We start from the raw sequence: 121896 nt of genomic DNA on the forward strand, positions 1-121896 counted from the left end.
TGAAACTGTGCAACTTCACCACAGCTTGTTATCATCGCCCCCTGCTGCAGCAGCCTGCTCTCGTCTACTTTCCAGACGAGGCACAGTTCATCTTGAACGAGCCTAATGTATTACCGGTCATGACTAAAGCATCATCAGTTTTAACTTTTTTGCCACAGTTTATCCTGTCCCAGCAGGTGTGTACAGGGCAAAGAGGGAATGACTCAAAATCAGAGAATAGAGGGGCGGTGGGGACAGTTCAGTGATTTATTCATTGAAGGAAAAGATACAAAAGCTCACAGGTAGCAAGTCCAAACTGTCCAGACAGAAGCTAAATAAAGTCCAGGGGACAGCAGGACAGATGGACAAACAGACAGGTATGAGGGCACAGGTATGTGGTCTGAATTGGGGTCAAGTTCTGGGGGCATGAAGCACATGTCAGTTTTGACAGTCTGAATGGAATTAAGCTGGTATGTAGTGAGAGGCTGATGAGGGAATGAGATGTAGGTGGGGAATGCTGGGTAACTGCAGAGCTGATGAGGGAAGTGGGAACAGGTGTGTAGGTGGGTGGGGCAGTCAGGTGATAGGAAAAAAGGTTTCCAGGCATGTCGTGGATGGATGTAAATGTCAGTGAAGGGACCTGAGGAATAAGGAATGAGGCTGGAGAGGAGGGATGGAGAGACAAATCATATTTGGCACCACACATTGGTAGCTTTGTACTGTGTGCTCTTTCTTTACCTGAGAGGCTTCACCTGTCACAGACAGCAGATGTGGCAGCAGGAGCAAGGAAAGGAATAGTGGGCAGTGAATGCAGGAGACTCCAGGTGTTGCATTGTTTCTTTCACAGTTTTGGGGGGTTGATAATGTAAAGAGTGCAGGCAGTGTGATTGCACTGGGGCCTGTAGAGAGAGCAGGCTCTTGCAAGTGAATTAGGCTCCCACACCCGCGATCGAACCAGGAGCCCTCTTGCTGTGAGGCGACAGTGCTAACCACCACAGCACAGTGCCGCCCTTTATGAAATAATAATAAACTTTATTTTTTATAGCACCTTTCACACAAGAAATGCAGCACAAAGTGCTTTTGAAATAGGAGCAGTATAAGCACTGAGTTAAAAAATTATAAATCATAAAATCAAGTACTATTTTAAAAGAGTTGCAGCAGCGTGAAGCGTAAACAGAAAGAGAGAACTGTATCGGGAAAGTCAGAGTGAGTTAAAGGCTATAAAGTGAACAGATACGTGTTTAGCTTTCTTTTAAAAACATTTAGTGAGCTAGCTTCCCTGATTAGGGACCCCAGTATGCAGAAATATTCCAATACAGTAGGTGAAAATACCACATCTATACTGCATGCAAAAAACCCTGCATACTATTTTTTTTTGCCAAAAACTGCATAGGATTAGCATAAAGTGGGCATATCTGTGAAGAAGAGACTCGCTGGTATCCATAGGACGCCTTTTTCATTCAGATATCCTGACGTGAGATGTCAAGGGCCACTTGTTTTTTCCTCACCAAAATTTGGTCTAACTTTGGAGCATTATTTGGACCCCATCTCGACAAGCTAGCATGGCACAGTTGGTAGCACTACCCCCAGATCTTCTAGTTTCATGTGTTGCCAGTAAAGTCAGGCGAGGACACTGGCATCTTAATCTTTTAAGTGCATCAGATAAACACGTACAGTTTTTATTCATCTGAACTCAGCCTTCGTCACCTTAAACCGGGGTCAGCCACCGCAGTGACGTACGCACCTGAGCAGGTTCAGTTCAGGGGATCAGATCAGACAGCCCAGCTACTGATCAGTCGGTGTGATAGAGTCCTGACAGGAACAAAAACACTGCAGACTGATACAGATAAAGTTACAAGTAACAAGTAATATCACTTATGTAAATGATTAAAAAGTCAGTACTTAGCACTGTGTGATGATACAATATTGCCACACAAAAACATTGCAATACTATGCTGTAATTCCCCCCCACCCCTTGTAATGAGTAGACGAGACAGTGTGAAAATCATTATAAATGTACAGGTAGGCTCAGACTCTGACTGATGGAAAGAGGAGGTGTGTGTGTGTTGTGTTTGGAGGAAGGACTCCATCATTTTAAGGAAGTAAGGAGTTCCTTGTTTACCACTGAAGAAGAAAAAGAAACAGCATTAAATTGTTTGAGTCTCAACATGAAAGTCCATCATGCTTTCATCTGCTTCTTCTTCCTCTGTGAGTACATTTCTGTCTCTCTTTTGGTATTGGTTTCTTTATTGAGCGTTTGTACATGTATGTTTGCTGAGGCACGGTGTGGGGACAGTACCTTTGGTAGAGAGGTGAAGCCTCACATGAACTTAGAATATGTTTTGACACAGAATGAGGGCTGTTGATTTCCATTTATTTTGGAGAGAAAACTCTAATAAGCGATCTGTATGTGGCCAGTAAACAGAGGAACAAAAAATATTTCAATGTACATTTGAGCATGTGAGTATGGTTTTAGGACTGGCTTAAAAAATGCTTTAAAATAGTGTATTATTAGTACGTTTAATATCCACACAAACTTTTTACTAAGAAAACAGCGAGCACAGTTATTACCAGTTTATTGACTAACTGAATATACAGCCAAGAACAACTTCATAAACAAGTTTTCTCTGTGCCAGCAGTCTGCAGCTATCATCATGTTTCTTCTTTATCTGTATTACATGCTTGTTTTTAGGTTTGTAACTAATAATCGATTCATTTGCAGATTATTTTCTTGATTCTCCCATTAGTATTTTTCCGCAATGAAATGTCAGAGAATTGCGAAAAATGGGTGTCAGGATTTACTGAAGCCCAAGATGATCTACTTCATCAGCATGTTTTATTCCCCCGTGAGTCCAAAACCCCAAAATGTTCAGCTCAGTATCAGAAAAGTTTTAAAACCAGACATTTGAGAGGCTGGAATCAGAAAATGTTTGGGGTCTTTGCTTGAATCACTGAAATGATGAATCGGTTGTGAATGTCGTTAAGTTTGTTAATCGTTGCCGCTCTCGTTTTACAAAATCACTAAATGCCATTTTCAGGACGACAGTTTATGTGTTCTGTCACTTCAACCTGACTGTTAATGGAGGTTGTTGTAGCTTCATAAATTCAAAATTACCTGCTGTGTGTCATTAAAAAAAGATCTGACACCCACAGACAAACAGAAACCTTTGAGTCATAGTCAAAATGAAGCTGCCGCGTTTTGAAACAGAGGTGTGGAAATAATGTGTTGCTGCAGTGCAGGTTCCCTAAACACTGTCACAGCAGAAAGGACAAAATAAAACTGCATAAAATGAAAAGTTTGGCTGAATTAAAATGGCTTCATATGGAATGAAATTATTTTTCATAAAATGCTGTTTACATGTTTATCCAACAACAAAAGCTGTAGACAGACAGAAGTTCAGTCAGTTCTTTGATCTGATAAATAAAGAAAGAGTGGAACAGAAGATGATGTTGAAAATCAGTCTGAGCTCGTGTGGTTTGTGGCTGAAATCTGGACTCTTTATGTGCAACATTTAAAATATGTCTCAACTCTACTTTTAGTTTAAGGTCCAACTTTATTATCAGTTGACAGTGAAATTTATTTTGTGCCCTCAGACACCTCTGCTCAAGTAATTTACCCACAAATCAGACAGTTTGTTTATTTCAGTATTTCATAGTGCTATGCTTACAAAATGCACTTTATTCGATCAAAGCACTTTATTCCATCGACGCACTTTAAAATAGCACTTTATGGCATTACTGCTAACTCTGCACTTTACTTCCATGTATAAATATATTGTTTGTCTGTTTGTGAACTATTTGTACTGTTTGTTTTAATTACTGTTTTTGTTTTTTCAATCATCTGTGACCTGCCAGGGGACAACGGATGTAAATTAGCAGTTCTGCTAACTCCGGCATATTTACAGATGTATTATACTGATGTTCATCAATATGCATTGTCCCTTCCAAATAAACACTTAAATAAATGAATAAAATGATCTATTTTTGTGTCTCTGAGAGTAAAGACTGTCCACTCTGATAGACGGTTCATTTGCTCTAAATAGCAAGGAATCAGTCACTTATTAGGGGTCCGCTCATAATTCCGACATCCCATTGTTCTGAAATCTCAATGTTTAGGCATCCCATTGTTCCGACCATATTAAACCCACTGTTACAAAGTCCCGTTGTTCCGAAATCTCATTTTTCATTGTTACAAAACAACTGTTTCACGGTTAAGGTCTGGTTAGGTTTAGGCACAAGAACTACTTGGTTAAGGTTAGGAAAAGATCATGGTTTGGGTTAAAATTATAACTTTCAACATCGTTTCTACTTCCTCAAAATAGGGCGACCGTTGTCCTCATGGCAACAGTAAACAACACGACAACACGGTCTCTTGCTGCTTGCTTTTTCAACTTTTTGCATTCAATCAATCAATCAATCAATCAATCAATCAATCAATTTTATTTATAAAGCCCAATATCACAAATCACAATTTGCCTCACAGGGCTTTACAGCATACGACATCCCTCTGTCCTTAGGACCCTCACAGCTGATCAGGAAAAACTCCCCCAAAAAACCCTTTAACGGGTAAAAACGGTAGAAACCTCAGGAAGAGCAACTGAGGAGGGATCCCTCTTCCAGGATGGACACTGATACTGATTGAACCTTTCCAGACCATGGCAATAACATAATGGAATTCTTATTTTAGGTGGGGTTCTCTTTTAATGTGCAGAAGAGAGTACTGTGATCATGAAGTAAAGGCACTAACTACTGATTGTCCATCTTTCCAACAGCTCTGCAGGATGGAAACACTGGTCTCATCAACGCCCAAATCATTGTCTATTCAGGAACTGAAGGAGAGGATCTAGCAGTTGATTGCGCTTTTCCTAATTTGGCCATCAGGAAGTTCTTCTGTAAGGAAGAATGTAAACAAGATGACATTCTCATTGAAACAGCTGCTTTCACTGGTCAGAAAGGCAGATACAGCATTAAAAGGAGGATAGAAGGAAGAACTGTACAATATTTTGTGACCATCTCACAGCTGACAAAGTCTGACTCAGGACGGTACAGGTGTGGTTGGACCAGATTTCCGTCATTGTACAACTATATTGAAATCATTGTTATAGATGGTGAGTTTCTACTAAAAGCCATGAAAGTGTGTGTGTGTGTGTGTGTGTGTGTGTGTTGTTAATGTTGACAGCCTCCAAAATATATTCAATTAGTTTTAAATATTTATCAATTATTTATTTTTCATAATTTACACTTGCAAACTGGTGGTTCTCTTTGAGTGTCAGAATCATTAATCAAACAGAATCAAGTCAGATTGTATGCAGATGATCAGATCATATATTGAATTGTTTGTGTGAAACTCTTACAGTCACAGACTGGTTGAACCGGACAGCTCCCAGTGTGACTGGGACTAAAATCAAAAACCGTAATTATTGTCATAAGACAATGTCATCTTAGGGTGCTTTCACACCTAACCTGTTTGGTTTAATCAAAGTGAACTCAGGTCTGTTTGTGTGGTTAGTACGGTTCGTCTGGGCAGGTGTGAAAGCTGTTGATCTCAAGGTGCTTTCACACCTGCCCTGTTTAGTTTGGTTCAGTCGGACTCAAGTTCATTTGCCCCCTCAGTGCGGTTTGTTTGGGCAGGTGTGAACACAGCTGCTGCACAAACTTCTGTCAGTCACCAGAATTTGATTTCCCCATGTGGGTCCTGATGGTGCAGGCTGACAAACGCCAAAACTGTCCAATCAACCAGTCACCTGTCAGACAGTAGAACTTCCTGTTTCCTCCTCTTGATTTGTTTGCAAAGGTCAGTGTGAACAGGAACCAAATCAAAACTTAAATACAACAATCATTTTTCCTTCTGGTTTGACCAAATGAACTGAACTACAGGTGTGACAGCATCCTGAGATTAGAGATAATAACCACTGCTCATCTTGTTAACAGCACTGCTGACTGGAGATTCTTCTGAAGAACAAACCCTCCATACAAGAACTGGAGGAAATATTGTTGTGGAATGTTCCTTCCCTCGCTCTGGAAACAGGAAGTACTTCTGCAAGGAAGAATGTAAAAAAGAAGACGTTCTTGTTGAAACAACTGATTTTGAAGCTGAGAAAGACAGATACAGCATCAGATATGTAGAAGGATTTTCATCAGGAGGATTTCTGTATGTGAACATCAGTCAGCTGACCAAGTCTGACTCAGGACGATATGTGTGCGGTCTGGACAAATCTCAACGTCGATGGTTTAGGATCAGTGTCACAGATGGTGAGTTTCCATTTGAGCAGAGATGCACAGTATTTCAATTAAATGTATTTTAAATATGCATTTAATTACTCTGCTTCTCTTTCTCTTCTACTATTTTGTACGGTATCATACTCTGCCGTCATGGTGCTGTTTGAGATCTCAAAAACGTACGTACCTCACTGCACTTGTATGTTTATCGCTCTTGTAAAAGGCATCTGCTAAAAACAAGTGGCAGCCTCTGAGGCTGAAAAATGAAGCCAGTGTAGGAGTGCCAAAACTTGCAGCTCATTGAATGACCACTTGAGGATGGCTCCAAAACAGAGTCAATCCTCATAGACCTTCATGTTAAAATGCCCAGCTTTACAGCAGAAATAAACAAGTTTACAGCCTGGTACAAAAACTGTTTTGGTCTCTATGGTGAATTTGCATAATTAATTAATACCCATGCATAATTGGGGGTGGGGCAGCTTGAGTGACAGGCTGTCTGTGAAGCGCCGCAGCAGTCTGTGAGTCAGATCCACCCTCTCTTCCAAATATGGTCACCTCTGCCTGTGGATATTCTCATTTATCCAGGTCATAGTTATCTCAAGGCGATTGAATCAAATGCAACTGGACTTAGTTTTGTCTTAGAAGACGTTTCTCCTCTTATCCAAGAGGCTTCATCAGTTCATGCTTGTCTGACTAGGCTGGAACTAGTCTGACAAACTGGTGTGGAAAAACCCAGGTATTTAACCTCTGAGGAGGTGGTCGTTGGAGTCGTTAGAGTCACATGAGGCCATTTGTGAATGACCAACAATGGTACAGCAGGAGTTTCAACGACCATCATTGACACACCATTGGAGCACTAACGAACCAATGACATCATTGGCCTTGTGAAGACCTCCTCAGAGGTTAAATACCTGGGTTTTTCCACACCAGTTTGTCAGACCAGTTCCAGCCTAGTCAGACAAGCATGAACTGATGAAGCCTCTTGGATAAGAGGAGAAACGTGTTCTAAGACAAAACTAAGTCCAGCTGCGTTCAATTCAGTTTTCTTGAGATGATCACCTCTGGCTCCAAAATAAACAAGATGGCGATGGCCGACCAAACTTGAGGCTTCAAAACAGCAGCCCACAAATCAATGGGTGATGTCATGGTAGCTATGTCCATCACTATTTACAGTGTTTGGCTAAAAACCTAGTCTTAAGCCCCATTTGCACCAAACCCTTTCAGTCCAGCACCTTTGGAACCAGCAGTAAGCCTTCAGACATGGTACCTAGACCCTCGGTCTGTTCAGACAGTCCTCTTAAATGTGAGCATGGTTGTTGTCACTCACTGCTCCGTCCAGCACTCGCTGTATTTCCTCATCAGCGGTGACACAGATGGAAGTCTGCACCTGGTTTATCGTCCACAGAACGAGGCTGCACGCCCACATTTTCACAACAAAATAGAACAGGCTGCAGTGAGAGTCTCTCTCCATGGGATATTTAAAAATAGCAGCTTTGTGCATTTAGTCCTTCTCAGGCAAGCTCAGGGGTTTAGTGTTGCTGTAGCTCACAGGAAGTGAGGATTAGAATATATGCAGCTCACATAATTTGGTCCAAATTAATCTATATTTTTAAACACTTGAAGATCCACTCATTACTAAAAGTGTGTGTCATATAAAAACTAAACTGATAGTCAAAGTTGTTGAGGTGAAATTTAAGGTGTGCTGATGGATTCACTCACGCTTTGTATAACATTAGTAACAGACACACAGGAGAATCTCATTTCTCTTTGTGTTTGCAACTTTTTGTTGTTCACAGCCCCGACCACTTCTACACCGGACCTGAATTTACCTGTGTTTTCATCGGCAGTCCCATCAACCTTCACACCAACAACACAGAATTTAAGTTCCAGTTCAGAAGACTTCACAACTAAGTACACTGGGACAACTAGAGGTACACGTATAGGCTTGGGCGGGATCACAGTATAACAGTATAGAGCGTCATAATGTGAAAGCCACGCCCCCAAAGGGGAAATGAGGCCCGCTTTCCTGTCCACTTCATCGCTGGTTCGCTGTCATTCTGCCTCCACAGCCGCACCTTCAAGTCTCCACATCTGAATTGCTAGCTAGCTAGCTGAAATTATTAGCTATAGCGAGCTAAAATTAGCTAATAATAAGATGGTAAAGGATTATTTTAGCACGCTATGCCTCCCAGAGAGACAACGTATATTGATAAGCTTAATATTGCCGGTCTACCTCGGTGTCCCTTCTCCTTACCTTGCTCGTCTTGGAACAAACATTATGTGGAGATTCTTTTCTAAGAAGATGAGTATTTGGGCATGCTCAGCCGTCAGCCTGCTCCTGCTACTGGCACACGGTGTTGTTTTGAGACATGCCTCTACATGCTGGCAGACTGATAGAAGTGCTAGAGCGGACCACTGGAATGGACTGCTTGAATCGCGGAGCGCTGGGCACAATTATAACCGAAGCTGCATTCATACTGTCAATGCTTTAGCTTAACATACATAAATACAGTTAACTGTTACTCTAACAAATATATTTGGCCGTGTAGCCCACCACACAGCAACTTTTCAGCATTTGGACTTAGGGAAAACTCAACAGGCTGGAAACGGAGGGGGAAGTGTGAGGGGAAAGCGGGCCTTGTTTCCCCTCTGGGGGCGTGGCTTTCAGATTATGACGCGTTGCGCTCTGTCTCTATACCAGGGTATTAAGTAATCCCAGCTCCCTGTCTCTATAAGGTCATTTCTGTAATGTTGTCAGACATTTATAATAACATTTGGAGCGTTTAAGTTAACGTACAGCTCTGCCTTTTAGTTTATACCATGTTTCAGGGGACGTATCCCTGTCTCTGTATTTTGTTTTGATCACAGTCTGTTTTTTATAAAAGTGCTTATGACACTTGTGGCCAAATGTGTCAAATGTGGCTTTGACTTGCGGCTGAACATGTCTGAACATGTCTGAACAGAAAATACAGAAATATATATATGTCTGAATCACTGAGGAAATGAAACGGCATGTCTGGCTCTGTCAGAGGAAGGAGATGGAGAGAAACTCAGGGTTTGTTGAAGAAAACCTGCCAACGAGCAGGTCCGGTTCACAGAGTCAGTTACCATAGTTACTGACCCAGAGTTTAAGTATCTGTCAGTGTCAGTGTGAAACAAACTTGTTCTCTTGTTCTCTTCAAACGACTACAGATGTGCTGCTGTACGTGGGTCTGACTCTGCTCGTCATGGTGATAATATCACTGTCTGTGCTGATAATTTACAGGAAGAGGACCTCTAAGGCCAAAGGTGAGGCAACAGGAAACACACACACACACACACACACACACACAGGCCACATCACTGCAACTTCCCATTTCTCACAGAAGGTTAAAAGGTTTTATTTAGAATTAACTTTTGATACAGAACCACCATGTAGAGTTTATTTACGTGCACAAAATGCCAGAATCTGTTTATGTGTTTATGTGTAATGTTTCCATCAGACTATAGCAGGTGTTTCATCAGTGTTGTGTCATTTTCTAAACTCGCTGTTGTGTTTTTCAGACACTCCTGTGGAAACAGAGGTGAGATTGAGCAAATCTGAGCATCACCAGTGTTTGTGAAACCAGCTGATATTGATTTAAACCAAACCCCTCCCTTCCTGTAGACCAACCAAGTGTATGAGAACTTCAGAGAGGACAGACGGAGCAGATCTCCTCCTGTGGACAGCTCATCAATTCACACTTACGCCGTGTATAGCAAACCAAAGAGAGCTGGAACCAACGATGACTTCAGCACTGTCGCTGCAGCTCGTTCTCAAAATACAGTAAGGAAAACAGGTCCTATTATTTGAGCTGTGAGCTCAGAAAACCTTAGGCTGTGTCAACCCGACCCCTTTCACAGGCTGTTAGTTTGAACAATGTTTGACTCAAATATCTTAAAAGTCTAAATGTGAAAAATCACCCAACCAAAGGATGGATGATGATGTTTATTAGTTTGTGACATCAGAGACAAACAAGCAGCTGGCCTTGTGGCAGCTCTGTAACAAACAATCAACTGCAATTTAAGAAAGCACATGCACGCAGACACAAAACAAGCAAGTGAAGAAACATCTTCTCTATAACACAACATATAGAGAAAATGCAACAACACGACAGAAAGAGTTTCCAGGGGACACTAAAAGGTGATGCACACAGCAGGAACACACTTGGTTTGTAGAAATTATTTAAGTCGGCTGTCAGTGAAGTGGAAGACTGACCTAAAATGTTTTTTAATATTGTGCTCACATGATTTAGACATCAATTCAATTCAGTTTTATTTATAAAGCCCAATATTACAAATCACAATTTACACAGTTACTGATTCTTGCTATTACAATGTAAAATAAGCCAATAAACATTATATATAGGTCATTTCCATCACTTTTAGTTTCCCCTGGAAACAGTTTTTCTTGTGTTTTGAGCAGTGTTGCAGGGCGTTACAGGCTCAAGGTGCGGACACACCAAACCGACATCAAAGAACTAGCGGCGACGAAAGTCAACTGTTGCGTCGTCTACGTCGCCTCACGTCGCCCTGTGTCAGTTGCATTTGAACACACTACACGGACTACATCCGACGGCCAAGTAGCACGTACGCTCTGCGCCTGGGTGAGAGAGAGCGGAGTGAGAGAGTGGTACATCCTGTCAGCCGAGGGGTTTCCTATCTGTGCAGCCGAGCACCGCAGCACCTCCACGGACTATTACATCCAGACGGTCCCGGTGTTTCCTCCGCAGGCTCCACTTCACTCAGCTGCCTGATAAACCCGCTGCTTCTTCCCACTTTAACCTGAATGAGGCTAACTGTAGGCTCGTATCGTTGTGTTTCCATTCACATCTCCTACAGCTGCAGAGCAACACCGACACACACTCCTGTTCTTATACATAACTCTCTCTGTGGTGCTGCTGTAGCTGACCGGCACACCAGGAACTGGCAGGTGTGTCTTTCAGCTCTGGTGTGTTAATTTGCGCTCGTCATAGTGACTGGACCACACTCCATTCTGTTTGTTAACCTCAATATTTGTTTACGGTGTTTCATATGGTACACCAAAACAATACCTCATAATTATCAGACGTTGATCCTCTGCCTGACCCTCCCTGTGTCCAAGGAGAGTCATTTATTTTAAAAGGTCTAGGCTGTTTAATTGTTCTATATCATCACACTGTTATTAATGTAAGCATCGGATTTTAATATGAAGTGGTAATCACTGTATATGAATGCATGAATGGGTCAGACCTGTGCTCCAGCAGAGAACCTTCATTAGGCTGTACAGTATCGCCCCCACATGATTTAATTATGAACTTCAACAAACATGAGCTTCTGTGCTTTGATTACGTGCTGTGAAACTAGAAAAGCACTCAGAGAGTGCAGACTTCCGCCAAGTAGGTGATATTCCCTCCCCCTCTGCATCAGATTTTGCAGCCTGCATCACAATTAGCTTATTTGCATCACTATCATGATTAGGTTATATATGCCGTCACCATGGAGACACTGTGGTGTGTTTATTTCGTTTTTATTTTGTACCAACACAGAATATAATAGGTTTTTTTGTATTTTTCACTTTCTTTTCTTCCAACACACAACATAAACTTCAACTTTAGAATTACAACAATATTTAGCAAGTAGAACAAGGCGTGTTTTCCGGCCACCAGATGGCGCTATTTTCACCGTCTCATTGGACATTGGAATTGCTGCTGAGGCTGTCAGACGATCATTTTATCCACTTTGCTTCAACCGATCACCACCAAAATTTTATCATCTCTTCCTTGTCCCTTATCCACCTTTCCTGAAAATTTCATCAAAATCCGTTCATAACTTTTTGAGTTATTTTGCAGACAAACAGACAAACAGACCAACGGCAGCTAAAACATAACCTCCAGAGGTAATAACACAGCCCTCTTCTGTTTTATAATACCCCGTCTTACTTCTGAGGTCATTTTGATGAAAGTGACACAAAGGTAGTGTAATCAGTGAAGCACTGCTCCGTAACTACACTCCACTGAAATCATATTTTCTGATTTTATGTGACAAATAAATTGATTGATTGACAGACAGTAATGTGAAGGTAACTAGTAACTTGTAACTTGCCCAACACTGACTTTGATCTTCTTTATTTGCAGTGCTTTTCCAAAAGCTTTGTGTGTGTTGTCACGTTGGTGAGGATGTTTATTCCATTGTTTGTGTTGTGTTTGTGTACTGTTCAGAGAAGTTTGTCAAAGCTTTGTCTTGGTTAGGTTTTGCAGGGTACATACGGTCATGGAAAATTTAATCATATTTTCCAGGGCTACAGCTGCAAAATGCTGAAAAGTAAAATTGCACCTCTACAATGTTTGAAAGTGCTTGAATGTGAATTTGGAAAAGGTGTTGGAACCCTGGAGTTGGTGCTAAATGAAAGTTCACCCAGATCATCAAAACATGCCAGGAAACAGAGATGATGTGCGGCAGAAGCGTCCGTTACCACATTCAGGGGCGGACTGGGACACAAGTTCAGCCTGGGACATTCAGGCGCACCGGCCCACACACTTCTACCTATAATCCTCTATATGCTTGTACACACTACACAAACGCTGTCCTCAGAATCAACTGCATCAGAAAATCAGCAGTTATTGTTTAATTCCAGACTATAAAATAAATGTAATAATGAATTGGCCACAAATGGCAATGTGCTTGTTATTTACCTTTAAATAGGAGCATATGACTCTATCCTAATGCATCTCATTTTATGCACAATATAACTGTCTGCCCTGCCCAGCCCAGTTTACATCTCCATGGCTCACAGCCATGAACTAAGGAGGTATAAATTGGGCAATAGGCCCTATAGTCAACTTTTAGTCAACTTATTACTGCAACAAAAATAATTCCACTTAGTACTACTAAAAAGGTTTTCCTCTGGCTAAAATGTCATGTATAGTAGGCTGTGCCTTCACATTGCACCTGTCATGTTTCTGGTCTCATCCTCCTCCTCATCACGACTGGGGTTAGTCTGTCCCTCAGCTTCATGGTCCTTGGGACTGGGAGCACCACCTCACGTTAATCCATGATGCATCCACAGGAAAAAAGCAAGCACATATTTTCTTTTAGTACAGGTTTAAATTATAATGACTTAATGCAATACCTAGTAGGCTAGATGGCCTCTTGAACCGGACACCTAGAAGAAATATGCAATTTGCCAAAGCCAACCTTCCACATTACACACGAACGTTAGCTGACGTTTATACACCTGCTATAATGGCACTGTCAGCTCCACCGCACCACCCTTTCTTTTTTTTTTATCGGCTTTATCGATGTTTCTTTCTCCTTTCTCAGTAGCTAGCAACGGTCAAACTAGCCTGGTCTGCCATGAGTAATGACTGATGACTGCGGCTGAGCCAGTCAGATTTCAAGAAAAACAAGGGCCTCTTTCGTATTGGTGGAGGCTGCTCTTTGTATCAAAACATAAGATTGACACCTACGTTCCCTCTGAACATCTCACAGCAAACAAACAACATGGGAGGGATGCACATTGCAGCACTGACAGCTAGCAACTAGCTTGATATTCACTAGTCTTTTTTTTTTTTTCTTTTTCACCACCGGCCCACTTGGTGACCAACCCATTTGGATTCCTCCCGAACGTCCCGATGGCCAGTCCGCCATTGACCACATTGATCATAAGTGACCTGCAGATGTGTTTTTATTATGATCATAAAACTGTAGCAGAGACACACAAGTGACAAAGCTGTAGTGCAGCAGGAACACAGCTGCATCTGACAGGCACTACATGTGAGAATCAAACAGTCCTTCGACACTTTGACCTCTTCTTGTTTTCTTTTTCCAGGCTGACGATGATTCCAGTAGACTCACATATTCAGAGTTGAATTTTTCCAACCAGGCCGTCGGCTCATCCAGCAGCGCCCTCCGTGGTGACAGCAGTACCGTAATCTACTCAGTTCCTCGGGTGTAAACAAGCTCTGAAGCCAGCCGTGCTGAAGATCATCTGTCAGTGTATTCCACTGCTCCAACGCTGCCGCATTTCTTTTACTAATTCAATGTTTTATGGAGTTCATTTTATAATAAGTTATTGCAACGTTATTAAAGTATCATAACCACAGTAAGTTATTTAGGGTTAGACAGAGTTTGTAACGTTTTACAAGCTTATTTTTAGTTGACCTAAATTAATCTACGTTCATACATTGTCAAATAAACTCTATGGTTGGGCTGCATGATTAATCAATTCTTACATCTTTGCAATCTCATCTCTAACTGACGACAATTCACTCGCTCCTATTTCCCTGTGCATTCATGATATCATTCATAATATGCATTCAAATACTGATGTTTGTCATTCGGAGCGAACCAACAACTCAAAGTGTCGGTATTTGACAACCTGAGAATAAGACTCAACAATCAGCTACCTTTGTCCAGAGCTGCACCTTAAAAACAGCCTCAGAGGATCAGCGCATGATTAAGATCTGAACACAAGCTGTACTAACAGAGCCCTCACTCTGCATTAGAAAGGGACGCACTTAAAACAGCCAGAGAGCCAATAGAACAATGGCGAAGCATCAGGGGAAGAAAACTCAGAATTTGTCCAAAAAACCCCAAAATCCTATTAAGTATGTTTGATTGATAAAAATCATTAAAAAATGACATAATGCAGACAGAGAATCATGTTAAAAGTTCCTAAAAAGGAAAACTCATGTCAAACCTGTTTTACACTGCCTGTTGTGGTGGGAATATCACGCAATTATTCCGCCTCTCTGTGCTGTGTGTTTGGTGCAATCACAGAATGGGAGGTCATCATTGTCTCCCCTCTGAGCCGGGAGCTGAGGTAGTAACAGCGCTGAAATGATGTCTGTATAAACGGGATGGGATCATGGTAGACACAGGTGTGATGTTTTGTTTTGTGTGAGAACCACTGTGGGAGATTTTAAAAGTAGCTGTTAGCAGTTAGCAGCTAACTCAAAGAAGAACAATGAGGTCCAGGAGCTCCTTATCCTCCGAGCCCCGAGCAGAGGACGGGATCAGCAGCCATATAACAGGGACAGTATATCATTGTTGCCATGTTATGTCATTGTTATTGTTTTTAATAACAATGAACTGACTGAATGTTATATGCCACACTAGAGGTCGACACTTTTGATTGCATGATGCTGGGATGCCATCTATAATCACACCCTGAAGCTGCATGATGCTGCGGTCAGTTAGCTCTGTGCTCATTTCACACAAACTTCCTGCAGTTAGTGTGTTAACTGTTGGGGTTAATTGTACAGTTTATCAGTTGTTCCGTTCTGTGATTGTTATGCATTGAATGTAACATAAAATATCTATAGATCACATCCCTTAGTGAGGCGTCATCAGTTTACTAATGATAGAAAAGAGGTCCCTTAAAGCAAAAGGTTGGGAACCACTGCTTTAGTATAGTGCCTACCATTAACCTGTCTGAGTTGGGGTGTTGTATATATTTGGATTTGCACCTTATTGCTAATGTTGTTTTTTAAATAGTATTTTATATTTGCACTCTAAACTGTATATGTGCACTTTTTTTCTACCTTGCATTGCAACTGCTGCAAAACAATTTCCCCTCAAGATTAATAAAGTTCTTATCTTGGAGAAAATATTTTGTAATCTTCTTTTGCATTCTTGGCTTGAAACATCAGATGATACTGGACTGAATATCAAAAAGATTTGTCAAAGAGATCCATGTCTGATAATTAAACCACTTTAACGTAAGCCAGTTACAGTTTCAGTGTGGAACCACCACACACACACCTGCAGGTGATGGAGAGAGGAGGAGGCAGAGCTGGGTTGTGTTCAGAGGAGGGACTCCATCATTTAGAGAAGTGAGAAGTTCCTGGTTTGTCAGTGAAGAAGAGAGTGAGACAGCGTTAAACCATCAGTGCCTCAAGATGAAACTCCGTCACACTTTGATCTGCTTCTTTTTCCTCTGTGAGTACAGTCATTTACTGTTACCTTATTAAGAAGCAGGCAGGAGATCTGCACTCTGCGTTAAAAGCTCCCAGTAGTTTTAATAGATCAGCGTTTCGAACTAACATCAGATCTTCATCAGGCATTTTGAAATCACTTTTAATTCAGAAAATATCAAAGGAGGCCAGCACTCTGTTTTTTGCTCTGCTGCCGACATTAAAAGACCTTTAAAAGGACATTTGTGAGCGCTGGCCTCCTTTGTTATTATCTAGTTTTTTGTGGCCGTGCACCTCATTCATTTTTTTCTATGTGAGTGTGCTCACGTGTTTGTTCTTTCAAATCACTTTTAATTCACTCAGTTCTATCAAATCCATCGCCTCTGCTTGACAGTTGAATAGCCTGGTAATTCAGCAGGAAATAATCAGCCGTGTGTGTCTGACCGACTCTGTGAGAGGACACCAGTTTAAACCTCCAGACTAACATGTTGCACATGAAGAAACAAGTTATGTTTCTGCTTCTTAACAGTCACATGGATAAGTCAGAGTTTACAATGAACCTGGGGACAAATCCTAGTTGGCTCACATTAGTTATTTGTTGAGAGCATAAATAGAGAGATGTTGAGCTTTTCAGATGATGATCAGTAAGTGTGAGCTCGTAAATCAGCCCTTAAACCTGTCACACACTGCTGGAGACATGACACACACATTATTTTATACAACCTGTCACCTTGACTGAAGGTTCTCCATGATGTCATTAAGTTTTGTCGACTAAAACTATGGAGCATAAAAATGAGTAAAATGGGATTAAAACTAATAAACATTTTAATCTCAAGACTGAATCTAAAATAGTCACTGGAGAGTATTTTTCAGTGCTAATTCGCTGCAGCCTGCGTCTCAGTTAGAATGAACTTTGTTCCACTGAGAGTTAACTTTACTCATCCGTACATCTTTTGCACAGATAAGACTCACAGCCTTTGTTGTGCTCGGAGTGGCGTGGTTGTGTCGTTGTCTGTCTCTCCTCCAAGCAGAGCAGTGAAACACCGTGCGCCATAGATGACAACAAAACTCCAGAGACTCTCACACTGAGCTAATATAAGAAAAACAAGTTCACATAACTTTGATAAATGACTTAAATAAACAGTTGCATACTGCATGTTCGTTCATGGCGTGTGGCACTTCGTCATAGGCAGGGCTCAGCACACACACAGGAGCTCTGTGGAGACAGAGAGAGAGCAGAGAGATGACGATAACTGCACTCGCTGACAGATCTATGGGATCAGATCGGGACATCCCCAGTTATAACAGCAGGTTTATCAACTAGCGTTTTCTGAAGGTTTCAACAGCATTTTTCAGCGAAACCAGAAACTTTCAGCTGTTCAGATATGCAAATATATTCTGTTTTTATGCCTCCACGCCAGCGATAGCCGTGGTTGGAGGCATGATGTTTTTCGGGTTGTCCATACGTTTGTCCATCCCATCCTTGTGAGCACGATATCTCAAGAACGCCTCAAGGGAATTTCTTCAACTTTGGCACAAATGTCCACTTAGACTGAAACCAATTATATTTTGGTGGTTAAAGGTCAAAGTCACTGTGACCTTGCATCCATCTGGTCTTGTTGTGAACAGACATTGATGTAAACTCTAAGTGGAATTTGACTGCTTCACGAGGGCATAAAACTGCATTTTTCATGTACATAATCCAAGTTCATGTTTTATAGTAACCTGTTTTTAAGTCGCAGTTACTATTTTTTTAGGCTATGTCGTGTTTTGTATCTCAATTATGTCTTGGTGTGATTTTCCACCTCGGCGGACGATAATTCTACAAAGTATAAATAAATGTCATCTTTTGAACTTGCCTTGGTGTTCGCTTTACACGTCTTTAATTATTGCGGAATCAGTTCAGTACTTTTTACAGTATACACAGATCCAATCACTGTTGTGCTATGACTGTACTGTGCAGCTCACAGAGTAATTTATTTGGATCTGTGCAAATATATCTGTAATTGTTTATTTTTTCAACAGCCCTGCAGGGTGGAAGCCCCGGTCTCATCAATGCTGAAGGACTTCGTATCTATAAAACTGAAGGAGCAAATATTACGGTTAAATGCTTCTTCACTTTCTCTGGAAGCAGGAAGTACTTCTGCAAGCAAAAATGTGAAGACCTCATTCTCGTCAATACAACCGCTGACAGCGCTGAAAACGGCAGATACAGCATTGAATATAGGCAAAAACGTTGGCTGTCTCATCCTGCTCTGCTTGTGAACATCACACAGCTGACGAAGTCTGACTCAGGATGGTACCGGTGCGGTCTGGACAAATCTTGGATTCTAAACTCGTACAAGGACTTTGAGATCGTTGTCACAAATGGTGAGCTGCCGATGTTTTAAAAATACCAAATATATGTAGTCTAACAACTTCCCTTACAATTCCGTAACTGCTTTCATTGATAAATGCTCACTCAAAACCACCAGTTCCAACTGAAAAATAAATACCTGATAAACTGAAGCTGCGACACAGACACACTACCGTTTACCTACTGCTTCAAGCATTCTTTTAATGCCTCTTTGCTGGCGATAGCAGTGGCCAGAGGCATTATGTTTTCCATCCGTATGTTCGTCCCATTCTCGTGACCATGACATCTGAAAAACGTCTTAAGGCAAGTTGTTCAAATTTGGCACAAATGTCCACTTGGAGTCAACAATGAACTGATTAGATGTTGATAGTCAAAGGTCAAGGTCAGTGTGACCTGGGATCTCATTTATAAACATTGTGTATGCTTAAAACAAGGCCTGAAAGAAGTGTACGCCACTTCCCATGCAAGACTTGTGATCTGTTAAAACAGACTTGATGGAAAAAACTTTGACTTTATGCTAATGAATATTTTGGAGATGGGAATTTAGCGACACAAATGATGAGGTGGAAGCCTGATTGTAGAAATTGTCAAATATTTGTTGGCACACTCCATTTTCGGCTTTTGTCCATACCAGAGCACGTCAGCAGAGCAGAGCGGGTGAAAATTTCCGCTCCTCGCTCGCAGACCTGTCACTTTGCGCCACTCGTCCGCTCCGCTTGGTTCTGCGCATTCTTCGCTGCGCTCCACTCCATCATAAATTTTATCCTGCTCCACTCGCTCACCACTCCGCTCAAAAAAACTGCGTCGTACTACCCTAACCTGTAATCTTCTATTCACAAATAAAACATGAGCTTGGTAGATTCTCCCCTCTCCCCGCAGTTAGGGACCGTTCTCCGAGGTACCGCTGCTTCTCTTCTCAGTTTCTTTTCTGAAGTACACAGTGAACTCCATAGCTTTGAAAGAAAATAGTGTGGGTGTGCGCAGGTGCAAAGATGCATTCTGGGAGGGGCATGAGCGACCGGAGCGAAATTGGAGCGAGAGATAAGGCTCCGCTCCACCTTTTAAAAAAATAGCCGCTCCTCGCTGAACACAAAATCCTCCCGCTCCCCGCTCCGCTCCACTCACATGCTCTGGTCCATACGTTCATTCTTAGTGTGGATCCTACAATCTGTTTCATAGATGAGACCCCTGGTCCGTCTCATTCTTGTGAATGCGATATCTTAAGAAGGCCTTGAAGGAATTTCCTCAAATTTGGCTCAAACGTCCACCTGGACTCAACGATGGACTGATTAGATTTTCATGGTCAAAGGTTGAGGTCTGTGAGACCTCACAAAACATGTTTTTTGGCCACAACTCAAGAATACACACACTGATTATGCAGGCTGTTCTGTTCTCTGTTTTCGCAGTTTTCCTGTGCTTTCCTATGAAAAACAATGCAGCCAAATTTGTATAATAATTATAATCTTTATTCATAAAGCTCTTTTCAAACAGAGTAACAAGGTGTTTTACATGTCAGCGATTAAAACTGAAAAGATATGAAAACAACAACCTTTAAAAGAACTGATAAAAACACTTAAGTGTTTCTGAGGAAATAAAAAACAGTTTAAATGAACTTGAAACTCAGTTAAAATCAGGAAAGGCTCTCCAATAAAAGTATGTTTTAAGAAGAGACTTAAAAGAGATCACTGACTCTCCCTTTAGTTTTAAGCCTGGAACAGACAAAAGACCTCTGCTGCCCAAGAACCCTCAAAGTTCCTCCTGGCCTGTAAGTCACTAAGACGTCGGAGATATAGGAGATAAATTTGTACATATCCCATGTAATTTTAAAGGATGCAATCACGTGACTAATGCACAGCAGTAAACGGGGAAGCAGTCCTGAGCACCTGTCAGGAGGTAGGTTGGGGTGGTAGAGAGGTCACAAAAAAAAAAACAAACTGTGCGTTAAGGATGTAACGTCATTCATGGGGTGCAAATTCGTAAGATATCATATGAATCGTTCTATGAAAATATGTTAAATGACGACAACGTTTTACACAAATGTTTGATAGGAAAATGTAGCTTCTATGCAGCAACATCCATATTTGAAGCATGGTCTACTTTCATTGCTACATATGAGTCTGAACAGACATGGATGTAAACTGTAACTGTAACTGTAACTTGGCTGGTTTGCACAGGCATAGTTTCCTCATTTCTCTCATTGTGTGTAAAAGCTGCTCATCGTCTTTCATTGTGTCTTTGTTGTTCACAGCTTCAGACACTTCAGGACCAGACTGGACTCTCAGCTCCACTTTAGGAAGTTTCACACCTTTGTCAGCTTCCCCTGAAACCACCACCCAGTCTGGGCTGCAGCAGACTGGGAGTAAAAAACACTTCGGTACGTTTACAGTTTAAGAGTTCCTCTAAATGCTCCAGTCACAGCTGAGTTGAGACCTTGGACGACTTTTTTGGAGTGCACACAAACCTTCACACTTCACTATGAGATGCTGATGAGAGATTAAGTTTAAGATTCAGTAAAAAGAGCAGATAATTTTGCAGGATTTTGGACCTCTGCACATGTAAAGAGAGCTGGACAACAATCGCTACCACTATTTTTGGCTGAGATACACCGTCTAGAAAGTGGGATCATAACTTTCACGTTTCATATGGCTTTATTTGGTGATATTTTATGGTGTTTCTGTGTCATAAACAACATCAGCTATCATAATCACACCTGATTTCAATAAGGTACAATGTTTGAAGCTGGCTGAGTGTTGTTTGATCACTGATAGTACTGTTTTGAAGCAGACTGACCCACTTGTCATTTGGAGCTCCGCCTGGATCTTTTCATGGAAAAAACACTGTAGAATGGTCATACTTTGAGCAGTCTTCTTCAAATTTGAAACAAGTGTTCATTGATAGTGTGCCTACAGCCCCACAGTGTCATTTACCTGCTCAGATGAAGCCACAGACAGTTATTCATCCTGAAACACATTTTCTTTTTTATTTTAGGCAAAATCTTCAGTTTGTTACTGACTTCAGAGGCCCATTACTCTGTCTCTGTATCACCTAGAGTGTTTCTGACACTTTCACAAGAAACTTCAGGGAGTTTTCTTTCTGGCAAGACCTCATGCATGCATGTAGTCAGAGCGGTTCAGAAGCTACAGACATTTTAATTTGGGTATGTCATTTCAGGTGTTTTTGCTACAAAATGGGGGTGGAGTACAATTAAATGTAATACTTCATAGCTAATGTAAGCTAATCGCTAACCTGGAAATTTCAGGACTTCCGCTGCCAGGCCAAGGAGCAAAGGGGGCTGATCGTGGACTAGAGCTTAGATCGGGCCCAAAAAATCCAGCCCGACCCCACCCGAGTCCATGTATGTTCAGTCCTAGCCTGGCCCGGCCCCTCCCTTTAACTGTAATTACAAACCCGAGCCCGGTTTCAACCCGACATGTTTTTTTTAAGGAGACAAACATGGACATCGAAGGCTGACTCTCATTTTTCTTTCCATGGCAAGCTAGGCCCTGTCCAAATACCCGCACTTGCGCCCTGAGGTCTTCCCTGAAGTGCACTTGCTGAAAGTGCAGTTAGGGGCGTAAGTGTGCAAGGGATCGACGCTGTTTAAAAAGTAGAATTGGGACAGTTGCGTACACATCACTTCCGTTTGGGTCCAGCTGGTCCGTCTCCTAGGAGACAAAACATGGCGTTAGAGGAAATAACGTTGTTCGCAGCACTGCTGCTGCAAATGATAAATAGATACAATCAGTGAATGATGAGGAGGATTAGGAGCCACAGGAGAAGGCAGCATCTGCATCAGATCCAAGTATTGATGCTGATGCCCAACCAACAGGTAAATTAAATTCAATTTTACTCTTGAATTTACCTCTTAATAATGTGTATATTAGCTGTAACTTTTTTTTTTTTACTCTACCGTTAACGTAGCCTAGATTACCGTTATTCCTATTTAAACGTTTTTTGCTTGGAAAAATTGTGGTAAATTGTGATATAAAATAAACTATAAAGACATATGGTAATAAAATAATAATAATTAAAGACACAATCAAAACTGTAAAGTGATGTGGACTGTCATACAAACCTCCAGTCAACTGTAAACTGTATATTATTTCATTATTAACGCCCTGTCATGTATTATTAAGTCCACACAGCGTGTTGTTTGACGTTATGTTCCTCTAACAGTTGTTGTCAGTCAGAGTTAACGGCTCGCGGACACGTCAGTTACCGTTTGAAGATGGTGAGTTGTACCAGCCAGCTGTGCAGTGTTAGGGCGTCACGACTCTACAGAGGATTCTGGGTAAAATCCTTCAGCGAAGTGAGGTCTGATGCACACTTTGCGAAGGGGTGCATTAAGGGCGCAGGTTTGCACCCCTTGATAACAACACAAGACAATTGTCACCCTACGCACTTGCGCGCAATTAAGGGGCACAAGGGCGCAAGTGCGGGTATTTGGACAGGGCCCTAGTCATACTTGTCCGTAGTGCTTGCAGTCAGCTTTGGCAGCAACCCGGCAGAGATCTGCACTCTGCTGAGTGCACTTTCCTGCTTAAATTTGTGAAGTGAGTGTGTATAGGTCTGTATTTGCATGCATTGCATTTGCTGTATATGTATGTGTAACCTACCACAGGGAGGCTGCTGTCTGTGGGCGTGGCTCTGGCTGTCAAAACTGTTCTGTTATCTCTGGCTGTGCTGTTTTTCCGCTGCAGGAGGAGGGCCAGTAAACCCAAAGGTAAGGCAACAGGGAACACACACACACACACACACACACACACACACACACACACACATACACAGCTGGGTAAGTGAACATCTCAAACATGCCATTTTACACTTATAATGAAATAATTTTCACCTGGTAGCTGGCTCTCTGCTAGTTTTCACATAGATTCACATTCTCTAGCCACTTTGTCACTCACGCTCAAAAAACCCACTAACCCCCGCTAACATCTGGCTTTTTAATGTAATAAGAAAGGTTACAGTCAGCATTCACTCCCAGGTCAAATGACTCTGCAGTAGTCACAGGTATTTATCGGCTCTGGCTCCGCTCAGCTTTGATGGAAATACAACACCCAGGTAAATGGACTAATTTTAGCCCCTTTGCAAAAAAACATGCCGTCTATCTCCACCCACGCAGCGTTCGAACATCGATCCTAATTTAGCTAACACCAAGGTTAAGAGAGACTGAATAAGAGATATAAAAAAGAAGTAACCACCATTACGTTTTCACTGGCCTCCATGCAGCTCTCTGCTGTTTGCTTACTTGTTTTCAGGCCAGTCCGTGACGTTGACCGTGATATACAGGTAAAAGAAAGGCATACTCACACACAGGGAAAAGAGTCTGTAGCCTCTTCTAAGTGGGTTTTCTCATGTTTGAAAAACCTGTATACACACACTCATTTTGGTGGAAAAGAGAGATACGTTAATACACCAGAGGAACTCTGTACTCAGCTGCTCCACCTTTATGGAAACACCATCTCAAGACATGTCAGCTCGTGACCACTGTCTTTTCCCCAGTTAGATGATTCTGGCTGAAATTTGTGCAGAAAGTCGACTATCAGACGGCCTCAGTGTTCAGTATGTGATGGTTCTGTTATCTCGTGTGTGTCTCCTGTGTGACATGACACCGATACATGAGATGAGTCTAACTAGCATTCCACTGAACATTTGTCTTTCAGAGCCACCTGTGGAAACACAGAACGCCACTGTCTCAGAGGTGAGTTGTAGTTAATTAGACACATCTGAGCATCGTCAGTGTGAATGAAACCAGCTGGTGTTGATACAAACTCCTCTGCTGCAGACCAACCGAGAGGATGAGGACATCAGTGAGGACAGACAGAGCAGATCCCCCCCTCCTGTGGAAATCTCCTCAATTTACACTTATGTCAACTATAGCAACTGTCCCACTGCAGCTGGTTCTCAACACAAAGTAAGGACAAACTGCCAGATCCAAAGATGCAGTTAAAAAAATTGCTTTTTACTGGTTGTATTCTCTGTTGAGTTTGGACGCAGGCTTTCTTATGTGGCCTGAGACATATATGCTTCACCGTACAACAGACGAAATGTGTTTTTTGTTTTTGTTTTGTTTTTGCAGAGGCTGATTACAGGAAAGAGTGTCGACGTTCTCAGAAATGTATTTTCAAACTATCAAGTTTTACTTTTGATTTTGGTGAAGGTTGATGCACAGCAGTTTAGGTTTCAGATTTAAAGAGAGTTCACATTATTTTACTCCAAAAAGGTACACAGATTTGTCCAAATTTGAATCAGCTGCTTGCTGTAACGTGTTGTCGCTCCTCTAAAGAGTTTCTCTCTGTTAAGTTTTATCGCATTGAGATGTTGTCTCTGCTTCCTGCCCAGGGGCTAATGAGATGAATTAGCTCATATTGTAGTTAACTGTGGTACAGCCAAGAAACTGTGCACTGTCCCTGTCAAATAAAAAATGTAATAAGGTTACTTGCTCTGTACATGCGTATCGTCAGCCCATTCTCACTCCCAAGTCGTTAAATCCTGCAGTGTCATCAGTGGATCTCGGCGTCAGCAAACCCCTCGCAGCTGTATGATACACTACTGACCACACTGTCAGAAACAGGCTCCATGAGGGTGGCACGAGAGCCCAACGTCCTCTAGTGGGACCTGTGCTCACAGCCCACCGTGCAGCTCCATCATTCCCCAGAGAACACCAGGACTGGCAGGTCCACCATCAGCGCCCTGTTCTCTTCAGATGAGAGCAGGTTCACACTGAGCACGTGTGACAGGCGTGAAACAGTCTGGAGACGCCGTGGTGAACGTTATGCTGCCTGTGACATCATCCAACATGACCGGTTTGGCGGTGGGTCAGTGATGGTCTGGGGAGTCAGATCCTTGGAGGGTCACACAGACCTCCATGTCATAGCCAACGGTACCCTGACTGCAGTCCTCAGAGCGACTGCCTGAGCTTACACTGCTGCAGAGAGCCCTGGGTTCCTCCTGGTGCAGAGGGCCCTGGGTTCCTCCTGGTGCAGTGGGCCCTGGGTTCCTCCTGGTGCAGAAGGCCCTGGGTTCCTCCTGGTGCAGAGAGCCCTGGGTTCCTCCTGGTGCAGAGGGCCCAGGGTTCCTCCTGGTGAAGAGGGCCCTGGGTTCCTCCTGGTGCAGAGGGCCCTGGGTTCCTCCTGGTGCAGAGGGTCCTGGGTTCCTCCTGGTGCAGAGGGCCCTGGGTTCCTCCTGGTGCAGAGAGCCCTGGGTTCCTCCTGGTGCAGAGGGCCCTGGGTTCCTCCTGGTGCAGAGAGCCCTGGGTTCCTCCTGGTGCAGAGGGCCCAGGGTTCCTCCTGGTGCAGAGGGCCCTGGGTTCCTCCTGGTGCAGAGGGCCCAGGGTTCCTCCTGGTGCAGAGGGCCCTGGGTTCCTCCTGGTGCAGCAGGCCCTGGGTTCCTCCTGGTGCAGAGGGCCCTGGGTTCCTCCTGGTGCAGAGAGCCCTGGGTTCCTCCTGGTGCAGAGGGCCCTGGGTTCCTCCTGGTGCAGAGGGCCCTGGGTTCCTCCTGGTGCAGAGAGCCCTGGGTTCCTCCTGGTGCAGAGGGCCCTGGGTTCCTCCTGGTGCAGAGGGCCCTGGGTTCCTCCTGGTGCAGAGAGCCCTGGGTTCCTCCTGGTGCAGAGGGCCCTGGGTTCCTCCTGGTGCAGAGGGCCCTGGGCTCCTCCTGGTGCAGGACCCGGCCTCATGTGTGTGTAGGCAGTTCCTGGATGATGAAGGCATTGATGCCATTGATGACCCTCTCGTGTCCCTGACCTAAATCCAACTGAGCACCTTTGGGACATTATGTATCAGTACATTTGACGCTGCCAAGTACCACCACAGACTGTCCAGGAGCTCACTGATGCCCTGATCCAGGTCTGGGAGGACACATGCCTAGACGTTGTCAGGAGGTCATACAGGCAGGCGGGGGCCGTACACACTAGTGAGTCACATGAGTTGGAACAGTCTGTGATTTCAATTTTTTACTTTGACTGCTGTTATGTCATTGTGTTCTCAACAACTTATACACTGTACATGAGTCAAGATTTTTAAATTGAGTAATGTGTTCACTAAGATCTGATGTGTGATTTAAGTGTGTTTTGTGCATAAGGAGAGGATAAAGTAACCTTTCGTCTTAAAAGAAACAGGAACCTGTCCAGTTTGTGATCATTTGTCAAACCACAAGCTTCCGTTGTTTCAAAGAGGAAGTCTACAGACTGTGTTTAAAGACAGTGACAGGGAGGAAAAAGTCTGGTACCAAGATTAAGAAATTAATTTCAGTATCAAACTGGAGATCTGGAGATAAAACTTTGTAAACAGTTTACAGAAAGCAGCACACACACTGTTGTGAGAGCCATCTGACAAACCAGCTGAGCACAGGAGCAGACATCACTTCATGTGGCTGTCCTGGTGATAGACTATAGAGACAGCAGTAGAGACACTTAAACATTTATTATTGATATTAAATGTTTAACTTGTGTGCACAGTCTTTGGGGCTCTGCTGGTTATGACAACAGATTATAGTCCTGATGTGAGACTCAACAGTCCAGTAGAAACAAACCTGACTGTTTTCTTCTTCCAGGCTGCTGCGGACGACTCGAGTGAACTCAGCTACTCTCTGGTGGAATTTTCCAGAGTTTCCACCACCTCACTCAACAGAACAACCCGTGCTAACGCCAATGATGGCATCTACTCTGTGCTTCAGCTGAAGGCGAACTCTGATGCCAGCCATAAAGACGCTTCATCACCTCTGTACTCTACTGTTACTTTCCCTCTGCAGTAACTTCAACCCTGCTGCTGCCACGGTTACTCTCCCATGACCAGCAGGTGAACAGGCGTGGGTTTGCATGAGTAACATTCACGCTAAAATCTATTTTTACTTGAGACATCCTGTCTGACATCCTGTTATATTCCTAGGTAGGTAATGTGTGTTAATAGGTAATGTGAAGTTATGTTATAATTGATAATTAGCGGACACTTAATAGCACCATTAATTAGTGCCAACATTTTGTTTTGTTGGAGGAAATGATCCCTGTTAAAGATAATGGGCCTAACTGACAGCTTTGCTGCTGGAAATGTGGAAAGTAGCCTATCATGTCTACACTTCATGGTGTTTGAGGGATTTTCCTTTTTGTTTTTTAAAGAGGGACACTAGGTATATTTCTGCACAACTGTTAATTTCTAACACAGCTCAATATCAGGATGATTTTATTCAGACTATCAGTTTGGTGTTGATATGATTTAACTGTGGCGTCAGCTTTAAGCTTTATTGTAGCATATATAACGTTATGACAAAGAAGACCAATTTATCAGACGCAATGATGTTAGACGATAATTGTATTATACACGCAATTCATCTGCGCAGCATTGATTTCATGGGATTCATGGGTGTGATCAGTGTCAGGTGTACAGGTACAGGTACTGTAGCTACTTGAACCAGTGATGAATAATTTAACCTACACATCATTTTATTTGCTGCCTTGTGTTGTCTTGATTTTTCCCTCTCTTCTCCTCTATTTCTTCTTTCCTTACTCGTTTCTTTTTTTCTTCTGTGATTTCATTGATGTTTTGACAGGGGAATTTCTTTGATAAGCTTTTAGTGGCTTCTGACCTCTCCGGCACTTTTCTTTTTTTATTCTTGTAAATTTTATTTTTAACATTATCTGCAAATAAACTAATCTAAACTAAAACTAAACATTATTCATCCCGTTATGTGTTGCCACGCATGTTTCCTCCTCCTGCAGCTGCCACGGTGTTGGCCTTTTCTCTAATGTTGCTTTTCTTCTCCTCATATTTTAGTAGAATTAATCTCTGATCCTCACATACTTTTTTTTCTCCGCACATACGGCGCTCTGTGAGGACGCTCAGTGAGGACGCTCAGTGACGCTGCGCTTCTCTCATGATTGTGATTGGTCCGCTGCGTGCGCGTTCACGGCTCTTGATAAAGCAACCCTGAGTTGAGTTACCGAGTTGATATCCAGCGTCGTGATACCGATTATCCTGATTGCCATTGTTAGGGTTAGTCAACCCCGGATAGGTCTGGGTAACCCAGGAAAGGTTGATCTTGCTTCGTAATACAGGCCCCAGGTTTGCTTCACAGAGTAAGTTGCCTCAGGGTTTTGCTGAGCTGGCTTTCTGAAACGGAAAACTCGGAGTTTCCCTCATCTCAGGCTCAACATACTCAAGAGTTTTCACTAATCCTGCTTTCTGAAATAGGGCCCTGTTTTTTTCTAACTGCAAAACCACATTGCTGTCGTGATCCCGATCTTCGATTATATTCTGTTGTCCTGTAGACTTTGTTTCTGTTTCTGTTCCTGTTTCATGTTGTTCATTCATGTTTAATCTGCTTCCTGTTTTATTTTGTAGATTCTCTCCTCATGTGTCATGTCTGGTTGTACTTCCTGTCTTTGTGTGTTTTCCCGCCTGTTTCCTGTCACACCTGTCTCATTAGTCCTTCCCTGTTCCCAGAATCTTCCCTTCATACCTGTTGTGTATTAGTCTTGTCCTCTGTTTTGTTCATTGTCAGTTCATCTGCGTTCATTCCTGTGTTCTTGGTGTTGTTCCCTGTGTTCTGTTTGGATTTTTTACCTGAGTTCATCATAGTTTCTCGGATGGTTCTCAGTTTTGGTTCTTCTGTCATTTTGAACTTTCTGTTACCTGCTCTGGATGTGTTTTTTTTTTATCAGCTTTATTAAAGCTTGCTGTTTGTTAAAACTTCCACCTGCCTGTTACTCTTCATTTGGGTCCTTCCTGAACTGGTTTATGACAGTTATCCATACTCTTAATGTTAGTGAACAATGTTTTAGCCTACTGGCAAGCTTGCTTGTTAGCATAGCCTACCAAGGTAGCAAGCTAACTCACTAATATTCTAGCCTATTGGCAAGTGTATTTGTGAGTAGCCTATAGCCAACCTACAAGCTAACTCGCTAACCCTGCTGTAGCTAACTTCATTTTGGAAAACCAGCTTAGCTCTAAAGAAGCACAAGAGCAGCAAAGTGATGTCAGAGGGCTGATGTCAGTGTCCAATCCAATCCAACTTTATTTGTAAAGCACTTTAAAACAACCACAGAGTACCAAAGTGCTGTACAGAGGAATAAATAAAAGACAATAAATAAAAGACAAAACAGTTTTCACAAGGCATTAAATACAAGTAAAATAAATTGAGAGACATAAAACATTTGTAAAAACAATGACAGCTATGCAATAAAAACAAACAACAAAATAAAATCAACATCTTATAGGGTGTCAAAGGCCAGGGAGAAGAGTGAAGAGATTTAAAAATAGACAGAGAAGACGCCTGTCTAATGTGCGGAGGCACATTGTTCCACATTTTAGGAGCTGCCACAGTGAAAGCACAGTCCACTCTGAGCTTGTGCTTAGTTTTTGGCACACTCAGGAGCAGCTGATCAGCTGACCTGAGAGAGCGGGTATGCAGCAGCTCAGAGAGGTAGGGCGGGGCAAGACCATTTAGGGATTTAAAAGCAAATAAAATAATTCTAAGATGAATCCTAACGTGTATGGGCAGCCAGTGGAGTGAGGCTTAAATGGGGGAAATGTGGTTAATTCCTGATTGGTCCAGGAATGCGATGTGGGATGTTGATCCAGGAGCATGTCCTGCCTGGGAAAGTCACATGTGTGCATGTTAATACAGTGGTTCCCAACTGGTCCGGCCACTAGGTCCAGATTTCTCCTCAGTCATTAGTTCGAGGTTCACACAGTTTAAAACTCAGCATCATACTTGTGTTTACAAAGTGGATGCAAAGTAGGAATGCACGATATTGGATTTTGATATGCCAATATATAACAGCTTATTTGGCCAATAGCCGATACCATATATCCACTTTTTTCCCACCTAATTTTAGTGATCACCAAGTCTCTTCTGTAGTGGAATTAACATCATATTATACCTGCATACTCTTCTCATGACGGCCCACCAGCAGATGGCGACATGAAATACAACATTTAAATGTATGTAATATTCATTCATAGTGCATAATGAGAAAAAGCATGTTGCCCAATTCCAATTAAAAGTCGATATTGGCCGATAACCAATGACGTGCCGATATTATCCTGCATCCGTAGTTGTAAGTCAGCTCCACACATCCCTCTCTGCTCAGCAGTATTGTTCAGTTTAAGTTTACATTATATTAACAAGGTTTTAAAATGCTGTAACTTAAACTGACATGTTTCTATAAACTCTTGCGTTTTCTTCTCCCTCACAAGTATGTTCATTTCAGTTTTACTGTTTGATATTTATGCTCCAGTGCTGTAAAAAACATTCTCCTGTGAAAAACTATATTTGGTTCATCAGATCAGGGGCTTGTAAAACTTAAGTTGCTGATCCTTTGCTCCTTAGTGGTCCATATTTCAGCCCAAAATAAGATATTAATTTGATGTTTATAACAGTAATATGAAATACTGTGTAAATAAAAGTTTGTTTTTATCGTTGTTAAGAATTATTCAGACACAAACAGCATCTCTGAAAATAATCTTGCTATTAAAATCAACTCAAATAGAAGGAGTAAATTCATCCATTTAATGGAACAAATCTAAAATGAATAAAACATTAGCAGTGTGAAAAGTGTATTGTTTTTTTATCTCTTTTTCTTTTTCTCACATCGTTTCTCTGGATGTCCTTACTGATTTTTCTTTACTCTCTTTTTCAATATTATCAGACATGAAATATTAAAAAATGTCAGTCAATGAAACATCACACGCTGCTGACTGCAGCAGAATTAAATCAGTGAGGGCTGAGCTTTCACCTGGAGCCCTTACACACCACCTCAGCGTCTTTGTGTTAAATGTACAATACTGAGGTGAAGTGTGTTCATTTACCAGTGTGTGGTGATATGCATTGTGTCATATGAAACTGAAGTGTGTCAGAGTGCTTCAGAAAGCTTCATCAGGAAGTGCAGGTGTTTTTTGCTTGTGTAGAGTGTGACTGTTTTCCTCGCTCTCAGTGCTGACAGTTCGTATTTCAGGCAGACAGATTACAGGTCAGCTTGTTTTTGTTGAGGACTTTTTGCTTCATGTTGGGATGCTTCTCACTTTATTTTTTACTGCTTCAAATAAGTGTTTAGCATTGTATCTTGGTAATAAAATCATACGAGACCAAGTCAGCCATATATGTCAGAATTAGGTTGTGAGTAACTTACAATATGTCTTCAATATTCCAACTGTACTACTGTCCCAGCCGGCACCAGATGTCAATATGACAGTGGACTCTAACAACAGAGAAACGTGTGTATATTAATAATAATAATAATAACAATAATAATAATAATGGAGCTCGGTCCCAGCCCATGTAGGGCTTTGTATACAAGGAGGAGGAGCTTAAAATCAACTGTACATGTAACAGGAAGTCAGAACAGAGCAGCTCAGACTGGCCTGATGTGCTCTCTCCTCTTGGTTCTGGTTCACAGCTGCAGAGTTATGCATGAGCTGAAGTCTGTCAGTGGAGTTATTAGGGAGGCCAGTAAAAAGTGCGTTACAGTTGTCGAGTCGTCTTGAAATAAAGACATGAATCAATTTCTCTGCATCTTTTTCATTTAGAAATGGTTGTACCTTAGCGATGTGTCTGAGGTGGAAACATGATGATGTCATCACCTTGTTAATGTGGGACTTGAAGCTCAGATCTGAATCAAGGATCACACCAAGACTTGTCACCTCAGATGGAATCCAGGGAGTTAAATTCCCCAGATTATTAAGCAGCATTTCTGTTTTTGTTTCAGGGCCGACAAGCAGGATTTCAGTTTTGTCTACATAAGTATGAGAAAGGTGAAAAGTCTTTGGCGATTAGACCCCATCATGTCATATATTCCAGGAGGGTGGTATAGACCTAGTGGATTAGGGAGATGAAGAGGGAGCTGAGGATCTGAATGAGAAGAGGAGTGGGCTTTTGATGAGCTCTGGATAAGGTGACTGGAGGTGAATGGATGTGGAGGAGGGTGCGATGATTCTGTCTAAAATGGAAATACTCAGGTAAAGAGCATCAAAATTGTACTTAAGTACAGTCATTAATGTACTTTAGTTAGTTCCCACTCTATTTTCTGTAGCATCAGGCACGAGGTCTGTCCAGTTTCTTTAAAGTAAATTAGATTTCTCGGTCATGCATTGGTGGTCACACTGACTGCAGAGTCCTACAGAGTCCTGTAGGTGGAGCCATTAACACACAGAGACATTGAGACTGACAGCTGCTTGTGTGTGTGTGTGTGTGTGTGTGTGTGTGTGTGTGTGTGTGCATGCACTCAGTCTCTGCCCACTTTGATTTTTATACTTCTCCAATAACCATGTCAATCCTTCTGTCCAGTAGCTCACATTAGTCGAGTCTTTTGTCGATACTGAAAGAAAGCGACCGTCTCACAGAGTCAGTTTAAATTCCTTAATGTGATTCCTCAGTGTTTGCGACCAGAGAGTGTGCCGATATTTCATCAGTGCATCGAGATTTAAACTTTGTGAAGAGGAAACCTTTTCCTGTCCTCAGTGAGCAGGTATTGATAGTTCACTGTTTGTATTGATTTACCACAAAATCATGTGTGAATCACATGCAGGGACACAAAACAGCCAAAGATTGGCTGAAGTAAAGATTTAGTGTTTTTCATTATTAACAGCAGAGACTAAATCCTCTCACAATACTGTTGCTACTGTTATGTAGTAACACACACAGTTTATCTGTGTAGATGAGGTACGTCCATGTTCTGTCAGTTTAGCTTGTTGGATTTATGGACGGCAATATCAGACCCCGCTCAGATGGAGCATGTTTTAGCAGCCCTGGGCCAGTGTTAATGTTGGCAGCTATTTTAGGTTTAGTCTGAGTCTTGAGATGAAAATGTTTATTAGTTTTAGTCAATGAAAATTCAAAATATTTTTGTCAACTTTTAGTCATGATGTTTCCTATACATTTCTTATCTTTAAACTAAGTGAGGCTAATTCATGTGTTCATTAGAATCAAGGTGAGAGGTTGTATGAAATAATGTGTGTGTCATGTCTCCAGCAGTGTGTGACAGGTTTAAGGGCTGATTTACAAGCACACACTTACTGATCATCATCTGAAAAGCTCAACATCTCTCTATTTATGCTCTCAACAAATAACTAATGTGAGCCAACTAGGATTTGTCCCCAGGTTCATTGTAAACTCTGACTTATCCATGTGACTGTTAAGAAGCAGAAACATAACTTGTTTCTTCATGTGCAACATCTTAGTCTGGAGGTTTAAACTGGTGTCCTCTCACAGAGTTTTATTTATTTATTTATTTATTTATTTATTTATTTTATTTAGAGGACAGTGCACATTAATGAACATTGCTGTAAATGTGCCGGTGTTAGCCAAAGGCTAATTTTCAACTGCAGTCCTCCGGCATGATGTTAAAAAGACCTCAGGCCATTAAAAAACACAAAAACAGGAACACAGAAGTCATCATATTTAAAACAAATAACAAACAGATACATAATAATAAACAAACAGACAATAATTCACAATGAAAAACCAATACGTACAGTGCAATGTGATACAGTGCAAAATAGTTGATCGAGAGGCTATGGATAGTGAATAATAGTTGGTGATTCAAACTAAACTTTCATCTCTGAAAATGAACGAATGCCCTCTATACACTGTGCAGCTTTAGCAATCTTATAAGACCACTGCATGACACACTGAGAGACATGGATCTAATAAACTTTGGTATGACGTCAAGTTTGATGTGTGCAGATTGTACGATGGCCGTTTACTACTGAATCACAGGTTACGACGTACGTCAATATGCAACGTCATCAGCGTGCACCGCATCAGCGTACGTCATCCATCTGCGCCACCATAGGTAGCTTGCTCACCTGGAAGTTGCAGTTCCTCTGCAGTTTCCTTCCATGCAGCGTCTTTTTTCTGGCGGTCATGAAAGCAGCTGGAGGAAACATCAAATCAACACACAGCTCCACCAAACTTTCCTCTTCCTGGGAGTTTTTTGTTCGTTTTACCTCCATGGCAAGCGATCATTTGTTTGGGTTTAGCACTGGTGTTGCAGTGACCATTGTGTCATTTTGTGCTGCATTTCTTTTGGTTGATTAGTAGACGTAGGTCGTAGCAGCTGTCACACTGTGAGATAGTCACCCTAAACTTCTGACACCGTCAGAATTTTATCTCAGGTTATCTTTGGTCACAAGACGTTGACAACGTCCGTCCTTGAACCTGTCTCACAGTGCGACATAAGACCACCATTTTAGAGCCACGACCAAAGATATCGCCACGTTTCTCCCACGATGGTCATCTTTCGTCTGGGACAGCCCAGAGTCGCACAGTGTATACCGGCCATAAGAGGAGTCCTACGTAGATCAGATGTGAAGGCCGGTGTTCAGAAGTTGTTTTATTATTATCAGATTTCCAGCTTGTAAGCTGTTGGCTCTGAAGTTGTTGTTCTGATAACTTTAACATATGGTTAGCAGAAGGGAGGGAGGGAGAGTGCTGGCAGGCTCATGGCCACAGTCTACATCCTGTGGGTCAGACTAATTAGGAGTGATTTTAAATTAGTATAAAGGTAATAGTTCTTTATATTAGATCAGGACCAAGCTTTAGATGACACTGAGGGTAAAAAGTATTTTGTTATCTTGCTCTATATTTAGCGTAAGGAGTTAAACTTGAATTAAGTGTTGTTAGTCATGGTTCATGTTCAGGTGAGGCATTAAGAAGATGAATAAAAGTACAGCGATGTTCGTGCAGCAGTGTTAAACAAGGAGAGTAGAGGCAGCAGCGGGCGCAGAATTCATAAACCTAATGGGTCTAATTGCCTTACAGGATTTATTGATGTGTAATTAAATAAAACCGTTAACCCCTCTACATCCTCCCATCTCTGTCTCCATCTGTGCTGCTGTCTCCTCCTCCTCCTCCTCCTCCTCTGTCTTCTTTAACTTTTCATCCTCTCTCTCACTCCTCCCATCCTCACGCTGAAGATGACAGAGATGACAGGTTGTCTTTAATCAGTACAAGATGTGTGTGTGTGTGTGTGTGTGTGTGTGTGTGCGTGCTGCAGTTTCTTGGTATTTTGTATGCCAGTGATGAAGGCTGAGTCACACTTACGGTAAACTCTATCCATATTAGAAGAGGATGTGTGCGTGCGTGTGTGCGTGCGTGTGTGTGTGTGTGTGTGTGTGTGCGTGCGTGCGTGCGTGCGTGTGTGTGTGTGTGCGTGTGTGCGTGCATGACATGTCCCAGACAATGCCAGACATGAGACAAGGACATGAGGGAGGAGAGAGAAAGATCCTCATCTGCTGTATTGATCGCTGCATCTTAACCCTCAGTCCTCGCCCACACACGCACGCACGCGCACACAAACACACACACACACACACACACACACACAGGTTAAGTGGATTAAGCCTTTAAGTGAAGGAGGACATGAAGATGGAGGAAAGGGTGGAGGAACCTGCAGGAGGTGGAGGAGATAATGGAACTGCTTGAGAGGAAACTCAATTTGCTGAACAGAGAGAGATCGCAGGATGAAAATGAAAGAGCGCGCGGAGCAGGCAGACATGGAAATAACCTGGTTTTGTCTAAAGGTCATTGTGACTGGTACTTTTTCACTCTTTAGTTTTAGCCGTGCTGGTGGTGCGGCTCTGTGGACGACAGTGGCAATTGGTTGGTCCAGACCAGTGACTGTATGTAAAGATGGACAACAGGTCTCCATGTCCTCCCACTGTACAAAAAATGAAGCCAAAATATCCCGGATACTGGCACTGCCATCTTGCACTGGTGACATGATTTGGAGCCAGAGTCTGTGCAGCGAGGTCTGACTGACCGGATGTACGCTGTGGCTATAAACCCTTCATTGGTTGACTATTCTGGCTGGCGTTCTCCCTTTCTGCTGCTATCTGTGTAAACTGTTTCAAATCTCCTTCACTGAAGGAAACAACAACAACAACAACAACAACAATGTACACGCTGAAAATGGCAAGTTTTGACGAATGCCTACTTTCTTCTTTCTGTAAATTGTTTCAAAGCTCTACAGCAAATAAAAGAGTTTGTGAACGCCCCTCAGAAAAGCCCAGGATCCATCTCGCAGACCTCTCACACCTGATGTTGATTCTGACACGGCCAGTCGGAGTTAATTTGCCACATCTTTTAACTCTGGTAGCGTCATGCACCAGTGACAGTGACCTCACAAGTGCCTGATCTGTTCCTGATCTGTGGTTTGACAACACGTGCTCACATATCAACGCTTTGTCATTGGACTTTCACATCTACTTATTACGCACTAGGTATCGTCCTGTGTCTGCTGTTGACGTTCCAGGACAACACAACCAATGGTGGGATGTCAGCTAAAGCAACAGGTGCCGTCCAGCCAATTTGTGGCACATCATAACACTGCAAAAGGTGGGTTTTGGCTTCAGTCTCTGACACTGAAATCACTTGTATTTGACGACTTCAGGATGAGAAGTGGCTGGGTTTTAACTGGTCCAGTGAGCTCCTCCAGAGCTGAAGTATAGCCAAGCTTCACCTCTAGGGCTTCCACTATCAAATTCTGTTTGTCTATTTTATCAGCAAAAGTTGATTCACACAGTCAACATATGACCTTTTAGGTCTTTTGTGGCAGTTTCTTTTGTAAAGCCATTTTAATGACAGAGCTCACCTCCCCACACGCAAGTCTTTCACGAAAACAGGTTCACCCCCGACACGATTTTGCAAGAATGCTGTAGCTGCCCCCTGAGCCTAGCTCTGTCCATCACAGCTGTGACAAAACAAGCAGTATTTGACACAGAGAATTTTTTCTCCTATAGCAGAAGGATGATCTGTGACTCCAGACCTGTCTCGAGCTCTGACACAACACTGTGGAGATCGATCTGGCTACATGAGACTAGCTAAATATAAGCATGTTGGCATGTGGGTTTTGTTGTTGGTTCAATTCTCTCCACAAACTGACCTTTAAAGCAATAAAAACAAAATTATTTTTGTTTCTGTGAAGGGTCGGGGCGATTCACTGACGTAATCAATGTCATAGATTATGGAAATACATGGTTTTGAAAAACGTGTGTAGGCGTATCACAATTAAGGAACACAGAGCCACACTGCCTGCTATGAGCAGCGCATGATGGCTACCTTGCTAAACTGATGCAGCTCACATGCTTGCAGTGTTCATACAGCGTTTCTGCTGCAACTCAGTTTCAGAGCTCCCTACTGCTGTAACTATTGTATTTCCACAACCGATCTCCACTCATTTATGGAGCCATGAAAGCCATGGAGTTGAACTTTTTCACTGTTACACCAGCCTGCTCGTTCTGTGTTTTGCAAGTGGACAGTAAAGACTAAGACAAACTGTCCCTTTGTCTGTGGTGTTGCAATCAAAACACTGTTACAGCTGCAGCTAAAAAACCTCTCACAGCAGTACAGCTGGCACGCCAAAGCATCCCACAGCGCTTTAAGATGGCAGCAGACAGCACCGTTAATATTTTGTCCCCATCCAGGTGTGATATCTCAGGATTATCAACTTGCTGAATGTGTTTCTGTTAGTAGTACTGGAACACTTAATTGGCCTAAAAGGTTCTGCACTGAGATGGTTTAAATCTTATTTATCTGATCGTTTTCAGTTTGTTCACGTTCATAATGAATCATCCTTATGGACTAAAGTTTGTTTTGGAGTTCCACAAGGTTCTGTGCTCGGACCAATCCTATTTACTCTATATATGCTTCCTTTAGGTAACATCATTAGAATGTTAAATAAAGTTATTGTTCTTGGCCCCAAACAACTCAGAGACTCTATCTGATGACATAGTTTCTCTAGATGGCATTGCTCTGGCCTCTAGCACTACCGCAAGAAACCTTGGAGTAACATTTGATCAAGATTTGTCTTTTAATTCTCATTTAAAACAAGTGATGCACTTGACCAAAAAATACTGATTAAAAGAATACAGCAATCCTTTTAAATTTGAAGTCTAGAATAATTGACTGAATTAGTCGTTAGATTAAACGACAAAAAAACAAACAAACAAACGTTAGATTAATCGATTTTAAAAAATAGCCATTATGTGCAGCCCTATTCTACGACTTTACATTTAAGACATTGTAATTATGTTGCTGTAGTTCATGCACATCTGGTTCAGGTCTGTTTCAGATCTCTACTGTAAATGTGTTGTCAGCAGCCACAGAGCACACTGACCATTGTTTGACTGCTGTTCTGTCTTATTTTAATGAAGGAGAGCCAGCCAAGGAAAACGGCATCACAATAATCACACACACACAAACTAGACACTGCTATAGCGCTCCAGCCGTATGTAGGCTACCTTCCTGCCAAAGAGAAACCCTTAAACACAGACAGTCTCCCCGTCCATCTGTCACACAGCTCTCTGTCTTTTTTTTTAATTTCACAGGAAGAGTGGGGGTGTTTTGGCTGCTCTGCCTGGCAGATAAAATACCTCATGGGTGTCAACGGCCTTTATAGTCCAGCTACGAGAGAACAGAAATTCAGTTTCAGTGGCAGAGAGGAAGAGGAGGAGGAGCCAAACGGGAAAAGCATCCAGAGTGACGGAGGGTGAAGGAGATTGATGGGTTAGAAAATGTGGGCTGCTGGTGTCTGAGTGCAGAGACTGAAACTGATCTGAAGTGTCTTGTCAGTCACAGCTTTCAGTCCGTCGAGTGGAGTTCACCCGAACCTTGTACCGTCCTTTAGGTCATCTGGGTTCAGTATCACTGCTTTACAACAAAGAAAACTGTCCTCACGACACCACAGGAGACAGACGGCTGCCTCTGTGGACAGGAATGATAAATGCAGGTCCGAGTTGATGTGAATTAAAAACTATCTCCTTTCACACGGGAAACAAACAGTGAGGTTGTGGGTAAGGTTTGTTTGACCCACCCAGCTCCACTCCCACCTGCCCTGTGCAGACTATCTCGCTCTTTATACCACAGTAGTTGTCAGCAATGTTACTGCCACTGGACGGCAAGGTCTGTTATTACAAAGTACACAACTCTGTTATTTAAGTCAAAGTATGGATACTCCTGATCAAATATTACTCCAAAACAAGTGAACGTTGCTGAGTCAAATTATTACTTACAGGCTCTCTAAGTCTTCCTAAGCTTGAAAAGTTTTTGTCACATACAACAAACATCTCCTCACGATCCTCTAGCTACATGTCCTCTGAATATGCTGTGGAAAAGTCCGGTTTCTGTAGGCAGCCCAGACTCCGCACGTGGCAACAAAGACATTTGAGTCCAGGCTGCACCAACCAGCCAGCGCCAGACCAGGGAAAGCAAGCACACATACGTGAACACGGTGTCCAGAGAGGCAGTTAGAGCTACAGGCTACAGTGAGGCTAAAGGCGAGCTAGCTCCGTTGTGTTTGATAACATTGTTGAACGTAAACAGAAGTGAAGTGTTTTTGTTGCCATGTGCAGAGTCTGGGCTGGCTGCAGAGACCAGACTTCTTCACAGCATATTCAGAGGACATGTAGCTAGTGGACCGTGAGGAGATGTTTGCTGTATGTGACAAAAACTTCTCAAGCTTAGGAAGACTTAGAGAGCCTCTGTTCGTCGTCTCCTCTTGATCTAACCTCATTGCTCTATTCCTCAAATCTGCTGCAGCAGGTGTATGTACTTTGTTCCAACTACTGTTCCAATTATTGTACCATTATTGAATACATGATAAATGTACTATTGAACTGTATTGATTGGTTTGTCATCATTATTTGCCACCACATGTTTTTTCAGAACTTTTTTAAATCTTCCTCAGGCATGAACTCATATTCCACAAGACACTCTGAGGACTTTCATCTTCCATATTGTCAGACTTCATCAATATCTACTGTAACACAGAGGACCATATCTTTGGAACAGCCTTCTTTCATCTCTACAGCCAGGGACGGGCAGTATTTCTATTACTTGTATTTAAAATACGTATTTCAATTACAATTGAGTATTTTGTAATTTGTATTTGATAAGGCCGATAAAAAGCAAATGCAATTTGTAACAAAATACTTTCTCCATGAAACAAAAATAACAGGCCACACGTTCTTAATATATTGGATGTAAAAATAATTTTTACCTGTTTTTTAAATATTTTTTTACCTATATGTTTTTTTAAACTTGGGCTGTTCAGTGTGCCCTTCAGTGACCTAGTGGTCTGTTTTACCGGACTGTGCATAACATAGGAAACTGTATGTTATTGTGGTTGATGCTTGGGATGAGTATGCTACAAATGAATTGTCTCACGTGGGACCAATAAAGTTGTCTAAATCTAAATCTGAATCAATAAATAATATTTTAGGGTAGCCTACACCAAATTGTGAGAAAACAAGTGCAAATTTGCAACAGCTGCGACCAAATTTGCTACTATCACGCCATTAATGGATGAATCATGGTTGTTCTTTCTGGCATAGTTACTTTTGGTCTCTAATTGCAGCATGTAAATTTTGAGCATTTTTGGTCAAGGACTTTTTGAGTTATTCACAAAAAGATTTGAATTGGTTAGTATAGCGCCACCTATGGACAAATCGTGGGCATTCTTTCTGGTGTAGTTACTCATGGTCTCTAGTATCAGTATGCAAATTTTGAGCATTTTTGGTAAAGGACTTTTTGAGTTATTCACGAAAAGATTTGTGGACCGACCAACCAACCGACAGACAGAGTGACCTATAGAGCTGCGGGTCGCTGCTAAAAAGAAAAAGAAAAAAAGTATTTTCTGCATTTGAAAATACAAAATACATGTATTTTATTTTGAAACATTTATTTGAGGGGTATTTTGTATTTTGTATCAAAATACATTTTGATGTATTTTTCTCCATCTCTGTCTACGATCATCATCTGCATTATCATTATTCACAAAACATCTGAAACATCTGTGCCCTAACGAGCCTCCCTCGGGCACCGCCTGTGAAAACTTCAACACATTCCTCCTTCAGACAGCTGGATTTATTGAAGTTTCTCACCAAAAGCTACTTTTTACAAGATTACATTGAACACATCATGAGAGCGTTACAATTTATTTCTGTCCAATACTCATTCTCACTGAATAGACCTTGAATGCTTCACAATGTGAATCAATGCAACCTCAGTGAGCTGTTCATTCTGCCACAGGCTGCTTCAAGGTGAGGATGAACACTCCTCTCAGTAGTGTAGTGTTAGCTGAGTGGGCACCAGAGAGCTTCTTTTGTTGACATGATAACGATACAGCGTGTTTTGAGCAGGTAAAGTGTAAGGTAAGGAGCTGCGGAGGGGGCCAGAAAAAAGGCCTCTGATATGTAGTTATGTTGTTGTGGCCTTATGTCATATTTCAAAATAATAGTAGTAAGAAATAGTTACAGATAAAATTTTGATTTTTTTCCTTCCCCCATTTGTGGCGCCCCCTATGGATGACGGCGCCCTTAGCATTCACCTATACTGCCCGTGCCACAGGCGGCACTGTCTGAAAAGAACACTGTGATTTGTTTGTTTGCTTTTGTTGTAAATTGTACATCTTTAACAATTTTGTTTTACTTTGTCATCTGGAACTATTGTTAAACTATGAATCTTTGCTTTTATCTTTTTATTTTCATGTATGACTGTTGTTATTCAATAGGGGAAGTGTCTTTAATTTTTAATTCTAACCTTTTAATTTCTCTTTTCTGAATGTTCTATATATGTAGGTGCAACTAAACTGAACTAACACTGCTTTTGGCTCTTAACACACACACACACACACACACACACACACACACACACACACACATAACTTTCACATCTTCATTTCAGAAGCTAATATTCTGTAAAACAACTGACTGAGTGACAGGGAAATTCTGATTTATGTTTTTGATTTTGCACAAAGCACTCAACACAAGTTCTGCTTTTGTGTTTTTGTGACTTATTCAAAGTGAGCTGTCTCTTTTTTTTTTTTTTTACAGGCCTGTTAAATGTGTTTTTGTTCTCTGATGTTCTTACAGTCCGAGCAGCGGGCACCAGTAAGAGAGGAAAACCAGCACAGAGAGGAGGTGGAGATGGAGAGAGGTAAAAATAGAGGAGGAGGGGGGTAGCACAGAGGTAGAGATGAAGGGAGGGGCAGGAAGCACCAGGGGAATACAGAGAGAGAGGGAGACAGAGAGAGGCTGCACTGAAAGAGGCTGATGTCATCTCTGTGAAGCAGCCAATCAGAGAGCAGCAGCGAGGGAAGGGAGGGAGGGAGGAGAGGCAGAGCTCAGAAGGGTGTGTTTTATGTACCACTGCAGCATCAGTGCAAAGACGACAGGAGAAAAGGCACGACTCAGTGGACAGGAGAGACAACATAAAGACACGGAGGAGAAGACGGAGACAGAGACGAGAGCCTGACGAGGAGGGACAGAGACAGAAGGATAAAAGGGAGACGGAGGGAGAGACGAGACACCTGCAGAGGTAAGATGACAACAATAGCATCCCACCGTGCTGCTGGTGTCTGGGTTTCCACGCATGAATGTGCCTCTATATCTAAGTGTGTGTGTGTGTGTGTGTGTGTGTGTGTGTGGGCAGGCGTGTGTGTCAGTGTGCACCAGATGTGGGCCGGAGGGTGTGATGATGATGTCTTACATAATAGGATGGCAGGTATGAACAAGTGTGCTGGGCGTGCACTGAGATGTGTGTGTGCATACTTCCCGTGCTGTCTGCTTCCACTGTCTGCATGTTTGACTCCAGAATACAGAAAACAAGAAATGACCATTCATGATTTTCGTGTGCAGACAAACAGGCTGTGTGAGGGGAAGTCAGTCTTCAGGGAGTGTCTGACTGACTTGATTCAGCTTTTTAATATCCGATACGTCATCTGCAGCAGCGTGCTTTTATTAATATTGAATGAAACGCTGCACTATACAACATTATAGTGTTCAATTATTCACCACTGGAGTATAGCTCGCTTCCTCTCATGATAAAACTCGCAGGGCAGGTATGACTTGTTTCTTTTTCGTCCTCATGTTGCAAATTAAATCATGGACATAAACAGCTCCATGTGCATTCTGGCTTCTCATGCTCACGTCACACTGACTTCCACCATCCCATCATCCCCCGCTGTCAGGAGATTTAATTAATGCTCTCATGTTTCGGGAGTTCAGAAAGTGAGAGTGGAGTGCCACAGGGCAGCGACTTGGACTTCCTCACCTGTCAGCCTTTATGATTTTATTTCAGGCTGCATTATTCTGCCAGAATTAGTCCTTGAGGATTCCCCACATCTCTAACTGACATCTTCAAATGTCGACTGGTTTGTCGACCAGCAGTTTAACACCTGAATATTATCAGTTTCTTGTCATGTGTGACAAAGAAAAGCTGAAGTCTTTACATTTTTAGAAGCCTGAAGCAGCTCGTTTTGGCATTTTTGCTTAAATAATGACTGAGGTGATTATTCAGGTGTCAACACAGTGACGTATTAAGTGCTTTGTTTAAAGGACAGAGAGGATTCATCTCACTTTGTCTCTTTCACTTCCTGCTGTGTCCATCCCTTTCATACTTTCCACCAGGTTTCTCTTTGACTGTTTACTCTTGAATTCCTCTTTTCACTCTTAGCAACGTCACAAACATTTCTGTTCCCCTGTCTGTTGTTTGCATTGTGGGGATCTCTCACCGTGAGTGGTTTGGCAGTGGACTGCCTTGAATTAGGCCAGAACCTGAGAGGAGGAGGAGGAGGACTGAGGGGAAGTTGATAAGCAGGGGAGGCGATATTAGAGTGTGAAAGACGAGCTGAAGCCGAGGTTTATCAAAGCTGGAGGAGGAAAGATTTAGTCCAGAAGAGAGTGAATCCAAAAAGAGTCAGTGTGGCAGAAGAGAGAGATGAAAAGAAAGTCTGGACTGGGAATAGGATGTGAGAGGAGGAGGAGGAGGAGGAGGGAGGGAGAAGGCGTAGGAGGATTTTTTTGCCAAATTTTTTTCTCCCCCCCTCCTCCTCCTCCTCCTCCTCCTCTCATGCTTGGCAGTGGTCAAGTGGACTGAAACCATCTGGTGGGATTTTTAAATTAGTGTTTTTTCATACTTTACAAAGTCCAGACTGACGGACTAGAGGACACATACGCAGCCAACGATGACAAATTGACCACTTGCGTCATTTTTTTTAAACAATGGGTTTTTCATGTTACACAAAGGGAGACAAAAGCTAGCTAATTTAGCTAACGTTAACGCTCCTGTAAAATGGTGTGAAATGTGGATAAATTGCTGAAATCTTGCTCATAGACAAAAAGTCAGCATCTTCACCAGAGGTCTCAGTTGTAACACAATGCAAAGGATCCATACTGAAAATGTTTGTATGAACGAAAGCCAAAAATGGGGTGCACCAAAAAATATTTGACATTTTGTTCAATCAGGCTTCCACCTCACCGTCTGTGTTGCTGCGTTTACTGACATTTAAATCAATATAAATACTGCAGCGTTTGAGGTCTTTGATGATTCATTGTAGTGACCCTTTTTAAATTCCGGTGACTTTTTCCATCCAAAACATAAAGTGATATTGTTTTTAGAGACAACACTCTGACATCATGTTATCAGCTGGAGGTGCAGCTGCCCCTCCCCCACAGGGCTGTAGGCTCCATAGGAGTGTTAAAATGTGTTTGTCTTGTTGTGTTATTGGGAGCCAGAATAGAAGGAGTCATGGCTCAAAACCAGCCGCCACTGCCCGTCAACAAAAACAAAGACAACTATGGTTAAATGTGATAAGACCAAAGGACTGGACGGAGGCCATCATCAAAAATGCTCACATGTGCAGCGCACACTTCATATCAGGTTAGGGAAAAAGTATTTCCTGTTGTAGGGATGAATAAGGTTATGTGTATTAAGGGTTATCATGTCCACCTCATCAGAAACTGGGGAGGGATTAAGAGGAAGACTGGATTTCTCTGGAACGCTAACCTTTTAGCACATTAGCTAACGTTAGCTTCCATAGCAAAGCAAATAGTGGATCTCTCTGGAACGTTAACTTTTAGCACATTAGCTAATGTTAGCTTCCACAGCAAAACAACGTTGGTCAGTGTTTACTTATTCAAGTAACACTGGCGGTCCCGGAGAGTGAGTGACCTGACATGGTGCGTTGGTAAATTCAGTCTGACGCTCTACACTAAAATGAGAGCCCTGTTGGTGGAAGAAACGCAGCGTTATATTTCTACATGAATGAACCAACGGTTAAGTTATGGCTTATCTGAGAGGCGCTGCTCTGGATAACCCAACGCTACATTCAGACAGTGCTCCCAATTTACGAACGGTCCAGTTTGGGTCAGAGTGCGCTCCGACATTTGGACTGAATGTTTCCGAACGCACCACTCACATCATCTTCCTCCACTGTCTAAAATAAGACAACAGAACTTGTTAGCTAGCGCTAGCTAATGTCTGTGAAGAACTGTTTTGCCGCCCACCATAAAACATCATACTGTTAACTAACAGTAAAGGGTCTGTTCTGTTTATGGCTGCATGGAGAAAAATCATGTAACTGTTTTACAGAAAATGTTTAAACCCGCTTTGGAAATGATCTTGAACTGATAATATGAAGATGTCAGACGTCCTCTCAGCTTCCTGTATCTGTACTGATATTTAACTGGAGCTTAAAGTCAAACTGTTGTTTTCTATCTGACTGTTTAAGTATCGCAGACAGACAGTCTGACCTCCTGGTACCATCTAGATTTGTACGATAGTGTTTGCATTGAAAGGACAATATGAATTTTTCTTGTCCTGCCAGCTCTATAGAGTCAATAAAAGTCCCTAGAGGATGGCTGAGGATGCAGTTTGGAGCCAGACTGAGAGCTCAGAGCTCAGGACAGCGGGTTCAGATGGAGGTCTGGGCCCACAAAATGAGATTAGTCTGACTTTTGCTCTCTTTCAGATCCTGTCTCTCTGTCACTGCTTCTCGTTTCCTCTGTATTTCTCATTATGCTTTCTCTCATCCATCTTCATCCATCTCTCTCACGCCCTCGCTGGTTCCCCTCTGATCCATCTTTCCTTTTTTTGGCCCTTTTTTTCTCTTGTTTTTCCATTTTTCCTCCAAAGAATGAACAGAATGAAGCCTTTGTGTCGAGAAATGAGAGGAATGCCCCTTACTCTCTTTTACCCCTCTTCTTCCTCTTCTTCTCAGCTCTCCTTCTTCATGTCTTCAACCCTTCTTCTCTTCTGTGTGTGTGTGTGTGTGTGTGTGTGTGTGGGTTGGGGGTGCATCCATTAGCTGGGATTAGAGACTGTAGGAGGGTCTTAACAGCCCCTCAGTGTTTGGGGTTTTAATCTCCTCAGAAACAGCTAATCTAACTTCAATGGCTTTAACATGTACAGTGAACACACACATGTTGGGACACACACACACACACACACACACACACACACACACACACACACACACACACACACACACACACACATATCCTCCGGCAAATATGCGACTTCTGCTTTTCTGGCCAGTGTGGTTGAACCCTGACAAGAGTCCATTCATGAAGCGACCTCAAACACAGAGGACACTTTATCAGCCAAATATCTGACCCACAGTACCATCAGTCATTCAGATGACACATAACCACATGGTGCACAATATATCTGACCATAATAATGAAGTACAGCAACTGAAATCTGACTCACAGCATCAGAGGGATGAAGACTAACAAGTTGCAAATTGGTTTGATCGGGAGCGAATGATAATCCATATCTTTGTGAAACACCCAGATTGTGGTTCATTTGCAGTGAATCTGATCAGTATTTTTCTTCCAATAAAATTAAAACACTTGCACATAAAGCTGAGTCGATCAGTTTATCAGCATATCATTTATCTACAACTGTTTTGAGCATCATATTAGTCATTGTGTTTTGCAGCTGAGAACCAACTTTTTGAGTTCTAAACCAATTTCTTTTTGGTCGAAATGCTCTGAATGGTTCAAAATTTGGTGAAGGAATGAGTTCCATGTCACAGATCGACTTTCCACGTCCACAGATGACGTCCAAGGTACCCTGGGTGTGTTGGTTGTTGATGTTCTGGGACGCCGTGTCAACTTCAACCTGTTACATGCATTGTCTGTTTCCAAAATACACTTCTGTTTTCACAGGAAATGTACAGTTTGCATACAGTCTCTTTCAAAATAAAAGCACTACGTCGGTACAACACTGCAAATTGATGTTTTGTTCCCTTAACAAACACAAGGGGTTGAGTTTAGAATCTTAGTGGAAACAAACACCGGCCTCTTGGGTGAAAGTCAGTGGTTGTTGGACCCATCCACCACCTCTTTCACCCGCCCTTCTCTGACTTTTGCCCCTTTAACTTACGTTGTTGTCCTGCTGCTTTTTGCCTGACACCACTGGGTACTGTTTGACAATAACGGCAACCCGCGCGTTTCATGCCGACATGAAAGGACAACTTTTTTTGTCAGTGTCTGACGCCAGCAGTCACTGACCAAGTGCTGGAATTCGATGTCTTCAAAGTTAGTCGGTTGTCCAAGTTGGTAGAAAACAGTATAAGTGAGGTTCTACAGGGAACCTATTTATGGAATAATGGTTCCGTCCAGAACTGTCTCTGGAGGTCCCATCCAAAACATTTCCACCTGCTAAGGATGCTAACAAGAGCCAAGCTGGGGGTTCTACCAAGAACTGTTTTATATCCCAAAGATTTCATCTAGAACTCACCCAGGAAGGCTCTAAAGACTTTAGTACATCTGCATTTAAAAGTGAAACTTGAAACATGGATAAACCTTTGAATATTTAGGGTGAGGATCTTTTAACACCCACACTTATTCAGGAATGATTGAAGAACCCTGTCCTTCTTCTTCCTCTTCCTCTTCCTCTTCTTCTTCTTCTGGAAACCTTTTGGAACCTTATTTCTGAGGGTGTAGTTCCCAGCTTTGTACTTTTTAATTAGTTTTTATTTCAGTTTCATTTAGATTTTTGTTTTCAGTGCAGTTTTGGGGTTTTATCGTTTAATAATCAGTTGGTTTTTTTTTCAGTTCAGGTTGTGTTTATATTTATTTATTTATATAGTATTGAGTGGGGGTTTGCCCAAATTGACAAAGACTAAAACTAAAGTCTATATTTTCAGTTTTAGTTTAGTTTACTTTAGTTTTGTAAGTACACAATATCGTCTCAGTTTTCGTTTTTTTCTAAAGTCTAGTTTTTATATTTATTTCAGATAACTAATATGCTTTTTTAAACACCTAGATTTAGTTTTCAGTTCAGTTTTAGGTAAATGTAATAACCTCGATTCCAGCTCTTCAAATGGAAGAAGCCGCTGCTTCGTCTTTGACTCACGTTACAGCACTTTAAAAAAGAAGGAAGTTGAAGACGGTAGCATCTACGTAGCTCATTCATTGTATTATTTTTTTAACATTTTTATATTAATGTTTTTTAGTGTTTTAGTGTTTTTTTTGTATGTCAAGATGCTCAAGTTAATGTATTTTTTCTCAGTTTCTAACACTTAAATATATGTGTGTGTATATATATATATATATATATATATATATATAAAAATACTGAACTTAGTGGCTGACAAGCTGTCCGGGCAGCTTCATACTAATTAATCCAGACTTGAAAATAATGTCTGTTATATTAGAAAACTATGAGAGCATCTTTTAAAGGAGCTCTAAATTTTGGATTGTTAATGGCTGCGTTCTTGTTTCCCCTCCGTCTGTTTCTCTTCCTGCTCGTATTTATCTCCTCGTACCTGCAGTGATGCCGTAACTTCTCCCTGAGCCGACCATCTGTCTCTTTGTATCTGTGAGATATTGATGAGTTTGTGTTTGTGTTGCTGCGCTTTAAGAAGCTGCACGAAAAAAGAGGAATGTTTCCCCCAAAAACATACCGCGGAGCAGCCGAGTCAAACGGAGGAGGAGAGGCAGGTGGGAGACAATGGGAAGAGAAACTGTGTGTGTGAGAGGAAGAGGAGGGAGGGAGAGGTGATTCGAGGAGATGCAGGGAGTGGCACTGAAGAGAAAGCGAGGGAGAGGTGTGGAGGGACGGAGTGGGGGATGGGAGAAAAGAAGGAGGGGCAGCGTGGGGGATGGGGGAGAGGAATATTGCTGTGTGCTGCTGGAGTCAGGGGGTTACCATGGTGATGGGGGAAAGATGGAAAGGGATGGGAGAGGCTGCACACACACATGTATATACATAGACACACTTACACACAATGCAAATTGACATTTTCACCGACTGATTGAATAATATGATAAGCATCAAATCTCCTTTTAATTTAAACCTTCCTTCCTGTTCTCTCAGGGCGGGGGTGCTGCTGATGGAAGGGGAGCGGGATAAAGAGAGAGGCTCTCTGAGTTGAGTGGAAATAAAGAAATGCGATCTCCCACCTGGGAGCGGTGGAACTTGGAGATAGAGTAGTGGCTTCTTGGACAGAGGGCACAGAGACGTGATGGCAGACGCTGATCTGAAAGGACTTTTACCTAAATATTATTCTTGAACATCTTTGTACGGTGGCCCAAAGAGGTCAATTCAGTAAAACCAAGAAAACACAGACAGACAAAACAAAAGCATTGAGAACAAACACTGCAAATACAGGAAACAACCAAGTAGCACAGAACACAGAATACGAGTTATAAATCTGTTTAAGTCACTTCTTGAAAATGAGCTGTTGACGCTGTGATTGCATGATTCAGATATTATATACCATGAGTTGAATTGTTAAGCTAGCCGTGTACGGGAGTAACTAGTTACATGTGTAATTAAATTGCAAAAAATAAAAATAATAATTGTAATCTGTTGCAGATACCTAGAAAAAGATATTATTAAATGTTCAGTGTGTCAGATTTAGTGGCATCGAGCAGTGAGGACTGTAGATTGCAACCAGCTGAATTGAAACCTGATTGGTTCTCTTCACCGATCAAATCAGTGCTCTAGGCATGAGTCTGCCATGCCAAGGTGGACGGCCCTGGCATGGTCGGACAAGAACATCTTTCATTGCTGGAAATTGAAAGTTTATAGCTTCTGGAATCAGAGAGGTGCTCCAACATTACTGTACAGTGTGAAGCTTTTTCACCAGCAGAGAAAACCTGAGGAAATATCAGTTACATGAAATCAATCAAATGTAATATGTTACGTTACACTGATGAAGTGATTCAAATTACTTGTTACATTTTCAGCAGAGTAACTAGTGGTGTGTAACCTATTATATTTCAAATGTAGGCAAAAGGCAATGTGACTCATTTCTGTATTTTTGTGTACCCTGTATTTGGATGCACTTCCTCATTTTGTGGTCTTTTTTTTTTTTAATGCTGCGCGTGTTGTCAAATCAGTGACAGTGTTTTCCTCATTTCCCTGTATTTTGTCTTGTTGCGTGTTGGCTTGTGTTGTGATGGGTTCTTAAGTTGTACTTTGAGCTTTATACAAATTTGAGCTTTATACATTTATAAATTAGATGTGGCTGTGGCTCCAGAGGTAGAGCAACTAATCAGGAGATCAGCAGTTCGATCCCCGGCTCCTTCAGCCCGTTTTCCAATGTATCCTTGGACAAGCTACTAAACCCTGTAGTAGTGGTAGTTGTATAGTAGCCTCAGCCACCAGTGTGTGAGTGAATGGATGGGTGAATGGGTGAATATGATTCTGTCATGTAAAAGCACTTTGAGTCAAAAGTCACTATACAGGTGAGAGTGCGTTTACTTTCAGGGCCACTGAGAGTTTGCTCTCACGCCAACAGTTCATCTCTGAGGTACCTCCATGGGAGAGTTTGTGCCTAAACCAACCTGCAGACGTTTTTATGGCCGGTCCTCCCGAGCTGCAGAGCAGCCGCCGGGCGTGACCTCACACCTCAACGATCGAGAGGATGAGATTATTATGTGGAGAGCCTGAATCAAAGCACCGGTAACTTCTTCTACCTGCCAGCAGGGATTAGGTGTGATGCGAGTGGCTGTTGACGCTGCTGGGAGTCAGGGCTCTCAGTGGATTGGCAGCAGCTGTGAAGAGTCTGAAGAGGCGAGCCAGACGAGCTGCGGGGTGGTGGTGGGCGGGTGTGTGTGTGTGTGGGTGGATGTGGTGGGCTCGAGAGAGGCTGTGTGTAGGCGAGTGGATGATGATGTGTGTGTGATGGTGAAAACATTTCAGTGGAGCTGTGCTTTGTAATGTAGGGTAATGCTGTATTGAGGCTGGTCGTTGCCTCGAGCCTCACTAAGTTTGACAGCGGTGTTATCAAGACGAGTAAAAACAATCAGTCATGTTATTTTTATTCACTGTGTGATTCTGGGAGAACTCATTTAAAGCTGCTCTATCTTTATATTAACCCTTTAAAAACAGATGGCCGCGGGGGGGTCGTTGTTTGCATGATTCTGTTCAAACAGATCTTAAATAAGAACCATAACAGACGGAGCATTCGCTGTCTTTGCAGCAGAGAGCTAAGACTGTCCTCTCTGTAATCATGTCATGACCTGAAGTCACCTTACCTTACGTGCCCTGCAAACATTGTATTTCACTGTAATTATGCTGATGTTTCTCTTTAATGGCTGCGAGACGTCACTTATTCCATAATCCTGTGTGTATATTTTTAGCTATATATCAATGTAAGATAAAAACTATAATAGAAAGAGCATTTATTTTTTCTGCAGCAGAAAGCTAAAGCTTCTGTCTTCCCTGTCATCACTTAATAATGACCTTATGTTACTTTACAAATGCGTTTTTTTGCTGTAATTATGCCATCATTTTCCCTTAATGGCTGCTGGAAATCATTGTTTGCATCATTCCTGTACACATCAATCAAAATAAAAACCACCTAGAATGCTTGTGCAGTTGTATTGACGTCATTGCGCTGCGTTGCATGTGGTACAAAAACACGGTGGTGCGAGAGGGGTGATTGATGAATCTGTAACAATGCCTTCGCACTCTGCTCATAAAAATGAGCATATCTCAAAAACTAAATTATGTAAATAATAAACCCAGTCTCACTTCGAATACCAGCGCTTGACTTCCGGTGTCACAGTCGCCATTATTGTGTAACGCTGCCTGGCAGCGTGAGGGGAAATGCAGTCAAACAACCATTTAAGGAAAAGGCCATGACACATCAAGCCAACGGTTGGCCGTCGACCAAAGTCGGGCCGTTGGTGAGCGTCTGTCGGCCTAGTTTTTGCGGTGTGTCCCACACCGTTGGCAACTTTTCGGCCAATTGAGCACGTTGAATCAGCAGCGGAGCTTGTCGGTGAGAGAGATCACTCTGATTGGCTGTTCAGGTTTTATTTCCTCGCCCCTGTAGCAAGTGAATCTGCCTGTAGTGAAACCGGGGCTAACCGGTGCTTCCTCCTCAGGCTCCACTTCACTCAGCTGCCCCACAGACCCGCTGCTTCTTCACACTTTAACCTGAATAACAAACTGGAGCTAGCTGGGAGCGGCTAGCGGAGCGTTAGCTGCAGCGTGACCGGAGGGAAGCACAGCCAGTTAGCCTCCGCTAGTCCCTGAGCTAGCCCCGGCTGTCCGTTTGGATCCAACCGGAGCACCGAGCCCTGGTTTGTTATTCAGGTTAAAGTGGGAAGAAGCAGCGGGTTTATCGGGCAGCTGAGTGAAGTGGAGCCTGCGGAGGAAACACCGGGACCGTCTGGATGTAATAGTCCGTGGAGGTGCTGCGGTGCTCGGCTGCACAGATAGGAAACCCCTCGGCTGACAGGATGTACCACTCTCTCACTCCGCTCTCTCTCACGTAGGCGCAGAACGTACGTGCTACTTGGCCGTCGGATGTAGTTCGTGTAGTGTGTTCAAATGCAACTGACACAGGGCGACGTGAGGCGACGGTTAAAAAAACCTTTGGATCAAAATTGACTCATGTAACCTTTTCGCTCAGGTTGTACAGAGATTAAGTACATGAAGCATCAGCAAAGACATCAGAAAAAGCAAAAATATGAATGTATACTGGCAGACCGTTTCTATTGAAGAGTTCAAAGGGTTAAAGAATAATGAAATGATTATGTGCATGTGAAATGATTCAGAGAATTATCATCCGACTCTGCACTTCCCTTCACCTGCACAGGCTTTTTGGTTTTTTTTTAGCTGTGGCGGTGTGGTGGTGTTTACACTGGTGGCAAACCCACTTGACACAGATACAGGAAATGGATCTGAAGTGGGCCGTCTCTGTTTATCAATGGTCTCTGGTTTTGGCAAGAAAAGTGAATGAATCAAGCCATTTGAAGGAGAAGCTGTTGGTGTTTTCACAGCAGTATAAAATAGATATTTGAGAGGAAATTATGGTTTATTAACCTTTTATACATATATATATATATGTGTGTGTGTATATATATATACACACACATATATAAAAGGTTGTTTCAAAACATAGCGTAATGAAGGACTGAACAACTTTAAAACAGTTTAATCATCTTTATAATGTAGATTTCTTTGTTTCAGCACAAAAGTAGGAATAAATAACAACAAAAGCAAAACAAACAACATCAGTACAGTTGGTTTTTTTAAACACTGGTATCAGTACAGAGGCTCACAGGCATCGCATCTCTGATTCTTTCTTATAGAGGCAGAAATGAAACCAGACAAGAGGCAGAGTCAGTCTTGCTCACGGATCTTGCTCTTTAGCAGTGTTTTAATGGCGCACACACACACACACACACACACACACACACGTGATATATGATCATGTCTTGTATTGATTGACGTTACACTAGCTGGGGCAGTTGACTCTGTTAGCAGGGCCGAGGCTGAACAGCAGTATTCTGAGTTCTTCACTAATGATGTCGATGGTTTCATGTTTTAATCCGACTGTGTTAATATGATTAGATAAGATTAATCAATTACTGTCTGGTAAGAGGATTACATCATTATAAACCAAGATTTCTCTCTAATATGACCTGTTTCATGTAGATTTTTTTTTTACTGTTATTGTCACTAATTTTGAGGAAGCGCTTCTTTGCTTTCTGTCTGTCTGCTGCACTCACTCTGTGTGTGCTCTGTGTGGAGGCAGTGATAGATATATGGCCCTGGGTCTTGTTTATGCCGCCCTGAGCGCTCTGTTACTCTGTGGCCTCTCACAGCTGGTGCCTCTCGCCCCTCAGCTAAATCTAATAGACCCCAGCCGGGGCCAGGAAGCCACCCAGCGCGGGAGCCGCTGTTTATCCAGCAACATACCGTCACTAATGACTGATTTATGCGCTCCTATGCAGCGGCTTCGTTTGTCGTGTGGAGAGAAGCAAATCAGAAACAAACACATGATACTGGCATTGTGTCTGCAGAGGTGTGTGTGTGTGTGTGTGTGTGTGTGTGTGTGTGTGTGTGTGTGTGTGTGTGTGGTTGGAGGAGGGGGTAATCCAGAGGTGGCTAAACAATGTCACGCCAATAAGAGCTGATTTGAATGTGAAAGGCGTCGGGTTGTGCTGTGGGACTGGCGGGTAAAACGTCTCCCCCATCCCGTCTGAAAGGCAGGAATGACACAACTGTATAATTGAGTGCTGTGACAGGCAGATGTAAACATGTCTCTAGTAGGGATGCACGATAGTGGAATTTTTGCAGATATCTTATATGCTGATGTGTAAAAGCTCATCTGACCAATAACTGATACTGATATCGATGTATCCACTGTTTCCCCACCTAATTTTAATGATCATCAAGTCTCTTCTGTTGTGGATTTAAAGGGAAATTTCGGTTTATTTCAACCTGTCTCCTATCATCCTAAATTTGTTTCAAGTGACTAGTGACATAAAAATAATAGTTAGCATGTTAGCCGTTAGCATAGATACAGCCGGGGCGCATAGTAGCGTCAGATCTGTTAAAACGTAAGTGAACGGGCAACCTTCAAGTGCAAAGTTAGTCCACTAAACAAGCTTTTTTTCCACAAAGACCGGCTCATATCGTTAGGATAAATGTCAGAGAACATATAGAAAACCACATGTAAACGTGTTGTCTTACCTTTCCGGTGTGCTGCCATGTTTGTTTACCATTTAGCTCTGCTTTCCAAAGCGCGGCCCTTGCTACCATCAAGGCTCTGGATGTAGATTTCTCCATGTTGTTACCGGCTTCTTCTTCTCTTACACATTTAATGCTATTGGACTTCCGGGTCAAAGCCCGGGGCGGAAACTGTGGAGCATGCTCAGAGCGCCTCGGCCAGTTTGGGTCTGATTGACTGCATACATGCAGGAGTCACATGATCTGGGTGTGTTAGTAAGTGGTAAATACAAGAGTTGGGTGAGGTGAGGTGAGGTGAGGTGAGGTGAGCTCAGTGTACTCTTACTGCTGACTTTGAGTGAAAGTCAAACTAAGACAGCACTGATCTGTCCGGAGTGAATGTCTGTAAAATATTTAACTTAAAACCAGCTTCACTGTGGTGAGAGGGCTGTGGCCGGCTTGCCTGCAGTGTTTTGGACCAAACTAGAGTGTGGAGCCAGAGATTGGATCATGTGCAGTCGGCGTTTGCTATGCCTACAATCTGCGTAAAAAAATGGGCTCCACGTAGACTTGTGCACAGTGGTCTGTGCGGACCCTCGCAGACACACGGACACATAGATTATGAACTGGCCCTTAGAATGGATGCAAAGTCAGACTTAAGATGCAGATGGAGAGTTGACACTTCTGTGTGTTATCAGGCAAAGCAGTTCATCCTGTGGGGAGCATGAATGTCTGACCCAGTCTATCCCATTGGTCCTAAGACATTTCGCTCAATACTACTAATATGAACCTCATGGTGGTGCTGGAAGAAAGGCCAGAGTATTAACAAAGTCAGAAGACTTCATCCTCTGGGAGCACGAGTGTCTGTATAAGATTTCATAGCTGTTGAAATAATTCAGTCTGGACCGACCAACATGTCCAGCCCTCCAGCCATGCTGCCAGCTAGCTAAAAATCTCAGCCAGTGATCATAACCATCACCAGAACATTATTTGGACAAATCTGCAGTGTCTTAATTAAGGAGGTCGGGATGCTCGTCTCGGTGTCACAGCCTTTCTTTTATGGTGGAAGGTGATAAGACAGTTTTAATGTTTAAGCCTCGCCTGGAGCAGTGTCACTGCAGACACATCACTGGTGCGTGGAGCCAGAGACAGAAGCTGCACACGCAAACAGAATGACAGAGAAGTGAGTAACGATGGAGGAACAGACAAACAGAAAGAAACAAAGAAGGCGAGGAGGAAGGCGACGGCAGCGGGGGGTCGGAGGACCGTCGGTTGATGTTCCAGGGTGAGAAACCTCCTCATGATTATTGGGTTATTCATCTGCTGTCATCCACAGGGAGTCCCAGTCTAGTTAGACACAAAGACAGCTTAACACGGACACGTGGCTGTGTGTGTGTGTGTGTGTGTGTGTGTGTGTGTGTGTGTGTGGAGGTCATGGTGACATAATGATGACACCACAGGGGTGACTTGTGTCATAAAGGGAAAAACTGAGTGTCACCTCACCGGAAAGATACTCGGCTGTCTGAAGACTGAATGCTGGGAAGTGCATATGTTAAGATCACATCTCGTATTCGGCCAATGAGACATCCAGCTGCAGTGGGCATCCAAAAAAAAAAAAAAAAAAAAAGAAAGAAACGTCAGGAAACTGACTGCAGACGTGGAAAAATGTCAGATTTTAGTGTCTGCTCAAACAAAATGTTCATTCATACGATCTTATGAGGAGCCCTTCTCTGAAAGGCCATAAATCACTTTTTGTTTTTCAGTTTCTATAATTTTATTGCCAAAAATTTAAAGAGGCTTTCTAAGTCTAAAGTCTAAGAAAATAACTCTGCCGATGTCATCAGGGTCATCATGGCTTGCTCTGCAATAATGATACTGCTTTATTATATCCTCAGGGGAGTTCATTTTTTCCACTTTTATATATTTAAACCAATGCGTTCTCAAACCAACTCTGTCAGTGGACCTTCATGTCTAAATATTACACGCCAGGTATCCTCCTGTATCTGTTGTTGAAGTGCTGTGAAGCTGTGTCAGTTTACGCTTGTTGCAGCATACATTGTGTCTAAATACAAGATCATTTTTTAAGGAAAAGTACAGTTCCTGTTTGTTAGATACAGACAGTCTTTCTCAAAACAAACTTAAACGTTGGCAAAACACCTTGTATTTATGTTTCTTTGTGCGACAAAAGCACGTGGTTAGGTTTAGAAAAAATCATTATGGTTTGGCTCAACATTTCCACAGGAGGTGACCAGAGAGCCCTGGGTGAAAGTCAAGGGTTTGTTGGACCCATCCACCTCCCCTCCCGTCTGTCTTATAGGAACTTTCCATCTCCTTATGTTCCACTGTTAAGGTGCGGACACACCAAACCGACATCAAAGAACTAGCGGTGACGAAAGCCAACTGTTGCGTCGTCTACGTCGCCTCACGTCGCCCTGTGTCAGTTGCATTTGAACACACTACACGGACTACATCCGACGGCCAAGTGGCACGTACGTTCTGCGCCTGCGTGAGAGAGAGCGGAGTGAGAGAGTGGTACATCCTGTCAGCCGAGGGGTTTCCTATCTGTGCAGCCGAGCACCGCAGCACCTCCACGGACTATTACATCCAGACGGTCCCGGTGTTTCCTCCGCAGGCTCCACTTCACTCAGCTGCCCGATAAACCCGCTGCTTCTTCCCACTTTAACCTGAATAACAAACCAGGGCTCGGTGCTCCGGTTGGATCCAAAGTCTGTGTCTGTGGGGCAGCTGAGTGAAGTGGGGCCTGAGGAGGAAGCACCGGTTAGCCCCGGTTTCACTACAGGCAGATTCACTCGCTACAGGGGCGAGGAAATAAAACCTGAACAGCCAATCAGAGTGATCTCTCTCACCGACAAGCTCTGCCGCCGATTCAACATGCTCAATCAGCCAAAAAGCTGCCGACGGTGCGGGACACACCGCAAAAACTAGGCTGACAGACGCTCACCGACAGCTTGGTGTGTCAGGGCCTTTAGTGGTGGCATTTCAAACTGATGCTGTCCAGCGGCGAATCATACCGCCATGAAAGGTGTCTTCTTGCGACACTGTTGCAGTGACACAGAAACAAAGAGACGGTATTTGACGACTTGGGAATGAGAACTGGCTGTTTTTACACACACGTGCGTCAAATGCAAGTTGCAAGAATGATAGGTCGCTGCAGCTCAGAGCAGTTAGAGCTTTGGTGTCTTGCTCACAGGCAGCTCAGCACTGAGGGGAGCTGCCACCTCTCCGGCTACCGCTCCACACTTAGCTCCACTTGGTTAGACTTGAACCAGCAACCCTCCAGTTCCCAAGCCAGGTCCACATGCACTGGGCTACTGCCTACACCGGCTACATGACCTCAGACTTTTTAACAGAAAGCTGCATCAGAAACTATGGAAGTGGAGTTTGACAGACATGGGTGTTTACCAGGCAGGAGAAGTCTCAAAGACACTACGGAGTTGAATTATAGGAAAGTAGGATCAGGTGAAGAGGAAGCCTGGTTGCAGAAATTGTTGAATACTTTTTGAAACCCCAGGACTGATGGGAAAGATTGTGATTTTGGTGTGATGGGTCTCGTGTTTTAGGTCAGATCTTTTCCTAACCATAACCATGTGCTTCAACATAAACGTAAAAACATGAATCGTGTTTCAGTAGCTGAGAGCAGAAATCACTGTAGGGATGAAAAATAAAATGTGTTATCAGTGAGGCGTCTGCAGAAACAGTCTGTATTCTCATTATGTTGACATTAACATAATCCAGACGAGGTTAGACCGTTATGTGTTGAGTATTACACACACACACACACACACACACACACACGAGACATGTTTAACTCAGTGGTGCTTTATTAAAATGACATTTGTGTTACATATTCATGAAGCCTGATGTGAAGGACATCAGCAGCGTGATCTACAGACTCACACACACACACACACACACACACACACACACACACACACACACAGACACAGATGACATCATCTATAGATTGGTCAGCCCACCTCCCAGCATGGTCAGCATTTGTGTGTGTGTGTGTGTGTGTGTGTGTGTGTGGAGTAGTAAATGTGAAGTATGTAATGAATAATGAATTTAGGTGAATTTAGGTCACGCAGCCAACTGGGAGGGACAAACTGGGAATAGCTCTTTCTTTCCTCGTCTTCACGTGCCTCATTGTGTGTGTGTGTGTGTGTGTGTGTGCGTGTGTGCGCACTGAGGGGGAAGTATATCTCCTCCATCCTCCTTGCCTTTGCTTAATCTCTCCATCCACACTTCCCAGTTCTTTCCTGCAGATCGGAATCTATCAATGAATTAATTTCTCGCTCTGTCGCGCACCATAAGTCCACCTGCACCCCTCCTCCGTCTCCTCCACTCTGTGATCCCCGCCCCCCTGATCCCCTCCCCGCCTCAGGCCTCCCAATAGACCGTCCCACCTGCACCCGCCCCTCCTCCCCTCAGGCCTCCCTGTGGACCGGCTGGTCCACCTGCCCGCCCTCTAAAGCCCCTCAGGTTCTGTGGGACGGCTCAGGGCTCAGGACTCTGGAGGAGTTGGGGGGCGGAGAGGAAATTGGTACAGTATGTTTAATGTTAAGTGGTACAGAACGAACACATGGCCGCCCGCAGGGTCTGAACTCTGTCACGAGACACACAAAACTCACTTAAAATTGTTTTATCTGCTTGATATTTTTTGACATTTCCTAATTCTACAAAAGCTGCTGATAAATTCTGACATATGGCATTTTTCATTAGGCAGCTCCACAAAGTGACACTGACATGATACTTCTGTTCTGTGGCTACTGTAAGATGATTAAATACAACAGATGTTGAACTGTCCTTCTTTTAACGCAGCACTACCCTTCCCAAATCTCTAAGAGGTCTGGTTTTCTTTTATTGGAATTTAATAACCATTTGTCCTTAAAGCTGCAGTGTGGATCTATTGTTTCCCCCCTCAGGCAGTGGGAGTAATTACTGAGACACTGTTGACTGTGCTAAAAACTTCCATCTGCAGGTGAGCTGGCTACATCTCCCCTCGTCCCCACGAGCTCTCCACGTCTTTCTTTGACTTTAATCCTTCCTCTGAGAGCTGAGTTCATCCATTTCAGAAACAGTTCTTGAAAGCAAAACAAACAGGAAAAGACACCAAAAATGATGAAATGAACATAAAATAAATGAATTAATCTCTTTGCCTTTCACTTTGTCTGGTTGATGTTAAATGCATCGTTTCTGGTGCACCTGTGTGGGAAAGTTGCCACGGACACCTGACACAAAACTCTGGTATACTGAGAAATATAGAGAGCGTTCCTGGCAGCAATTCATAATTTCCAAGAGGGTCTGGAGGGTGACGAAAATGTCATCATCTGCCTGCAGCCTGTTGTTTTGTTACTGCGCACTGTTGTCTTAAGGCCCTGACACACCAAGCTGACGGTCGGCCGTCGACCAAAGTTGGGCCATCGGTGAGCGTCTGTTGGCCTAGTTTTTGTGGTGTGTTCCGCACCATTGGCACTTTTGGCCGATTGAGCATGTTGAATCGGCAGTGGAGCTTGTCGGTGAGAGAGATCACTCTGATTGGCTGTTCAGGTGTTATTTCCTCGCCCCTGTAGCGAGTGAATCTGCCTGTAGTGAAACCGGGGCTAACCGGTGCTTCCTCCTCAGGCTCCACTTCACTCAGCTGCCCCACAGACCCGCTGCTTCTTCCCACTTTAACCTGAATAACAAACCGGAGCTAGCTGGGAGTGGCTAGCGGAGCGTTAGCTGCAGCATGACCGGAGGGAAGGTTTGGTGTGTCCGCACCTTTAGCCAGCGCACCGACTGCACATGCTCAAATCTCTTGCTCCACCTCCAGTCCAGTCCAAAGCACTGCTGTCAGGCCAGCTGCAGCTGTCTCATCGCAGTGAAGCTAGTTTTAAGTTAGACACTTGACAGACATTCACTCCAGACTCAGCAGCGTCTTCTAGTTTCACTCTCACCCGATGTCGGCAGTAGGAGGCTGGTAAGCTCACCGCCCAGCCCTCCTGTTCACTTCTGGAGGCTGACACAGACTGTTAATTGCGCATTTGTGAAAGCAGCAAACGCATGTGGTTATGTTTAGCCAAGACACACATGTGGTTGGGTTTAGGACAACAAAAGCGAACACTGGCCTCCAGGATGAAAGTCACCGTGTCCCTGCCCACCCTAGTCAGACTTCCATTAACTTTTGCTGTTGTCCTGCTGCGTTTCCTCCTGACTCCACGGGGTGCCATTAAACAATAATGGCGACTGGCGACTTTTCATTGGTGCGTGCCACAAATCACTGCCCAAGCGCCGGTAGTAAATGACTTTGCAACCTTAAAAAGGTTTTCAAACTGTTTCTTTCCCTGAAAGAGTCAAAAACCTACAAATATTTAATTTTCTTCATGAAATAATGACAAAGAAAACCAGCAAATATTTACATTTGAGAAGCTCGAACCAGATTGAAAAGATGAATCCATTATCAAATATTAACTTCCTGTTGATCAACTAATCAACTCTACAGTTATAATAATGATTTTAATATAAACAGCATACAGTCTGCACGTGGGACTCCAAACAATGAGGAAACAAAACCGATGTTAACAGAACCAAAGAGGTAGAGCATGCAGTATTGTTATAGAACAGACTCCACCCTGGATGTGGAGGCTGCCCCACCTTACAGCACCAACAGGATGTGAACACTCTTCCTGCACTTCTCTCAGCTCTAAATCCTAAATGGACTCTCCTCTCCTCTAATGGCTCCCTGTCTGATTTAATTCAAGAGGCCATAATGCGTTAGGGACGATGAGGAGTGAACAATACTGGGCGCTAAATGTCATTGTGCACAGTGAAATCTAACAGACAGGATTCTCTGTCAGCGGAGGTCAAGTGTCTCTGAGCTGCAGCCTCAGTAATAACACACACACACACTCCACGAGACGATCCGCCATCACACGTCTTTAGATTAAGACTTAATTCATTAATGAGCGCTGGCCCCCTCCCCCCCCTCCTTAACTCAGCGCCACAGTAGGAGGTCCATGAATATTTAAATTAAAGGAAGTCCACATGAATTAAAACCCAAGTGTGTACCGATGCCGTTATTATTAGAGCTGGAGCATGCTGGGACATTTTCATCAGCCATCAATCATTTTCTGTGTGACTGTTACAGTGTCTGTCTTGTGTCCTCGTTACATCTGGAGAACCCCTACCGCAGGTCGTTATCTTTCTCTCAGTAACACACACACACACACACACACACACACACACACACACACACACACTTTACATCCCACTGTTCTGTTTGGGTCATTTGTTTTGTAAATAAGCCTGGCAGGTAACAGCAGCCCCAAGGGCCGGGGGCAGGTGTGTGTGCGTGTGTGTGTGTACTTGTACGTGCTACATAGTGGGGACCAAAATACAAAATTTAGGAACAGAGTGAGGACGTTTTGGCTGCTCCTTCTTCAAAGACTTGTTTGAGGGTTAAGACTTGGTTTTAGGGCTCAGGTTACAAATAGGTTTAGGCCAGGGTGATGGTTGGGGTTAGGAAATGCATTATGTCAATGTGCGTCCTCACAAAGACAGAAAACAAGAATGTATGCGTGTTTAATCCCCTTTTCTACCAAAATTAACATGTTTCAAATTCCGCGAAAGCCCGCTAAAAATAGGAGATAGACTGCTTTCCCTTTCCCAGTAGACTAGATCCGTGCACACACATCTTCTTCTGTTTTTTTTTGTTTGTTTGTTTGTTTTTTAAGTTTGGTGCGGACTAAATTAGAATGATGTTTGAGTGCTGCTTGGGCAGAGACAGACCGTATTTTGTGGTGGTGTGTCGTTGCATCTTACTCATAAAGGAGCTCATATCAATGTGTTTATCCAGGTGTTGTGTTTCCGTCACATCCGATTGGAGCTTGAATCAGTAAATGCCCGTGACTACTGCAAAAGCATTTGCCCCGGAACTGAATGCCAGTTGTCACCTCTTCCCATTAAAGACAAAAGCCAGATGTGTGCAAGTGTTTGCAGGTTTGTGTGCAGTGAAAAAGGGGTTTTAGTGACCATGACGCAGGGCAGATGTGTGTGTTTGAATCAAGAGTCGTAATTGACATCAACAGCACACGAGAGAGGCGAGGATCTGACAACAATAGGAGCTGAAATGGGGGTCATGTACGTTTCCTGTCTTTCTGAGTGTGTGTGTGTGTGTGAGAAAGAAAGAGAGAGTGTGTGCTGGGGACAGGTTGCGTAATTATTAGATGTAGGAGGGGGTCTACATTAGCCAGCTGTCACTCCTTGCCCCTCACCCCGTGTTAGAGTGTCTGTGTGTGTGTGTGTGTGTGTGTGTTTGCATCTGTTAGTGTGTGTGTGTTAGTGTGTGTGTTTTAAGAGCAGCCCTGGCGGAGGACTCCAGGCGGTTACATCCAGAGATTGATAAGTTATGACACCTCCTGTAACCTCCTCTGCCCTTGTTGTCTGTTCTTATTTCAAGGACTCCAGCTGCTGTCAGTACAGTCGGTCTGAACCTGCAGGTGGACGTTTACATCTCTTATTTTCATAAGCTCCCATAGTTGTTTTAAACTTGCTAACTGGCTCTTAGGGCCCTCAAAAAACCGGTCAACTGTTGGTTGATGTTGAGCTGTTATGGTGAGCATCTGACACTTTAGTTTTGCGGTGCACCGTTGGCCCTCCCTTGTCAGATTTTTTTTTTTTTTTTTTTTTTTAATTTTTGGATGATTCAGCGTGTTGAATCGACATGGGGACAGTGGAGCCTGTCAGTGAATGAAATCACTCTGATTGGCAGTTCAGCTCAGCACATGAGGAGAGAAACAGAAGTGAGGAAAGTAAACAAAGAGCTAAAGTCAAGAGGGAGTCAGACCAAAACAAACTTGTTATATAATAAGTTAAAAAGATTGTGTTTTTCTCCATTGAGCTTTTCAGCAGAAACAGTTCAGAATTGTTTTTGTTGATGTTCACTGGTGCATGGTAAATATTATTTGTTCTTTCAACACTGGATTGTGTTGTTAATGTGCTAACTGGCTAACTAGCATCGACACAGTTTTCCGATCTCCCTTTTTGAATAATGAGTACAGATGACTGCCGTCTGCTGGTGTGAGTTATTTCCTCTCACGCAGGTGCAGACCGTTGGTTGGCCGTCAGCTGTAGTCTGCGGTGTGTTCAAGTGGAACTTTAATAATCTCACTTTGAAGGAACAGTGTAGTCTAGCTGGGAGGACTGCAGATTGCAACCAGCTGAAACTTCTCCCAGTTAGAATTCCTTCAGTGTTCATTGTTCAGGAAGTTTTTACCAGGAGCTGAATTATCCACAGAGGTCTCTTCCTCTCCAATCTCCAAAAAACAAACAAACAAAAAAAAAAACACTGAATAAAGCAGTTTCACGTCATTAATATTACATATTTTTTCTCTGGTAACTTAATTAAGATCCAGACGTTCAGGAAGTTTTCACCAGGAGCCGATTTATCCGCAGATGTCTCTTTCAGCCAGCTTTTAACTGTGGTGACCAATGCATAAATGCGAATACAGAAATGTCTCTATCTAGAGCCAGTGTTTGGTTTGTCTGTTCTGGGCTACTGTAGAAACATGGTGGTGCAACATGCTCATTCGATTATACACTGCAGAAAACAAATTTGTTCAGGGCAGCTGTGGCTCCGAGGCAGAGCGGGTTGTCTATTAATGGGATGATTGGCGGCTCAATTCCCGGCTCCTCCGGTCCGCATGTTGAAGCATCCTCAGGCAAGACAGTGAACCCCAAACTGATCCTGACGGCTGTTCTATCAGTGTGTGGGTGCATGTGAATGGTTCCTGAGTAGCACGTGGCACCCTGTGTGGTAGCCTTGGCCACCAGTGTGAGTGGGTGAATGTGACGTAGTGTAAAAGCGCTTTGAACAGTTGAAAGACAAGAAGAGCGCTGTCCATTTACCATGATATTTCATTTCTGCCTGTATATCCCCCTAAATCCTCCACACTGGACCTTTAACCAAAGTAAACAAGTCTTATCTTCAAGTCACAGCTGACCTCTTAAATATTTAACTGAGCTGTCTTTTTCTGACCTAATGAAAGGGAAAGCCTTTCACTGTTGCCCTAACCCCGACCACACACAGGTCCTACACTTTGTGCATCCACCATCATCTATGTTTACCACCTACGACCAGCACCAGTCGACCAGTAGCACTTCCTTCACCAGAAAAAAACATTGCAGGGAGGGACAGGGTTGGTTTAGAGAACTCCAGCAGAGGAAAAGGAACATTGTTTTGGCTTTGCTTGTTTGTTCTTTCAGGGATCACCTTGAATTAATCTAATACCTGTCTTATTTAATGAAAGTCTTCCCATAAATGGCGCAGCAGCCTGACATCAAAGACTTAGGAAAGCCAGCTGGTTATTTTTAGAGGAACTGTGAGTTTTTAAAAGTGCAGAGCGGATTTTAAAAAGGATTTCACGAGCTTTAAGATTAGCCCACGGAGGAGCATGTAATCCCTCACTTCAAGTAAAAGCAAGAAAATGACCAAACTTGGAGCTGTGAGGTTTTGGCCTGCGTGTTGGAGGCAGCAGCAATATAAAGGAACAAAGGGGGAAGGCCTCTTCCATCTGTGTCTGCTCCTACCCCCGCCCTGACACTCCTGCTGTCACGGGTCAGTGTTCAGTCAGCAGCCAGGGACAAAAGGGAAGATGTTTAGATGAATGGAAATGCAGTCGATGTGGCAGAAACACACACACGCTCACAATCTCTCTTTGTAATGTCATTAGTGGAGAAGATGTTTCCTGCTGCTTTGATCTGATCTTCTGTCTTTATCAGGATGACCTAATGCCTTACACACACACACACACACACACACACACACACACACACACACACACACACAGGCGGCTCTAAAATTAGAAACATGTTGAGATTCAAACTGTGTTTAAATATTAAAATTAATTTAAACATCCCACACACTCTCATGCCCCGGAGTTAATTGTGAATTTTTAATTTGTAGGTCAACATTAAGTCAAATTTTCCTCCTGGAGTAAATTAATATTTGTCTTATTCTGGGATGATTTATGTTTGATGAAATTAATGATGTCTTTCTTCTCTTCTCTGTCTCTGTCCTGTGTGCCCTCCCTTCCTCCCCCCTCATCCCTCCTTTGTTCTCGGGGTCAATCCTCCCTCTCCTCTCCCTCCTTCTTCTTCGTCTCCCCTCCACAGTCGGCAGCAGGAGCACGGAGCGTGGGCCTGGCAGAGAGGGAGCCTCAATCAGAGCCTCACTTCGGACTGTGAAAGCCACACACACACCCCGACTTAAAACACAGTTGTTTACCCGTCTCCACTCTCCAGAGGGTCTGGGAGCTCCCTGAAGTGTGTGTGTCTGGTTGGGTGCAAAGGGTGGGAGGGTGTGTGTTTTTTTTATTTGTTAATGAGTGTGTGGGTGTCTCGCGTCACTTTTCATGGGACATTGAGAGATGTGTGTGTCACAGCATCGGTGGACGGGCTATAGGGGGCTGTGCTCCCCCGCCCTCCCCCTGATCCTCCTCCTCCTCCTCCCTCTGTCCTTCCTCTCCTCCACGCCTCCGTTTGCTCAGGGAGCCATCCACATCCCCAAAGACTGTGAGTACTCCTCCTTCGACAACATCTCTCACTGTCAAAGAGTGTGTCTGTCCTGGAAGTGTTTTTCCCCACTCTGTATTTCCCTTTCAAATGTTTCTGTCAACAATATCCTCTGTGGTAATTAACATAAAAACACAGGACTCTCCACCCCCTCCACTCACATAAAGAAAATGTCAGCATTATATTTTTCTGCAAACCACAGATATGTTACATGAAACCTAAGCAAGATGGCTCCTAAGCAGACCAGTGTTCAAAACCAACAAAGGCGGGTAATTTTTAATGAGAGGTCGGGACATTTCCAGTGATGTTACCAGCAACAAAAGCAGGTATGCTTTAGAAAAAGTTTGGGACATTTCCAACAGTGTTAATAGCGACAAAAGCAGGTATTTTTTAAACAAGAATTTGGGACATTTCCATGTTAGTAGCAACAAGAGACGTTTTTTTAAATTTTTTTTTCATGAGAGTTTGAGACATTTCCAGCCATGTTTGCAGTGACAAAAGCAGGTATTTTTTAACGAGAGGTCAGGACATTTCCAGTGATGTTACCAGCAACAAAAGCAGGGATGCTTTAGCAAATGTTTGAGACATTTCGAGCCATGTGAGTAGTGATAAAAGTGGGTATTTTTTTATCAAGACTTTGGGACATTTCAACTGTGTTTGTTGCTATAGAAGCCGGTATTTTGTTGCAAAAGTTTGAGACATTTCCAACAGTGTTAATAGCGACAAAACCGGGTATTTTTTAAAGAATTTGGGACATTTCCATGTTAGTAGCAACAAGAGAGGGTTTTTTTTATTATTTTTTTTATGAGAGTTTGAGACATTTCCAGCCATGTGAGTAGCGACAAAAGCGGGTATTTTTTAATGAGAGGTCGGGGCATTTCTAGTGATGTTACCGGCAACAAAAGCAGGTATGCTTTAGCAAATGTTTGGGACATTGCCAGTCGTGTGAGTAGCGACAAAAGTGGGTGTTTTTTTTTATCAAGAGTTTAGGACATTTCTGCTGTGTTTGTTGCTACGAAAGCTGGTATTTTGTAGCGGAAGTCTGGGACATTTCCAACAGTGTTAATAGCGACAAAACTGGGTATTTTTAAACAAGAATTTGGGACTTTTCCATGTTAGTAGCAACAAGAGAGGTTTGAGGCATTTCCAGCCATGTTTGCAGTGACAAACGCAGCTATTTTTTAACGAGAGGTCCGGCATTTCCAGCTGTGTTAGTAGCAAAAACTAGTATTTTTTAACAAGTGTTTAGAGGTATTTTTAATGTTAGTTGTGGACATTTCCAGCCATGTCTGTAGCAACAAAAGCAGGTATGCTTTAGCAGTGGTGACAAGACGGGGTATTTTTTTTACCAAGAGTTTGGGACATTTTCAGCTGTCTATAGCAACAAAATCGGGTATTTTTAATGAGAGGTTGGAGCATATCCAGCTGTGTTTGTAGCATGTTTTAACAGGAGTTTGGGACATTTCCAGCTGTGTATGTTGCGGCCAAATTAGTTATTTTAAACTAAAGCATGATGTTTTCATGACATTAACCACGTTTTTTGTGCTTAAAATTAACCACAGCGTTGCCACAGCATAAAATTAAAATGCATAGTAACAAAGTTTCAACATAGTATCTAGATATGAAAGGTACAAATGTAACATGTCTATGGTTTGCAGAAAAATACAATACCAACTTTTATTCTTGTGATTGAGTTGCTCTCCCAGATAATGTAACAATCATAAAGGTTTATGTCCTGGTCACAAGTTAAGATTTATTTTAACTTCATCTCTCAGAAATACATTTAGATTGTGTCGGCCACTGTTTTTTATTCATTTCAGCATCATGAAATTAACTAGGACTTGGACAGCATTGAAACATAAAAATATGTTTCAAGCAAATGTAAGCAAGTTAATTTTCATACTGCACTGAAATGAATAGAATCAGGAAATACCGTTTGGTAACACATGATTTTCTTCCTGCATGTCATTTTTCTGGTCTTGGTCATTTTTCAGTTTGATCTGGTCTTTGTTTGAAACAGTTGTTGATAAATCTTGAAAATGTTCAAAGAAAAGAATGTTGCACGTGGTCTCAGCAAACACAAACTTATCATTTAAACACATTCACATAAGCACAAACACAAACACACTTATCCACACAATCAGGTTTAAAGTGACCTCTGGCCCTGGAGGTTAAGTTCAAAGGTCAGCTGGATCAGCAGAGATGGTCCCAGAGGAGGAGAGGAGGAGTCGGGTTCAGCTCGACCTTCAGCCAGTGACCTCCTCCTCTGGGCGTGGCAGAAAGAGGAAGAGACAGAGTAGAAAAGAATAAGAGAGGGATGGAGAAGAGGATGTAAATGAGAGCACAGAAGAAAGAGATGGATGAAGAAGGACAGAGAAGGTGAAGAGATGAGCAGAATACAGAGAAGAAACATGGAGGGAGGGAAGGAAGGGTAGAGAAAGGGTAGAGGAGGAGACACAGAGGGGAAAGATGTAAATTGATCCGGGACGCCATCGTGTCTGAGTCAGAAAACCGAGAGGAAGGCAACTCCTGTAGACGAGGAGTCATTATAGCGTCAACATTATTTATAATCAAGAAAATGAATAAATCTGCCATCAGCATCTTCCACTAATATATCTGTGTGTGTGTGTGTGTGTGTGTGTGAGTCTACAGCCTTTTAAACTTCTGCCCTTGATTAAGTGTTTTCTCTCTCCTCTCCTTTTGTTGCTTTCGTGCGGACAAACAGATAAAGTGCATAAAAGTAAGTGACTCTCCTTGTTATGTGTGATGGCCGCTTATGTCAGCGACACTTCACCGCCACAAATCTAGATGATGGAGGCCGTCAGTCCAGTCTGCTTTATTGTCACTGCTTGTTTCAGCCGCTGACTGTTAGTCCTCCATCATCCGTCCCTGCAGCCCTGTAGCCACGCAGAGCAGACGGTGAAGACCTGTTCACTGACACTTGTCTTCATCTTATGTGTCAGATGAGCAACTTTTGGAGAAAATAGTTGAGACATTTCAAAGTTTGGACACAGTAGAACATTTCTCTGTCTACACTGCTAGGACAGGTAGACCCTGCAGTTAAAAATAAGTCACTGCTGTCAAAAAGAAATGAAATTTCTCCAAAATGTCTCCAGAATTGAAAAGGGTCTTATTTTAGTTTGGTCCTCGAGCATTTTCTGAGCTTTTCCCTGTAGAATTTAATGATTTTTTTTTTTACCCGCATTTTTTTCACCTGATCCTTGGCATGTAATCCTTAGACATCTGAGTTTTATATTTTGCAGAAAATTAGTTAAGAAGATTGATGCCTCTATAATGTCAGACATAGCCACCTGTGACAGGTGACAAAATCCGCCTTGCAGCATCTCTAAAGAAACATTTTTAACTCCTTTGTTTAATCCATGCAAAAACCAAAGAGCAAAAAAAGTTCTGTTTCTTACTGCATGAACAGACAGAAAAAAACCTGAGTCACAGTGCTGCAGACTGCAGGCTCGTTGTGGTTTTCAACAGTTTTCTCACTTTTTCACCAGGCTTTCATGTGTTCACATCCCTCAGTCAGGCACTTAGAGCAGGATGTGGTTGCATTAGTCCATTACATGCTGTTTATTTGTTTTGTGGGTTTGACTGTAATCATAAAATATGAGCTAGAAATTAAAGATTTGAAATTAATTATTTAGGTATGCAGACAGTGTTGTAGAAACCCAGCAAATTTCAAAGATGGAGAGATCTAGCAATGACAAACCAGATGTTTATCTAGCATGACAGTCTCAGCTCAGTGAAATATACAGTGGAGTTGAAGTCATGCTGCTAATCGATTCTTGGCATATTACCTCATGCATTGGTGCGCAAATCCAGATGGAGGGCAGGCAAGTGGAGGCAAAGACTACCTGCAAAAACACTAAACACTGCGAAAATACAAATGGATTTGCATCTATGACTGTTCCAATCGATCACATTGAGAAAAAACAAAAGTCAATTTAAGTCCATCAAACAGTGGGATGTATAGGGGAGAGGGAAAATCCTCCATCTGCATTCTGGAGAGGCGGAGCCAACAACCATCAAATATTAGTGTTTGAGCGTTGTGTTAAACACATCTCAAGTTGCAACGAGACTACTTCTTCATGTTTTTTGCCATGACCCAGAATTTTAACAGCCTTTCACCAGTCCTCTGGGAAAAGTTAACAAGTTGAGTGTTAACTAGTAGCCAGAGTTAGCCAATGTTTGCCAGTAACATTAGCCTGACAGCGGTGCCTCCACTGTGCAAAATCAAGACACTATTACTCAAGCAGATGACTCACCATCCAAAAACAAAACAGCAGTCATTTCAGACATTGACCCAACTGCACAGAAAATAGTTACAGTCCACTAGACTCATGTACGCTTTCACCAGCTCGTCGTGTAACATTAATTAATTTGCAATAACAATTGTGTTCACACTGGACGAATTGGTCAAGTTTTAAATTAACACAATGGATAAAGAAATTTAAAATTAATAGACAATTTAAATGGTTAGCTAAAATAAAATAACTCTATGGATATATTGGATATATTATGGTTAGTGTTAGCTGAAGTAGATGGAGGAAATTAGCGAAAATTATGGATAAACATTTGACCTAATTGCTACAAGCAATGGAAAAGTGATTGAAATAAATGCTAAAGCTAATAGATAAACAGTTTAAATGGTTTGAATAAAAGTAATGGACAAACTGTTGAAACAGTTGCTAAAAGTAACAACACTTAAAGGTTTAAATAGTTAACGTTAGTAACACATAAATAGTCAAAATAGTTGATTGAATGAATGGATAAATGATTTAAATGGTAAGCTAAAAGTAAACAGTTGAAAACGTCAAAAGTAATGGATAAATGATTGAAACTTTAAGCCTCTACACTCCGAGTGTCAGCAGTACGAATGCAAACTAATAATACTGGTAAATAAAATATGGATCCGGTTTCAATTCAATTAAAGACATTGGGAACATGTGGTGCTGATGAAGGAGCTCATGTGACAGGGCTGTGGGGTGAACTGTGTACATCACTGACAACCTGTCCCGGTAATAAAGGAGAATATTTGTACACCTGTATTTTCTCACCTGTGCTCAGTGGTAATTACTGCACCATCAGTTGTGCGTCCCAAAATATTTCATTACTATATGTGTGTGTGTGTGTGTGTGTGTGTGTTCAGTGTTACAGCCTCCACTCCTGACAAAGATGCCGACATCGTACACAGCCTTTTCTCTTGAGGACATCTATCTGCCATGTGAGGCCTCTGGTAACCCAACACCCACGTACGTGCAATAACTAGACCTGTGTGTCATTTACCCAGCGTGTGTGTATGTGTGTGTCTGTGTGTGTATTTGCAGTATGCAACAGAGTAGGCAAATATAATGGACAAACAAGACATATGTATGCGTCTGGGTGTTTGTCCACTTCCTCCCTCCGGCCTTTCTGTTGGCATGGCGATAAATGTTCCTCTAATAAAATCACAGCAATAACAAAATCATCTCTCTCACTTTCCATTTCTCTTTGTCTTTTCCTTCCCACCCACCCACTCCTCCCTGCCTGCTGTGTTTTACCTCACTCCTGTTCTTCTCTTTCTCAAATTCACATTTCGATTTTGTTTTCTTAGAGATATTTTATGTGTGTTACTGTTGACAAATCCAAGCAAAAGCCCTGTGCCCATTGGTTACTACACAAATACATAGCTTTATTTTTCAAAGGCTCAGTGAAAGACTGTAATTTCCATTTGTAGGTTATCTACTAACAAGTACAAGTAGTAACAACCAAATTCTTCCTCTGTGCCACTGAGCTCCATTCCTGCTCTGGTACCCCTCTGGTTCTTAAACTGGTTCCTGAACCAGGACGCTTTTCCACAGAACAGAACCATTGTAACCTTGGGCTCTAGTTTCCCGGCGCGGCACAGGGTGGTGCAGGGTGGCGAACCCCACGCAGAGCTAGTTTCGAGCAGCGCAACCCGAGGCGCGCTCAGTTTGGTAGTTTGGCAGACCGAGGTGCGCTGAGATGGGTGTGGTGGCACAGCAGGGGGAGGTGTCGACAGATCCAGCTTGGCGCAGTGACAGTTTCGAGCCAAAAGGCTTCGCCAAAGGTGCGCTAAAAGCTCGCCAGCTGAAACCAGGTCTACTGTCAGCACAGGCGGAGCGCAGCCAGTGTAAGCCAAAGTTTGGCTGACTGGTGGACAGTGTGCACACGTCACCAAAACCTCACAGGCAGGTTTCCAGAATATCAGGCACATTAACAATGCAATAAATACCCAAAAAAACACTATTCAATGCAACTATCTGCAATCAGCACATAAATGTATCTCTATACCGACTGTCCCGTCACATCTGATGTCAGATCAAAGGGGATTGGCACCGTTTGGCACGTTTGGCACGCGTAATGGAAACCCAACCTGATTTGATTAACACAGCTGCAAACTAATGAGTTCACATCCCTCTCAGCCAACCACAAACAGCCACAGCATCAGATAGGGAGTATATATTCAGCATCTGTCATCTTAGAAAAGTCAAAAGAAAAGAAACAGAGTGAGACTGCGAGAGAGAAAGAGAGAGAGCGCACGCGCACGAGAGAAACGCAACATTGATTTACAATTGTGGTGACCTCCTCCTAGGCTACCTTTGCATCATCAGCCCGTGGAGGTCTGCTTGTAGTTCTGTGTATTCGGACGCTGCGAGCTTGGACCTCCCGGACCAAAACATCAGTTTCCTCCTGGGAGAAGTTTGGCCGTCTGACGCTGCTGCTCTCTTCTGCCATGGCGAATTGAGTAAACTCTCATTACGTGCATTTAAGGGTGAGGAGAGGGGCTCATGTGATTGGTGTGATGTGTGTAAAACCCACTCCACGCTTTCTCTCCTCCCTCTTTCCGACTTGCGCAGGTAGGAGCGACGGAGGTGGGAAAGAGGAGTAGCTGCACCAGGCGCACGGTGTGCCAAACTTGCAAAATCCGCCTGGCCACACCCAGTTGGCGAAGCGCAGGTGCGATGCGCCTCCGCCTCGCCCGGTCTGCGAAACTAGAGTCCCATGTGTCATTAAAGGAGGGCGTTAACTCTGGGTTAAAAGAGGTATCACATCTCTCTGTTCGGTCACCTCCAACGGAAAATTAAAGAGCTATCGGGACATATCAAAGACATTTGGACTAGAAAAGCAGGATTTCTACAGATACCTGTATGTAAAGTCCAGTTCAGACCAAAGATTTGTGAACTGACCGGTCTGAGCTCAACTCAAGCTGGCTGATGGTGTCACCTGACACTCAGTTGGTCAAATGGCTGGCGGCTGGTTATAAAGCACGCCACCTGTTTCAACAGCCAATCAGCTTGTAGTGAAGTCAGCTGGTCAAGTCGAAACGACCACAGGCGGTGAGTTGGCTTGCTGCAGCAGGTGCTCCGTCCCCACCGAGCCCTCTGTTTCCGTCCTCACGGTGTGCCGGTGCTGCTGCTGGCTGTATGCACTTACTGTAGGCCTACAGTATGTCTGTGGGGGGTTGTCTTTAAGGAATTAGAAAGCACTATAAAACAAAGCTTCTTTAAATCTTGGGCATGGGAAGGAAACCACCAAATGATACTGTTTTTAAAAATTAAACTACATATATATTTTATAAAGATTTACGTCATCAATAGAAACCAGTGGGCTGAGAGCCAAGAGCCACAGAGAGAGTAGAGTTAGAACACGTGGGGTTTGTTGATGCTAAAATAAATTGAGAATAATATCCATCCGATCTTATGTTACCACCACTATGGTGGTGTGTCTGTCTCCTTGTATGTTTAATCACTTTGACTTCCTGTTGACGTGATGAAAAGCTTTCTTCTCTCCTCTGTAGTTTCCGCTGGATGAAGGATGGCAAGTTGTTCGGGTCGGAGCATAATGAGTCCGGGACATTGTACGCCGAAGAGGAGGAGCCCCTGGAGTTTTACGAAGGCAAATACCGCTGCTTTGCCTCCAACACCCTGGGGACCGCCATGACACAAACCATACAGGTCATCGTAGAAGGTGAGTCATACACACACACACACACATACTGTGTTTACAGAGAACAAGCCACACGCAGGGTGCTGTACGTCCAACAGGATCTTCACATGTGCTGATTCACACAGTCGATGTCAAGTGAATGAAATGTTATCAAGGATGTACAGTACGACACAAATCCCTCCTCCCATGCGCACACACACACACACACACACACACACACACACACACACACATACACACACATATGCACACGCACACACACTTCAGTGACTCAGTGAGGTTTACTGGGGCCACCTGTTCTGCTCTCTCATCTCTTGTTACCGTAGCAACCATTTCCCGGAGACAGAGCTGCAGCGTCACTCAGCCGGGAGGGTGCATGAGGGTTGCCAGGCACAAGGCGGTGTTGGGAAGTCAGAGTGTCACCTGACTGAGTTCAGCCTCTGATAAACACACTCTGGTTATGGCCGACGATAATAGGAAGGGACAGCAGCAGAGTGTCAGCAAACAATGTTGCATATCAATGTTCAAACCTCTGTCAATACGGTGATGCTACACATTGTTAGCTTGGCTAGATTCTTTTCACACAGTTCAATTGTTGGGTTCATGTTACAGAAACCACACACACCAGTATAATTCATTTAGATTTACTGGCAAACTTGTGTTTGACTAAATGGCAGCCGGCTGGTAGCAAACAATCTCATTATGAAAGTTAAACAGGAAGCTGAAACATGTTTCTGAAAACATTTTAGATGAGAAATAGGCAGTGCAGTAACATAATCTTGATTTATATTTGATCAGTACTGCCCAGTTTTACAGTTTGATTGGATTTTGATCCGAGTTTGACACCGCTCGTGTCCGTGGTGGTGTGCATTTTTCTAGCAATAGCCTGGGAGAGCCAGCTGTGAGGGGAGCAGGGAGATCTAGGCCCTGGTTAGATGGAGGGCACACTACCCACATTATTATGATACAAAGCTGGTGGATAAGTGCCCCTTTAACCCATTTTGTAGCAAAAACGCCTAAAATGACATACCCAAATTAAAATGACTGTAGCTTCTGAACCGCTCTGACTACATGCCTGCATGAGGTCTTGACAGAAAGAAAACTCCCTGAAGTTTCTTGTGAAAGTGTCAGAAACACTCTAGGTGATACAGAGACAGAGTAATGGGCCTCTGAAGTCAGTAAAAAATTGAAGATTTTGCCTAAGATAAAATAAAAAATGTGTTTCAGGATGAATAACTGTCTGTGGCTTCATCTGAGCAGGTAAATGACACTGTGGGGCTGTAGGCACACTATCAATGAACACTTGTTTCAAATTTGAAGAAGACTGCTCAAAGTATGACCATTCTACAGTGTTTTTTCCATGCAAAGATCCAGGCGGAGCTCCAAATGACAAGTCGGTCACTCGGCTTCAAAACAGTACTGTCAGTGATCAAACAACACTCAGCCAGCTTCAAACATTGTACCTTATTGAAATCAGGTGTGATTATGATAGCTGATGTTGTTTATGACACAGAAACACCATAAAATATCACCAAATAAAGCCATATGAAACGTGAAAGTTATGATCCCACTTTCTAGACGGTATATCTCAGCCAAAAATAGTGGTAGGAGTGAGACTCTTACCTTTTATAAACCAGCTAAGTCCCTGCTAACAGCTCCACATAAGATCATGAGTAATCCTTTAACTTTTCCCGTCGAAAAACGGCATGACATGACTTGTCACCACTCATCGTGATGTTGGACTTTGTGTGTTTAGGCTGCTCTGGTGCCAAATACATAATAAATAAAAGAAAAACAATGTTATTTTTGAAAAGTCGAGAGCTTCCTGAATCCGGCAATACCAAACATCACATGGTTTGATGATGTAGTGCGCCTGGGAGATACCATTTAACAGAGGAGGAGGGGAGCAAGGACGTCGGCATCCTGGCAGAGTTAGAGAGGTTAAGTCCAAATATGTGTCCATTTCTTGATCATTTATATTCCTATAAATATCCCCACCCTGACCCCCATGGGGGGAAGCCAAACTCATTCGTCTGCCCACACTGCGATGACACAGAGCTGGTTGGAAATCATCAAAGTGCTCTTTCAGGCTCAGTTAGAGGATGTGAAGTGGCACAGGGTGATGAGTCACATGATATCGAATAAGCTGTTTTTACTATGTGCAAAGCATCTCTCATTTCATTTCCCTACAGCTGTGAACAACCCTGCCATTGTTTGTAAGAGTTACACACCCTCCTCCCCTCTGCATCATCATGCCTACCATTTCCTGTCATCGAAACTGTTACAGCAACTGCAAAGCAATAAATACAGTATATACAGTGCAAAACCAATCTCTGTACAGAGGAAGGGAAGAAAAACTGTAGAAGAAGCTGGATGGTAACAACCTCTGCTGGGATAAAAAAACTGTGAAGCCAGGAAAAGAGCTGTGACTCACTGCAGGGTGGCTGCAGCATCCTGCTGCATCATTTACAACAGAGGTGTTACAGAAGAAACTGTAAATGAAACAGAGAGATGAAGGTTAGTGCTGCTGTGTTTACAGTTCAGAGGGTCATTCTGACCTCAGGGTCTTTTTAATGCGTCTGCGCTGCTGTCTGTCCGTCCATCCCATTTTTGTGAACAAGATATCTCAAGACCACCTAGAGGGAAATTTTTCAACTTTGGCACAAACATCCACTTGGAGTCACCACTGAACTGAAAAGAATTTGGTGGTCAAAGGTCACTGTGTCTTTACAAAACATGTTTTGGCCATAAATCAAGAATTCTTACGCTGATTACAGCAAAATTTCACACAAATGTCAAACAGGATATGACCATGAAGTGATGACATTTTATATCAGGACAGTCAAAGGTCAGCTTCACTGTGACATCATAATGTTCTGTAAACAACAGAAAAACAGTCCGAACACTGCGGCTCCCTGAAGTGCAATTTCACAAGCAGTAATGTATTTACAACGGGCCCCAGTGCACGCTATTACGTCGTGGCCCTAGGGCCCACTAGTTACTTGTCATGTGCCTAAACTAGCTACCGTATAATCTTATTGTCACATGATCACATAGAGACTTGGTATTGACAAAAATACCAACAGAAATAAGGGATTATTTATTTAACTGTATAGTTTGTCATAGTTCATTATAGTTCATGCAGAGTAGGCATATATTTTCTAACATGTTTTGTTATAGATTCCTACTGGCTGGTTTCCTGCTCAGTATATAGTTGGAGGGCCCACTCCCTCTATGGGCCCCCTCACCCCATAGGCCCCAGTGCAACCGCCCTGCCTCCACTGTCTGTACTGTATTTACACCCCTGTCCACAAGTGATGTTTCTAGTGAGATGCTCTTCTTCAGACTCAGCTACCAAAGACGCCATCTTTAAATACATATTTGCGGGTCACATGGGTGTCACATGATGATGCAGGTGAAGTCTGAGGTGTCTCAAGAAAAATAAGTGCAATTTCAACAGATCTGTGTGTGAAGCATCCGTGTTTTACAGACGTGAATGTGAACTGTGAGAGCAACTTATTGGGTTTGTGGAACTCCAGATTTCTACTGAATCAACAGGAGGAGTGGGACAGTGTAAAATGTCATCAGAGAAGGCTGTCGTGAGAATCAGTTCAATGTGACAGATGTCTCGATGTGGCTGATAATTTACGTTGAAGTACAACATGAAGTTCTTAACTAATAATCTGCTGCTTTGTGTTTCAGCTCAACCAGTTATGGCCAAACAACAGAAAATACATTTGAGAGCCTTCGAAGGCGAGAGCATGGTCCTGACCTGCCGTCCTCCGCACAGCTCAGATCTTCCGCTCATCCACTGGATGGACAAGAGTGAGTCTGTCTTTCATTTTGTGTCTTCTGTCCAGTTAATTAGCTGACAGTCTGTGTGACAAACAGACCGACAGAGACCGTGTCTCTGGGAGTGGTCCAGTCTGTCTGTCTTTCTCTGTAAGTCTCTGAAATCTGAGCAGCATTGTCGGATTTTGCATCTCTGGCTCCAGCTGAGGCCCCTGTTGGAGGGATTTGCATGGCTATGCTGCATTGCAGACCGTTTCCACTCAAACTAATGAATGCAGTACTGTCAGCTGATGTTTCTGGGCTCTTTATATTTCTCATTTTTCTTCCTTTTCTTGACCTCCCTTCTCTCTCTGCCTGTGTGATGAAGTAGTGCCTTTTAAGTTGTCCGTCTAGTGTAAGTCAATACTGCATCACACTAAAGAGCCTTCCTGTTTTCAACTGCAACACCCTTCACGGTTTCTTTCCCCCTCCTTCCTGCACTTTGTTTTAACCGTCCCGGCTCTGTCGTCTTGTTTTCCTCAGAGATGGTGCACATCAAGCAGAGTGAGAGAGTGATGGTCGGCCAGGATGGGAACTTGTACTTTTCTGATCTTCTAAAGAGCGACACCAGAGACGACTACACCTGCAACGCCCAGTATACAGCAGCCAGGACCGTCCTCCCTGACACTCCCATCAGGCTCACCGTCATGCCCAGTCAGTACACACACACACACACACACACATTGCAAACCCATAAACAAACAGATAAAGGAAATACTGAAAGTAAGCAAAGCCCAACATGAGGCAGATTAATGACCAAACTAATTACATTGTGAAACCAGTTACATTCATACAGTCTTTTGTCAAAATAATCTTACAATGTTGATAAAAAAAACCAAGTATTTACATTCCAGGGTGAAAGTCCAGGGTTTGTTGGACCTATCCACACTCCCTCTCACCTGCTCAATAGGGACCATCCAGCTTGTAAAATTACCATATTGAAAGGTGTCTTTGTGCACCAGTATCTAACACAGACATCCACTGACATAACGCTGGTATTTGACGACGTTGGTTGGTGGCTGCTGCGTCAACGAGTGCCGCCGCCAGATGCATATTATACAACCACAGAAGGTGCCTTTGTGGGTCGGTATCTAACACTCAGATCATTGACAAAGCAGCGGTATTTGACGAGTTCAGAACACGTTGTGAGGCACATGTTTAAAAACAGTGTGAACATTACCAATAATTTAACTCAATAGCTCCTTTTATAAGAACCTTCTTGCCTCCTAAAGCCAGCTTTATACTTCTACGCTGTACCCTGCGCCGTAGCCTAACGTGCACCTCTCCAGAAATTTAACTACATGTTGCAGCGACACAGACCTCCTGTCTGTCTCTGTAAGCTGAAACCATTTCCCTCAGTGGAAACAAAGCTTGTATTTACTTTAACTTCACAAATAAGAAACAATAAATTGTGAAGACAGTAAAGCCTCCACAAAAAATCATTTTAAGTTTTGTGTGTGATTTATCCTGGCTTCATATGAGCAGAGGAAATCTCCGCTAGTCACAAGGCTAATTTATACAATGTAAAATGCCATAGGCTTGTGCTAATAACGTTAGCATGTTATATTTGTTTGGAAAACGTGTTTAGTGTAAGACAGTTGTTTGTCAATGAACCTTTGTTACATGTTGCTGTTGTCCCTGGTTTTATATGAGAAGAGGAAAAGTCTGCTAGCTGCTAGGCTAATTTGTGCAATGTAAAATGCCATAGGCTTGTGCTAATAATGTTAGCATGTTGTATTTGTGGGGAAGATGTGTCCAGATAAAGACAAGTGTTTGTCTGTGAATGCTGCGAGTTATAGTGAAGCTGATTTGTGTACTTGTGTTTGAAATTGTTTCTATTAAGCCATGTTTAATGTGTGTTTAATGTGTGCTTAATGTGTTTTAGGTGTGTCGTAAATCAACTAAAATTTATAGCACTTCACAGAAACCCCGCCGCCATCTAGTGTTTTGGAGGTGTAACTGCAGAGTGACACAGACACACCACCACATTATAAATGCTCACTACAGCGTAGGCTCTGCAAAGAGCTGACATACAAGTATAAATTCCACTTTAATGTTGAACAGCTCCAGTTTATAACAAAGGCTTTTTGTTAACAATCTCTTGAGCCTGAGATAACTCTGATGACATCATCATACAATTCCTCAATTCTGCACTCCGCTAATAGAGTACACCTGACTAAAACTAATGTAGTCTTACTGGCCCTCATTTAACAATCTAACGTTAATAAATGTGGCGGCTGAAAACAATCTTCATTAACATGTCTTGCCCCAATAAATCCTGGGTTCAGAGGCCTCGCCTCTGAATGTAGAGAGATGTAATACAGCCAATGAGGAATTTCTCTAAGCTAGAGTGTATCTGACATCGCAGATCCATTTTAACCAACTGGTTCCATCTTGCAGCCTAAAAAGTTTCATCAAAGTAAGTCAGAACAACACAGTATGGAAAGAAATCTATGCATCGAAAATTTATGCATCGATGGGCTGCCCGAGGTCTGCTTCTATTTCGGGCAGCAGAGGAGACACCGACATGTCTCTGAGCCGGACACCAGTAATAATGTAACCACCTGGGCTACTAGTATTAAAATAATGACACTGTAGCAGGGTTCATTTATTTCTTTTTAATGATGTTTTAATGATAAATGATGTAAACACGCTTTGGTTTGGTTGTTTTTAAAGCAAATGAAAGTGTCAGATAGAGCCGGGCACTGGTGGTGTTCATCCTTCAGTCAGTCCCACAGAGACAGAAAGCTGTGATAGAGAGCATGCGTCCATGTGGCGATTTTACATTTGAAGTGATTAATATGTGTCTGCAAACACTCAGACGCCAGTCAGATTATGATCTGATAATAATTCTCCACCTCAATCAGATTTACTGCTGCACCATAAGTCCACGCTGACTCAGACTGAGCTGAGACCTGACGTGAGATTTGATCGAAGCCTCCACTCACGTCCACACTGATAAATGAACGTTCGCCTCCACCTCCTGTGTGTGTGTGTGTGTGTGTGTGTAATGCAATAAAGGAATACTCTATCTAAAATCAGCGATACAGGAATTTATGAAAATAAAACATCTTACAAAACTCAAGAGCAAGGATGAAAAATTACTTCCACTTACTACATTACAGTGCAGTGTGTATTGATTTAAATGTCTCTTCTCTCTCTTCAGGTAATGATGTCAGTCAGGTCAGAGTACCCCGCCTCTTCCGTCCCACCGGCACCCACACCACCATCATGGCCCTCAGGGAGAACAGTGTCACCCTCGAATGTATCCCCACAGGCCTGTAAGGAGCTCAGTGTGTGTTTGTCTGGGTGAAAGTGTGTGTGTGTGTGTGTCTGTCATCCCATCTTCAGCATAAATTTCTTCATTCATCAGCAACTTTTCTTCACAGCAGTAACAGTGATGATGAAGCAAATATCAGCAGTCTTCCTCTGCAGAGATGTACCGTACAGACTACACATCGACTGATTTGTCTGTTTGGCCGACTTATCGGCTACCATAGAATGTTTAACAAACTTTCATTATTGGCGCCACTTGCCTCCGATAGTGGCCAATGGCTGCGCAGCCTTCACCGGTCACATGACGACATACATCACCAGCTGGAGCTGAAAAGGGGAGGGCTGAGAACAATTGATGCAAAACAGCAATTGATGAAAACAGCTCCTTTCTGCTGTGTGACTGTGTCCAACATGTGTTTAAATGTTTTTGTGCTGCAGCGTTTATAACACTAAAGCAAAAGTCCACGACTGAATGTTACCACTTCCTGTTGCAAAATTATAAAACTTTGACTTTGAGGAAAAATAAATGCTCAAAAAATAAAAATCACTCCCATCTGGATTTTTACTGTACGTTTGATGTTCAGTTCCAGATTAAAATATTTATTTTTAGTTGTTTATTGCTTTGACTCAGATGTTCAGTTCAGTTATGAGACTTTATTTTATCAATCAATCAATCAAACTTTATTTATATAGCACATTTTCATACAATAAATTTTAACATTTTAACAATTTTAATCAGTGAGGAAACACTGGAGGTAAAATATCAGTAAAAAACCCTAAAAATTAAAGTGTTAAAATAAATAGATAGAATAAGAATTAATAGAAATAGCAATAATATATATGTATGAATAGAAACAAAAATAAAATAAATGTATATAAAATACATAAATAAAAGTATATAGATAAATAGAAATAAATTGCTAAATAGATAACTTTGTGTGGAGTTTGCATGTTCTCCCCGTGTCAGCGTGGGTTCTCTCCGGGCACTCCGGCTTCCTCCCACAGTCCAAAGACATGCAGATTGGGGACTAGGTTAATTGGTAACTCTAAATTGTCCGTAGGTGTGAATGTGAGCGTGAATGGTTGTCTGTCTCTATGTGTCAGTGAATAGATGAGAAATAAGTAAATAAATAAGAATAAATATATAGATATATAGATAAATAGAAATAAATTGCTAAATAGATAACTTTAGAAGCATATAAGATATGACTAAAAGTTATCAATAAGAGGATTTAAAATATATGACAATGGTAAAATGTCTAAAAAAGTTCAGTGAATAGATGAGAAATAAGTAAATTATTTATTTATTTTTGGAAGGAGGTTGATTTAAAAAAAAACAGGTTGATATTTGATTTGCAGGTTCGTATCTTAAATGTTTAAATCTATTGATTAGATGTATAAGATGGCGGCGCGCATAGTTGCAGTGACCCGCAGTGCTCCCTGCTTAGCTTTTACTAACTATTTATCACATATCTTAAAAAACATAGGTATGATTGTGTGTGTGTGTGTGTGTGTGTGTGATGATGAGAATGATGTGATGAGCGAGTGTGTGTTGGTGCATGTGTTCACATTTATATGCTGCAAACTGGATTGGTCCAACACCAAGTTTGGCTGTAGAACATACAGTGACAATGAAGGCTCTATCTGTCTGTCTGACACCAGGTGAGCATCTAATACTGGATCTCCAAGGTCCTTCGTGACACACACACACACACACACACACACACACACACACATGCACGCACACACGGGTTTCAAACTAATCCTGTCATTAAATAATTTTATCTCTCTTCTGTTTCTTTGTGTTCTCTCTAATTATCCTCCTTCCCCTGGGAGTTCCGTTTCCACGGTGATAAATGGAGTCATTATAATCTTGCCTTTACAATGAAATAGGATATTACATCATTAAAAAGATCATCTGTGTTCATTCAGCTCTCATTTCCTCCGTATCTGTCTGAATCGATCCATCTCCGTCCATCGCCCTTCCCTCCGTGATCAGTCCAGTCTCACAGTCACGTCTCTCTCTTTTCTCTCTTCCTCTTTTCGTGCTCCCGTCTCTGTGTGCAGACCCACTCCGGTGGTCAAATGGAAAAAGAAGGACGGTCACATGCATGAAACGAGCGGGAAACTGGAGGCCCATGACCACTGGCTTCACTTCGAGAGCGTCACCCAGAATGACGACGGGGAGTACGAGTGCATAGCCTCCAACAATGTAGGCTCCGTGTCACACGCCTTCACTCTCACTGTGGAAGGTAGGAACACACCTGCTGCTGTGTGTGGACAAGTCACGGCCGTGTCAGTTTTCAGGCTGTGCTTGATGGCAGAGAACAGAAAGAGGCTGCTGCGAGCTGTCGGTCCATGAGAAGCCCTCACTTTGAACACAGCAAAATCACTTTTGACTGCTTAAAAAGTCTGTTCTCACAGGAAGCTGCAAAAGTGATGGGAAATACTTTCTTTATTTAAATAACTCTAATCTTTAAAAAATTTAGCGTTGAATTTTTATTAACTGGAGGAAAATGATAATAAAAAATTGAGTCATAAGAAGAGGAGATGTCTTGGCTTTTTTCTTAAGTCAACCTGGTCTCATGCCGAAGTCGTCGAAAACCATCGCTTGGGCAGTGACTTCCGGTGTTAGACAATGACAAAAAAAGCTGTCCTTCCACGTCAGCATGATGGACTGAACTGATGTATCAGCTGATTGATGGAAGGGAGTCAGCTGACAGATCACATGATTCCTTTTATATGCAACCATTTGGCAGATCTCATTCAGGGCGCCGCTTTACAACCTGCCTCCGCCCCAGCTCCTCCTTTTCACGCTGTGTCTGACTTATCAATTGACCTATGGCTAAGCCACGCCCCCCTCCACTCACTCAGACAAACTATCAACATTCAGTGCCCGGCGCTATGGCAGGTGTCACAGTACACGGCATTTCACAGGAGGCAACTGATGATTTTTGGAGACATAACGATCAGTTGTCATTGAGAAGTAACCAAAAGGGCCTAAACTACGCATTGGAGGGATATATTCATCATTTTATTGTTGAGAAGGTCGATGAAAAGCTTAAATTACAAGCCAAAATTTACAGGTCACAGTGTACGCTTGTGAACCGCATCTGGTTGCCGTCACCATCAAAGACAACAAGTTAAAGTGCCACTGAAGTTAAGGTTTTTGGCTCAGAATATGAGAAAAGGATAACGGCCTTTTTACCATCTTTACCAAGAGTGTCTCTCCGTTAGTTTGGTGCTACAGTATTTACACTGAATCATTCAGCATAACGTTTGCCAACCTTTGTTATCTCTGCCATTACAGATAAGTTAATGAAGCTAAGCTCCAGAAGTTAACGTTAGCTTAACTAGAGCCCTTTGGACAACAGCTAACAATGATGTACCATCACCAAAGTACAAAACTAGAACAAAATAGGCTAATGAACTCCCAGCAAACAAGGTGACATGGATGAACAACGAGCTAGAGCTAACGTTAGCTAACTTTAGCTAACGTCAGCCAGAGATGTTAAAGATAACTTTATATTTCTTTCCAGCAAAGTGACAATATGTTGCCTCAAACACAATGTTGACTTACCTTAGAACAGATGTAGACATCATTGTTAATCTTATTCACGTTGAGTTGATGTTGTGGTCTAACGTTACCACACAACTTTATCCAAAGGAGACACTTTTCTCGCTTGAGATGTGGTTTAAAGTGTAAAAATACACCTGGTCGCCCAGCCTCTCAGGATACCTTGTGTCAGAGTTGCATGTACCCCATGCACACCGTTTGACCATTTTTAAACTTCAAATCTCAGAAAAAGCTCATAAAACCCAACAAACTGACTTTCTGTAATGCATTTCAATGGACGTCCAGACAGAGAATGTCCCAGTGTATGGGAATGGCTATACGCACTGTGATTGGCTCATTGCGTTTGAGGGCGGGACTTTCTTTTTTTTTTTTTAAAGATTTTTTTGGGGGCTTTTTAGCCTTTAATGTATAGGACAGACAAGCGTGACGGGGGGAGAGAGAGAGAGGGAGTGACATGTAGCAAAGGGCCACAGGCCGGAGTCGAACCCGGGCCGCTGCGGCAACAGCCTTGTACATGGGGCGCCTGCTCAACCACTAAGCCACCAGCACCCTAGGGTGGGACTTTCTGTTTCTGTTTGTCATCTATGCTGCTCTGTTCTGTTCTCGTGAGGTCTTTGCTGCTGCTTTCCCTGCTGTAGGCTTTCCATGTAGGCGCATGGAAGGGCAGAGAGGCCCCAGAACAGAGCCATACTGCCAAATATAATACTGCAAATGGAAATGAAGTTTCCTTTAACTAAAGTAGTTCTGACTGAAATTGGTTTTTGTAGTTTTTCCTTATCTGCTGTGAAGGTTCAAGGTCAGAGGGATGTCATACGTTGTAAATCCCTCTGAGGCAAATTGTGATTTGTGATATTGGGCTTTATTTTAAAAAATGAGTTGAATTGTTCCGTCTTTATCTGTCTGTTCTTTTTTTTCTTCCCTTCTCTGTCTTTCTTGTTTAATCTGTGTTTCACAGTCTTCACTCCTCCTTCACCTCCTCCACTGTTGCTGCTCTGCATCAGTAAAAGATGTATTGCTGAGGACTGAATTACCTTCATGTTTGTTTAGACTCTTTGTTTTTGTTACTCCTGTCATCAGATTGATGCGTAAGATGAGGGATTTTGTTTTTAGGTCTGTAGTAGCAGCAGTAGGTTACAGCTGTTTGTGTTGTGTGTTGCAGCTGCTCCGTACTGGGTGAAGGAGCCTCAGAACCTGCTGTACTCTCCCGGGGAAACTGTGCGACTGGAGTGTCAGGCTGAAGGCATCCCGACCCCCGCCATCACCTGGAGCATCAACGGTCAGCCAGTCACAGGTACGGCTCGTTCTAATGTTTGCTTGTGTCCAACCAAAGGTTCAGCTTCCTTGTATTATTTTAGTGGTTGATGAGCTTAATCATATAATAAAGTAACCTACGGTTTAAAACTCTGGCTTAAAAACTTTAAATAAAGAAAAATCTTAACAACCCATCAAGAACATTAATTAAATTTCTCAGCTTCTTTCTAAATCCTTCAGTATCTGTTCCTTCAAATGACTTCAGCTGTTTGTCCAAACGTACTTCTGTCCTGAGTCGATGTTTTTTTAATCACTTAAAGTTCAACTGTCTCGTCTTATTAAACAAAGCTTGATGACCACAGAGAGGCTTCAGGGAAGAGCAGAGATCATTTCCTGGCTCCGGACGGTCCAACTTATTGTCCACTATAACAGAGAGCCTCTTAAGCTCCTGTGAATCAGGGAGGATACTTGTCTTGAGACGGATGCACCAAGATCCTCAACTGACTCCCAGAGACAGAAAGGGAGGAAGGAGAGAAAGAAAGAAAGAAAGAAAGAAAGAAAGAAAGAAAGAAAGAAAGAAATGAAAGACAGACAGAAGGAAGGTAGGACTGAAAGATAGAGGTCAAGGTCAACTTTATTTTCCCAATGAGGGAAATTCAAGATGTAGAAGTACACAGTCATAAGAATATGACAAATATACAAGATAAATGAGAAAGAAAGAAGGAAGGAAGAGAGGAAGGAAATGAGAAAGGAAATTAAAGCAGGAAGGAAATAAAGGGAGAGAAAGAACAACAAAAGGAAGAATAGAAGGGAGAAAGCAGAACAAATAAAAGAGTAAAGGTAGAAGAAAGAAAGAAAGAAAGAAAGAAAGAAAGAAAGAAAGAAAGAAAGATATGGAAGGTTGAAAGACACGGGAGAAAGAGAGGAAGTAAGGGAGAGAAAATTAAAAGAAAAAAGGAAACAAAGAGGAAAGGACAAAGGAGGAAGAAATGAAAGAACAAACCTGGGATAGGAAGGGAGGAAGGAAGAAGAGGAGAAAGAGGAAGGAAGGGAGAAAGCAAACTGAAGGAGGATCGAAAGAAAGGAAGGGAGAGAGAGAGAGAGGTAGGAGGAAGAAACAAACAAAGGGAGTGGGGTAGAAAAGACGAAATTTCGAAAGAGAGGAAAAAAATACTGAAGTTAAAGAAAGAAAGAAACAAATGAAAGGTAGAAAGAAGAGAGACTGAATGAAAGAGAAAGAAAGGAGTGACAGAAAGACAGAAAGGAAAGAAGGCAGAAAGGTAATCAAAGAGGCAAGGAAGGAAAGAATGAGGAAGTAAGAAGAGAGAATGGGAAAAAGAGAAAGTAAAGAAGAGACAAACAAATGAGGAAGTTAAAAGAAAGGAAAGAAAGAATGACAGAAGGAAGAAATTTAAAGTAGGAAGGTACGAGGGAAGGAGTGGAAGGAAGGGAGAAAGGAAATTGAGGAGGAGGGAGGGAGGAATGAACAAAGAAAGTGAGGTAGGTAGTAAGGAAAGGAAGGAGCAGACAAAGGAAGGGATGAGTGAGAGAGAAATGAGTTCAGCTTCTGTCACAGCTGCTGCGTCTCCTGTTGGACGGCGGCTCCTTGGTTCAACATGTCTTTGTGTTCAAGCTGGGAAAGTTTCTGTTTGACAAACTCACAGTGTGTCAGATTGTTCTTCATCCTCTTCTCTCTCTCCTCCTCCTCCTCCTCCTCCTCCTGACCGTGCAGAGGTGGACGCTGATCCTCGTCGGAGAGTAGCAGAAGGCGTGTTGATACTGAGGGATGTTGAGTTTGCTGACACCGCTGTGTATCAGTGTGAGGCCACCAACAAACACGGCGCCATCCTCCTCAACACCTACCTTTACGTCGTAGGTACGTTCACGCCGCTGCTCTCCTCTCAGCTCATTGAAACATGTGGCTGGTTAGTGATGTATTGCTGTCCTGTGTGTCTCTCAGAGCTCCCGCCTCAGATCCTGTCCTCTGACGGAGTGGTGTACAGAGTCACTGAGGGCGGAAACATCATGCTGCACTGTGAATCCTTCGGCTCGCCACCACCTCACGTCACATGGTGAGACACGCACACAACATTCAGACTCTGAAGTGGTGTGTGAGTACTGAGTGCTGACGCCCTGCTCACACGGCAGGTTGCAAAATGCAAGATGCACCGCACGCCAGGCAACCACGCCATCACCTCCTCACCCTAACCTTCCTGTGTAATCAATCTAGTAATCAGTGTGTAGCTGCTGCCATGTTGAGGCAGAGGGTGCTGTCTGTAGCTCTGGTTGAGGGTGAGAGGCTGTCAGCAGATAAACAGAGATCTGTGTGGGTACATGAGACCCTAAAAAAGAGGCTGGATCATGGGGAGTACCACCAGTTGGTCCAGGAGCTTCTCCTCCATCATGGACGTTTACAGGCAGATTTTGACTCGGGGGCAGGGGTGTGCCATATCATCTCGTTCAAGATAATACCGTTATAATTTTTCATTTGATATCAAAAATTCATATCTTGATACTCACTGTATTTTGGCTTGTTGACACTGACATCAAACTGTTACAGATGCAGCAAGCATGGCTGAAAGAGAAATTATTAGCAACTCCTTGGCATTTCCAAAAAGAAGAGCAGCTTCAGTAGTGTGCAATAAACTGTGGCATCCTGAATGTTTTACTTCTCTTAGCGCTCAGAGGGAACTCATTCAGCAGCACAGCGTCTCTCCCTCTCCAACACAGTCTCACTCCGAAGTCATCGAAATCCGGCACTTGGACAGGGACTTGCGGTGTCACATATCGACAAAAAAAGCCGTCCTTCCACATTGGCATGATACGCAGCCATTTACGCAGTGAAATTCTGAGTGGGGTCGGTGGACTTTCACTCGGGTGAGCGGTGTTTGCATCATGTAAGATTGTAAAGCCAAACCCTGTTCTTTTTTCCTAAACCCAACCATGTGAATATGTTATTGAAGGAAAATTTGCAGTGTTGCACCGACGTAGTGCTTTTATTTTGAAAGAGACTTTAAAGAAGTGTATTTTGAAAACAGACAACGCATGTAACAGGCTGAAGTTGACACAGCGTCAGAACATCATCAACCAATGCACCCAGGGTACCTTGGATGGCATATTTCAGCGTGGACAGTCCATGACCAAACATCAGTATGTGACGAGGTCACAGTGAGAATGTGCTGCCTTCTCCTCTCTCGCTAGTGATGTCCAAATGAAGCTTCATGAACCAGCAGTTGTATTTGCTGAACCCACTAGATGGCGCTGTGGGTGTAATGAAAAAGGCTCAAGGGATGGCAATACAGGTTTCAACGCTTTGTTGAACAAGGAGTGCCAGAGTGGACCCGAAAAATAAAGAAAATGGTTCAGGAAGGGTTATTTGGCCATTGCTAATTGAAACCAAACTGCATTGGCATCCCTTGAGCCTTTTTCATTACACCAACAGCGCCATCTAGTGGGTTCAGCAAATACAACTGCTGGTTCATGAAGCTTCATTTGGACATCACTATGTCTCGCTGTGCGCACACAGGAGTCGGTGTCGTCTTGTAATGTAAACCTACGTGATGCACACAGCTCGACAAAAAACACAGCTCAACAAAAAAGTCCTCCGAGGAGGAGCAAGAAGGAGTCTCAGATCTCTGGGGCTGTGGAGGAGGAGGAGGAGAAGCTGGTGGAGTTGAGGAGTGAACGGGAGTTGGTGAAACTCCAGCCAGCTAATCAACAGACGCTGAGCTGAGGCGACAAAATCCAAAATGTAAAGTTTGTATGTGGATACAGTACCTCGTTTACCTTTGTGGATTATATTGATGCCGCATTGACAAGAACACTGTCGTCATGTGACCTCTCTTTTCTTGTGTTTATTGTTATTTGTTTTTGCGGACACAGAGGGAATTGTTAATATGTCATGTTTCTCAAAGGGAGTTTGGAGTAATATTTTCCACCAGGAGCAATCTCATAATGAATCTAGTTGTAGTCTTATAAAGTGATTTTGCATTTTGATCCCCGGTCTTTGCAAAATCCCATGGTGTGTGACTAAAAGCTCACATTGTTTTTAAACGTGAGAGGGTGTCAGACTTTAGTCTTTTTAAAGTCTTTTTAAAGTTGTCTTGTGTGTATTAAGCATAAACATACCAGTTTCTGGTCTACAGCCCAGAGGCCAGCTGCACAAAACATTTTAAGTTAAGATTCCTAGTTAAAGTTTCCCCAGAATAAAATCGGTTGCACAAAACACCCTTAAGTCTTCTCCTTAAGGTTTCCTTTGAATGTTCACTTAAAGGGATAGTGCACCCAAAAATGAAAATTCAGCCATTATCTACTCACCCATATGCCGAGGGAGGCTTTTCATTTTTGGGTGCACTATCCCTTTAAGTATTTATGGTTTTCTCCTTGTCTTGGTCTTATACTTAAGGAACCCCTGCCTCTGACTCTCATCTTAACTGCAATATGACCGAGTTTATGGTGACAAATAAAAAAAAAAAAACCCTAACACACTCTCAGTAGAGTGTTCAGCGACCAGGAGAACGCGATGGTTACACTTTTGATTTTACACTTTGTATTCGACGGAATTAATTTTCATTGCAATTTCTCCTGTTTTCCGGTATTTGGGATCAGATTTACTTTGTACTTTGTGCTTTCTATGATTGTATTCCTCCCCTGACCTGTATGGTTTCCTTGTCCTCTTTTCTTCTGCCATTTTTTCCACTAACGTACTATGCGCAACTTTGTGAGGCAATAACAGGCATTTAAACTCAAGTCCAAACACACACACATTCTTCATTGAAACTTTTACTGCTGTAAAATCTCTTTCAACAAAATAAGTGAGTTAAGGTTTTTCCTTAACTATAGAAACCCTTGAAGGGATTCTGTGCAACTGAGTAAGTCCCTCAGCTAAGGAGAAATTAAGCCTTAAGGCATCATACTTAGGGTGATTTTCACGCAGCCACCAGAGGACGCCGCTGTGTTAAAAGTAAATACCTGGAACCAGTTGCACAAGAGTTGCACTCAGTAGCACGGTGTCTCATGCAGGACTGCTGGCACCATGTTCGATGTTTTTATGAGGAGATAAAGTCTTTCATTCAGTGTTTCTAAACTTCTGTGACTTGACTGACGACTTTCAGCTGGTTTGCTTTTTCATTTTGGAGCCAAATTCCTCAGATATCAGAGGACAAATCCCTTCTGTATGACACTGAAGTCACATCCTGTGTAATATTTTCCAGGAATTGAGAGGGAGTTTAATGACACGAAAAGGAGGTTATGTAAAAGTGTTGTGTTTTAAGGTGGTTTCTGATATCTCTTAGACTATCTATCTAAAAAAATGACTGTTTTTAGGGAAAAATGAATTGAAATGACAGGAAATTAGATTTGTTTAATATACTTAGATACAGAGAGGGTTAAAATGACCAAAACATAAAAAGATAAAATGTGATTAAAGCATTAAGTCAGAAAATAAAAAGTTACATCATGTTTGTGTGAGGGCTTTCTCTGCAGAAACAGACCACAGGATTTGCACCATGCATCATGCACAGTCTGCTTTCTCTCCAGGTGAGAGGTTGTTTTACAAACCACAGACATTAGAAACAAACTGTCTGGCTCGTCGTGTATTGATCGTCTTCATCCATCCACTGATGAGGCAGGAAACACACTAGCATTGATCGAGGGACTCACTGCTGTTGCTGTCGTATTAATATCTGGGTGTGTGATGTTGGAGTAAAAGACTCAGACGGGACGAAGCTGCAGCGACACCTCTCATTAATGTATGTACGGATCAATGTGTGTGTGTGTGTGTGTGTGTGTGTGTGTGTTGTCTGTAGGGAGGGTGGGGTCAAGCTCCCCCTGCTGTCGGACCCTCGTGTCTCACTGCTGACCAACGGGACCATCAAGCTGTCGGGGGCCAGTCACGATGACACCGGAGAGTACACCTGCTCCATCAAACACTCCAACATCTCCATCTCTGCTCACCTGGAAGTCTTCAGTGAGTCTGATATCATATGTACTGTACATACAAGTCATTTTTACAAGTCCAAGTTAAGTCTCAAGTCTCTAATGGTTGTAATGAGTGTTCCATCACCTGCTGCCGTCCTGTCGGCTTACAACACTGCATGAAGTACCAGCAATGAATCCTTTAAAGTTTAAAACTGTATAAAATAGCAATAATACGTGTCACTTGTTTTTCAATAATGCTTAGAGCAGTGGTTCCCAAACGGTGCGTTCACAGGTCCAGTCTGAATGGACCGCAAGTGACTCGCAAATGTATCAAGTTTGTAAAAAACACACTTTACTTCGAAGTACCGTGAATTTCCAGCACAAGCTTTTGTTGCTATGTGACAGAGACAGTAAACTAGCTCAACAACATCACAGAACGCAAGTATGACGCTGAATATTAAACTGTGTGGACCTTGAACAAATGACCGAGGAGAAATTTGGACCCCGTGGCTGGACCAGTAGGGAACCACTGGGTTAGAGTGCAACTGTATTTTATAACTACACTGGGTCTCCAACTAATCTTACTGTATAATCTACTGTAAAATAACATATCACTCTTGTCATAAAATTGAGCTGTCTGCAGCAGAAAGATGCAAATACTTTTGAAATTAAAGGTCAGAGACAACAGAGATAAAGGGCTGTGGCATTCACTTTGTCTCAAGTGGTAGAAAGTGGACCCTACAACACAGAGCTGATAACGTACCTACCGGCACTCAGGCCCAAGGGAAAGAGCATGAACATCTGAGGGAGGCTCTAAAAACTTGTGGTTACCCCAGTTGGACCTTTGTGAAAACAGCAGCCTGTTCCAGAAAGAACAAGGTGGGTGATAAAGAAAAGAGCAAACGCAATAACACTGTTATCCCCTATGTGTCTGGGGTATCTGACAAACTCAGGAGGATCTTCAACAAACACCGCATCCCTGTGTATTTCAAACCCAGTAACACACTCAAAGACCGGTACATCCAAAAGACCGTACACCACACACTCAGAAGAGCAACCTGGTGTACGTTGTCCAGTGCAGTGAGGAATGCCCAGACTTGTACATTGGTGAAACAAAACAACCACTAAACAAACGCATGGCCCAACACAGAAGCGCTAACTCGTCAGGGCAAGACTCAGCTGTCGATCTACACCTCAAGGAGAAAGTACACTCCTTCGAAGACAGCAATGTGCACATTTTGGACAGGGAAGACAGATGGTTTGAAAGAGATGTAAAAGAAGCAGATATGTGAAATTGGAAAAACCAACTCTCAACAGAGGAGGAGGTCTGCGACACCACCTATCCCCCACCTATAACAGATTTAAAACAACTAAAACTAAAACTAAAAACAATGGTTGTTCACAAATGGCCTCATGTGACTCTAATGACTCCAACGACCACCAGTGCAGCAGGAGTTTCAGCGACTGTCACTGACACACCATTGGAGCACTAACGAACCAATGACATCATTGGCCTTGTGAAGACCTCCTCAGAGGTTAAATACCTGGGTTTTTCCACACCAGTTTGTCAGACCAGTTCCAGCCTAGTCAGACAAGCATGAACTGATGAAGCCTCTTGGGTAAGAGGTGAAACGTGTTCTAAGACAAAACTAAGTCCAGCTGTGTTCAGTTCAATCGCCTTGAGATAACTGTGACCTGGATAAATGAGAATATCCACAGGTATGTGGTAGAAAACCTACAACTACCAGAATGCACTGCACCGGACCGGACCAATAGCCGCCCCCACTGGTGGGTGACACAATGCAAACTCGTCCGTATGACACAATAGCAGCCGGCTGGCAACAGACGATCTCATGTTACAGTTAAACAGTGAACTTGATGGAAACAACTCAGTGACAGAGTCTTGTTTTTTATCTGATCAGCTCTGATTTGTTTGACTGTTTGATCCCAGTTTTTTCAGCCTCTGTTTTCACTGTGCAGGAAACAGTATGGCGCCCACTTCCTGTTCACAAGCTCTCATGCTGCCTTGGTTTTGTACTCGGAGGTCAGAAGCGGGAATGACGTCACCTCCGAGTTGACAACAGTTTTTGCATTCTAGTTGACGACAGTGGACAAGTCGGAAAAAAACATGGACGCCCGCAAGAAAGCCTTTGTTGCCCTCGCACTTTCGGATTATAGACAGCTTCAAAACCATCCTGCACTCCAACTGATGAACGCCGCAGATGAGGCTGACCTGATGTGAAACAAATAAGATAAAATTGCTATAAACAGTACTTTAGCAGAGTGTTGACTCACTATGTATGTGACCGGCAGCCATCTTGAATTCATAAGTCGGGGTTGATGCGGTTGCTCCGAGTTTCTGAGTTGGAAATCTGATCTCAGGGTGTGTTCGAGTTTAAACTTCTGACTGGGAACTGGGAAACTCTGACCTCCGACTACAAAACGAACACACCATTACTTCTACAGCTACACACAGCACTAAAATGTGTTTCTGAAAACCTTTCAGGCAAGAAATAGGCAGCGCAGTGATATGATATTGGTTCATGAATAAAACAAAATGAAATAAATAAAGAATGATTGTTAACAAGTTCCAAACCGTGAGACAAAGTCAGTCTCAAGTCTTTTGAGAGCAACTCTCAAGTCTCAAGTCACCGTGTGTATGACTCGAGTCCAAACCACAGACTCAAGTCCCCATCTCAGGTGTATAATAGTACAGTAGTAAAGTACAGATCAGCTCTGACAGGGCAACTAAAGCAACCTGCAGACTGCACAGACGGCTTTTAATAATGACAAACTGAACAGTGGATCACCGATTTCTAAGTTCTTAATGTCATTAGAAGTACTGATGTGCTTTTGTTATATAATTTTACTCAGACGTTCTAAAGAAGTTTCTAAAATTTAGAGTTTTGGCAAGAATCATTTTTCTGAGGGTAGCAAAGCTGCAGAGACATTATTTTTACTCACTAGTCACTGAAATCAATAAAATTATTTTAGGATTTAGAATTAATGAGTCAGTTCACAAAAGTACAGTCTAAACAAACATGGCGCCTCACGTGCACACCGTGACCAGTCCTCTATCTTCCTGTTCCCGTCAGATCGAACACAGATACTGACGGAGCCGCAGCACTTGCGCACGCTCCGAGGAACCAGCGCTCTGCTGGACTGTGACTTCTACAAAGACCCTCAGCTGCTGCAGTACCGGATCATCTGGAGCAAAGACGGACTGGAGCTGCAGGAATCGTCACCAGATGACAAGTAAACACACACACTGAGATGTTTCAGGCCACAGCAAAACTAAAGCACGTTAGTATCAGGTCATATCATGTGGAAGAGATGAATCTGTCTGTCTGATCCAGAGGTCAACTGGCGCCAAAATGCCACAATAAAATCATCCTCAGTTTTATTTTAAAATGACGGGAATGTGTGTGTGTGTGTGTGTGTGTGTGTGTGTAGGTACACTATCTTTGAGAATGGCACCTTGAAAGTGACAAACGTCCACCCAGAGGACAACGGGGTTTATTCCTGCGAGGTCAAAACTGACCTGGACCGTGTGAAGGCCAGTGGCTCCATCACTGTCGTAGGTACGTCACTGTTTGTGCGTGTCTGTGTGTCTGTGTGACAGTTTTCACACTAACAGTTTTGTTTCTGACCCTCAGCGCGGCCGGATCCTCCCAAAGAACTGTCTCTGTCTGATATCGAGGACCACAGCCTCACTCTCAGCTGGATCCCAGGACACTCACACAACAGCCCCATCATAGGTACTGAACACACACACACACACACACACACACACAACTTTAGCTGCAGTTTGACAATTCCATTCTGTGAGCTAACAGTGACGTTTTAAGTCAAAATAGAAAATCGATTCGAATCGATTTCACTGAGCAAAACAGAAAGAGGAGAGTGCTTTTGTTTTCCCCAGTGGTTATTGGTGTCTATCCTCAGATACCAAAGATCACCTGTTTTCACGTCTCCATCACAGACTAAATTGGGTTCATAATAATCTTTACATTAATACAGATATTAGTTTTAATACACTGATTCAGCATCCCACATATGTAGCCAGGCTATGTAGGCTCAATATGATGTTACAGAAATGTCACTGACCAACAATCTATTGTTCTTTGAGAGGCAGACGTCCCAGTTAGGGACTGTTCTTTATTTATCAGAGGAGGGGCGTGGCTAGAGTGTGACTGTGTTTTATTTTGACCCTCCCCAAAGTTACAAATGTTTTTCTGTGACCCTCCCTGAGTGACTGGAGGAAAACCCAAGACCCTTCCTCCTCCATAAATGAGTTATTAGATATTTAAAACTTACCCTTTGATGTTTAAAAGTTAAAAGTTGAAGGTGAAATCCTGGAGCTGAAAAAAGTCTCAGTTTTTCACTAAACGGTTTATTTTTGACCAAACTGTAAATGAGACATATATTTTAAAAAAATCCAAAGATAATTTCTGTTTTTACAGTTTATGGCTGATAAATGGGGATATTTTGTGATTTTTGGAAAGCATGTTTGCTTGAAAAATTACAACCATTTAAAGTCTTATGTCCCTCCCCTAAACCAAAATAAAAATCATAAGTCCCCCTCCAGTGCTTAAAAAGTTATTTGACATGCTGCCCCTTGACAGACGATTTTGCTTTTGGGTCTCTGAATGGCTGGGTTACCTGCACAAAGGTCCCGGTCCCAACATTTTGCAGGAAGTAGTATTAACATTGTCTTCTTCTCTCAGAGTTCATCGTGGAGGCCCGGGAGGAGCAGCACTCAGAGGAGGGGCAGTGGAAGTGGGAGGAGTGGAAGAAAGTGTCCGGGGAGTTCAATCACTTGGAGCTGACCCTCCACCCCTACTGCACCTACCGCTTCAGGGTCATCGCCATCAACGAGATCGGCAACAGTGAACCTAGCAAGCCCTCAGAGCACCGCAGCACGCCGCCAGCTGGTAAGTGACGCCAGACGCCGACTGTAGAATTTGGATTCTATTTCCATGAAAGCTGCGTGATCAGAGGTCTGATGGCCACATTTATCTCAAACCAGGTAACTGTCAAAGGAATAATTCGGCATTTTAGGAAATCGTAACTATTCTCACATATAAGAGGGGTGTCAGTCTTGTCATCTAACTCTCAGGAAGAGAGCAACATATAATTATCAGATGATCTCTTTAATGGCGTGTTTTCAACGTATTGTCCTCTCTCTGTCTCCTTCCTCCAGTCCCTGACAAAAACCCCACTGGTGTGCGCAGTGAGTCCATAGACCCAAAGACTCTGATCATTACCTGGGATGTGAGTACTTCAGTCTGTGTTCATCTGTGAGCGAGAGGCTCCTGATACCTGCACTCCAACATTGTTCTGCATTTATGTTATATTGCTGTTTGTCTTTGCAGGAGATGGACAAGCATTTGCATAACGGCCAGGGCTTCCAGTACAAGGTGTATTGGCGGCAGGCTGGGGGTGCGGATGTCCGCTGGAACACCGCCGACGTACAGTCTCCGCCATTCATGGTAAACAACACAGGAACGTACATGCCGTTTGAGATCAAAGTCCAGGCTGTCAACTCACTTGGAGCAGGACCGCCACCGAAGCCTGAGATCGGACACTCCGGAGAGGACGGTACGCCACCTTTGAACACTCTGATCATTTATTGCTGTTATGGGAGGATATTCTACACTACTGAGCCCACGAGCACTCAGTTACAGTGTGACCTGAAATTAAATCATCAACAACGTTTCATTTAAAAAGCACTTACACAAAATCAAACATCGCTCCTTTCACAATCATTCATGTTAAACAAGTTTCACAGGTTGTCTGAGAGCACAGTATATCAACAACAGTAAACACACGGTCAGATATGGCTCACTCAAACCTCAAAAATATAATCTAATAACACTAACAAGAGCAACGCGCCTCACTCAGAGCTTCATCAAGCTCATGAAAGTGAGCTTAAATATGCACAAACACTTTTTGTAGTAATGAGAATGAGAGTGGAATATGTGAGGTTCCAAAACAGCCAGGTGTGCAACCTGGATCCCATCTGAGACGCTGTGTAAAATGTAAATAAAAACAGAATGCAATGATTTGCAAATCATTGTTGACCCATATACAAAATGAATTAATGACAGTATATACTATTAACAGTTAAATAAAGTAGAACAAATTAAATATTGTTTCGCAGTAAAATATGAAAAAATTACGAACAAAAAAATGAAAAAAATTAAGGAAAAAACGTCCATAGAAACAAAAAACAAAACACTAAAACAGTGGTTGAATACATCGTCAGTGCTAATATCGTAGGCAACTGGACTTGCTTGCGTTGTCTTGCGTCCAGTTGCCTATGATATTAGCACTTACGATTACCATGACCTGGATGACTGAGAATCTTCACCGACAAGTGGTTTAGTACAGTTTTGAACACAACCTATCTGTAACTGGAGTCCATGAAATCTAACAGAGGACTCTAAACTTGCAAGGGAGTTCAAGTATCTTGGGGTCTTGTTCACAAGCGAGGGTAAAATGAAGCATAAGATGGATCGGTGGTTTGGCGCGGTGTCTGCAGTGATATGGGTGCTGTGCTGGACCATAGTGGTGAAGTAGGAGGCGGGTCCAAAGGCAAAGCTTTCAATTTACTGGTCCATCAACGTCCCAACCCTCACCTATGGTCATGAGCTCTTGGTAGTGACTGAAAGAACGAGGTCAAAGATAAAGGCGGTCAAAATGTGTTTCCTTCATAGGGTGTCTGGGCTCAGCCTTAGAGATAGGGGGAGGAGTTTAGACATCTGGAGGGAGCTCGGAGTAGAGCCGCTGCTGCTTTGCGCCAAAAGGGTTCAGACGTGGTGGTTGGGGCATCTGATCAGGATCCTCCTGGGTGCCTCCCGCTGGAGGTGTTCCAGGCACATCCAACTGGTAGGAGGCCCCGGGGCAGACCCAGAACACACTGGAGGGATTATATATCTCATCTGTATCATCTGGAATACTTTAAGTTAATTGAGTGAGTCACCGGTCTCTGGTGTCACGCTGACTCTGTGAATCAAATAAAATTAAAATTGTGTCTAATAGTACAAAAGACAAAAGCTTTGGACTGCTGGTGCATGTTCTTTCCCAGCATCTTCCTCCCATTTTCTACACAAATGAACGTCTTCATGTCTGACAAGATATGAGACAAAAAAAACCCTCTGACTAAATGCAGCGTCTGTGTGAAGGAATTTATTAAAAATGTGTCTGTAGTAAATCATATGTAGAGGCTAACTGTTCACTCACCCTCTTTATTCAGGGCACCACATAGTTCTTGTACCAGAAGTGAATAATTACATCCCTCATTAAAGAGGTCAACATTCCCATCTTCAGTCCGAGAATCTGGATATTAACAGACTGAAATTATCCTCCAATAAGACGGCTTCACATCCAGGCTTGTTCTGCAAAAATGTCAAATCAAATGACAGGCGTGACAAACAGTGAATGTTGTGCTGTGATCGTGTTTATGGTGGAAAACAGGCGTTCTGCTGTGCAGCCTGTTCCTCGCTCTGAGTGATGGACAGACAGATGTTCTATAACTGCAGTTCAGCCTAACATCACCACTGACATGAGGCTTATCAGCTCACCCTCCTCTTCCTCTCTGTCTCTCTGTCTCAGTGCCTGAAGAAGCTCCCACTGGAGTCACAACAACTGTGATCAACAGCACAGTCAGAGTCAAGTGGAACGAAGCCAAGAATGTCCGAGGTCTGCTGCTGGGATACAAGGTACCAGTTATTATACCAACTCAACTCAAGAAGAGACAGCTGTGCTCTGTGTTGGCTCATGTCACACATATACTGCTACTCACAAAGTATATATGAAAATATATGATGTTAAAACATGTGATGTATACTGCATTAACAGAATAGAACATATTTTCATACAGAGTTCAACCGTGAGCCAAGGAAGAACTGGTGGCGTGCAGATTGCACCACCATGTGGCCACTTTTAAAACTTTGTGCTTGTATTTGTTGTGTTTTATTGCTCGAACCATTTCAAGATATAACCACCTCAGCAGGTTCAATAAATCTGTCAGCCGAAAAAAAAAAACAATTCTTACTCACCTATAATGCCCTATTATAATCCACAGACCAATAATATTCCAACAAAAACAGTCCTCATATGCTCACAACGGTCCAGGTGATCTAAATCCAGCAGAATATTTAGTCCAAACACATCATCACATCCAGAGATATCATTTCAAACGTTCATATTTCTGCAGGTATGATCCATAATTTCTCCTGTTTGCATGTAAATATGCCGACTGCTTGTTGTCAAAGTGGTGGCTGAACTCTGACCTTCTGATTGACACCTCACCTGAGCCAATAGCATCTTCCATGCCTGTCCCATAGGCAACAAGGGCCTGTGCTCGCTTCCTACGTTCTGTGTTGCTTCTTGGGTTTACCAATCAGCAACCAGTGACCAGCCCAGTGGCATACGGGTCTTGTAGTCAGTCACACTCCTCACCTCCACAGGAGTTTTTAACTCTTTCTTGGCACTATAAACTGTTATAATGCACATAAATGATCAACAAATGGCTCCTCTGTTGTTTTGATTGCAAAAAAAGTCTTTCTTATAAAGTTAGGTTCTCTTAAAGTGTTTTTATACACAGTTAGTTTCTTAATAGACATTTGTGTCTGTCTTGGTTAGTTGTTTACTCATATTCACACATTCAGTTCATGTGTGGTTAAAAAGCGCCTCGACACAACCGCAGAAAAACATGTAACGTGTAAAATGTTTATTTTCTGTGATATTGTAATCCACTTTGAATTTGGACAATGTGAGGCTTCATGGTATGGTCCTACTGTGTTTACCAGCTAATACCTCCCAGTTCTAGTCATCTACAGCTTATTTTTTCAAGAAAATTTTCAGGCGAAGATTAGTGTGATGAAACTTACAGTGATTTTAACGATTTGGGAAAATACTTCAGTGTTACCCTTCAAATGAGGCCATGCATGGACATGTACTAAAAATGGAACAAGAACAGCTTTCAATTGACTTTGGGTATGACTTGAAGAGGTGTTTTAGGTGACTTTAGGTGATTTTCATAGGATGATGAAGAGGTTTTAAAGCATATCATGAGGTATTTTGTTTACACGGATGCAAAACAGAGAAAATGTTCACATTTAAAAAGCTGGAACCAAAGGATATTTGATATTTTTGCTTGATAAAAGACTGAGGGTGCTTTCACACCTGCCCTGTTTGGGTTCGGTTCAATCGAATTCAAGTTCATTTGGGCAGGTGTGAACGCAGCAATCACACTCAGGTGTGCACCAAAACAACTGGACTGAGACCTTCTTGAAGAGGTGGTCTCAGTTCGGTTACAAATGAACTCTGGTGCGGTTGGTTTGTGGTGAGAAGGTGTTCCGACCTGGATGTGAAGCAACTGCAGTCACATGACACATTGTTTGGGTTAAACATGAGCATGTTACAGTCCTGGAGGATTATTAATGTGCACCTCCTCCTGTACTGCCTTAATATGCACATTCAGCACATCCAATGCATCAAAACATTGTTTTCTAGTTGGAGCCGCGTTTGCCTCGTTTTCAAACTGTATGCTTTGACTAAAATGAACAATGACAGCAATATAGTCCACGATGAGCAGCGCTAAAATCAACCTGCGTAGTTGTCCCTCCATTGTGACATTAGAAAGTGTCACATTTATCTTGCAAGTGTACTCTTCTTCAACGTTTGCTTCACTTCCTGGATTTTTCCCACATGGAAATTCTGACCAATCAAGAGCAGCTTTCTCACACAAGGCATTTGATCTGGTCCTCTTGTAAATGCTGCCGTGAGAACACGAACCAACTCTAGGCAATTATACAACTTTGGAACAACATGAGTCCCTGATTCAGACCAGAGGAGACCACTCTAGGGCTGACAGCAGCCTAAAATAATGAATTGCTTGTGTCTCTGTCTCCACTAATCATTTTCAGCTGTAGCTGTAAATCAGTCAAAGCCAAAGGTTGATACTAAAATCCCCGGCAGCACTAAGGCATCTGCCATTCTTGGTTGAGCTGCACCTTCACTTATTTTTGTCTGCCTCTGTGTCAGATCTACATCAGGAGGATGGGACCTCATGGGGGTCGGTTGCGGAGGTCTCTCGGCAAAGTGCACCACGAGAAAGAGGACAGATCAGAGCGAGGGAAGGACAGAGACAGGGGGAGTCGGGTGGTGGTGGTCCACGGCATGAAGACATCAGAGGAAGTGACGGGGCTGCAGCTGTATTCTCGGTATGAGCTGTCTGTTGCTGCCTTTAACAGCAAAGGAGGGGGGCCTCATTCCCCGCCGCACCACTTCAGCACCCCGGAGGGAGGTGAGTTTAAATTAAAGAAGTTACAGGAAGAGACTGAAGATGCATTCATCAGATCTGCTAACTGGTGTGTGTGTGTGTGTGTGTGTGTGTGTGTGTGTGTGTGTGTGTGTGTAGCACCTGGTCCTCCTGCATCGTTGACATTTGACAGTCCTTCAGAGAAATCACTGATCCTCTACTGGACCCCTCCAGTTGAACCCAACGGTGTCCTGCTGGGATACATGGTGCAGTATCAAGAGGGTAAGGCTGGCAGCTGGGTTTATTTAGAAGAGACTGTACAAAAGTTACTGAGGTGGGAAAAAAATTATATTTAATTTCAATAAAAAAAGAAGGATGGAATTGTTAATATTTTCATCAGATCCTCCATTTTACTGCCTGCTTTTATCAAGAGACCATCTTTCCAGCTGTGAAATAACTTCTTTAAGCTGAGTACTTGAGTAAAAGCACAGGTTACAGTGGAGCTGACAGCTTCCTGTGTGTGTGTGTGTGTGTGTGTGTGTGCTGTGTAGAGGTGGAGACCAGAGACAGCCTGCTGCAGATGGAGATCATCAGCGATCCCAGTGTGACACACATTATGTTGGACTCTCTGGACCCCAGCAGCTACTACATCTTCAAAGTGATCGCACGCACCGCCGCTGGAGATGGACCTCCCATCACACGGAGGGGCGCCACCCTGCTGGACGGAGGTGAAATTACAGTGATTTTTTTTTCACTTCTTTTAAAAGACAACTTTATTTATAGTTCTCAGTCATCAGCCTCTACCTGTCTCCTTCCAGTTCCTCCGTCCAACATCAGCATCATCTCCAGTAACACATCACTCAACCTGAGCTGGGTGCCCGGAGAGCGGGACAGGAACCACGGCTTCATCATCCGCTACTTGAGGAAGAGTCGTAAGAAAAGGGTGGAGGGAGGGAGGGAGGGAGGGAGAGGAGAGGAGCTTTTACTTCACTGCAGAATGACTCTGAGAGAACAACAGAGGAGGAGAACACAGAGAGTGAAGTAGAGAGACGAGGACGCTATTATTAATTATTTATTAGGATCCCCATTACCTGCAGCCAAAACAACAGCTATTCTTCTGAGGTCCAAACCAGACACAGTACTACATACATGACATACATAATCACTGACACTAATACATAATATGTGCTCATAGATTTGACCAGTTGCATCGTTTCCTGCTCGTCACTGCTGCTGTACGAGGTGAAACATCAACATGTTGACAGAAAAACAAGATGTTTGATAGAAACAAAGAAGAAGAGGGGAAAGAGCAGACGAGGAACATGTCTGGTTTATGACAACTTTCGTGTGCATGTGTGTTTCTTTGCTGCAGTCGACGCTAAGTGGGAGGAGACAGAGGTGGTGAACTCCACGCAGGGTTTCTATTCGCTGAAAGGCCTCCAACCAGGATCTCAGTACCACCTGATGATCAAGCACGAAAACAACACCATGTGGGAAGATGTGAAGTGGACCATGGGACCAGGTGTGTGTGTGTGCGTGTGGACACACGCCTTAATGTGTTGCAGAGCTAATCAAGTATAGGCGATAAACTGGATTGATTTTAAACACTTAAAGAGCAAATTGCAGGTTAAAGTTTTTACAAAAGTTGTTTTTAACCTTGTGTGAAAATGACCATGTGAAAAGTTAATGCAGGATTTAATATAATAAATTTTTGTTTTTGAACATCGCGTCATATTGCGTAACGGGAGGGAGCACAAACTCCAACCTGTCAGGACATCGGGTCCACCGTTTTCCTAACAGGAAAAGGAATGGTGCTATCTTCTGTGCCTGGGTGCATTTTGTGCAGGTGAAGAGACGGGACTTCACTTCAGCTTCTGTTTCTGAAAACGCCGTCGTATGTGGCGCTCATTTTAGACTGGAGGATTATCATCCCAGCAATATGATGGAGTTCAGGATGGGATGCCGATGCCAGGAGCGGGTGAGACTCAATGCTGGCGTGGTTCCTTCAGTGTACGTATCTACAAGCTAACGCTGGTCACTGACCAAGACACCTGCCCAGTCCTCCACTGGTTCTCCTCGCACTGCAGCTGAATCTCTCTCCTCTGAACGAATCTTGACGCCTAACAGGCTCGTAATTATAAGGCTGTGGTCCGTCATATTCGTATTAATACAAATTCACAACCTCTTCAGTGTCACAACTAGCATTAATATCCTTTAATTTTCCTATCGTTCAAATTGACCGCACTTCCAGTTTAGCTTTTTATGACACGGAAGTAAAATTCTCTCACAAAAACGACACCAGAAGTCGCTGTAGTTTCAAATTCAGTTCCTACATCATTTTCCTACACATTGATTCACTGGGGTCTCCAACCTGCAGTCTGCTCTTTAAAGTATGCACTGTGCAGCGGGTTTATTTAAGAAAATAGAAGTATCAGATTGGGACTCGGTAATGGCCGATCATCCTTAGGACATCCTTAGTGTTAATCATTCACGAATGAATCTCTGTCTCTCTCAGTGCCGTCACAGATGCCCGGAGGCTTCGCCACCCAGGGTTGGTTGATAGGACTCATCAGCGCTATCGTGCTGTTGGTGCTGATTCTGCTCATCCTCTGCCTTATCAAACGCAGCAAGGGCGGCAAATACGCAGGTGAGACAAACAACACACTCACACATGTGCAGACTTTAATCTGCAGTCAAGAGTCTGATGTTGAGGTTTCTTCCTACAGTGAAGGACAAAGAGGACAAGGAGGTGGACTCTGAAGCTCGGCCGATGAAAGACGAGACCTTCGGAGAGTACAGGTGAGTTTCTCCTCTCCTCAAGTCAAAGGTGCCAATTTGATCACCCTGGAAACGTGTGAACATTAATACAAAGACTTCAAACTGTACAAGGGCATCACAGTATATTATTATGTTAAATCAGTCAGTTTATCACACAATGCAAATCTTAAACAATAATAGGGGACTGTCCAATTTTAAAAATATAGCAGAAACAGTTGACAGGTCTTTGTTGTTTGTTAAAGAGTGGTATGGTTTAGCTGCTGGAGTCATTTTGAGGTTTTGTTTTTTTTTTGATTCATGGGCGGTGGGCTTTGAAAGCAAAATTTACCAAAACTGACATCCCTGATACAGCCAGTCAAATCTTTGATTAAAGCATCCATTCAGTGGATGGATGATCTGACAGGATTTCCAGAGCTTTGTGGTTGATTATTATGCTAATCTTACAAAGGAGGACACGTTAGCTAATGTGCTAAAAAGTTAGCGTTGTAGAGAAATCCAATCTTCCTCTTAATCCCTCCCCAGTTTCTGATGAGGTGGACATGATAACCCTTAATACACATAACCTTATTCATCCCTACAACAGGAAATACTTTTTCCCTAACCTGATATGAAGTGTGCGCTGCACATGTGAGCATTTTTGATGATGGCCTCCGTCCAGTCCTTTGGTCTTATCACATTTAACCATAGACCTCGGCCAACGGGGTCACTGATACAATGAAGACATTAACCCAAAATGGGCTCTCTAGCGCCATCTAGATACACTAAAATGGCCACTGCGGCCCGTAGGAATGTCGTAGATAGATAAAACCAAAACTGGTTTGTTCATCTGATCGAGACCTACAAATCACCCACTGACACCCCTTACCTAAATCCAACAGGAAGTGAGCTCGTGCCTCTGAAATTAACATGAGCAAATGTGGAGAAATTGTCAGCTGTGAGCTAGAGTGGAGAGTGGTCTAAAATCATAACTGTCTACGTGAGCTGGAGGCCGAAACGGCGTGAGTCCGAGGTCCCGCCCAACGCTGCTTGCAGCTTTAATTGTCTTTGTTTTTGTTGACGGGCAGTGGCGGCTGGTTTTGAGCCATGACTCCTTCTATTCTGGCTCCCAATAACACAACAAGACAAACACATTTTAACACTCCTATGGAGCCTACAGCCCTGTGGGGGAGAGGCAGCTGCACCTCCAGGTCATAAAATTGTCATTTCAACATCAGCCCTTGAAATGGTCTATATTTCTTCATGTTCATGCAAAATGCCAGCTGTCTTTCTCCCACCAGATCTAGGTGGTGCGCAAAGCCGGAAACTGAAGGGCGGAAAATTGTTCCTGAGCTGCTTTACCTGCTTTTGTAACAAAACATAACTGATTCAGTCGGACAGGAAGCTGAGCGGCTTCATTTATATGTCATCTCCAGTTTATCTGTTTTAAAAGTTTACTACAATGCCTGAGAATACCTTTATGGGGAACGAAATCTCTCCTAATTTACTTTATTTCCTGTTTTTGCTTTAATGTTTGAGCTGCTTGCTTCATCTGACCGTACAGCTCTAACGCTCCCAGCTCTCTGTCCTTCTTATCTCACCTTCCTTTCTTTCTTTCCTTGATGCTCCGCCTGCAGATCTCTGGAGAGGTGAGGAAGTTAATCACCTCTTTCATGCATGTTTTACTCCTCGTACCAGTTGTTGAATGTGTTGTGATGGTTTGTCATTATGTGTAATTAAACAACGTCTGTAGCAGAGAGAACCGGGCCAGTTACTGTTCCACTGATCCCATCAGTACGACAACTGTCATGTCAGCTGTTCTGCTCTGCCCTTTTCCCCCTGAACAATGTCAAACTACCATGACTGTAACTTTGAATTTGGGAGAGATAATTGCAGTGAGACAAGGGGAGATTTCAACTGACCCTAAGGTTGTTGCTCAAACTACATATTAAACCTCCTCATTTACAGTGATGGCACTACAGAGCCGCTACGAACTTCCGTCTTTATGCCTCCTTTGCATTTTTACACAGAACCAAACAACAGCGTCATCCTTCCGCTCCAGCACGCCGACACTGCAAAGGCAAAAGAGGCATGGCCTTTAACACAACAGCGTTGGCACTAGTGTAACATATGTGACAGACGTGTCAGCAGAGAATTATAAACAATAACAGTGACATCACATGTCAATAACAATCACTTACCGTCTCTGTTATATGGCGGCTGATCTCGTCCTTTGCTCGGAGGGTAAGGAGCTCCTGGGCCTCGCTGTTGTCACGATTTGTGAACAGCTGTTCTTCTTTGAGTTAGCTGCTAACTGCTATCAGCTGCTTTTTAAATCTCCCGCAGTGGGTCACACACATAACATGTCGTCAAAACATCGCCTGTGCCACCCGTGATCCTGTCCTGCTGGCTGTCCCCTTGATACAGACATCCATTCGACTCTGTTAATACCTCTGTTGCCAGAGACAACTCTGTCCCCCCTTTCTGTGATATGCAAATGGTCATTCTGTGGATGAAGTGTGTCTTTAACATCGATGAGGAGTACGACCATGAAAACATTGTTTCTGTTGAAAAAGAGAAAGTGTGTGGCGAGCATAACACGACTCTGTTGTACTGATGGAGTTAGAGCTGTGGAAATGTATCATCAGACTGTAATTACAGTTGTAACAGGCGACAGATATGTCCATCCTGTCAATGTATCTTTTTTTACCCTTTATTTGAGACTCCACCCTGATTTAATGCCCAGCTTGTACATGATGATTTAAGGTGGTTCCTGACGATGTTTCTGTCTGTGTCATCTTTCAGTGACGCAGATGAGAAGCGCTCAGACAGCCAGCCGTCTCTGTGCGGGGAGAGCAAGCTGGGCAGCGACGACTCTCTGGCTGAATACGGGGACAGCGTGGACATCCAGTTCAACGAGGACGGCTCGTTCATCGGCCAGTACAGTGGCCGGGGGCCTGTCACCCACGGCAACGAGAGCTCTGGTCCCGCCTCTCCCGTCAACGCAGTCCCGCCTCCACCCATCGCTCCATCCATGTCGAGCATCCTGAACCGGCCCAGCTAGACACACACATACACACATGACAAAAATACACACACACACACACATACACACTGCCTGCCTGCAACAAAACACAAAGGGACAGACCACTCCTGACTCCACTGCCTGTTATGTAAAATTGCCAGAACACACACACACACACAAACATACACACATACGCATGCACACAAACTCACACTGTCTCAGTACATTCCACAGGTTTATGCAGTGAAGATGTTTACAGGATGTCTCACCTTTCTACTCCGAGTTTACACACACACACACACACACACACACGCAACACATTCAATCAGAAAGAGCTTCACTCTTCCATCAGACAGACAGAGGGAGGTGGAGGACAGGAGTCAGTTGCACCAGCTGTTTAAACTTAGACAAGTTACAAACAGGGTTTCCATTTCACGGACACATGGGAGAAACTCTGGTCGAATATGATGATGATGTTTATTGATCTTAAAAGCAGTCGATTGGCAGGCTATATAAAAAAATGACATCATCAAGACATGTAGATTTTAGAGATGTCATGGTGGGGACATTTTCCTAGTGGGTAATAAACGCCGGTGTTACAGATTATGATGGATATTTACGATAGAAGAAATTTGTTGATGGCGCTGTGTTAAGTTACTGCTGATGCAAACGGAAAATTTATTTACTGCTGCAGCGTCTACTTGACTTTTATTATGATGGGGTCACAGGAAATGAAATGCGTTCGTCGGTGACATTAGCCCTCATGCTACCGTTTATCAAAACTACATCTACCAAAACAAGGCCAGGGTAATTTTTGGCATTTCTTTACAGCAGATATTGCAGGGAGTGATGGAACAAGAAGGAGCAGTCACGAAATGTTCCCATATTTTGCTTTTCGCTTCGAAACCAAATCCTCTGCCATTGTCTTGTCGAATAGCCTAGCCTTCATTACTTTGGGGAATTGTAAAGAAATTCCTTAAAGATTTGGGCCTAAATATTCTCAGATAAAACAAAAACGGAATAAAAAATATTTGCAAACAAACCAAAAACTACATGCTGGCCTTTCTGGCTTTTAACATCTTAATAAGCTTTTCCTGTTCTATTTGCGTTTGCTACAGGCCACATTCATAAGAATAAAAAAAAGATCATTTTTAAATAGAAGGCTATCTATAATTTTAATTTTAGCTCATTTTAACTTTCAAATTCTGTGTAAAGGGAATTATTTTAACCCAATATTACGACCAGAGAGATTTAAATATGCCGGACTTCAACAGGAAAAAAATGACCAGATAACAGAAACTCTGGATACAACATAAGTGTTTACTAAGTTGATTAACGCAGGTTGCACCAGACAAACTAGTTCTTACGTAGAGATCAGTTGTTACGAAGTATTTACATCCAGGAACTTCTTGACAAAATGGTCAAGTAGCAGAGAACAAGCCAAACCCGACATATGAACCATTTGGAGCAACGACACGAGCTAACTGGAAATGTGTTCAACATCAGTGGGTAAATGTGACGATGATGTGGATATTTATGTTCATAACCGGATCAGATGATGAGGATTGTGGGCCGACAGATTATGTCGGAAATCTGATGCTGCAGTCGGCTTCCTTGTTTACATTTTCAGATGCTTTCTGATTGGATGCTGCCACAGATGTTGCTCGGTAACCAATTCACACACCTAACGGTTTTACCTGGTTGTAACTCGTCTGACTAGTTGGAGACTGGATAGCAGTGACAAATAAACAGCTGGTGCAGCTCAGTCCAGGAGAGGAAGATGATGGTTGATGTGATGAAGAGTGAGACTAAGAAAAGGGAGATTTCATCTTGTCTGACCAAAACGTCTCCCACTCATCCTGTCCAAACATTTATTCTGTTTAACTCATTTAAGTTGTTGTTTTTATGTAAACATCACCCTTTTCATTCATAGTTTTTATATTCTGTGCATCATCATCATCATCATCATCATCATTAAACGTCACCACTATATGTCCTTGTTTATGCTGTTTACAAGCTATTTATTTGTGTTTGTGTGCATGCGTCTGGGGATGATCTTGCTATTTATTGATGTGTGCGTGGCCGTGAGAGCGGCTCCCAAAAACCTAAGATGCATGCCCCTCCCTGAGGCATCCGAAAATCACTCAGTTGATATTTAGTGTTTGAGTTTAGAGACTGACTGTTACTTTGTGTGTGTGTGTGTGTGTGTGTGTGTGTGTGTGAGTGAGTGATTGTTCGTGCTCTCAGTCGCTGCCCTGTAACCCGTGGCGATTGGAGATCTGTTGCCTTAATAGAGTCCAGTTGAGCCTCCTCTCCTCCGTCTTTCTGTCCATCCATCTGTCAATCATCCGTTTGTCCTCACACACACACGCACACACGCACACACGTTCCTTTTCATTCATCCTCCTGTTTGCTTGGCAGGTGAAATGCAGGATCAGGATGCTACGGTGGCCCAGAGAGCTCACAGCACCACAAACACACACAAAAAGGGAACACGATGGGAATGACTGATGAAACAGTTCATTTAACTTAATCTATATTTCACCCGCAAAAGGACCATTTTTACATCCATTACTCACCACGATGAGTTTGTGAAGAGAACGTGTTGTTTCTCACATGCCTCCATGGTGCAAAAAGAACCCAGAGGTGAACATTCTCCATAAATTTAAGAAGTCAGGATCCACTTTTAACAACTGAGAAAACACATCAAAACATCAGTTTACAAACTCTACACAAGTCATGCAGTATTATCCAAGTCTCATTTATGCAATCATATGATCAGTGCTTCACAAATACGACTTTTCACTAAATCATTAACATGTGAAACACTTCCGCCTACAAGTAGGTCGCCCTGAGCATTTCTGAGCATGTGCATACACAAGAGACAGAGCAGATGACAGGCTGCTGAAATAACAGAAGGAAGAGAAGAATTAGAAATTTGTGGTGTTAATCTGTCTTGGGCCCAAAAGCTCAGGTGGGTTTTTGGCCTGATCAAAGCTCTAGTTTATACTGACACATTTTATGTTTCAGTGTCTTAGTGGAAATGCTTGTGTTTGTTAAGTCCTGATCATACGACTGGATCAATGAGACTTGGATTATACTGCATGTGCTGTGTGAGAGTTGAACACGGATGTTTTCATATAGTTTTTATGTTGTTAAACGTTGAGTAATTGATATACAAGTTATCATTTTGCCGGTGAAGTCTTCCTTAAATATTCTGATTGCATGACTGCAATATTATGTAATATTTGTACTGGTGAGATAAAAATCAGCAAAAAGGAAAAAATTAGATTAACAGCAAATATCTGCAATAATATGTCGATCTGCAATCCGAAGGTTGAAACAAACATGGAGGAATGTCAATGAAAGAAAGTCAACTTCAGTGACATCATGCACCAAAAACCGTGGCAACAAGCAGTGTTTCCCAGCTGTGTTCAGGTGTGGCTCCTAGAAATGGTTATTTTATTTTTGTTTTTGTCTATTTACATGCGTTTTCTTAAGCTGCAGTGCATTGAGCCTTTAGGGCCACCGTAGAGTATTATTACAGACAGAAATACACACACACACGCACATCTTACACACACATATATACTGATGCATGCATAAATTAAAGGACTATGGAAACCACATGGAGGGCCGGTCCTCTGTAGCAAAACCATTTTGGACCCTCTGAAGGAGAGAGGGAGGATGGAGGAAGAGGAGGACAGACAAACATGAGGAGGAGGAGGAGGAGTTGACAGAAATAGAGAATCTGACGTATCGTTCTCTGAATGTAAATAGAACCTTGAGATTGTCATTTTTTTATTTCCATTGCTTCTTTTATAAGATGATCAAAATGTAATTGTTTTTTCATTATCTGTTGCTCTGTATGATTTTGTACTGCCGCGCTCCTCCGCTGACCTGCTGCAGCCTTTGTATCATACAACCCCTCCCCCACCCCGCCATCGTCTCCTCTTAGGTTTTCCTCTTGTGTCACCTTGTAGCTCAGAGACATTTAGAGAAGACTAGAACCATAGAACCACCCCTCCCCTTCATCCAGTTTCTTTATAGCGCTTAGAGATGCAGCAGATAATATTGATTATTAAGAAGTCACGTCATAAATGTTAACATTTATACACCTCGCCATGGCAGTGCTTAGGGTTTATTTTTGTGGCTCTGTTGTGCGAGACAAACTCAATCTGACAAATTATGTGAAACAGGATTACCAACCAGGAACATCCTGCGTGTTTGGACCCAAAAGTTTATTTTCAATGTTAGTGGAGCAGAGAGCAGCGGTAGGGACGGGCCTGATGAGTCACTTCACACACACACACACTGAGCAGAGTTGTAGCTCTCATGTTGCTGTTTGTTTTCTATTTTTATTGATGTTAATAATCCCATGAAAAGACCAAAATCAAAGTGTTCATCTGTCTCCTTAAAACTGTCTGACTCCCTGTCTGTGGCTCACAGCTCCAAGCTCGCTGGTTCCTACTGAGGCAACGTATCCTCAAACAGTGGTTTGTATGATATCCTATGAATTAGTGCCCTACAGATGTTATGTCTTAAACATGACATCATGTAATTAATGTGAAGTTACAGAGGTTAAGTTCAGGCATGTAAAGTTACTTTGGTTAGGATTTAGGAAAAGACACATGGTGAATACGATCCTTAAAATGACTCAGAGTTCACACCGTTCTGAACATCGGCCTCCTGGGGAAAGTCCTGTGGACAGCTCGGGACCACTCCCTTCTTTACTCCCCTCAGCGCATTATCACATGATCGCGGCCTCACAGAATATGTGGGTTAGGCACAAATTACTGGCTCATGCAGGGATATGTACGAATTTCGGTGTATTACTTTTCAAAGGAAAACATATGAACGCTGCATGACAACAGCCTTCAGACTTCAGACGTCAGTCTTTGAAAGATCCCAAGACAAAATACTCTTAATTCCAAATAATAATTTGTCAGATGTGGTTTTTCCACAAAATGGTGCTTTAACGATTTGCAAAACAGCTGACCTCATAGAACAGTTCGTATGCTATCCTACCAATTAGCACTCCATGAATAACATTGTGTCCTTAATGCAATGTTACGAAATTAACATAAAGCTACAGAGGTTAGGTTTAGGCGAGTAAAGTTACTGTGGTTAGGTTTAGGGAAAAGAAACATAGTGAGCCTTAAAATAACTTAAAGTTCACCCATTTCCAACCCGGTCTCCTGAGAAAGGTCCAGTGTATTGTCAACTATCCACCACCCCAACCTGCCTCCTTATGGACCGCCTAAGGCAGCTGCCTTCTTTACTCCTTTTCATATATATATAAATTTGAAAAATGTCCTTGGACCAAAAACTCAGTTTGCTGACAGCCCGTTAACCCAAGGACAAACTGACATTGCTCTGAAGTTGTGTTTCTGCAAAGATACACACTCCCTGCTGTGAGACAACCCAGTCTCCAATAAAAATGTACCTTTCTGTAGACCACAGATATGTGTCATTAACATCTTGGTGAATGTGTGGTGAGGTACAGCCACAAAAACCACTTGGTTATGGATGGAAAAGATCATGTTCTGGCTTGACACGGCCATGTTTGGTGAAACAAAAGTTACTAAAAAGCAGGAACTGATTGTTGAAAAACAGTTCGGTGGCTTAAACACCACTGGGTGCCTTAAACTAACTGGTGTGTGTATTTTCGTAGAGACAGCTCTTCGGAGCAATCAGCTTGCATTTTTAGGATACGGGCTGTCAGAGAAATGGGTTTTCGCGCCAACAGGACATTGATCAGACTAACGGTTCTTCAGAATTTTGGGTTGCTGGAACAATGGCATGGCACTGAAAGTTATAGGTGACAGAAAGTCCTTCTTAATTTTACTCCCAAACAGCTCTCGACCCTCACTGGGCAGCTCTGATTTCCAAACTCACACTGAAACATCAAGCTGACGAGAAAGTGAGAAAAATGGTATTACAGTCTGGACACAGCGCTGAAACACAGAGACAAGAGGGAATAAAGAGGGTAGTGGTCTTTTAGGGGGGGAAGTTAGGGTGGTGGATGTTTCATTAAACACAGGACGTTTCCTCTGGAGTTTCCCCAGAAGCCCGAGGTTTAGAACCAAGTGAACATTGTGTCACTTTTAGGTATATCGTCACCAGGTTTCTTTTCGTAAACCTGACCACAGTAACTTTACATTATGTCCATACTGTCATTCATAGGACTCTAATCTGAAGGATCCAATGTGTGTGCACTTTCATGTGATATCATACAGACCTTTGTAAGAGGATACATTGAGGGGTTGTGATGAATAAAGGACACAATTATGCAAAATGCTTTGCTACAAATATTTTGCATCGAAGCTATTTAAACCTGCAGTGATGCAAATTTGTGACAGTTGCAACACAATTGAATTGAATTACAGGTTGGAAATAGATTCACTCTGGTGATTCTGAGTTCCCTCTGGTAAACGGTTACGCAGTGTATTTGTCTAAGGCTTTTATTTTGAAAGGTAGGAACGGATGGATCTGATCTGGTATGCGCTTCCGTTGTCAAGGTCAAAAGCGGTAATAAAGTGTGCCATCTTAGATCAAACTGCGGTGCCTCCGTGTTGCTCAGCGATGTGACTCTACACCTTGAGTTTACTGTCTTCGTAATTTTTGTGTCCTTTGTCATGAGAAACATAAACGATCATCAGGAACGCCACTGTTGTGATTTTGTGATGTGACGACCGTTCCACAAAACACGATTGATTGAAGCCTTGGTTCGTTTTTCAAAACCTTAGAAAGTTTGAAAAAGAGTTGAGTTGTTTTTCGCTGCATAAACTCCTCGCTCTGTGTGGAAGTACTCGACCAAAACAACAGTTCGAAAAATAAATTAAGTGACGTATAAACCACAAGTTAAAAAAAACGCCCCCGGTGCGTAAAGGCCTAAAGTTTGGGTCTCATCATAACCTCACCATGAAACATCAGAATGTTAACTGTTTTTGTCCTGTTGAAACAGAAGGATGTGAAACTCCTTCATTTGTCTCTCAGTGTAATAATCCACAGTCAAACCTCCACGTGTTGCCTTGTTAAACGTCTCCCAGGTCTCGACCCAGCTCCTGTCTGTCTCTCTGCTCCTGACGCTGACTGTACAGCCCTGCCTATCTGTCTATCTGTCTGTCTGTCTGTCTCTGTCACAGCCTTCTTTTATACATATAAACACATTGGGAAAAAAACACAACCTAAAAAAAAAACTAGTAAAAAAATAAATAAAAACAAAAATTTTTAGGTATAAATAATAACAATACTTCTAATAATAATAACAACAGTGCTATTATCAGTTACAGTGACGCGGTCAGTGTTGTCGTCAGTAACGATGATACGATCAGTCAGTAACACCATGAATTAATCAGTATCACAGGACCGAGCAGGGACATGATTACACTGGAGGTGGGAGGGCGACTGTGTGTGTGTGTGTGTGTGTGTGTGTGTGTGTGTAATGGGAGTGTCAACACTCAAACACACATACATATACAGAGGGAGGGGGTGGGATGGGGGGAGGGGGGTGTACCGCAATATTGAGGTGTGCTGATGTTGTACCTGCTTGTTGCATTGTGCGCTGTACTGTATCTGACAAACTAACCCCAGACTGTCAACTAATAAATAAACATGGACTACGCATATCCTGAACAGACCCCAGCTGGCGCCTCGCTTCTGTTTCTGTATGTGTGTGTGAGGCATGGGGACTTAAGTTACCTTTTGGGGACCATGGTTGGATACAACATTGAAGGGACAGCACTATTCATTCATATGAAAGTTGCTCAGTGGCGCATGAAGCCAAAATGGTTCAACTGCAATGTATAGAATTACCCAGGTGATCTGCACTAGCAGCCCATAGAGCAGACGCACAAGAGACTTACGGCAGATGAGTGTCTTACTTCCGCCGCTTTAACAGTTAACCTCCAGTTTAGCACTCTGCTATGTTGAGTAGAGATAAAATCAATAAATCTTGCAGCTCTTCTAGACTCTCCAACTGTTATTGGACTGAATGGATCCAATCCTGATATTAAAATTAATAATTATGCAGGGGTTGTGATGCCCGGAAAAAATGTATCACTGATTTACAGATTTCCTTTTGCTAATGTAAGTAAGTGGGAAAAGGTTTTTATGGGCTGCAGGACATCATGTGTTCTTCACTTCAGATGTGAGGCTCAAGACTACTTAATTGGCAACAGCATATCTGATGGCTTCTTTGCATATGACGACATACAATACATCGGTGGGCTGTCTAGATGGAGGGCAAGCAACTGAAGACAGAGACTACCAACTCTCCACAAATGTCAGTGATCTGTGCTGTTTACAGCTGATCTAATTAATCAAATTGTCAAACGTCAATGCTAACGTAAAGCGTTGTGTTAAACACACCTGGAGTTGGATGCAGTTACAATGTTCTGTAACAACTTCTCCGTGTTTTTATGTGTGGCCCAGATTTTTAGCAGCATTTCGCCAGGCCTCTGGAACAGCACATAGAAAATAATAGCTAAAAAATTAGCCAACGTTAGCTAGCAACATTAGCCCGACTGTGGTGCATCCATGTACAGAGTTGAAATATAATAGACAGTTATACTGAAGCACATTTACACACCCAGCCAAAAACAACAACTTCCTGGTGCATCGCTGTGATGTCCTGAAGCCCAAACAGACTTTTTTCTATAGACTCACATTATAAAAGAGACATCTGTAAATCTGTAAATCCCCCAAAATGACTCATTTTAATGTTAGGAATTAACCAATTTGGTTCAATAACATTCAGAAAGTCTGGAAGAGCCGTACGATTGAATTATTTTACCCCCATTAAAGGTAGGAACTGGAGGATTTTCAAACAAAACAAAATATAGACATATACAAATGAAATCCTGCTTAATCATCACCTATCGGCTTCTACGCATGTGTGGTGGTGACTCTGTTTGCAGAGCTCCTGCTCTTTAACTGTATTTTGATGTTTTTGTGAGCTTGGACTGCTTCTGGGCAGAGATTTCCCCAGCCAATGAGAGAGCGCAGGTGCCATGCCCGAGCGTGTCCGAGCATGCACCAGCGTGAGCTTTGCCTGAACCTCTTCTGTGAAGCCTTCTTCCATACCTCCGGGCTCCGTACACCTGGGAGAGTTCAGCCTGATAGGAGGGGCCAAATTTGAATGTGTGTTTACCAACAGCAACTGGAAAATCCTCCAGACCCTACCTTGAAAGTTAGTGCAAAAAGTAGCTGGTGGAAGTTTCTAGTGTGCTTGAGCCCCACAGTGCAGAAGCAATGCTCAATCATCCACATACATAAATATATACATACAAACACATACATGCGTGGCTCTGACATCTTCTTCCTCTTCAGTTGTTACTGGACAACCAGTGGTGATTCCAAATTCATTTAAGTAACCACACCCAGTAATTCACCATTGCAAAGGTAACCACACCTCCTCCGTCACAGAGAGAGTTTAGACTTGAAGTTTTAGGTTCAGCTCAGGGTGGGGTTTGGCATTTAGTTATAATGGTCGAGGTTGCAGGACAAGTACCTCATACTGCACTTCTGGTTTAAGATATGTGGCTGTGTGTGGGAGAGGCAGGCAATGTGTGTGATAAAGGAATGCAGTGGAGCAGGAAACTTTTTTATTTTTTTTATCAGGGATGTATGTACAGAGAACACTGGACTCAACAGAGTAAAGATGCACTGCACCAGATTATAGCTTTTTAGCTAGTTTCCATCTGCAGTCCCTGAGGCAGGCAAAAGAAGAAATAACAAAAGAAAAATTAAAATATTACAAAGAGACATATAAAAAGACAGACTGAAATGGTACAAGAAAATAGAGTGCATTGAAATCCATGGGATGACGCACACACAGCGTCCAAAGTGCGAGTGCTCACAGTTCCAGAGAAAACAGTCATACAAGGTGCACACGCCCATACAGAGCCTGCAGTGCAATGAGGCAGATAGAACACCCACATGTCTCATTTGGTCTTCATGTAATGTGTACATAAAGTACATGAGAACAGGATATTCACAGGTGTTAAATGGCAATTAATCTACTACATAAAGTGCATGGTGCAAGGTGAGAACAAGATAATCACAGGTCATATAAGCAATAGAGCTACACACTGAAATAGGCGACACATACGGGGTACCTATACCAATATGCAATGGAACAGTAACTCGATCGACCGCTTATGAAACGAAAAAGACAACAGGACAGCATACCTCGACAGCAGAGTTCCTACTCAATGCTGACAGGTTTGGTTACTTAAAATCTTTTTTTTTTTTTGCTTCTCTAGAGAACTTTTCTCTCTCGCACAGACACACACATAAAACTCTCATTCTGCACCTGTGTGTGTTACACTGTAGGACTTATACAACACGACCTCATACATTTTCCTTTCAACTGGCCTACCGGCTGATGGTTCCATTACTTTTTTCAATTTTATTTATTTCTTTATTCAAACTTTATTTAACCTGAAAAAACCTTGAGATTAAAAATCTTTGTTTTTCAAGAGTGTCCTGGTCAAGGCAGGCAGCAGCATAGGTTATAGTTAAATAAAACACACTGCAGCGTTATGCTCGAGTAGTTTCTTTCCTCTAACTTTTTCTGTTCCGCCTTTCGTTTTTTCAGCTCTGTTGTCCATCTTATTTGTGGCCTATTTTTATTTTAATTGATCTGTACTTTCTGCCTGGATTTAATTTATGTCCCGCTTGACATCTCCTGCTTGACCTCTGATATTACACGTTGGACTGATTCACTTGAAGGGGGGGGGGGGGGGTAGTGACAATCGGTACCTGTAACCCCTGATCAGATGGGCTGTTCAAACATCAATCTGGCCACAGCTGGCAGGTCTCTCTTTTGTTTCCCTACATTTTTTTCCCAACACTTCTGGTGGTGGCCTTGCAGCCCACAAGATGGGCCGGCCCACCTGGCATTTGTCAGATTTGCCTGAATGCCAGTCCGCGCCTGCGAAACGAGTTGAAACAGGCAGCTACTTGCAAATTGCTGTTCTGGAATGTTGTAAAAAGCTGCTGGTTCACACTGATGCAACTAGATGAGATGGTGTATTCTCTAGTCAACAACTCTCTGGACTTCTGATCTGTAACGTTGACAGGAAGTGACCACCATGAGACGGCGTATCGTCTCTGGTCAACAACTCTCTGTGCTTCTGATCTGTAACGTTGACAGGAAGTGACCACCACGAGACGGCGTATCGTCTCTGGTCAACGATTCTCTGTGCTTCTGATCTGTAACGTTGACAGGAAGTGACCACCACGAGACGGCGTATCGTCTCTAGTCAACGACTCTCTGTGCTTCTGATCTGTAACGCTGACAGGAAGTGACCGCCATGAGACGGCATATCATCTCTAGTCAACAACTCTCTGTGCTTCTGATCTGTAACGTTGACAGGAAGTGACCGCCACGAGACGGCGTATCGTCTCTAGTCAACAACTCTCTGTGCTTCTGATCTGTAACGTCGACAGGAAGTGACCGCCACGAGACGGCGTACCGTCTCTAGTCAACAACTCTCTGTGCTTCTGATCTGTAACGTCGACAGGAAGTGACCGCCACGAGACGGCGTATCATCTCTAGTCAACAACTCTCTGTGCTTCTGATCTGTAACGTCGACAGGAAGTGACCGCCACGAGACGACGTATCATCTCTAGTCAACAACTCTCTGTGCTTCTGATCTGTGACGTCGACAGGAAGTGACCACCACGAGACGGCGTATCATCTCTAGTAAACAACTCTCTGTGCTTCTGATCTGTAACGTCGACAGGAAGTGACCACCACGAGACGGCGTATCATCTCTAGTCAACAACTCTCTGTACTTCGTTCTGATTTGCAGCTTTTCAGACTTATTTTGTGGCTGAATATAATTTGTAGCTTCTTAAAATCTGAATGAGGATAGTGATAGTGAGATACTGGCTACAGTGATGAAACAAAACCAGCATCAGATGGACTGTATTCATAATCAATACGCCACAATAATATAAATAACCAGTGCCAATTCATCAGTCAGTGAGAATGTGTGTGTGTGGGCGGGGCATAAGTACATACAGCCAGCAGCAGTGACCCACCGTCTGACACCGGCACACCGTTTGCAGTCATTTTGACTTGACCAGCGGACTTTCCTACAAGCTGATTGGCTGTTGAAACAGGTGACGTGCTTTAAAACCAGCCACCAGCCATTTGACCAGCTGAGTGTCAGGTGACACCATCAGACGGCTTGAGTCGAGCTCAGACCAGCCAGTTCACATTGCTGCAACTTTTCTCTGCAACGTTCTAAATCGGTTTTGTCTCATTGTGAATTTTTGGTCTGAGCTGGGCTTAAAAATGCAGTTTATGTGATTACATGGAAGGACTACTGTAAAGTCTATGTGGGGGGAGACCAGACATAAAATAAGCCTTTTGACCCCAGTCTAACCTAAACTTAATGTAATCTGAACCTTAAAACCAAGTCTTAACCTGCAAACAGGCCCAAATGTCCTCATTTTTCAAACATGTCCTCACTGTGTTGCTAAAATAGTTTTTTTGGTCCCCACTACGTACCAAGTACAAGTGTATGAACACACACACACACACACAGTGAGTGAGCGCGCAGCATCAGTGCTCCCGAGGACAGAGGAGGCGTGACGGATGATGGGAACTATTATTTGTACAGAGACTAGTTGGAGCTGTTTGTTGTCACACAGGAAGGAGGCGAGAGGGTTGGTAACCAGGGGTTAAACCCGTAGGACTAGTTCCCTGACGCAGACGGTGTGTGTGTGTGTGTGTGTGTGTGTGTGTGTGTGTGTGTGTGTGTGTGTGAGAGAGAGAGAGAGAGAGAGAGAGAGAGAGAGAGAGAGAGAGAGAGAGAGAGAGTGAGTGTGACCGGAGGAATACTAAACAGGAGGCAGTGTACTGAGGACAAGGACCAACATTTTAGGAACCGACCGACCATCACACAGCAGCGGAGCGGAGGCAGGGACACACAGTCTGCCCGGGCTATATGCACACACACACACACACACACACAAGCCCCCCCCCACACACAGACATACACACATTCCGCCAGGAATAGATTTGGAGGATGAACGGAGCGGCGATTACGCAAGACGGGATCGAGCCGAAGGGGGGCGCGCGGAGGACGCTCCGGTTCCAGCGGCCGCACGGTGAGTGACACAGACACACACACACACACACACACACACACACACACACACACACAGAGGTGCATGTCCATTTTAAACTCAGTTATGTAACACAAACACACACTTCCTTCCTCTTTACTTCATTCATTCAGAGAGACCGTGTGCGCGCGCGACCCCGTGACG

The 121896-nt window shown here is 42.9% G+C and overlaps 2 protein-coding genes and 1 long non-coding RNA gene across 4 annotated transcripts; all 3 read left to right on the top strand.

Annotated features, from left to right (window-relative positions):
* The first annotated feature begins 2069 nt into the window (after positions 1-2069).
* Positions 2070-15782, top strand: LOC125892266 (uncharacterized). The gene is made up of 8 exons (XM_049582181.1): positions 2070-2187; positions 4752-5087; positions 5911-6231; positions 7995-8129; positions 9391-9486; positions 9742-9761; positions 9845-10003; positions 14027-15782. Exons 1-8 carry the CDS (start codon positions 2148-2150, stop codon positions 14150-14152), a joined length of 1233 nt encoding a protein of 410 aa, XP_049438138.1. The 5' UTR covers positions 2070-2147; the 3' UTR covers positions 14153-15782.
* A 7363-nt stretch (positions 15783-23145) lies between these two features.
* LOC125892292 (uncharacterized) lies at positions 23146-28230 on the top strand. The gene is made up of 4 exons (XR_007449723.1): positions 23146-23191; positions 24138-24175; positions 24260-24388; positions 27025-28230. It is a non-coding gene; the product is annotated as an uncharacterized LOC125892292 (long non-coding RNA).
* A 14361-nt stretch (positions 28231-42591) lies between these two features.
* On the top strand, positions 42592-112735 carry LOC125892255 (neural cell adhesion molecule L1.1-like). 2 transcript variants are annotated; one of them, XM_049582162.1, is made up of 28 exons: positions 42592-42780; positions 66343-66741; positions 69467-69481; positions 71903-72005; positions 74555-74724; positions 78406-78528; positions 79018-79188; positions 81701-81815; positions 83878-84062; positions 86547-86678; positions 88371-88514; positions 88599-88710; positions 92446-92606; positions 95653-95812; positions 96011-96138; positions 96214-96315; positions 97285-97491; positions 97761-97831; positions 97933-98158; positions 100175-100281; positions 102611-102872; positions 102987-103109; positions 103379-103555; positions 103646-103759; positions 104200-104349; positions 105343-105474; positions 105554-105626; positions 108387-112735. In XM_049582162.1, exons 2-28 carry the CDS (start codon positions 66597-66599, stop codon positions 108643-108645), a joined length of 3867 nt encoding a protein of 1288 aa, XP_049438119.1. In that variant the 5' UTR covers positions 42592-42780; positions 66343-66596; the 3' UTR covers positions 108646-112735. The 2 variants fall into 2 exon arrangements, with proteins under 2 accessions (XP_049438119.1, XP_049438120.1); XM_049582163.1 differs by lacking the exon at positions 69467-69481.
* Positions 112736-121896: the final 9161 nt, after the last annotated feature.

The sequence above is a fragment of the Epinephelus fuscoguttatus genome, linkage group LG7 (genome assembly GCF_011397635.1).
Source record: "Epinephelus fuscoguttatus linkage group LG7, E.fuscoguttatus.final_Chr_v1".
Taxonomy (NCBI): domain Eukaryota; kingdom Metazoa; phylum Chordata; class Actinopteri; order Perciformes; family Serranidae; genus Epinephelus; species Epinephelus fuscoguttatus.

Excerpts from the sequence above, each read along its gene's own strand:
- LOC125892255 (XM_049582162.1), top strand. The coding sequence starts at position 66,597 with ATGTGTGTGTCACAGCATCGGTGGACGGGCTATAGGGGGCTGTGCTCC. Across the intron at positions 74,725-78,405 it reads CATACAGGTCATCGTAGAAG|CTCAACCAGTTATGGCCAAA; the intron begins GTGAGTCATACA and ends TTTGTGTTTCAG. Across the intron at positions 97,492-97,760 it reads CCGCAGCACGCCGCCAGCTG|TCCCTGACAAAAACCCCACT; the intron begins GTAAGTGACGCC and ends TCCTTCCTCCAG.
- LOC125892266 (XM_049582181.1), top strand. The coding sequence starts at position 2,148 with ATGAAAGTCCATCATGCTTTCATCTGCTTCTTCTTCCTCT. Across the intron at positions 9,762-9,844 it reads ACACTCCTGTGGAAACAGAG|ACCAACCAAGTGTATGAGAA; the intron begins GTGAGATTGAGC and ends CCCTTCCTGTAG. Across the intron at positions 10,004-14,026 it reads CAGCTCGTTCTCAAAATACA|GCTGACGATGATTCCAGTAG; the intron begins GTAAGGAAAACA and ends TTCTTTTTCCAG.